Here is a 144,179-nt window from a genome sequence, read left to right as displayed (position 1 = left end):
TCTGTTGGGTTTGGATAAGTTTCTATCTTCTTCTTGGATCATGGCTATTGTGGCTCATGAAGATCTTCCTTGTTGGTTTCTATCTTACTGGTCGTTTTGGTCTCCATGGTTTCACCTGAATCAGAATCCTCTTCAGTGTCCTTCATATATACAGGGTCGTTACCGATCCCTATATTGGTCTTTGAACAGGGGTCTGACTTCGTTGCTTTTTGCGATCTCTTCCTTCTTGTTTTCTTCTTTTTCTGAGATTGGGCAATTGATGCCGTGTCTCTTTCCTCAAGAATATAATTTTGTTTTTGGAGCATCGATCGTGTGAGTACGTTTATTTGTATCATAGGTGTACTTTGTGATGGCTTCTCGGTAACCTCAATCAAGTTTAATGGTGTGATCTTCGGTGCATTTGGATTATTTGGACATTGGGTAATCAAATGATCTATGCCACATCGATTACACATGAGTATCGGCATTGTAGACGTGCTTGCTTGATTGATTTGCATTAGTGTGGCGTTCTTTTGTAGCCTAATAGGACACTCGGCTACACGATGTGGTCCTCCACACTCATAGCATTGAAGAGGTGGTCTCTTAGCAGTGTAATTGATATTTTGGCCTCTTGCCGCAAGAGCAGCTACTTGATAGACAGGTTTGACTTGTCCCCAATAGTCCTCCATATAGTATTCTGGACTTTCTTCAAGCATATCAATCCCATAGGCAATATTAGGGTCTATATCTTCCTCACAACCTTCCAAATAAGAAATAAATGACTCACAACCCACATGATTCACATAAGTGATTCTTAGATGTGGTGGTTGTGGTCCTAGCACTGGAGGTGGTAAGGGTGTTGTTTGAACAACATTTTGGGCCCTAGGGACCATGTGTTGTGCTGTTTGTTCAAGAGGTGGGGCCGACATCAATGCAAGCACTCGAGGTGTGTCTGTCCATGCTAAGGTTGGTCTATTGGCCATCACACACTTGAATACTATGCAATCCTTAGCTTAATGACCATACCTCCCACAATCATTGCAGTTCCCATTGAATTTTACTCTAAAAGTAGGGCATTCACTAGTACTATGCGGTCCATAGCATACTAAGCACCATTGTTGCTCCCTTCTTGGATACATATGATTGTTTTGCGGAGCACGATTGTCTCTAAGGCTCTCATGAATGGCCTTGGTGAGATCTGCTAAAGTCATCTCAGATATCTTTGGCTCCTTCGCAATAGGCTTTAGGGTCATTCGCTGATGCCCCGATGCTTGCGAGCTAATAGATTTAGGCTCAACAGACACTCTTTCTCTTTGAATCATTAAATTATCCTCCAATTGGATTGCATTGGTGGTGACTGCTTCCCAAGTGGTGATACCTCTAATGACTAGGTCATTGTAGATATCCTCATGTCGTAATCCCCTAATGAATCTATCAAGCAATTGCTTATTGTTGAAGCGCTCATTTGGATTACAACGAGAATTCAAATGCTTTAAGCGACTAATAAAATCTCTCACTAACTCTCCTTCCTCTCGTTGGGCTTTTTGGAGCTGAGAGGCTACCCCCCAAAGCACTTCCTCTCGTATATATTCTTTCAGGAACAATCTCCTAAGAGTAGGGTAAATCGTTTTTTCTTCCACCCTTCGGGTTCGATAGCAATTCCTTGCCTTTCCACTTAAGGTTAGGCTTAAAGCATTACTCTTATGTAGGTCATTGTGTTCTCCTAGAGAATCGCATATTTCTTCAAAAAATTCGATATGCTTTCTCACATCCCCGTCTCCACTAGATTTTTGTGTGAGCTTGGCTATTTATACTGCCTTGCTTCTAGGTTCTCTATCATGCCTGTTACGCATATTCTCAGCAATAGATCGATCGATAGCTTGAGCAAATGTTGCCAAGTCATCTAAGTGAGCAGGCACCATGGGTGAAGGTGCTCCGGAGACTATACGTGGAGTAGGTATTGGCATTGGGCTTGGAACCACGTTGGGTACGGTGTTGTGCCATGTGGTGGCCCAAAGTTCATATGGGTGGCCCTGAGCATAGCAAACGTCGGATGTGACATGCTAATGCTAGTCGGTATGGTCCCATGAAAATAAGAGCTTGGGTGTTGTGGTTGTGGAGCATATGTAGTTGAAACAATGGGAGGGGTAGGGACTACATGAGTACGATGACCCATAGGTGCATACGATTAGTACACTTGTAGGTACTGTTGCAGGCATGGAGCTACCATGTAGCGATGCTTTACTACCAAATGAGGTCCATGGCGTGTTTCTTGGCATGCCCATCATTAGGGTAGGCATGGTAGCCGTGGTGTCATCAAGGGAAAGATGAGCTAGACTTGGAAAGGTAAAGCTATCGCTTGTGGGCTCAGATTGCACTGAGACCCCTGGCGAAACAACATATGGGAGATCCATCGGACTTACCGAGGGAGTCTTCATTTGCGATAAGGTTGGTTATTTAGCCTTTCCTGTTTCCAAGAATCTCATGAGACCCGTTGAAGGCATGTTGATCCCCTTGTTCTGTCTCTCTAACTCAATGACCCTATGGATGACCTCACAAATTCTTTGTTGTTGATCCTCCACAATAGTAGCACCCATTGTGGATTGTAGGACATCTAACCAACCCACGTGATAGGTGTGACCTGTGTATAGGTCGGTTAGAGTTTCCGTTTGTAGTTCGTACTCCCAGTTTTCATTTAGGAACGCTCCATCTAAGTTTGAGGTGCTAGGGGTGTCCTTTGAACTAGATGCAATGTTTCTTTCTAGGGGTTGGCCCTTAGCGGTTGCTAAGTCAGGAGCACTCGATTGCTCTCCTAGCAAAAATATTGACATAGGGGCTTTCGTTTTTAACTCTCTTCGTTACTCAGCCTTGCGTAAGCTCTCGATTTCTTTTTCCCTTGCTGCAAGGATATACCGCTCAACCTCTTGCACTTTGGCAAGGCTTCTACCATCAGGTAATATAACCTCAGAGGGAAATAAATCTGAAGAGTCGAGGGGTGCAGTGAATGGAGCATTCACATGCACATTCTCTAAAAGGCATAGGGTCTACGTTGGTTATGAATGGAGAATTTACTTCCCCACCCTCCTCATTTACATCATTAGCTCCATGTTCGGAGCGAGTGGCTCTATTAAAGGTTTCCTTCAAGCGCCTAAGCACGCTCGGCCCACACCGTGGGCCAATGGCATGCATGTCTTGGCTTGAGCTATCGGGATTACGCATTGGAAAACCCTCCATGACGTCGTAGTCAGAGGAAGAGTCACTAGCCGCTATGTTTGGATTTTGGTTTGTACTACCTTGGGTCCCCGCCGAGGGCTCGGAACCTAAGGTAAGTGGATATTGAGAACTCGCGTAAGTCAAAATTCTCTCTAGTTGCTCCGTCTCTAGCACACGACCAGAGCGCAGATGCATGTACCTTTGGCACCCTACAAGCGTCAACGAATAACCTCGAAGGTTAACCACTTACTTTTTTAGACGTCCGTTTTCACTCGTTTTTTATGTTTTTTAATGATCGGTTTTTTTATTAAAGTGTGTGATAGCTCAAAACAAGCATATCACTCAGAGGGTCGTGGTGTGCTTTACAGCACAACGTTCGATCACCTGAAGCTCCATTGTTTCTAAAAAAAGTTGATTTTTAGCTACGTGTGAAGCTAAAATACATAATTTTAAAGGGCGACTGAGGCCTGAACTTGAGCATAAGCTTGGACTTGGGTCTGGAAGATATTCTCGATCCTGGTTCTACCTTTTTTTTTTTTTTGGATAAGGTTGCCGCGGCATGCACGCGAGCACACACTCTACCTACTTACAACTAATACACCTACTATTACACACTAACACACTTTATTAGCTCTAACAGATCTACTTCCTACTTATTGCACTTTACATTACACAGAACTAACAACCTTAATACTAACACCTTATCAGAGAGAAAACACAGTACCTTTCAAAACCTCATTAACAAAAAAATACATAGTAGCAAAACAAAATCCTTCTTTTCAACACACACACCTTCCTTCCCTACCTTTCCTACAATTGAAATTGCACCACAAAGAAACACAGAGTGCAACTCAAGCTTAGTGTATGGCATTTCCCCAGCAGCGGCACCAAAAATATGAGCGTCTATCGCACGTGTCAATGCAAGGAACTTGCCGATACACTGCACGAGCCACAAATGGCTCCTAGTACATAACTAGCTTAAAATAGTAAGCTCAAAGATAAAGATGGTGTGTCACTCACCGCTCTACGCTTGCTATCGTGGAGGATTCTTCGCCACGAAGAAGAGGGAGACGCCGCTACGCCGCGCTCAACCGCTTCAATGCCGCCGTGCTGTCGTCACAATGCTCGATCACACTCTCTCTCTCTCTCTCTCACGCATACACACACACAAGGAGATGAAGAAGAAGAAGATGGAGATGGAGCAAGAGCACTCTTCAATTGCACAAATGAGAGAATGAGTAAATTTTAGGTTTAGTTGACTTTTATATGAGCTCACCCCATTCACACTTCGACGCCCATGCTTAGCCAACTAATTCCTTGAATGTTCCAGTTAGAGTGCACCCCTCATCGACGATCACTCTTACTCTTTTCCAATTGGACCGACAAGCCCGATACTTGACTCTACCAAATAAATAATACGGCGTCCATCTTAGGTGATAGGAATGTGCGTGAGGGTTAACAAGACTGTTTCGTCTTGACCTTTGTATTGCCTTTGATTTGGTCCTCCAATTAGATTAGCTTCTATTGGTTGATGTGTTGGATCTTTCGTTTTTGGCTCTCGACTAGAGATTCAACCACTGTAATCCATGTACAATAAACTTGATTGCATATGCACTAGCTGTATGGTTTGTTGGCTTGTGCAGATTTCTGGATAAACACTCGGGTTGACTTTTTGAATTTGTATCTGCACTTCATCTTTGGGCTTACAATACATGACTCCACTAAAATCTGTGAACATCTGGGAGTTCTCTAGATCTGGTTTTACTTTGATCAATGAAAACATCAAGATTATGAGTGTCCTTTTCTTTGTTGGAGTAAAACAGATGAGAAACTTGATAGCTAATTGGAACAGGTCTATAGTAGTTGTTGTTAAGATATTCCAAATCCTCAAAAGTATGTTGTGCAATTCAAAGTCTATTAAGAATATCTATGAATGCTAGATCGTTTTGTCACATTGTTAGTGTAAGTTCGTAGCATTGTGGATGAGTGTACGAAATTGCTTCTAAAAGCGCATGTTTTTGCAAGAAGATCCAGCTATCCTTAACAGGTCTTATCTGACATAGATCACTGCAAAGAATGACATCCAACCCATTGAATGGTTTATCGTGAACACGCTTGATTGCTCGCAAATGAGAGTCAACCATGGAGAACACGCTTGAACCTATGAAAGACACCTCATCAAAAACACCATTGGCACGTGGTGCCCTTCCGCTACAGTAGTTCTTTTGTTCCAATTGGGGGAGTCTTTAGCAACACGATACAACCTGACCTTGATCTAGTGCAATTGCCTCTACCACCTCCATTTCCACCACCTCCCCTACCACCATCACCACCTGAGTACAATGGTTTGAGCCCTAATGGATACCCCTACTATCCACATCCGGGGTTTTCATTGAACCAAACCAAAATGATGGAACGACAATAAAATTCTTAACTTTTTCGTGAAGGATAGAATGAAAGCCTTGCAGTTCCTCCAACAATTTGACATCGATTCTTTGAGGAATTACACAGAATAATGAAAAACTTCTCAAGTTGTGGGATTTCTCAAAGATAATGATATGCAATGATCGAGTTCAATCGCTATCCAACCGCATGCTCCAAGGACTTGGCGGGCTTTCAAGATTACTTTTGCACGTAGTTACATGACCTCCTTGTTCGAAGTCCACATTGTCAGAATGGGGAAACCTGAAAATGCTTGCTATGTAGACCAACAACCAAAGGTTCCTTGATGTCTACTTGGCGGTGTCTTTCTTCAACTTTATTCCCTTGGAGGACCAATGTGAGCGATATACAATCAGGTTGCCATCATTGCTATAGAAGTATTGTCTTTCCAAACAAGTATAACAATGCAAGAACTAATGGACCATGCTGGTGTCGGATATAAGCTCATGAAAGGCAAGCTAGAGTTTACTACAGAAGAAACCCTGACAACAAATTTGAATCCTCGACCACAACGAAAAACTCCTCACGATTCTCGTGAAAGTCAATAAAAAAGGCCTCGTTTTGACACCTCAACAACGAAAAACTTTACTACAAGAAGGCCAATGCTTTCAGTGTTTTCAATCAGGGCACAATTCTTTAATTGTTTTTGATGAACAGATAGACCCGCAAAGCCTACCTATGCTTCAATATCTAATAGATCCTTAGAACCATCTCCGGCTAAGCGAGCTATACCTGCAATTGAACTTACTTGATATTTATGGCACTAATCTTGAAAGTTCTAATGAAGTGTGTAGAGCTTATGGAAAAATCAATGGCTTGAAATCCCTTCTTTTCTTTCACCTGGGAGCTACCGAAAATTTAATTCATCTTGACTTCCTCAAGTAGCACGATTCTGACTACCATTCACAAGACAGAGAACTTGAAGCTGAGCTAGCCATTGAGAAAATTCAGAAAGTGTTACCTCTCATTGATGCTCTTCTGGCAACTATCCAAGGATATCATGTAAAGATATACTTTCACATCATGAAGTTGGGGCAATTGTGATTCTCTCTTGGGCATGCCTTGGCACACAGGAATGATGCAGCGCTCTAGATCTGGAACCATACGACCACTTTGATCCAGAAGGATAAGCTATGTCATCGCTACAGTTCGATTGTCCGAACAAAACCCTCAATGAATTTCTAATTGCTTTGTATTAGATACTTTTTAAATTTTGTTTGAAAATACTACTTGGAATTTACTTCATAGATCTTCTTTGAGCCTGCATTGGTGCCGATTTGAGAATTCCTTGATTCTGGTTTTAATACTCGTTTCAATGTTTTTTCTTTGGGCAAGAAAAAATATTTTCATTAGTTAATAAAACTGTCCAAGGGGCTACAACCAACCTTTGCGAGAGACGGCTACATCAGAAACATGGGCAGATTCTTCGAGTGAGAAGAAAAAGTATGTACAATGAATGCTAGATCACAGTAGTGCCATCTAGGCCTACCCTGAACCACAGTGAAGAAAGGCTCTGGGCGCCACAGTTTCAAGAAAGCCTCGTGGCGCTCCGCTCCTGCATGCGATCGAAGCTACCTTGAAGTCTCTCAAACTTGACCCTGAGTGTATGGATCATCTCCAGTCAAATGTCACGAACAATCTCTATTGGTGGGACAGGGGAATCCTTGAAGATGTAAAAGGAGCGGGCCCGCCAGATGAACCAAAGTGTCAAGCCACAGATGAGCTCCCAACATCACTCTCTATCACTGCACCACTCCTAGGGGTAAGCTCTGTGGCAAGCTCAAGTGTAGGTCAAGGACCATCTTTAAACTGAGTGCTGAGGGTGTGGACCAGGCTGCATCACTCCAAGTGTATTGTAGGGTTGTGGAAATTGTTGGCATCAACCAAAGAATTTGAAGCCAAACCTGTTGTGTCATGGGGCAATCCCACAAACAATGACATTGAATCTCCAAAGTGTGGCCACAGGTTGCACATGTTGTCAAGAACACGCTATGTACCAGCCAACTCCCAACTGCAGTAGCTCTATGTGCAACTAGATACTGAAACAACATGGTAACTCTCCTCGGCTGCCTTCTTTCCCACAAACGCTCCCAGAATCCTGACATGAACTCGGTTGTGAGACCCTCCTCCTGTTAGTGAAGTGTTGCAACTGGGTGAGCCTTGCTCGGTATTGCAAGTATGTGTCGCCCCAAACAAGCTGTGTACTAGAAGAAGGGAGTCCTTGAGTGATTGGCTGAAGAGAAGGGATCTCGAGAATGACTTGAGTGCACTCGTATCAAAGGGTGGCTCCTTGGATCAGAGGAGTGTCAGCTCTCTACAGATGTACGCACAGTTCGGTGCTCTTAGCAGGAGAAAGAGAAGAACGCTTCATATTCACGCGTTCAATTTGATAGGGTTGCCCTCTTGCCCCCTTCCTTTTTCTCTTCTATATTGAGGCGAAGAGAAGATTTTTGACTTCATGGGAGGTTGGTTTGCGTGGTTTAGAGATGCCTATTAGGAGAGACGAGCTACTCAATGCTGAGTTTGCTGACAATTCATGCCCGTACTTAAAGGGCCACAAGGCAAGTCTTCACAAGCATGAGTTGGCTCTTGAGGGACTGATCAAGTAGATGAAGTCAGTGGCTTTCTGGTTTCTTGAATTGACAAAGCTCCTATGCTTGATTGGTCGTCAGGAGGGCTTCAACTGGATCCCCTAGGGACTTCTCTACGTCTAGGCGGTCGGGCTAGCTTGGATTTGTCTCCAAAGCATCAAACTGCTCCTCTCCTTCTCTCCAATAGGACGAAAGTACTTCATTGAAGTTTGGCATGACAATCTTTGGCTACTATGTGGTATATCACGTCTTTTCGAGCTCCTGCATTAGCCAGCTAGAATTCCAATTGGGATCCATGTCTTGATTAGGGGAGACTGGCTGGTCACAACGGAGGATACCTTGAAACCATTGTTGTATTGCTTTACCACTGTTTGTGTAGAGGACACACCTTTTCACAGAGTTGACTGCAACTTTGCCACTCTTACCCTTATCACCTTTCGACTTGCTGGCCTTTGCACCCTTGCCCTCAGTTCCCATTGAGACTTTATTGTGGTAGCAATAAACACATGGAAAGAGGGTCATTGCACCTTGCTTGCACCCTAACATACACTTGAGTGTTTTTAAATCTCCTGCCAAATGCCACTCAACTTAGAACCTACCAAGACCTAAAACTTGCAATCTCTGTCCTTTTTTTTTCCCCAAGCGAATGACGTCAACAATAAAGGTGTGATTGAAATACCATTTCAAGGAGATGAAAAGCTATCAGCCACCAAATATTCTTCTCAGATTGAACACCTAAATACGTGTTTTCCTTCTCCTTGGCATCTAGCTTGACATCGACGCCCACCAAGGCCCTGTTTATCAATGTAACGCTTACCCATTGACCTTTTACAATCTGACACTCATTAAGATTCATTACAAATATAACTTTGCCATCACACTCTTCCTGTGTCAATCCATAAAATCTTATCATTGACTCCTAAAGATTCAAGAAGTCAATATACACATTGTTGAAATTGTTGTAGCGGAAGGATATGTCGTCTTCTAATGGCATGATATACTCCACATATTGAAATTACACCCAACAAGCTTGCAACATCATTATTGGAGCACTTTTTGCAACATTGACACTGTAAGGTGTTGGCAGCACCCTAAATAGACCTTTTGCCATGTGACCTAGTGTGACAAATCTGTAAAAAGCTTCATAGGCCTTGAAACTTATTCCTCCACTGTCACATATCTCCATCATCTCCTGAGACAACACAATGCTCTTTAGCTCATTGAAATACTTCTCGCGCAAAATGTTGGCAATGCGAGCGTTGGATGGATCATCCAATAGCTCCACCAACTGCTTTGCCTTGATGATATGTTGCAATACAATAGAGCACGTCCTATCTTTTGCGCCATCATCATCCGAGCCAAGTTCTTGCATATTGAAATAAAGTTATAGCACCCTGCAAAAAATGTAGGAAATAAAGTTTTGAGCTCCCTTAAGGATAGCATAGAAATCACTTGTCTCTTGCCCTTACAAATGTGGTAGCCCAAGGGAATGTGTGTGAGATGATCAATTCGTAGGCACATATTACGTGAAGTGTGTTGTAGTTGTACATAATTTTCTAGCCGACGCTCCTGCTCTTTTTTTTTTGCTCTACTTTTTTATTGAGCTTCGTCATCTCATCGTTTAATTGCTTCGTCTTCTAGTTGTCTCCTCTTTCGCTTGTTGTAAATATTTCACGCACTTCTCTTGCAATGACGAATAGGCAACAAAGAGATGTTTACTTGATTCCCTTCATTGAAGAAAGCTGTGTTACCACATACATGTGGTAGTGATCTGTGTGAACACACTTAGGACCGTCAATGCATTTTTTCCCACACTAGGAGATTTTTTCCCCAATGCATTGTATATACGTCCATTCATTTTAGGGCTATCCATCTTTCCATTGCACACTAAGTAATACAGTCTCTGTTGTGTGCCTTGAGCTTCCTTCGTCTTCTCCAAGCTGTGTGTGTTTTCTTGCAACCCTAATTCCAATAATTGGTATCAGAGCAGGTTACGTCCTCCGAGGCTTAGTCACCAGCAACTCCAACACATGTCTGCTCACTTTCTCCGATTTTGGTGAGCGTTCATAGATCGACAAAATTTTTAGGAATACTTGAAGAGCTAGGCCTGCTCAGAATTTTGATTTTGGCTCATTTGGCCTTCGTTTCCACTACATGCAGTACAAAGCACATGCTATTTCGTCATCTTGTGCAAAAATTTTGTTAGTGCCGTTTTTTGTATAACAGGTCCTTGTAATCTTCTACGGTTTGTGCTATATAGCACGTGTTGTTCCCACTTTCCTTATCCTCTTTTCGGATAGTTTTCACATCAAGTGCAACATCTACCATGGTTGACAACAACGTAGATGTGTTCAAGATGTTTGCTGCTGAGAACAGATTGAATGGGGACAATTACCCTATGTGGGCTTATATGATGCAGCATGCTCTTGTGTCGAAGGACGTTTGGAACATTGTGCAGGGCATTGATGTATGTCCTGGTTCTGAGGATACAGACGATGTTGAGGATGTTGCAGGTCTTGCTGCAAGGATTGCTGTTGTTACAATTGTTTTGCCAACGACAAAACAAGCTCGTTGGGATGTAAAAGATGCAGGGCTCATGCATTGATTGCGTTGTCTATGAAGCGCACTATTACTCCTTACATTCGTTCAACGAAATCTGCAAAACAAACTCGGGATACTCTGGTTGGCCTTTATGCAAGTCGCAATGAGGCTAAATTGCATTGCTACGTAAAGAGCTGGAGTCGAAGATTATGCATGAGAAAGATGATATGGACACTTTCCTTGCTGGTGTCAAGGATATCAACGAGAAACCTATTTCTGTAGGTAAAGTCATTTCAGACAATTCCCTTGTGCCGACTGTTCTTGATGCCTTACCAAATTCTTACCAGACTTTTGCTAGTACTTGGAGACTTATGACCTAAGAAAATCCCGAAGTTTTCAAGTTTGATGCATTGTGCACATTGCTGTTGCAAGAGTCACTTTCAAGAAAAAACAGGACTAGACAGTGTGTAGTTGAATAGGTCTTTATTGTTGCTCAAAGAAAAGGTGATAACAACAATGTAGCCACTTCTCATGGTTCTTCTACGAGTGGTAAATCACATGTTCCTAATGCTTCTGCTGACAGCAATTCGTCTGTAAATTTTGGTGATAAGGGTAAACAGAAGATGCGTTGCCATTATTGTAAAGCTAATTATCACTTGATCAAGCAGTGTCCTAAGTTGAAGGCCAAAGAGGCTAAGAAAAAAAAGAGTGGTTCCACTGCTAATGTTGATTCCACTACAAATGCATCTATTATTGAGTCTTCTGTGAAAGAAGATTGTGTTGTTGATGTTGATGCAGAATGGGATTTTAGTCTAGAGTATACCTATAATCTTCTTGTCCATGATGCATGCATGTCGGTTGCTGCAGATTCACATGTGTGGTATTTTGACGGTGGTGCTACAAAGCGCATTACCTTAAATCGTGATTTTTTTACCTCTCTTGAGTCTGTCTCTCATGGAAATTCAGTTACTTGTGCCAACAATGCCTCTTATTTAGTTTAGGAAGTTGAAAAGATTGTGCTTATTGCTGCAAATGGCAATTCTTTCACACTTGTTGATGCACTTTATGTACTTGGGATCAAGAAGAATCTTTTGTCTGTATCTGCACTTGCTAGACTTGGTCTTGTAATCAAATTTGTGGATGACAGATGTACAACACATGATCTCAGTTTCGGTGATGAAATTGTTGCATCTGTCATTTTATGCCGTGGGTTGTATAAGCTCACTTTATATGAACTGTGGGCAGAATTTTGCAAATGCAGTTGTGGATTCTAAGGCCATTTGAGATGCAAAAACTTGGCAGGTTTTGACATTTGAATTTTGTCAGCTAGCTGCGTTTGCAAAAATTTGATATGGTTGCTTCTTTGCCGCCTCTTGAAGAACACGTCAAACATGTTTGTGAAGACTGTATTTTGGGTAAGATATAGCGTTCGAAGTTTCCAAAGGATGGTTCAGTTAGGGCCACATGCAGGTTACAGCTTGTACATAGTGATGTTTATGGGCCCATGCAAATTCCGTCCTTGGACAATTACCTCTACATTGTGACTTTCATTGATGATTACTCCAGGCATGCATGGGTATATCCGCTTCAAACAATTTCTAGCTATGGCTAAAAAATCGAACTGTAGTATAGACACCCTCCGTTCTGATCGAGGAGGGGAGTATATGTCTCATGAATTTAATGCATTTATAGTTAGTAGTTGGATAAAATACCATTATACATTGCCTTATATGCCTCAACAAAATTGTGTTGCTGAGAGGAAAAACTGGTCGCTTACGAAAATGGCTCAAGATGTATGGTCAAAGGTGAAGCTTTACCGCATTCATTTTCGCTTGAGGCCATTGTGTGTGCCACTTCTGTACTAAACACATTTCATTACTCCATATGAAGCGTCATGATAGAAAGCCTTCTATTGAGCACATGCGTGTTTTAGCTTGTTTGGAATATGCTTTGATGCCACAAACACAACGCAGAAAACTGGATGCTAATCCTATCAAATGTATTTTTGTTGGTTATAGTGCTGAAAGGAAAGGTTAGAGGTTATATCATCCACAAACAAAACGTATCTTGGTCTCATGAGATGTGTTTGTGGAAGATTTTGTTTAACCCTTGCTGTCATGTACTAGAGACAGTAATGTTAGCTCACAGGACATTTATGACACTTTGTTGCCTCTTTTCAGTAGTGAAAGTTCAAATGTAAAGTCCAATGAGGCAAATGTACAGCCTATGGGGGTTTTTGAAAATGTTACAGATCAATTTATTATTGATGCAGATGTGGAAAGGACTGAGAATGAGCAGGCTAGAGGTATGCCTAAATGTCTAGTACACAGTTTGCATGACAGTAAATTAAATGCATCTTTGTCTAGTCGTACTCGTTCACGTTCTCGCCATGCAACTTATGTATCAGATTGTTATGCTTTGGCTGTGTCTAGCTTACATGATATTGAGGAATCGTTTGATGAAGACAAAACTAAAAAATAAGATGACTGCCATGCAATCCGAATATGATGCACTTCTAGAAAATGACACATGGACTGTATGTGATTTGCGTCATGGCAAAAAGGCCACTGGTACAAAGTGGGTTGACAAGTTGAAACGCAAGCCTAATGGTGAGATTGATCGCCATAAGGCTCAACTTGTTGCAAAGGGTTATTGCACAACAAAAAGACATAGATTATGAATAGACTTTTGCTCCCACTTGTCGTATGACTACTGTACATTTTCTATGTGCATTGGCCGCTCATTTTGGTTGGGATATACATCAATCAAACATTGATACTCAGTCGTGAATGGTGACATATTTGAGGAAGTTTATGTAAAGTAACCTCGTGGTTTTTCCAAGAAAGGACAAGAGGATAAACTGTGCAGATGTATAAAAGCTTTGTATGGATTGAAGCAATCTTCTCGTGCTTGGTATGAGAAGGTTGACACTCATTTGGTCAAACGAGGCTTTCTTAACAGTCCAACAGAAAGCACATTGTATGTAAAGCATGAGGGTGATGTACTCATTGTGGTTCTTTATGTGAATGATTTGCTGATCACTAGACCAAATGAAAGACATATTGCAAATTTAAGGTTGATTTGATTGCTACTTTCAAGATGAAAGATTTGGGGCTGTTGCATCATTACTTGGGTGTACAATTTAAGCAGTGGGATGGTGGTATTGTCTTGTGTCAAAAAAGTTACATAGGGACATTTCTATGTAAGTTTTGACTTGAGGATTGCAAGTATAGTACCACTCCCATGGAAACAGGTTTGAAATTGAGTCTTCATGATACTCGTGATCCAGGAGATGTCACTCTTTACCAAACTACTGTTGGATGCCTCATTTATGTATGCAACACGAAGCCGGATATTTAATCTGCGGTTTCACGGGTTAACAGATTTATGCATAGGTCAGTGTCTAAGCATTGGCAGGTTGTTAAGAGGATTTTCCGCTACTTGAGTGACACTTTACATCTTAGCTTGTTTTATCCCAAAGGGGGATCATTGCTGCCAGACTTACATGCTTTTTCTGACTCAGATTGGATGGTTGTTTTGACACGTGAGTATCCACAAGTGGTTTTTGTTTCATGCTTGGTAGTTCATGTATATCATGGTTGAGCAAGAAGCAACCTACTGTGGCCACTTCTAGTTGTGAGGCTGAGTACAAGGTAATCTTCATAGCTATGGTTCAGTGTGTATGGCTTAGACGCCTTATGGCTGATTTGGGTGTTGGCCAAAACACTGCCAACACTATCTACACTGACAGTCAGAGCACATTGGCAGTTGCGAAGAACCCAATTTTTCGTGCTCGCACAAAACACATTGAGGTGCATTACCACTATATCAGGGAGAGACTCTCAACGGGAGAGAACTATTTGGCTTATATGCCAACACACAACCTTGCAAATATTTTCACAAAGGCATTGTCTAGTGAGAAGTTTGAAGCTTTTCTCAAAGCTTTGCGCTTACTCCCCTTTGTGAATTGATCATGTCCTCAAGGCATGACACTTTTCTTTACTCTTATGTGTCAGCTCTCGTTCACCGCATCACTCAAGGGGGGATATGTTATTATATATATGTGGTAGTGATGCGTGTGCACGCTTAGGACCACCGGGACATTTTTTCCCTCACTAGGAGGTTTTTCTCCCTGTGCATTGTATATACGTCCATTCATTCTAGGACTATCGATCATTCCATTGCACTAAGTAGTACACTCTTTGTTGTGTGCCGTGAGCTTTCTTCGTCTTCTCCAAGCTGTGTGTGTGAAGGAGTGCAACTCAATCTCTCATGAATTCCGATTATATATAATAAGAGCTTTAGAGAGAGAAATATTGCTGCACACAGAGATAATGGAGTTTCCCACTGCTCTCACCTGGAGCTAGTGTGGGAGAAGCATGTGTGAGAGAGTAGATCTGCAACCTTGGAGGATCTACACTTTCTGTCAGAAGTAGGTAGCATAGAATATCCTCACTGTGATTGAGTGGTAGAATTGATAAGAGAGAGAAGGGAGGGAAAGAGAGAGAGTTGACTCACGTTTTTTAGAGAAAGAGAATGCAGACAGAGAATATTGAAAATGTGCTTTTCTGACAAAGGAAGAGCTGAAAAATGCTTCCTTTAATAAGAACTAAGTGAGAGAGAGTGTTTTATGTGTTAGAGAGAGAGGAGAGGAGTGGGAAAAAGACGTTATAAAATTCAATTACCTACCTCTATTTTGGGTTAAAAAAGTCTATTTTAAAATATATAATATAAAAATATATTTTTAAAAATCCTAGCATAAGCTTTTTTGCCCTCTCTTTTAGGCTTTGAAGCTTTGTCAAACTTGGCTTAAACTTTAAGCATTTTCTTAAACTGCCCAATAAAGAGGCCCTCCTAAACTCCCTTCACTTCTTAATGTTCGTAGTATAATTACTTGTCTCTAGGTCTTATATAATAAGTGAGCAGCGACATAATATTTTTTAAAATTGAAAATCATAGAAGTGTCGAAGGAAGTCATATTTAGCTTATATAAAGAATAAATAGGATTTTTTCTCAAATTGTCTTCTCATAGACAACATTCCTTATTTTGTATAGAGTGAATCTCCTAGGGTAGAATAAACACAAGGACACCTATCTAAGTTGTAGTAAGTGCGTCCGAGATCATAGATAATACGAAGCCACCAAGTGCATGAATGGGACTCTCGCCGCCTATGGCAACAAGAACAAAGAAGTTCTATACAAAGCCATATGTCTAGACCATTTTTAAACCATGGCCTACAATCTCTAGCTTTCTTCCTCTTTCATTACCTGGTGTCCGTACTGATCAATATTGCCCTTTATAACAATAGAACATATGATTTTGGTATTTTTTGTTATGTACTTTATTTACAATGCTATCATCAAAAAAGTTCTAGTAAGTTGTTTTTGTGAACCTCATTATGCTATTTTGGAGGTCTTAATTGAGACGACCTTGTAAGAAATTCTATTGCTCTCTAGAGAAAAAATAAAATAAAATGCATTACGCTTACTGAGTACGTCCAAAAGGACAACTAAACATTTTGAAAAGTGAACCTAACTTTTTGTACTTTTTAAAACGATCACCTTTTCATTCAATGCAAGTTTCTTTTTTATGAGGTAAGTGTCACTTATTTAATATGGCTTCGTCATTCATAAAATAAAAAGAATTTTATAAAACAAACTTTAATGGCAAAATCTAAAGCTTTTGACACCAACATTGCCTCTGGAACATCCAAAGAAATATTACCACACTGTCTATCTACCTCATCTTGACACTCGAAGAGGAAGAAAAGGTCAAAAAACCCCCAAAAAGGGATTTTTGTCGAATGACACAGAGGGGGCCATTCTCCCTTTTCGAGGGTTTTTGGCCTTCTCGTTGAATGACACAGAGGGGGCCATTCTCCCTTTTCAAGGGTTTTTGGCCTTGTGTGTGTGTGTGTGTGTGTGTGTGTGTGTGTGTGTGTGTGTGTTGGAACGAAGCAAGTAGACAACCACTTTTTAAGTTTCATTTTTGAAGTTTTCAGGCATGTTGGACACAATGATAGTGTCAAAAGCTTCAAATTCCGTCACTAATTGATAATTTTACGTAATCTTTTTATTTTATTAATGATGAAAGCCATCTTAGACGAGCGACACCTACCTCGTGAAAAAGACACTTGCATTGAATAAAAAGATGACCTTTTCAAAGACCGCTACTGCATGATTGAATGAGTTGGTGGTAGCCTTTTCATATTTTTGTTAACATCAATCTATTTTTCTATGTAACTTTGTCCCTTGTTTCATTGAAAAGGTTCTTTTTTGTCTCCAGTCCCTAGTGTCATGTTTTCTCTGTGCATGGTTTTCTAAATATTAGCTCATGTGGATCTCTATGTGACTTGATTTAATATTCCTCAAAAATAATTAAGTGGACGCCTCTATTTCTATGACAATGGTAACAAAGAAAGGTTCTTTCAATTTCTATTTAATAAGGAGAGAGATTCTTGGAAGAAACATACCCATTTATGGCAGGACAAACAAAAGAGCTCGAGTGGCTCAAACAAAAGATTGCAAAATTACAAGTGACTCTCGCTCAGCCAAGAAGTGTAAAAGGTGCTTAAGACCCTTGAAAGAGGACAAGCAAAAATGGTGGAGGAGCCACCTCAGAGACAACCTTGAATTTGGGGCTCTAGCACAGCCCAAAGAGATCCTAGAGTGAGAACTTCCCATCACCATGAAGAAGATTTGTCCTTCTCGCCCAGTTACCCTTCAAACTACTCTTTTACGAAGAGCTTGGACAACATAGTTCATAAAAAACATTTGCAATCGGATCCAGATGAGCCCGTTGATTAGCCAAGGGAACCTGGAGAACAAGACCGGGATCAAAGGAAGAATCGACATAGAATCCCTGTGCAAAAAGATTCCAAAGCTATCTCCAAGAAACGGTCTCGGCGTCACAAGAAGAAGGCTTTTGAAGCTGGAGATAAGGATGTCAAATTTGAACACTACAATAGGATTGTCACCAAGGCACTTACTTTCATATGTAAAATTCAAAGTAGCATTTGCAAAAGGCAACTTCTCAGAACGATCCAAATTGCGCCATGTTAGCATGTATCCTAACGATATGGCTAGCAATTGGTGGCTTACAACAATTCTAGAAGGGTGCAAACCCAAAGACGGAAAAGAGTTCAAGAAGCATTTCTATGCTGACTTCCTCATGATTTTGAAACAGATGTAAAGAAAGAATGGAATTGGCTCTCCCAAAAAGAGCATTAAGTGGTTTCTGCATGCGTTCACAAGTTCTAGGAGACCCTTCTTAAGGTCACTCCATTTATGAAAGTCTCCGGTGAAGAGAAGATGCGAAAGTTTGAAGTTGGACTCCAATCGACACTTCAGAAAGCATGAAGATGTATCCTCGAAATAACCCTTCAGATATGATGCAAGCTATCTTGGTTATTCGAAATTTGCATTCAAAAGGAACTCTTCGCAAACAAGAGTTTAATATTGTAGCAGGGCTACGGTGTCACAGGCACTAGACAGACAGTTAGTTGCAGTTGGGCTTGAGTTCACACTGAGCAGACTCTCGCCTAGGTAGTGACACGTGGAAAGTGTTATGAATGATGGTTCAATGAACACCATGGCCAGATCAACACCACCTCAGTTACGAGATAGGCTTAGCTGGACTATGATATCTATCAGCTGTTGGTGGCTCTTAGGAGGTACATATGAGTGGTTGGCTCCGATCGTGGCTATGCATAATTATCCACGTCGTATGGTTTAGCATCTAGTCTTGAGTCCCGAGTCTAGAGTTCTGCAAACAACTGGCACTCTCCCTGCCCATTGAAGCCTCGACACCCCATTGTACCTTGAGTCCTGAGCTTGGAGCTGTGTGTGCTGCCAGCCAGAGTTGTACGGTTCTTTGAGCTTGTCGAGTTCCATTGAGTTGATTTTGCAGGTGTGTTTTGAGTTGTATCATGTCTTGAACAGTCATGTTCCTATGTGATGTTTCTTCTGTTCAAGTGAGGTTTCATGCATACTGCACTGAGGAGCACCCACTCTAGAGAGCACGACACCTTTTCCTCGCTACAGGTTCTCTCATTTTTGGCACGCTCGGTGGGACCTCAACTGAAGTCTCACTCCCTTGAAGTCGAAGTCAAGTCGAGGAGCTAATCGGGTTCAACTCCTTGTATCACTCGGTTTGTTTATATAGGTCTAGGTATGCCTCAGCTTGGTCTCGTCTAGTTTTCCCTCGACCTGCTTAGTTTTCAACCTGCTCGTTTAGACTTGCTTGACTAGTCTCTCGTCCTCGTCCAGTATTCTCTCGACGCGGACTAGTCCTCGTCCAGGTCTAGCCAAGTGGTCCAGTCACTCGCCTTGGTCTAGTCTCTCTCGTCCAAGTCCAGCTAAGTGGTCCATTCACTCGCCTTGGTCTAGTGGCGATTGGACCAGCATTCAACAAGTTATAAGGTCTTCATCCCCAAAGCTTGGGTGGGCTTTTGGTCACTGCATGACACATACAAGGTAGTCAAAAGAGAGACAAATCCCACTACTCAATCCTCTGAAGTACTACCACAGGAAGTGTCAACCCTTCATGCCAGGTAGAAGTCTACCGCCCCATTACCCCTACCATCCCATGCAGCTACCTGCATTCCATCAACCAGTTCTACATGTTTCCAGTCACCCCCATCAATAAACTTATCATCCCCTGTGTTACAACAAGCTCCAGTGCAACAAGTTGTTGCGCAGACGACCATGGAGGAGCTCACAAGCGTTCTAGCTAAGGTGAATATTAAGTTTTCGACTTTCCAGGGTTTCTCCATAGAGGAAGCCGACGACCATGCCCGGAGGTTTGTTTCTCTCTGCAGAGGTCGTGGTCTCAATCGTAAAGATGCCTACTTAGTACTCTTTCCATCTACCTTAGATGTCTTAGCAGACAAGTGGTACAGTCAATTTGCTGAAATCACTTTGCCACTTGGGCCACATTGAGGCAACACTTCTGTGAAGCTTTCAGGCTAGGGGACTTCCAAGCAACGGTTCTAGAAGAGTTGGCCAACCTAATGCTTTAGCCCAAAGAAACTTTTGCAGAACTCATGACAGAACAAAGTCTCTGGTCGCCAAGCTTCCTCAACAACCAGGTGAGTTTATGGTTAAGAAATGGGTAGAGAAGGCTCTTCCAAAGACTTCTCAACAAAAACTTAAAAGAGAATCTCTGACCTGACGCCAACCTGGAGGAGTTTGTTGCTTCTGCTACTAGGATAGAGGGGGCAAGGAAGTTGTTTACAGACTCTTCTCAAGTCGAGACTCCCTCTGTACTTTTGGAAAGTCCATATGATCCTTTAACTTCTTTATGCTGGGAGCTCGAAGCCTTGAAGTTACAACGAGCTCTTCAAGAGGAGAGATCATTTTTTCTCCAAGAAGAAAGCCGCCTCATCAAGAGGTCCTGCACCAAATTAGCACGAGCTAGAGGAGCTAAGGACTCAGCAAGAGTCTAAGGCTCTGGTTTGGTGTACCTCATGCCGTTCGCTAGGGAACCCTCCACAAGAATGCCCTCTTCGAGCTTATTGCCACTTCTATGAGAACTCCATACATGAGGACAAGGATTGCTACTACCTCAAAGGATCGGGATAAATAAGGCAAAGTCTTGGTCCTACTCTTCAACAAGGGCTAGCACCTCCATACAACATAGTTTCCCCCTATGGCCATCTAAACCACATGCCACCTTTGTTGACAGCCCCTCTTATGCAAGGTATGCATCGGAGGTATGCAAAGTCCTTTTCCATCTCAAAGCTTTTATCATGCCCATGCTCCCTCATCCCCTCAAAGCTTCTATGCCTCCCCCTCCAACTCCATGCACCAGGAGCAAGGACCACCTCGCCCTTGGACTCGCCAATTGAATCGGCCCATTTTGTGCTATAGATGCAGGGAATATGGTCATTACCAAAGCAAATGCCCCCTCCCAGAAGGGTCCCCTCCCTGCCATCATTGCCCCAAAACGAAGGATCATTGCAGTAAGGATTTCCCTAAACTTCGTGCATCCATGGCTCAATTTGATAGCCGTTAGTACCATTCCTCAGCCGCTCCCTTCTGCCCATGTGGTTACCTCTCAAGATAAGCTACAGTTGGTAGAGGATCCAACCGGCGTCGGGCCCAGAGAGCCGCTCTCGGTCTTAGCATTCCAACACGTTCAACTCCCCCACAAATTCTCACAACAATGGATACCCTGCCTTCAGCTGTTGACAAGCCATCACCCAATGACAAGCAAGAATCCAAGTCTTTGCTCTCCGATATTAATGAAGCCTTCTTGGAAGCAGTTTCCAATGTACAAAAGATAAAAGTATCAGAGAAACCATCAGTAGAAAAAGAAAAGCTTACAGCAGAGATAATCTTGAAGAACACCTTCCAACAAGTGTCCCTCTACGACATGCTGCGGCTAGATGCGAGTTTTAGAAGTGACACCCTTGCTGTTATTCAATCACTTTACCTCGGAGCAACTCCTAGTGGCGGGCACCTCCCAATGCGACCATCAAAGTCCTATATGATATCCCATCTCGCTGCTCCCCTCACTGATTATAGAAGCCCTCGTCTCACTGTGTCCATCTTGGCTCGGAAAGTCTCAGGAGTGATAGTGGATGGTGGATTTGGCATCAACCTGATGCCCGAGTTCACTATGTTAGCTCAAGGTCTACAGCAACTCGCAATGCTCCCTTCACAATCACATTGGCCAACCAACGGACAGTCTTCCCAGTGAGCATAGTGGACGAAGTGTCTCTGCATGTACAAGACTTTACCTTTAACTTGGATTTTGTTGTGGTTCATCTTATCCAGGTTGAGGGCGGATTTTCCTTGCTCATCAATAGATCATGGCTGCGACACACGAAAGCACTTCATGATTTGGAAAACGACGTGATGTGAATACATACTCTAGGCTCCCCAATGCAACCCATTCACCTAGAAGGAGACATGGATCCCGTCGTACAACATAGTTCTTTGTCCCTAGACACCAGCCTTGAATTGGAACAGCCTACTCCACTTGACGATTCAGACGAAGATCTACTGGAGTTGTTGGACGCTACCAAATCTATGCCTTGTTATGGTGTCTCTATTCAATCTTTGCCAGCGGGTACACCCTCTGTCAATGTTTCCACGGTAACTAAACCCAGTGAGATTCCTGAGTCAGCTCAGAGCGTGGAGGTCATAACACCGACTCACCATGCACCCTTGATAGAAGCCTTTGGATTGGGTGAGCCTATGAAGACTCATAGTAGCGGAAACAGATCTCCTCTACTTGAGTTCACCCCCCCCCCCCCCCAACTCTCCCCTACGCACCCCCTACTTGCCCCTATCTACCCGCTACTCGCCCCTACCCACCCCCTCTCTCTCCCTCGCCCCTACCCACTTCCTTCTTGCTTCTACCCTCTCCCTACTCGCTCCTACCCTCACCCCCTATCCACCCCTTTTCCCTTGCTCTTGCCCCTACCCTCCCTAGCCTAGGCCCTACCTTTTCCTCTCTCTTCCCCTAACCTCACTGCAATGCCTCAACCTACCTTGTTCTTGAGTGTAGTTGTTACCATATACATGTGGTAGTGATGTGTGTGAACAAACTAGGACCGCCGGGGAATTTTTTACCTCTTTAGGAGGTTTTTTCCCCAGTGCATTGTATATACGCCCATCACTCTAGGGCTATCTATCTTTCCGTTGCACACTAAGTAACACACTCTCTATAGTGTGCCTTGAGCTTCCTTCGTCTTCTCCAAGCTGTGTGTGTCTCTCTGCAACCCTAATTCCAACAATTGGTATCAAAGCAGGTCACGTCCTCCCGGGCTTAGTCGCCAACAGCTCCAGCACACGCCTAGTCACTTTCTCCGATTTCAGTGAGCTCATTTCGGCCTCCGTTTCCACTACAGACAGTACTGCACAGGCTATTTCGTCATTTTGTGCATAATTTCTCTCAGTGTCGTTTTCTGCATAACAGGTGCCTTATAGTCTTCTACGGTTTGTGCTATATAGCACAGGTTGTTCTCGCTCCGTTTCTCCTATTTTCGGGCAATTTTCACATCAGGTGCAACATTTACCATGGCTGACAATAACAACACAGATGTGTTCAATATGTTTGCTGCTGAGGACAGGTTGGAGGGGGACAAGTACCCTATGTGGGCTTATATGATGCAACATGTTCTTGTGTCAAAGGGTGTCCGGAACATTGTGCAGGGCATTGATGTACGTCCTGGTTCTGAGGATGTAGGCGATGTTGAGGATCTTGCAGGTCTTGTTGCAAGGATTGCAGCTGTCACAGTTGTTTTGCCTATGGCAGAACAAGCTTGTTGGGATGTTAAGGATGCGCAGGCTCATGCATTGATGGCGTTGTCTGTGAAGCGCACCATTGTTTCTCACATCTAAACAACAAAATCTGCAAAACAGGCTTGGGATATTCTAGCAGGTCTTTATGCAAGCCGCAATGAGGCTAAAATTGCTTTGCTGCGTAAATAGCTGGAGTCGAAGATTATGCATGAGGAAGATGATATGGACACTTTCCTTGCTAGTGTAAGGATATCAATAAGCAGCTTATTTCTGCAGGTGAAGTCATTTCAGACAGTTCCCTTGTGCAGACTATTCTTGATGCCTTACCAGATTCCTACCAGACTTTTGCTAGTACTTGGATACTAATGACCCAAGGAAATCATGAAGTTGTCAAGTTTGATGCATTATGCACATTGCTGTTGCAAGAGTCACTTTCTAGAAAAAACAGGACTAGGCAGCGTGCAGTTGAACAGGCTTTTATTGCTTCTCAAAGAAAGGGTGGAAACAGTAAAGCAGACACTTCTTATAGTTCTGCTACGAGTGGCAAAAATTCTGTTCCTAATGCTCCCGCTCGCAGTACTTCGTCTGGGAATTCTGGTGATAACGGCAAAAAGAAGATGCGTTGCCATTATTGTAAAGCCAATGATCACTTGATCAAGTCCTGTCCTAAGTTGAAGGCCAAAGAGGCTAAGAAGAAAGAGGGTGGTTCCACTGCAAATGCTGGTTCCACTACAAATGCAGCCATTTTTGACTCTTCTGTGAAAGGAGACTGTGTTGCTCATGTTGATGCAGAATGGGCTTTTAGCGCAGAGTGCACTTACAATCCTGTTGTCCATGATGCATGCTTGTTAGTTGTTGCAGATTCACATGTGTGGTATTTCGACAGTGGTGCTACAAAGCACATTACCTCACATCGTGAATTGTTTATCTCTCTCGAGTCTGTCCCTCATGGGAATTCAGTCACTTTGTGCCAACAATGCCTCTTATCCAGTTCAGGGAGTTGGAAAGATTGTGCTCACTGCTGCTAATGGCAGTTCCTTCACACTTGTTGATGCACTTTATGTACCTGGGATCAAGAAGAATCTCTTGTCTGTATCCGCACTTGCTAGACTTGGACTTGTAGTCAAATTTGTGGATGACAGATGTACAGTTCATGATCTCAGTTTTGGTGATGAAATTGTTGCATCTGGCCTTTTGTGCCGTAGGCTATATAAGCTCACTTTGTATGACAAGTGTGGACAAAACTTTGCAAATGCTGTTGTAGATTCAAGGGCTATTTTAGATGCAAAACTTTGGCATGCACGTTTTGGTCATCTGAAATTTGTCAGTTTGCTGTGTTTGCAGAAATATGATATGGTTGCTTCTTTGCCACCTCTTGAAGCACCTGTCAAACATGTTTGTGAAGGCTGTATTTTGGGTAAGATGCAGCGTTCTAAATTACCAAAGGATGGTTCAGTTCGGCCACATGTAGGTTGCAGCTTGTGCATAGTGATGTTTGTGGGCCCATGCAAACTCCGTCCTTGGGCAATTACTTGTACTTCGTGACTTTCATTGATGATTACTTCAGGCATGCATGGGTATTTCCTCTTAAAGCGAAGCAATTTCAAACAATTTCTGGCTATGGCTGAAAATGTCTCGAAATGTACTATGGGCAACCTCCGTTCCGATCATTGGGGGGAGTATATGTCTCATGAATTTAATGCATTTCTAGCTAGTCGTGGGATAAAACACCAATGTACAGTGCGTTATACGCCTCAGCAAAATGGTGTTGTTGAGAGGAAAAACAGGTCACTGACGGAAATGGCACGATGTATGGTCAAAAGTCAAGCTTTACCGCATTCTTTTTGGCTTGAGGCCATCATGTGTACCACTTATATACTTAACAGGTGTCCTACGAAAGCTTTGCAGTCTATAACTCCATATGAAGCATGGCATGATAGAAAGCCTTCTATTGAGCACATGCGTGTTTTTGGTTGTTTGGCATATGCTTTGGTGCCACAAGTGCAGCGCAGAAAATTGGAAAATAAGGCTGTCAATTCTATTTTTGTTGGTTATAGTGCTGAAAGCAAAGGTTACAGGTTGTATCATCCGCAAACAAAACGTATTCTGGTTTCTCGCGATGTAGTGTTTGTGGAAGATTCTGTTGAGCCCTTGCTGTCATATACTAGAGACAATAATGTAAGCTCACAGGACATTTATGACACTTTGTTGCCTCTTTTCAATGGTGGAATTACGAATGTAAATTCCAATGAGGCAAATGTACAGTCTATGGGGGTTTCTGAAAATGTTACAGATCAGCCTATTACTGATGCAGATGTACATGATGTACTTGATGAGGAAAGGGCTGAAAATGAGCAGGCTAGAGGTATGCCAAAATGGCTGGTGCACACTTTGCGTGACAATAAATTGGATGCACCTTTGTCTAGTCGTACTCGTTCAAGCTCTTGTCATGCATCTTATGCATCAGATTGTTATGCTTTGGCTGTGTCTAGCTTACATGATGTTGAGGAGCCTCTGACTTTTGATGAAGCACAAAATTCAGAAAATTGGATGGCTGCCATGCAATCAGAATATCATGCACTTATAGCAAATGACACATGGACTTTATGTGATTTGCCTCCTGGCAAAAAGGCCATTGGTACGAAGTGGGTTTACGAGTTGAAACGCAATCCAGATGGTAAGATCAATCGCCATAAGGCTCGACTTGTTGCAAAGGGTTATGCACAGCAAAAAGAAAAGATTACGAAGAGACTTTTGCTCCCACTTGTCGTATGACTACTGTGCGTTTTCTATGTGCATTGGCAGCTCATTTTGGTTGGGATGTATATCAATCAGACATTGTAACTGCTTTCTTGAATGGTGACATATTTGAGGAAGTTTATGTAACGCAGCCTCGCGGTTTTGTCATAAAAGGACAAGACGACAAAGTGTGCAGATGTAAGAAGGCTTTGTATGGGTTGAAGCAATCTCCTTGTGCTTGGTATGAGAAAGCTGACACTCATTTGGTTAAACGAGGCTTTCGTAACAATCCAACAGAAAGCACATTGTATGTAAAGCGTGAGGATGATGTATTTCTCATTGTGGTTCTTTATGGTGATGATTTGCTGATCATTGGACCAAATGAGAGACATATTGCTCAATTTAAGGCTGACTTGAATGCTACTTTCAAGATGAAAGATTTGGGATTGTTGCATCATTACTTGGGTATAGAGTTTAAGCAGTGTGATGGTGGTATTGCCTTGTGTAAGAAAAGTTACATAGAGACATTGCTATATAAGTTTGGACTTGAGGATTGCAAACCTATTGCCACTCCCATGGAAACAGGTTTGAAGTTGAGTCTACATGATGCTGGTGATCCTGCTGATGTCACTCTTTACCAAACTGCTGTTGGCTGCCTCATTTATGTATGCAACACGAGTCCAGATATTCAGTTTGCAATCTCACAAGTCAGCAGATTTATGCATAGCCCAGGGTCTAAGCATTGGCAGTCTGTCAAGAGGATTTTCCGCTACCTTAGTGGCACTTTACGTCTTGGCTTGTTTTATCCCAAGGGGGGATCATTGCCGCCAGACTTGCATGCTTTTTCAAACTCAGATTGGGCTGGTTGTTTTGACACGCGAGTGTCCACAAGTGGTTTTTGTTTCATGCTTGGCAGTTCATGTATATCATGGTTGAGCAAGAAGCAACCTACTGTGGCCACTTTGAGTTGTGAGGTTGAGTACAAGGCAGTCTTCACAGCTACGATTGAGTGTATATGGCTCAGACGCCTTATGGCTGATTTGGGTGTTGGGTAGGACACTGCCAACACTATCTACACTTACAGTCAGAGCGCATTGGCCATTGCGAGGAACCCAGTTTTTCATGCTCCCACAAAGGACATTGAGGTGCATTACCACTATGTCAGGGAGAGGCTCTCAACAAGAGAGATCAGCTTGGCTTATGTGCCAACACAAGACAACCTTGCAGATCTTTTCATAAAGGCATTGTCTCGTGAGAAGCTTTAAGCTTTCCACAAAGCTTTGGGCTTTCTCCTAGGATTTTTTTAAGACATGGGCTTTCTCCAGTTTTTTGCCTTCTATATTCTGTACAGTTTTTCTCACTCGTTGTGGCAGAGTTCATCATATTCTGCATGGGTCTCTTCCTCCTCGAATTCAGTTTCTTCGTTCAACCTCAACTTCTTCATACGGTTTGAGATGTGTTTTGTCTTGCTAGTTCAGAGTTTGTCTCACCGAGATGGTGAGTGGTTTTGTTGCCCACAACCTGTAGCAAGGGTAGGGTGTCACAGACATTGGACAGACAGTTAGTTGCAGTTGGGCTTGAGTTCACACTAGGCGGACTCTCGCCTCGGCAGTGACACGTGGCATGTGTTACGGATGGTGGTTCAGTGGACACCGTGGCTAGATATCTAGCACCTCAGTTAGGAGATGGGCTTAGCTGGACTAGGATATCTGCCAATTGTTGGTGGCTCTTAGGTTCATCATTTTCCACGTCGTATGGTTTAGCATCTAGTCTTGAGTCCTGACTCTAGAGTTCTGCATGCCACTTGCACTCTCCCTGCCCATTGGAGCCTCGACATCGCTATTGTACCTTGAGTCTTGAGCTTGGAGCTATGTGCTGCCAGCCAGAGTTGTACAGTTCTTTGAGTTTGTCAAGTTCCATTGAGTTGAGTCTGTGGTTGTGTTTTGAGTTGTATTGTGTCTTGAGCAATCATGTTGCTATGTGATGTTTCTTCTATTGAAGTGAGGTTTCATGCATACTGCATTGACGAGCACCCATTCTAGAGAGCACGACACGTTTTCCTCGCTACAAGTACCTTTGATGCAATGTAGAAGTCTCTCTACGGAGATAGATACTTCCACTAGAAATGGCCTACATATCAACCCAAAGGCCAAAAAAAGAAGCCAGAGGGCACTAAGCGAAGCAAATACCTTTCTCCCTCTTAGTTAAAAGCTTACATGAAAGAGTGCAAGTGTTTCTTTTGTAGTAAGAAAGGCCATGAAACCAGACTACCCACATCTCAAGAAAGATTCTCCATCTGCTGCGTCAAACTCATTCCTTGAAGTACAAGCTAACACCAGGAAGGAGAAAGGAAAAAGGTAGCTAATCAAAGGGTGGGGCACTTTAAATGGACCAAGAGTTCTTATCTTGTTTGATCCCCACTCGATAAAAAACTTCATTTTGTTAGACACCTCAGAATCTCTTTGTCTCACTCCTGAGAGGTTGGAAACTTCGATCAGCTCTGGTTCACTCTTCGAGGGGTTGACCACGAACTCTACTCCTATGCAAGGACATCTGAATTTGAAGATCCAAAAGTACTCTAATCAAGAGTCTTTCCTAGTTTCCCCAATACAAGGATATGATTTTCTTTTAGGAATGTCCTGGCATTACAAAATTCGTCCTATCCCATACTATGTAAGCAAGAAACTATCCTTTCCTTTCAAAGGGCAGCAATACGTAGTTGCAAGTGCAAGTAATTGGCCCATATGTATGGTCAGTCAAACCACTGTTAAAAAAGAAATAAAGAAGTGTCTTTCTACTTGATTTTTGTCACACACACACACACACACACACATAGAGAGAGAGAGAGAGAGTTTTTTCTAAACAAGATTACGATCAAGAATAGATTTGTCATTTCTCGAATCGATGATACCTTAGATAAGCTACAAGGGGCACGAATTTTTGGTTGTATAGATCTCAAGAGTGGCTATCATCAGATTTGTATTGGACCTGAAGATATATATAAGATTTCGTTATGTACAACCTTCGAATTGTATGAGTTTTTACAAATGCCTTTTGGGACTTACTAATGCGCCAAGAACTTTCATTCGGATGATAAATCAAACATTTCATCGTCATTAAGGATTCATAGGAATAGTTTTTGACGATATCTTGGTTTTCTCTCGCACAGAGGACGACATGTGCAAATTGTGTTCAAAGAATTACAGCAGCACAAGCTTCAAACTAATTTTTCTGAACCAATATTCACTATTTTGGACACATATTCTCTCATAATCAAGTACGCAAGGACCCTACAAAGATTCAAGCTATTTTAGAATGGCCACAACTTGCTTCGGTCCATGAGGCCATAAGTTTCCTTGGACTTTGTTCCTATTACAAATGCTTTATTGGCCATTTTGCCCATGTTGCTATACCTCTCCATGATCTCACAAAGAAAAAGGTATCCTTTATAAGGGGAATTAAAGAGAAGAAAACTTTTGAAAAGCCATCAGTACCTTGTCGTCGGCATCATCATCATCGACATAGACCCATAGTACAATACTGGTACCCAACTTTAATAGCATCACTAGCATCAGTACCCATTAGCATCAGTACCCATTAGCATCAGCATTTAGACATTGTATCAGCATTTTGCAAGAATAAAGAAAGTACTTGCTTTGGCAATAGAGCAAGGAGGCCCTTGAGGGTTTGAGACCTGACATTCAGTGTCGTCTCTTTTGTCTTTCTCTTGTGTCTCTCTCTTTCTTTCAGTTCAGTTCAGTTCTTTCAAGTGAAGTAAAGTGTCACTTGTGTTTGTGCGAAATACTAGATCCGAGCTAAACACTTCCACTTCACCTAACATTGGTATCAGAACTCTGTGTGTGCTTCGGCTTTGCGAACTCAAGATAAAAGCCATCAAGAACTGAAAGAACAGTCCCGAAATGTTTTTCTTGGAAAAACCTTCCGAGTTCCCATCATGGACTTATTAGCTCCCGTCTGCATCGCTATGTCTTTCAACAAAGATTGACATCGGATCCACGTAAACCTAGATCTTGAGTACCAAGATCTACTAGCCTCGTATGCGGATATGGAAGGAGTTGAAGACAAGATCCCTAACCCTCTTCTGCATTCGCATCCGGATGTAGCGTGCATTCACTTCTATCGACAAGAAACCCTTGGAAATACCTCCGAGCACCCTTAACTTTCAGCTTCACTAGCAATGTTTTCACGACAAGACCATTTGAGTGGTCGTACTTGCTCACAAGGCAGTGTCAGCACCAAGGCTAGTATTCTGCGACAGTAGTAAGTCTGCCTATAGCAACTGGTATAATCGGTTTTTGCATCGCACCAGACCTACATCCGCGGTATCCAAGCGTTTGGAGGAATCTTCATCGGTTATGCATCCACAAGCATCAAAAGAAGTCAGCGTCAGAAGTACAAAAAGAATTCCAAGATAGAAGTTCGGCAATTGTGCTTCACCTTCAACAGGGGGGATGTCACATGCGCACTTCACTTGCACTACATGGACATGTTTCTGCTACAATTTAGCATGAGACATTATCTTAGGACCTAGCCTAGCACTTTTGTGAGCCTCTAGCAGGACATACATGTCCAGGCCGGTCATACTTGCATACCCTCTCTTGCACAAAACAGTATTTCAGCAAATAGGCATTACCGCGCATGAACCACCTCTTATTTTGGCACTTTATTATTAAGTGATTCCAGCAATTTTAAAGCATGTTCATGGGGCTCAATTAGTCTCTGCTCGACCCAAATGTTGCCTTCTATATAGGCAGCCCATTGGGCGCTTGTAGAAGCAAAAGATGAAGGGGAGACAGGGAGCACCCAGCCGTGCCGCATGACCAGCCAGCAGCCCAGCGTTTTCTCATATTGAAGACCAGTGGTTTCAGCAGAGCATGATCAGCGTTTGCAGTAGAGCATGACCAGCATTTTCAGCAGACATGATCAGCGATTTCAGCCCAAGACAGCCAGCGTTTCAGCTTGAAGCGCCAGCAGATTCAGCCTAGCCTCGTCGTGGTTGCAGACCCGTGGTTGCAAACCCCTAACACCCTAAACCGCTAGCAGATCCCGGCTTTAAGCCAAGCGGCGTCGTCGTCGCCATAGATCCACAAACCTGTCAGGAACCTCCTCCTCGTCCTCCTCGTCATCGTTGTCGACATAGATCCACAAACCTGTCAAGAACCTCATCACCGTCATCATTGTCGTCGACATCATCGTCGTCGACATAGGCCCGCAATACCACAGTACCAGTACTAGTACCTGGCATTAGTAGCATGAGTACCCATTAGCATCAGCATTTAGACATTGTATCAGCATTGTGCAAGAATAAAGAAAGTACTTGCTCTGGCATCAGAGCAAGGGGACCCTTGAGGGTTTGGGACCCGACATTTAATGTCGTCTCTTTTCTCTCTGTCTCGTGTCTCTCTCTTTCTTTCAGTTTAGTTCAGTTCTTTCAAGTGAAGTAAAGTGTCCCTTGTGTTTGTGAGGAGTACTAGATCCGAGCTAAACCCTTAAGCACTCCGCTGCACCTGACAACTTCCGTCGAGATCTTGGATGAGAATCATGATCAATCTATAACGTATTTAGCAATCACATCTAGATTTGTCATTGATCTCCACAGATGTCTCGATTGACTAAATCTTGTTACTATCATGTCCATCTCATCTCCGAAAAAACAAGACCAAAATGCTGCATTCATTTCATATTTCAAACATGCACTAAAACACTATTCACATAAAAGAGCACATGTAACAGATTCATTTCGAGGGTTCCCAGTTCGAAGTACATCTTTCATAAAGCCATACAGCAGAATATTATAGCCCATTAGTAGCCTGAAATCCAAAAAAAAGTTAGTGACTTTATTCGAACTAGGTAATTTGTGATAGCAAAGAGGAGTAACTCCCCTCTTGTGCACTCCCGTCTGCACCAGATTCAATCCTGCTAATCTCCGGGATCTCTCAGAATAGTCGAAGCTAGACCAAAAGCCTCAAGGTAAAGTTCCAGTATCAGAGGAGTATCTGCTAGGTCGTCTTCCTCCATCCACTTCGCATCCAATGTCGGATAGTTCTTGAATTTAACTAAGAACCGCCATATCACTTTACCTTTCACATTCTTTTTCTTATGAGCCAGCATCTCTTCTGGATCAAAATCTCCTCGCTCTCTTCCACTTCAGGTTGCTCCTCAGGCTCCCTGTCCACTGACACCTCCCCTTTGAATGGTTTCAACACACTCACATGAAATGCATTGTGAATCTTCCGGGTATCTGGCAACTTCAATCTGAAGGATACATCATTGATCTTCTCTAGAATCTCGAAAGGGCATAGTATCGCATATTCAGCTTTGGAAAAAGCTGCTCTTTGTCCGTTCATCAAACCGTAAGAGCACCCAACATCATCTTCCTTTAGCTGCGAGTGGCACCGATGATTGTCTGTTGCCTTCTTATGCCATGCTTGAGAGTTCTCAAGAGCCTCGCGCACCTTGGCAAAAGCAGTTTCCAGATCTCGAGTGTATTGGTCTACTTCAAAAATCTTATCCTTGGTGCTTAGAAATGGTGGTACCTTCTTAGCACCCTCCATTACGTCAAATGGTGCCTTCCCCGTCGAGAAGAATAAATTGTATTGTTGTAGGAAAACTCCACCAAGGGCACTCCTATTAAGTCTTCTAATTTGAAATATAAGACTTCAACAAATCCAAAACCACTGATTGGCTATCTCAGATTGCCCGTCTGTGTGTGGTGGAACGAGGACGAGAAATGCAACTGCCTGCCAATGTTCTCCCAGATTTCCCTCCAAAAAAAACTAGTGAATCAAGAATCTCTGACCGAAACAAAAGATTCAGGCATACCATATAATCGAAAAATCTGTGAGACATACACTTTCGCCAAATGATCGCGCTTAACTATTTTCTTTACTGGAATGAAGTGAGCTTGCTCACTAAATCTGTTGATAACTCTCCAAATACCATCATGCCGACCCTGAGTCTTGGGAAGACCAAATAAAATCCATAGCGATGCTTTCCCAAGGATGGGATGGTATAGCTAGAGGCTGCAGGAGACCTAGTGCCTTATGCCTGTCAAACTTGACTTTTTGGCATACTAAGCAACGGCGAACAAACTCGTCCACGTCCTTTTTGAGCCTTGGCCAATAGAAGTAACGCTCAACTCCCTTCAAGGTGGTATCTATGCCCAGTGGCCCAAAAAGATGGACAATGGCACTCTGTCAAAACCTTTTTCCTCAAAGGCTGTTAACACAACATTGTTTTCCACATCAAATCGCCGTCCTGTATGGAATAGCCTACAACTGTCTCCCCATTTAGTAACCGGTTAAAGATGTCTACAAAATTAAGCTCGGTGGTTAATTGATCCACCATATCCTCGAAGCTTCTATGATGGAACATTGAAATAGCCAGAACCAAGGACTTGTGAGACAATGCATCTGCCACTAAACTCTTTTGTCCCTAAACAAAGACAATTTTGAAATGAAACTGCGGCAGAATGTTAGCCCACCTCATCTACTTTTCCGAACGCTGCTTTTGAGATAGAAAGTAGCACAAACTCTGATGGTCAGTTGGACATAGTCAAATCGGCTCCTAGTAGAAAATGTAGCCACTGCGTAAGAGCATGGTTAACTACCAAAAGCTCTTTCTAGTAAATCTGTGCAACTCGGTGCAACTCGTTCAAGATGTGAGAACATCTTGCTCTCTTCAGCTATAACATGGCCCTCCTGCATTAGGACTGCTCCCAAATTGTGACCACAAGCATCACAATAAACCTCAAAGGGCTTTTGCAAGTCTGGCAAATCCAACACTAGACTCATTGTCAACTTTTCCGTGAGAGTCTGAAAGGCTGCAATTTCTTACGGTCCCCAAGCAAAAAAGAACCCCTTTCTGAGTCAACACATGCAGTGAAGAAGCTCTCTCTCCAAATTTTCGAATGAACTGTCGATAATGAGAGCACAAACGTAAGAAGCTTTGAACTTCATGAACATTCTTCAAATTGGGCCAATCACGAATGGTCTCAACTTTGGCCGGGTCCATCTTTATACCTTTCGCTGAGACGATGTGTCTCAGAAAGTGTATCTCTATTAAGAAAAAACTCACTCTTTTTCAAATTTACTACATATCTATGTTTCGCAATGCCTGGAGAACGTGCAACAGATGGTGTTTGTGCTCTGCCTCACTCCTCGAGTAGATGATGTCGTTGTTGTCGAAAAAGGTGTCCACAAATGATCGGTACTCTCTGAAAATCCTATCCATCATGCGGTTGAATGTAATCGGAGCATTCATGAGACCAAAGAGTATCACCAAATATTCATACAAACCAAAAGTCATCCTGAAAGTTGTCTTGTAGACATCCCAAGGAGCAATTAGCATCTGATGATAACCACTCTTCAGATCAATTCTGCTAAAACAAGTAGAACCTTGAAGTCTGTCTAGTATATCATCGAATCTTAGAACAGAGAATCTGTTTTTTATGGTGATTTTATTAGAGCTCCTTAGTCAATGCACACTCTCCAAGGTCCATCTTTCTTTAAAACCAGCAACACAGGCAAACAGAATGGTGAAGTACTTCTTAAGAAGTTCGTTTACCTGGTTCATAGTTTCTTCATTTTGGGCTCGGCTAACTTGATAAGGTGACCGGTTTGGTTGTGTAGTATCGGGAAACAAGTCAATTGTGTGATCTTCATGATGTGAAGGAGGTAACTAGCCACGTAAGCCTTCAGACAAACAATCGGCCTAAGCTTGCAGCAAATCTTGTCATTCCTTTTCGAGGTCTGACATAATTTTACGTCTAGTACAATTTCTTTGCCCTTCTCATTCTTCATGATGGCTTTCCTTGCCCAATAAAATAACCACCATGCTGTTCTTCTGGAACCAAGGGATTCCTAGGAGGACATCACCCTTCCAAAGGCATGATCTAAAAGTCCTCGTGTCCTAAATACTCATGACAATGCGAAGTTTACCAATGTCACAAAATGATGGCGTGGCATGTCCACCTAGACGAGATTAAATGGAAACTAACGCATATAAGTTGTTCCAACATGTTGCACTTCCTTTCGATGGGACCCAAGGGACACACGGCATTATTTTTAGATGTGTAAAGAGTGCTAACATGGCAAAGCTGTACAGACGGCCCAAAAATTGCAGAGTGTTGATGTGGCAAGTTGTACGAATGGCCGCAAAACGCACTGGCTGCTGATGTGACACTCTGTACGGATTTCCGTGATTTACGTTGGCTGCCTAAAGCGCTAGCTTTTGGGCCAGAGATACTTTTAGACCTAAAGCTTTTCATATACTGCTTTTAGAAGGCCATGGGCCTATAAATAGTAACTAGGATCTCTTTTCCCCCTCAGATTTTCCTGAGAGCACTGAGCAAAGAGGACTCGCGGAATTTGTACTTTGCTCAATTGTTAATATAAAAATAAATATCGAAAGGGATGCCAGACCTTGGGGCCAATACCTCTCGCCACCGAACTACGCCAGGACGTGTCGAACCTATTGAAGTGTGAAATAAATTTTTAAGTGATTTGTCATTTGTCGTGCAAGATTCCCAACTTGGGGTGTCCAAGTCTGTTACAGTGGTAACGGAGCTCAAAAAGATTCTTCTTCTACGGAGGATCAAATCCTTTTTGTAGCGCGCACAGTTTCTTTTAAAAGAATTTTTGTGCCCCAACCCCGAAATACACAGTTTTTTTTATAAAGAATATTTGTATCCGAACCCGGACTCACTAGGCACTCCCACCCTTACTTCATCACGCATCCGGCACGCTCCCGTCTTCAACACTTTGTCTTACAAGGAATAAGCAATAAAGAACCCCAGATTACGCATATGTTCTCACCGAGAATCTGACAAAGATAACACCTCTCGGGGGGGGGGAGGCAAGAAAAGTTGAAATCCGACACGAGAACTAAAGAAAAGAATGAAGATTTGATCATGAAAGGCTTGAAGCACTCTGGAAAGAAGAGGAAATCGGTGACTTTCCCCGGTTATTTGGACCGGAAGTCAAGTTTCGAGGTGGCAAGTAGATCCAAGAAGCGTGCTCGTTTAAGGATGACTCAGATTTTTCTTTGTCTTGAGAGATTTCCGACAATTGTTCATCCTCTAGTTCAAGAGAGGATGAGAAAAGGCGAGAAAAGCGGAGCGCCGGAGAGAAAGCAAGAAAACCAGATTTTTGAGAAAGTCTAGAAGGCATGGAAGGCCATCTAGCAGTTCAGAGGACGAGAGCTCGTCCTCTTCTGATAGTGACCGATGATCAAGAAGACCAAGGAGTTCAAGAAAGGGGATCCAGCCATCAGGTTTGAGACGTTTTCAAGCTACGAGGACATCTATCGAGCCTTTGAGTTTGAACAACAGTTTAACGTCGCCTTCTCTGGAAATTGGTTCACAGAACAATCCAAGGTGCGAAGGGCAGCATCTTACTTGAAAGAAACTACAAAGACATGGTGATCTAATCTGTTGTTACGTACAGAAGTACGTGCGACATGATTAAAATTTAAGAAAATTTTCACGTCAACTTGGATACCAGATGAATATTAAAGAGATGTCATCACGGCTTGGCATCACTTGAGAATGACTAAGAAAGATACATTGGATGACTACTACTAGAAATTTTGGGATACTTATCTGCCAGTATCTTCATTTCGGAAGATTACTTTGAGAAACCAGATTGAGCGGTTTTGTTGTGGATTACAAAAGAGATTTGAGATTATTGTCTAAACCAAAAGTCTAACTCTATTCACAGACTTATGGGACATGCTAAGAAACCATTTGGAATGCATGCCGGCTCATTAACTTATCCGACAAACAGGATAGTATCCACGTCAACAAGGCAAGAGTTTTCCAGTAAAGAGAATGAATTAGGGGAACCGGATGACAAGGGAAGCTAGCGAAGCTACCCACACGTCTAGGGACATAAGGAAAGAAAGGAAAAGGGAATCAGCTTGTAGATCAGATAATTTCTTAGATCCAGGTGAGGTGCCCATGGACAGGGAGCTTGAGGAGAAACCTGAAGCAAAGAGACCGAGAAGATTCTCGTTCCAAATCAGATACTTGCTCACATGGAAAAAAAAGAGAGAGGTAAAGTAAATGGCGGTTCTTAGTCAAGAACTATCCGGCATTGGCTGCGAAGTGGATGGAGGAGGAGAACCTTAGTAGATACTCCTCAGATTGGAACTTTACCTTGACGGTTTTGAATCTGGTGCACGCGGGACTGCACAAGAGGGGAGTTACTCCGCTCCTTTGTCACAGATTACCTAGATGGAATAAAGTCACTAGCTTTCTTTAGAATTCAGGGATACTGATGGGATTGACACTAGTCTGTTAGATAAATTTATGAAAAAAGTACTTCGACATGGAAATTCCTAACATGATTGTGATTTACGTGTGCTCTCTCATGTGAGTCGTGTCTGAGTAGATCTTTGAAAGACGGAATGACTGCAGCAATTCGGTCTTGAGATTGCATATGAGATGGACATGATAGCAATGAGAATTAGTCGACCCGACATCAGTGAGATCCGGTGTGGATTTAGATGCGATTGCTAAACACGTTGTCCAGAGATCGTGGTCCGAGATCTCAATGGACTTTATGTGATGTGGATGTTTACTGACTGTCGTCTTTGTGCAAGTGTTGGATTTGTGTCGTCTAGTGCGTCAGTCAATGTCTACTAAACTAGTTTGTGGCTTGATGTTTGCAAGCGTAATTCAAGACGATTATAATTCTTTCAAGAGGAGGATATGATGATGTGGCATGTCTATCCAGACGAGATTAAATGGAACCTCACAAATATAAGTTATTCCAACTTATGGGCTCCCTTTCAATGGGGCCCAGGGGACACAAGGCATTATTTTTAAATGCGTATAGAGTGTTGATGTGGCGTAGCTGTATGGATGGCCCCAAAAATGCGGAGGAGTGCTGACATGGCAGGCTTTGTGGACATTTACAAAACGTGTTGGTTGGTGACGTGGCATCGTGTACAAATTTCAATGATTTACGTTTGCTGCCTAGAACGTTAGCTTTTGGGCCTAAGATGCTTTTAGGACGTGAAGCTTTTCATGTACGGCTTTTAGAAGGCCATGGGTCTATAAATTGTAACTAGGGCTTCTCTTCCCCCTCAGATTTTCCTAGTGGCACTGAGTAGAGAGGACCTACGCAATTTGTACTTTGCTCAATTGTTAATATAGAAATAAATACCGAAAGGGACACCAGACTTTGGGGCCAATACCTCTTGGCAAGGAACTACGCTAGGCCGTGTAGAATCTATTGAAGTGTGAAGTAAATTTAAGTGATTTCTCGTGCATCCTGCCAGATTCTTGAATTAGGGTGTCCAAGTCTGTTATAGGCAATGACACGTGTAATGACAACATCCCGTCCGGACGCCGCATAATCGAAGTGGAGCTGCCATTCGGTTGAAATGAAATTGGCCTTGGCTTTGCCCCATGCTCTGCAAAGTTTAGTACTTTCGTCCATCTGATCGGGGTCAATCCCCACAACGTCTGGTAACAGCCCTGCTTTCGTCTTTCCTTTTCTTTTGTGCTCTTTGGCTGCTCTCAAGCTCTCTGGCTTGTCTTCTCGTTGTCCTTTAGGTGCCTTATTTGGGCATTGAGCGGACACATGCCAGTGTTCTCCACATCCGAAACACTTCCTGTCTTTGAGATACTCAACTCGCTCTTTTGCTGACAGTCGAGGACATGAGTCTCTCTTTTCATGAAGTTTTCAACGGAGAAGTTTGTCAGAGTAGAGTACAAGTGTCAACTTCAGGTTGACACGTCTATGAAAAGATTGATCAAGTACTCCAGAGACTCGAGATTTGCAAAACACCTGAAGGATTACCCGATTGATGAGATTCACTCGAGATGGTGTGAGGCCATTGATTCTCCTCTAAGGTCAGGAGGAAAGTTGAAGGACAAACAAGTGCACAAAAGTGGAAGCTGTACTTGCAAGAAGAGTTGGATAGAGCGGTTGACCACAAGAGAAACCAGATCATGAAAGGCTTGAAACACTCCCCAAAGAAGAGGAAATCGGTGAATTTACTCGGTTATTTGGACCATAAGTCAAGTTTCGAGGTGGCAAGTAGATCCAAGAAGCGTGCTCATTTTGAGGATGACTCAGATTTTTCTTTGTCTTGAGAGAGTTCCAACAATTCTTCATCCTCTAGTTCAAGAGAAGATGAGAAAAGGCGGGAAAAGCGGAGCGCTAGAGAGAAAGCAAGAAAACTAGATTTTTGAGAAAGTCTAGAGGGCATGGAAGGCCATCTAGCAGTTCAGAGGACGAGGACGAGAGCTCGTCCTCTGCTGATAGTGACCAGATGAGCAAGAAGACCAAGGAGTTCAAGGAAGGGGATCATGCCATCAGGTTTGAGACATTTTCAAGCTACCAGGACATCTATCGAGCCTTTGAGTTTGTACAACAGTTTGACGTCGCCTTCTCTGGAAATTGGTTCACAGAACACTCCAAGGTGCGAAGGGCAGCATCTTACTTGAAAGGAACTCCATAGACATGGTGATCTAAACTCTTGTTACGTAGAGAAGTACGTGCGACATGGTTAAAACTTAAGAAAATTTTCAGGTCAACTTGGATACCAGATGAATATAAAAGAGATGTCATCACGGCTTGGCGTCACTTGAGAATGACTAAGAAAGATACATTGGATGGCTACTACCAGAAGTTTTGGATACTTATCTGCTAGTATCTTCATTTCGGAAGATTACTTTGAGAAACCAGATTGAGCAGTTTTGTTGTGGATTACCAACAAAGATTCAAGATTATTGTCTAAACCAGAAGTCTAACTCTATTCACAGACTTATGGGACATGCCAAGAAACGATTGGAATGCATGCCGGCTCATTAACTTATTCGGCGAACAGGATAGTATCCACCTCAACAAGGCAAGAGCTTTCCAGTAAAGAGAATGAATTAGGGAAACCGGATGACAAGGGAAGCTAGCAAAGCTACCCACACGTCCTAGGGACACTAAGGAAAAAAAGGAAAAGGGAATCAGCTTGTCGATCAGAGAATTCCTCAGATCCAAGTAAGGTACCAATGGACAAGGAGCCTGAGGAGAAACCTGAAGCAAAGAGATCGAGAAGATTCTCGTTCCACATCAGATACTTGCTCACATGGAAAAGAAAAGAGAGAGGTAAAATAAACGACGGTTCTTAGTCAAGAACTTTCCGGCATTGGCTGCGAAGTGGATGGAGGAGGAGGCCCTAGGAGATACTCCTCAGATTGGAACTTTACCTTGACGGTTTTGGTTTAGCTTCGACTATTCCAAGATTTCCCAGAGATCAGCGGGTTGAATCTGGTGCACGCGCGACTGCACAAGAGGGGAGTTGCTCCGCTCCTTTGTCACAAATTACCTATATGGAATAAAAGCACCGACTTCCTTCAGAATTCAGGAATACTGATGGGACTGACACTAGTCTGTTAGATGAATTTATGAAAAAAGTACTTCGATATGGGAATTCCTGAAATGATTGTGATTTACATGTGCTCTCTCATGTGAGTCGTGTCTGAGTGCATGTTTGAAAGACGGAATGAATGCAGCATTTCGATCTTGAGATTGCATGTGAGATGGACATGATAGCAATGAGAATTAGTCAATCCGACATCAGTGAGATCCGGTGTGGATTTAGATGCGATTGCTAAACACGTTGTCGAGAGATCGTGGTCCGAGATGGACTTTATGTGATGTGGATGTCTAGTGACTGTCGTCTTTGTGCAAGTGCTGGATTTGTGTTGTCTAGTGCGTCCGTCAGTGTCTACTAAACTAGTTTGTGGCTTGATTTTTGCAAGCGTAATTGAGGGCGATTATAATTCTTTCAAGAGGAGAATATATCACAAAATGATGATGTGGCATGTACACCCAGACGAGATAAAATGGAAACTCACAGATATAAGTTATTCCAACTTATGGGGCTTCGTTTCAAAGGGGCCCAGGGGACACAAGGCATTATTTATAAATGCGTAAAGAGTGCTGATGTGGCATAGCTGTATGGACGGCCCAAAAAATGCGGAGGTGTGCTAACATGGCAGGCTTTGTGGACATCCACAAAACGTGTTGGTTGGTGACGTGGCATCGTATACGGATTTCCATGATTTACGTTTGCTGCCTAGAGCGCTAGCTTTTGGGCCTAAGATGCTTTTAGGACCTGAAGCTTTTCATGTACGGCGTTTAGAAGGCCATGGGTCTATAAATTGTAACTAGGGCCACTTTTCCCCCTCAGATTTACCTAGTAGCATTGAGCAGAGAGGACGTGCGCAATTTGTACTTTGCTCAATTGTTAATATAGAAATAAATACCGAAAGGGACACCAGACTTTGGGGCCAATACCTCTGGGCACGGAACTACACCAGGCCATGTAGAATCTATTTGAAGTGTAAAATAAATTTAAGTGATTTCTCGTGCATCCTGCCAGATTCCTGACTTAGGGTGTTGAAGTCTATTACAGGCAATGACACGTGTTATGGCAACAGCCCGTCCGGACGCCGCTAGAGCTGCCTCAGCCGATGGCCTCATTTCCTCGGGCATAATCGAAGTGGAGCTGCCAATTCAGTTGAAATGAAGTTGGCCTTGGCTTTGCCCCATGCTCTGCAAAGTTTAGTACTTTCATCCATCTGATCAGGGTCGATCCCACAACGTCTGGTACCAGCCCTGCTTTCCTCTTTCCTTTTCTTTTGTGCTCTTCGACTGCTCTGGAGTTCTTTGGTTTGTCTTCTGGTTGTCCTTTGGGCGCCTTATTTGGGTACTGAGCTGACACATGCCATTGTTCTCCACATCCGAAACACTTCCTCTCTTTGAGATACTCAACTCGCTCTTCTACTGACAATCGAGGGCATGAGTCTCTCTTTTCTTGAAGTTTTCCTCTTCTTCTGTTACCGTTTTTCGAATTTTATCCGGTCCTTGCTTTGAAGAAGTGATCAGTGGGATATGTAAGAGAACCTGCATGCATTGCAAACCCTTGCTTTACATGTCCCATCACTTGTTGTATGGACTCGGACTTTTGCAATAAACAGTGATCCCGTATCTCTTTTAGATAAACCACAACAAAATCGCCTAATCCGTTGCTTAAAGGTGATCTTTTTGAAAGAAGAAGCCGGTAGAAAAGTATCCCAAAATCTCTAGCCATAAATGTCTGAAGTATCTTCCTTGGTCATCCGAAGATGATTCCTACCGGTGATCACATCTCATTCGTACTTTTGAGTGAGCTAGGAAGAGGTAAAAAGTCACTTGAACTATAGCCACTTCGTTGGTGCTTCCTTTTGGAACAGTAGGATGGACCACCATGTTTACGTGTTTCCCTTCAGATAAGATATTGCCCTCCTGACCTTGGAGTGCTTTGAATAGCATCCTCCAGAGCAAGCTATGCTGATTGTTGGATGAAAGAGAGGGCCTTATAAGTATCCCAAAAACCAAAAAAAAAGTATCAAACTTTAGGGCTTTTGTAACAGACTTAGAAACTCCAAGTCGAGAATCTACCACGACAGCACAAATAACCACTTCAAAACAGTTCACAGTTTACAATCAATTCGACACTGGCCCGGAGTTCCGCGCCTAGAGATATTGGCCCAAAAGATTGGCGCCCCTTTCGGTATTTCTTTTTGTATTAATCTGTGTTCAAAGTACAAGAGTGCGGGCAGGCGCTCACACTCAAACTCTACGTCCAGATGTCCTGAGTTATGAGGCCCTGCCTGCTTATTTCAAGAGTACAAACGGATGCTAAAAGCAGAGCCCCAAAAGCTTCAAAAGCTGAAAATAAAAAGCTTTGAAAAATAAAGTAGGAGAGTTTCTTTCTCTCTCTCTGAACCCCCTTGCGTAGAATAAAGCAACAAAGGGCTCTTTCTCTCTCATCAATTGTGTAGCTTTTGCGTAGATCAAAACCTGAACGTCCGTACACTGTTTCAGCAAATGGCGTCGCAAAACGCGGGGGCTACCGTACAGCCACACCATGTCAGCATTCCACCGAAACCTGCCACGTCAGCCAAATGGTCCATGCCAAGGAGAAGGTGTGTGTGTGTGTGTGTACTGGGCAGCCACATCACCAGTTTGTGACATACCCCCCTCTTGAAAGCATTGTAATCGCCCTCGATTACTCCTGCAAAACAGACAGAAGCCATAAACTGTATTAGCAGACACTGATTGTTAGTACCAACGCACTAGGAACACACATCTAGCACATGTACCAATCGATAGTCACATCACACGACATCAAAAGACATAACTTGACATCACAGGACATCACATGACAAATCACATTCAACATTCATTCGGTCTTATACCATGATTTATCGGCAATGCAGTTAGTTATCGCATCTAGATCCACTCAGGACCTCATAGATGCCCGATTGACTAACCCCTATTGCAACCATGTCTATTCGAGATCATTTAGACCAAAATGCTACAGTCATTTCGTCTATCAGTTATTGCACTTTAAAAACAAGTCAAGAACAAATCAATTTTTATATTCTGGAATTCCATTTCATAAAGTCATACAGCAGAAAACTGGAAGCTCTCAGTATCCCTGAAGCTCAGAGAGACATCAATGACTCTAGTATTCAAAAATCAAGGCATCTATTGACAAAGGAGTGCAGTAGCTCCCGCTTGTGCAACCCACTACACCAGATCTCCGGCCAAGCTGAATTCTAGGTTCCAAGTGGAATAGACTATGCTAAACCAAAAGCTTCAAGGTAAAGTTTCAGAATCTGAGGAGTATCTGCTAGGTCCTCGGATCCTCCTCATCCATCCACTTCGCATCCAATGCAGGATAGTTCTTGAATTTAACCACGAACCGCCTTCATACTTTACCGTTATTCTTTCTGTCCTTATGTGCCAAAATTTGCTCAAGAACAAGCATCTCCTGGTTTTCCTCCACTTCAGGTTGCTCATCAAGATCCCCATCTTCGGGCACATCACCTTAAAAAGGTTTCAAGAGACTCACATGAAATGCGTGTCAGGCAGTTTCAGTCGGAAGGAGACATCATTGATCTTTTCGGAGATCTGGAAAGGTCCATAGTCTCTCATACTAAGCTTTCGAAAAAGCCTCTCCTTTCCCTATTTCTTTATCAGGCGTGCCTTCTCAAAACATAAGAGCACCCAATCATCCTCCTTCAATTTCAAATTGCGACGATAGCAATCTCCTGCCTTGTTCTGTCTTTCCTGAGATTTCTGCAAAGCCTCGCAGACCTTGGCAAAAGTCATGTTCAAGTCGCGCTATACTGATCAACTTCAAAAATCTTATCTTTCGTGCTTAGGAGGGTGGAACCTTTGGAGCAGCTTCAATAATTTCAAATGGCGCCTTCCCCGTCAAAGAGTGTATCGTGTTGTTGTAGGCACATTATACCAAAGGTAGATACTTATTCCATTGAGTCTTTTGATCTGAGATATAAGACTTCAATAAATCTAAAACCATTGAATTTGCAATCCTAGATTCCCCAATAGTCTGCAGGTGGAAAGATGACGAGAACTGCAACCGTATGCCGAAGGTCTCCCAAATTGCCTTCCAAAACAAACTCGTATATCTGGGGTCCCTGTCGGAGACAATCGTCTCGGGCATGCCACGTAATCTGAAAATCTAGGCCACAAACAATCTCGCTAAGTGATCTGGATTGACTGTTTTCTTCACTGGAATGAAATGAGCCTGCTTGCTAAATCTGTCAATAACAGTCCAGATACCATCGTGACCACTTTGTGTTCTCAGGAGATCAAAAATGAAATCCATTGCAATACTTTCCCATGGGCGGGTGGGTATGGGCAAAGGCTGTAACAATCCATGTGCTTTATGCCTGTCAAACTTGACCTTCTGGCATACCAATCATCTCTGCACAAACTTGTCCACATCCTTCTTGACTCTTGGCCAAAAGAAATATCTCTCTATCCTTTTCATAGTGGTAGCAATGCCGCAGTGACCCGTAAAAGACGGACAGTGGCATCCGTCATAACCTTTTTCCTCAACTGCTGCGTAACGCACAACATGGTTTTCCTCATCAAGTAGCCATCCTGAATGGAATATCCCCCTACTGTCTCCCCATCTCGTATCTGTGTGAAAACGTTTGCAAAATCCGCATCTGTGGCATACTGATTGACCATATCCTCGAAGCTCCTATGGTCAATCGCGGAAATAGCCAGAACCAATGGCTTCCGAGACAAAGCATCTGCCACCAAATTCTTTTGTCCCCACACATGGATAATCTGGAAGTGAAACTGTGACAAGATGTTTGCACGCCGCCTCTGCTTTTCCGACAGCTACTTCTGTGACAAGAAGTAGCGTAAACTCTGATGGTCTGTAAAGACAGTAAAATACGCTCCGAGTAGGTAATGCCGCCACTGAGTAAGAGCATGGATAACCTCCGAAAGCTCTTTCTCATAAATCTATGCTCTAAATTCCGGCCTTGAGAACAATCGGCTCTCGTAAGCAATGACATGGCCTTCTTGCATTAAGACCGCACCTAGCCTACGACCACAAGCATCACAATATACATCAAATGACTTTTGCAAGCCCGGCAAAGTCAAAATTGGTCCCGTAGTCAATTTCTCTTTCAAAGTCTGAAAGGCAGTCACCTCTATGGGTCTCCACGAGAAAGGGACTCCTTTCTGTGTCAAGATATGCAAAAGGGAAGAAACCTCAGCAAACTTTCTAATGACCCGTCTGTAGCACGAACACAATCCCAAGAAGCTTCTAACTTCATGGACATTCTTCAAATCGTGCCAATCACGGATAGTCTATATCATGGCCGGATCCATATGCACTCCTGCTGCTGCTGACACAATGTGTCCCAAAAAGTGTATCTCTGGTAAGAAAAATTTACTTTTCTTCGCATTAATCACTAACTTGTGATCTCGTAATGCCTGAAAGACTTGAAGCAGATGATCTCTATGTTCTGCCTCATCCTTCGAGAAAACAATGATATCGTCAAAGAAAATGCCAACAAATAGCTTGTAGTCTCGAACTCTTAGGCCTCTCGTCGTCCTTGTAGTTCTAATCTTTCTGTGCCTTTTTAGGGCACTTTGCGGAGATATGTCCAGTTTCCCCGCATCCAAAGCACTTCCCTTCCCCGATGTAGCGAGCTCTCTCCTGAGGAGCGAGTTTGGGTCGTGCATCTTTCTTTTCTGGGGTGCTCTTCCTCTTTCTACTTTCATTTTTTCGAAGTCTGTTCCGCTCTTAGTGTCATTTGGATCTCAATGGTGGGGTAGGTCAAACTGCCTGAGTGAATGGCAAAACCCCGTTTTGCATGACTCATCAACTCCTGAATGGAAGCTGACTTTTGTTCCAAGCAGTGGTCTCGGATCTCTGTAGGTAGACCCAAGGTAAACCGCTCAATCTGTTCCTTGAACTAGATCTTCTTAAATGAAGACGCAGATAGAAAAGAGCTCCAGAATCTCTCGCAATAAGCGTCCACTGTATCCTTCTTGGTCATCCGAAGATGGTTCCAAGCATTTCGTATATCGCGTTCATATTCTCGAGTCAGCAAAGAAGAAATAAAAAGCCTCTTGAATTTCAGCCATTTAACTAGCCTAGTCTTGTTTAATAGAAGTGTGGACCACCAAGTTCGAGCATTCCCCTTAAAGTAAGAGGCAGCTCTCTGAATCTTAGAGTGCTCTGAGTAACGCCCTCTCGCGAAAGCGATATAAACTACTGTACAATACATAAAGCCTTCGAAGCATCTCTATAAACCAAAAAACGTGTCAAATTTAATTGATTGTCCACCTTCCTTAAACTCTCGGACTTTCTTGCTTTTGTCTTCCAGAAAGTCATATTGGTTGGCTTTATAAAAATTCTTCTTCTTTGCATAAAAGAAGTTGTTATCAGAGTCTGAACTGTCTGTAGACAAGTATCACAAAGTGATGACGTGGCAGAAAACCTAATTCTGGAAACCGTAATTTTGAAAACCCTAACCCTAAATCCACAAACCCTAATTCTGCTGCCAAAAACCCTAAAGTGCCGAAACCCTAACTCTGGGCATGACAAGTAACAGCAGTACGGACATCCGGAATCTGCGCCAGAATTTGCGAGCTGTTGACGGCAACTTTTTGACATTGCTTTTATCTACGCAATGGATGGGAGAGAGAGAGAAAGAAGCTTTTGCTTTCTTTTTGATTGGCTCAAGAGAGCTTGTGAGAGAAAGAGCCTTTGTTTTTATTTTTAGGCTTTTGATTCTAAGCTTTTGGGGATCTGCTTTTGGCATCCGTTGTACCTTTAAATATGTGCGCAGGCCTCTCACAACTCAGAGCATCTGGACGCAGAGTTTGAGTGTGAGCACCTGCCTACACTCTTGTACTTTGAACATAGATTAATACAAAAAGAAATACCGAAAGGGGCGCCAGTCTTTGGGGCCAATATCTCTAGGCACACAACTCTGTCGGCGGGCCAGTGTCGAATAAATTGCGAAGTGTGAACTGTTTTGAAGTGGTTATTTGGTGTTGTCGTGGTTGATTCTTGACTTGGGAATGTCGAAGTCTGTTACAGTGGTATCAAAGCACGGTTGATTTCTCTTCTACGAGAAACAACGCTTTGGAAAGGGCAAGAAAAAGGCAAAGAAGTCTAAATCTCGCCCAGTGACTGACAGTTCTACAGAGGACTCGTCTACAGACACTTCAAACTTTGATAAGAGCAACTTTTATGCAAAGAAGAAATTTTTTTACAAAGCCAACCAGTATGGCTTTCTAGAAGACAAAAGCAAGAAAGTCCGAGAGTTTAAAGAAGGTGGACAATCAATTAACTTGACACGTTTTCGGGATATAGAGATGCTTCGAAGGCTTTGTCTTTTGTACAACAGTTTGACATCGCTTTCGCGGGAGGACGTTATTCAGAGCACTCTAAGATTCGGAGAGTTGCCTCTTACTTTTAGGGAATGCTCGAACTTGATGGTCCATGCTTCTATTAACCAAGACTGCGCAAGTTAAATGAGTGAAATTCAAGAGGCTTTTTATTTCTTCTTGGTTGACTCGAGGGTACAAACGGGATATACGAATTGCTTGGAACCATCTTCGGATGACTAAGAAAGATACAATGGACGCTTATTGCGAGAGATTCTGGAGCTCTTTTTTATCGGCCTCTTCATGTAAGAAGATCTCGTTCAAGGAGCAGATTGAGAGGTTTACCTTGGGTCTACCTACAGTGATCCGAGATCACTGCTTAGAACAGAAGTCGTCTTCTATTTAATATTCAGCTGATGAGTCATGCGAAACGGGGTTTTGCCATTCACTCCAGCGGTCTTACCTACCCCACCGATGAGGTCATGACACAACGAGCCGAACAGACTTCAGCAAATGAAGGTAGAAAGAGAGAGAGCAACTAAGAAAAGAAAGATGCACGACCCAAGCTTACTCCTCGGGAGCGAGCTTGCTTCATCATGGAGTGAAAGTGCTTTGGATGCAAAGAATTTGGACATACCTCCGCGAAGTGCCCTACAAAGGCACAGATAGAACAGAACGACAAGGACAACGAAAGGCCTAAGAGTTTGGGAGCAGCTGAGCAATGTGTAAGAAAAGGCAAGATGAAAACGGGACAGGTTCTAGATTGTGTGGGCACCAATCCCAACACAATGGGCGAGAGTACAGAACTTTGACGAGCTTGGGGCAAAGTGAAAGACCAAGAGGCCCTAATCTTCTTTGATGGACGAGCCAAGGCCAACTTCATTTCACCGGAATTGGAGGCGCGGCTCGAGATCACTCCCGATCGGATAGGACCACTTGCGGAGGCAGTTCTAGCGGCACCCGACAGGGACGTAGCCATTACACCTGCCATTGGCAAACTTCGGTTGCATTGTCAAGGGTATTTGGGGCATGAGGACTTTTACATAATGCCTTTGGAAGGTTGTGATGTTCTCTTGGGAATTCCCTGGTACCACAAGAACGACGCCGTGGTTGATTATCGGGCAAGGAAAGCGACATTGACTACAGAGAAGGGCAGAACCATTGTACTTGACATTAAACTGAAGGGCGAGTCAGTCCCTATTGTATCTGCTTTGGCCATTTCTAAATTAATGAAATCCAATCTGTTTGTTTACTCGATCTTTATGAAAGAGTTGAGTGATGAGGATAGGACAAATATGTCTAAACTTGATAAAGAACACCAAGATTTTCTACACTCTCATGCCGATTGCTTCTCAGAGGGCCTACCAGGCGAGTTACCACCTACTCGTCTTGAAGATCATCCCATTGATCTGATACCTGGAAGCACACCACCGAACTGGCCACCTTACAGTGTGAGCCGAGCACAGAATGAAGAGATTATAAACAAGGTGAAAAATCTCTTGGAAAAGGGTCTTGTCCAGCCTAGTACTTCACGTATTGCTCTCTAGTGTTGTTAGTTTTGAAGAAAGACGGATCTTGGAGAATGTTCATCGATTATAGAGCTCTCAACAAAATCACCATCGAGAACAGATTTTCCGATTCCTAGGATCGATGATATACACAACAGATTACAGGGATCCTCGTGCTTTAGCAGGATTGATTTGAAGAGTGGATATCATCATATCAGAATCGCGCTGGGAGACATCTACAAGACAGGTTTTCAGACGACTTTGGGTTATTCGAGTTTTTGGTGATGCCTTTTGGCTTAACCAATGCTCCTGCGACATTTAACCGGATGATGAACAGGATTTTTCAAGAGCACAGGCTATTTGTTGGCACTTTCTTTGACGATATCATTGTTTTCTCCAAGAATGAGGCAGAACACAGAGATCATCTGCTTCAAATCTTTCAGGCATTACGAGATCACAAGTTCGTGATTAATGCAAAGAAAAGTGAATTTTCCCTACCAGAGATACACTTTTTGGGACACATTGTATCATCAGCAGAAGTGCAAATAAATCCGGCCAAGATAGAGACTATCCGTGATTGGCACGATTTGAAGAGTGTGCATGAAGTTAGAAGCTTCTTGGGACTGTGTTCGTACTACAGGCAGTTCATTTGAAAGTTTGCAGAGGTTGCTTCCCCTTTGCATATCTTGACACAGAAAGGAGTTCCTTTCTCGTGGGGACAGACAAAGGTGATTGCCTTTCATACATTGAAAGATAAATTGACTACCAGACCAGTTTTGACTTTGTCGGACTTGCAGAAGTCATTTGAAGTATATTGTGATACTTGTTGTCGTAGTCTCGGTGCGCCCTTAATGCAAGAAGGCCATGTCATTGCTTACAAGAGATAATTGTTCTCAAGGCCGGAAATGACAGCACAGATTTATGAGAAAGAGCTTTTGGCGGTTATCCATGCTCTTACTCAGTGGCGGCACTACCTACGCGGAGCAGATTTTACTGTCTTTACAGACCCTCAGAGTTTGCGCTACTTCTTGTCGCAGAAGAAGCTTTCGGAAAAGCAGATGCGGTGGGCTAACATCTTGTCAAGGTTTCACTTCCAGATTGTCTATGTGCAGGGACAGAAGAATGTAGTGGCAGATGCTTTGTCTCGAAAGCCGTTGGTTCTGGCTATTTCCGCGACACATCATAGGAGCTTCGAGGATATGGTCGACCAGTATGCCACAGATACAGATTTTGCAGACGTTTTCACAAAGATACGAGATGGGGAGACAATAGCGGGATATTCCATTCGGGATGGCTACTTGATGAGAAAAACCATGTTGTGCGTTACACAACCGTTGAGGAAAAAGGTTATGACTGAATGCCACTGTTCACCTTTTACGGGTCATCGCGGCATTGCTACCACCATGAAAGGGGTAGAGAGATACTTCTTTTGGTCGAGACTCAAGAAGGATGTGGAAGAGTTTGTGCGCAGTTGCTTGGTATGCCACAATGTCAAGTTTGACAGGCATAAAGCAAGCGATTGTTACAGCCTTTGCCCATACCCAGCAGCCCCTGGGAAAGTATTGCAATGGATTTCATTTTTGATCTCTCGAGAACACAAAGTGGTCACGATGGTATCTCGATTGTTATTGACACATTTAGCAAGCCGACTCATTTCATTCCAATGAAGAAAACAGTCAAGCCGGATCACTTAGCGAGACAGTTTGTGGCCCAGATTTTCAGATTACATGGCATCCCTGAGACGATTGTCTCCGACAGGGACCCCAGATTTACGAGTTTGTTTTGGAAGGCAATTTGGGAGAACATTGGCACGTGGTTGCAGTTCTCGTCATCGTTCCAACCGCAGACTGACGGGCAATCTGAGATTTCCAATTCAATGGTTTTAGATTTATTGAAGTTTTATATCTCGGATCAAAAGACTCAATTGGAAAGTACTTACCTTTGGTGGAATTTGCGTACAATAACACGATACACTCTTTGACGAGGAAAGGCGCCATTTGAGATTGTTGAAGGTGCTGCCAAGGTTCCACCCTTCCTAAGCACGAAAGATAAGATTTTTGTAGCTGATGAGTATACGCGCGACTTAGACACAGCTTTTGCCAAGGTCTGCGGGGTTTTGCAGAAATCTCAAGAACGACAGAAAAAGGCAGCGGACCGCCATCGTCGCGATTTGAAATTGAAGGAGGATGATTGGGTGCTCTTACATTTTGAGAAGGCACGCCTGAGAAAGAAGAAGGGAAAGAAGAGGCTTTTTCCAAAGCTTAGTATGCGAAACTACGGACCTTTCCACATCTCTGAAAATATTAATGATGTCTCCTTCCGATTGAAACTGCCCGACACTTGGAGGATTCACAATGCATTCCATGTGAGTCTCTTGAAACCTTTTAAAGGTGATGTGCTTGATGATGGGGAGCCTGATGAGCAACCCGAAGTGGAAGAAAACGAGGAGATCCTTGTTCCTGAACAGATTTTGGCACATAAGGATACAAAGAATAAAGGTAAAGTCCGAAGGCAGTTCTTCGTTAAATTCAAGAACTATCCTGCATTGGATGCGAGGTGGATGGAGGAGGAGGACCTAACACATACTCCTCAGATTGTGAAACCTTACTTCGAAGCTTTTGGTTTATCATAGTCTACTTCAAATGGAACCCAGAATTCAGCTTGGCCGGAGATTTGGTGCAGTGGGATGCACAAGAGGGGAGTTACTCCGCTCCTTTGTCGACAGATGCCTCGATTTTGATACTAGAGTCATTGATGTCTCTTTGAGCTTCAGGGATACTGAGAGCTGACAGTATTCTGCTGTATGACTTTATGAAATGGAATTCCTGAATATGAAACTGATTTGTTCTTGACTTCTTTTTAAGTGCAGAAATTGATAGACGAAATGACTGCAGCATTTTGGGTCTAATTGATCTCGAAGGGTTGCAATAGGGGTTAGTCAGTCGGGCATCGATGAGGTCCCAACTAAACCTAGATACGATTGCTAGCTACATTGCCGATAAATCCTGATCAAAGATCCGAATGAATGTTCAATGTTATATGATGTCCTGTGATGTCGAGTGATGTCCTGTGATGTCGTGTGATGTTACTATCGATTGGTACATGTGCTAGATGTGTGTTCCTAGTACGTAGGTACTAACAGTCAGTATCTGCTAAGACGGTTTATGGCCTCTGTCTGTTTCGCAGGCGTAATCGAGGACGATTACAATGCTTTCAAGAGTGGGGTATGTCACAAAGTGATGACGTGGCAAAACCCTAACTCTGGAAACCCTAATCCTAAAACCCTGCAAACCCTAATTCTGGAAACCCTAACCCTAAAAACCTACAAACCCTAATTCTAAAAACCTAACCCTAAAACTTACAAACCTTAATTCAGCTGCCAAAAACCCTAAACTGCCGAAACCCTAACTCTGGGCATGACACGTTGCAGCAGTATGGACATCCAGAATTTGCGCCGGAATTTGCGGGCTGTTGATGGCAGCTTTCTGACATTGCTTTTATCTACGCAATGGATGGGAGAGAGAGAGAAAGAAGCTTTTGCTTTCTTTTTTATTGGCTCAAGAGAGCTTGTGAGAGAAAGAGCCTTTGCTTTTATTTTTAGGCTTTTCATTCTAAGCTTTTGGGGCTCTGCTTTTGGCATCCCTTGTACCTTTAAATATGTGAGTAGGCCTCTCACAACTCAGAGCATCTGGACGCAGAGTCTGAGTGTGAGCACCTACCCGCACTCTTGTACTTTGAACACAAATTAATACAAAAAGAAATATCGAAAGGGGCGCCAGTCTTTGGGGCCAATATCGTTGGGCCAGTGTTGAATAAATTATGAACTGTGAACTGTTTTGAAGTGGTTATTTGGTGCTGTCGTGGTTGATTCTTGACTTGGAGTGTCCAAGTCTATTACAACGAGTCCTCTGTAGAACTGTCAATCACGGGACGAGATTTGGACTTCTTTGCCTTTTTCTTGCCCTTTCCGAAGCGTTGCTTCTTGCTTCGCTTTTTGTCGTTTCTGTCTTCTTCGCTCGAGTCAGGTGCGCTAGAAGAACTGTCAGAAGAAGACGAGGAAGAAGAACTGGGCACTCCTTCAAATCGAACACGCTTCTTCTGCTTTCTTGCCTTTTCAAATGTAGACTGACGACCCAAATAACCCGGGGAAGTCAGTGCCTTTCTTCTGCTTTTTCTCGTGCTTTTTAACTTTGTTCTGCGTGTCAAAAAGCTGAGCAATTCATGCATCAACCGCCTCTTCTAATTCTTGCTCTGTATACTTCCTGGGGTTAGGAGGTTTCTTGAGAGCGGGTTTGGGGGGTGGCTTCATGGTCTTCTACCACTACGTATGCACCTCATCGAAAGAGGTCTAGCTCATATATTTTGCAAATTTTGGGTCCTTCACAAAATTGAGCATCATCTTTGTTGCGTCGTCGATCAATCATTGACGCTCCATCTCTTGACGCTCTGTCGGAGTAGGCCGAGGCGGGCCGTACTACTCCCGAGGTGGGCCGTACTCCGTGCCTGAATCTTCGTTGTGATCCCCTCCTGCATCTCTGAATGCAGAGGGAGTCCACTGATCCTTGCCTGAAGCCATACGTGCCATGGAAAAAAATTAGGGATCGGATTTTCCGTAGAAGAGAAATCGGCCGTGCTCTGACACCACTGTAACAGACTTGGACACTCCAAGTCGAGAATCTACCGCGACACCACAAATAACCACTTCAAAACAGTTCACAATTGATTCGACACTGACCCGGCGGAGTTCGGTGCCTAGAGATATTGGCCCCATAGACTGGCGCTCCTTTCGGTATTTCTTTTTGTATTAATCTGTGTTCAAAGTACAAGAGTGCGGGCAAGCGCTCACATTTGGACTCTGCATCCAGAAACCATGAGTTTTGAGGACCTGCCTGCTTATTTAAAGTGTACAAAGGGATACTCAAAGAGGAGCCCTAAAAGGTAAAAATCAAAAGCTTTGAAAAATAAAATAGGAGAGTTTCTTTCTCTCTCTCTCTGAACCCCCTTGCGTAGAATAAAGCAACAAAGGGCTCTCTCTCTCATCAATTGCATAGCTTTTGCGTAGACCAAAAGCTGGACGTCTGGACTCTGTACACTGTTTTCGCAAATGGCGCCGCAAAACGCGAGGACTACCGATCAACATCCACCGAAACCTGGCACGTGAGCCTTTTCCCCGGGTTGGTCCATGCCAAGGAGAAGGTGTGTGTGTGTGTGTGTGTGTGTGTGTGCGCGCGCGCGCGCTAGCCAGCCACGTCACCAGTTTGTGACAACTTTTCCACCCTCCTTGAAATCTTTGGTCTTCTTGCCCTTATCCTCGAGAAAATAATTTCAGTTGGCTCTTTAAAAATGGTACTTCTTAGAGTAAAATGTCTTCTCATCAGAGTCCGAACTCTCCGAAGAGAACGAGTCCTCCTCCGAACTGTCTGAGTACTTCCAAGATCTTCGGTGGGATCTGCTCTTCTTAGCCGCCTTCTTGTTCTTGCTGTGTCTTTGAGTCTTTATTCGTTTCGTATTCTTTCTGTCACTGTCGAAATTATCAAAAGAAATTGAGAATGAACTGGAAACATCCTCAAACTGTACACACTTCTTTGTCTTTCGTGCGTTTGCAAAAGTAGACTTCCGACCCAAGTAGCCAGGATAGTCTACTACTCATCTCTATTTCTTCGGGTGCTTCTTGGTCTTCAAGAGTGGATTGACCCACCTTTCTACTGCTCCTCAAATTCATCCTCCGAATACACCCGCGAAATAGGTGTTCAAAGCTGGCTTCAGAGGTGAATTGATGGCCGTATGCCATCGCGAATGCATTTCGTTGATCTAGTGCTTGGTCAAAAATTTTGCATACTAAAGATCTTTTGAATACTGGATCATCTGTCGAGCATAGGCATCAACCTGTTGTTAGTGTTGCATCTCCCATCGTTAATACTCCGTGGACGGAGGTGGTCCGTACTCCCCTTTCCACTCGATAGAAAGTCGTCCATTCGAGTCTTTAGTATTTTCACCCGAACCTCTAAGTTGTCGGGTATATTAGTTTGCTCTTTGTGGGATTCGTCAATGGAATCCATGTGTGCCATGATAGAAGGGATCGGATTCTCCATAGAAGGAAAATCTAATGAGCTCCGATACCACTATAACAGACTTGGCCTTCCCAAGTCGAGAATCTGGCACGAAACACGTGAGAGAAGCTAAAAACCACTTCATAATTTTAATCGCAACTAAGAGAGATAACATGGCTTGGGGTAGTTCAGTGCCCATAGGTATTCGTCCCAAAGTCGGGCGCCCCTTTCGATATTTCCTTTTTATATTAATTCTTGGCAAAGTACAATGTTGGAGGATCCTCTCTCTGCTATGTTCTCCCAAGCCAATTTGAGAATGAGGCCCTGGCAATCTTTATAAAGGCCTCAGGCCCAAAAGCAGTACATGAAAAACTTCATGTCCTAAGAGCAATGGATCCCAAAAGAATCTGAGTCCTCTCTCTTACACCAAAAGCTGTCAGCGCGATTTACGGTACCACCAGCGAAAATCCGTACGATGTGCCATGTCACCAGAAATCCGCAAATTACGAGGGTTCGTACCACACTGCCATGTCACGATCTACGTAACCTGGCCTTTTAATTTTCTAGTGTCTCCTGTGTCACAGACTTGGACATTCCAAGTGAGAAGTCAATAGTAACACATGCATAGAAACTTCAAAATCACTCTCTCTCCCTCTCTCCCTCTCTCTCTCTCTCTTAATACAGAGAGAGGGAGAGAGAGAGTAGACACGACCCGGCATAGTTCCGTGCCCAAAGGTATTGGCCCCCCTTTCGGTATTTCTTTATCATTAATCATTGCAAAATACAACTCCCGAGGGACCTCTTCTTTCAGACTTTGTGTCCAAATGCTCTGCAGAGTGAGGCTCCAAGGGCTCTTTTACTCTTACAAGGCATGCCCAAAAGCAGAAACCCAAAAGCATTCACACAAAAAGCTACAACTTTCAAAAGCATCTGGTCCAAAAATTCGCGCCAAATGCTACAGCAAAGATCGCAGAATTCCGTACAGTCTGCCACGTGGCACAGCTAGCGCGTTTTGCGGAAATCTGTATGGCCAATCATAACACTTCAACAGACTCCATACAGACAACCAGTTGTTCACTCTCTTTTCAATTTCCCTAGTTGTCCCAAGGGCCTTGTTTGGCGAGTATCCATAAGTTGGGAACTAATAGAATGCCACCTCATAAGTTTGTGACATACCCCCCTCTTGAAAGAACTGTATTCATCCTCGATTACACATGCAAAACAGACAGAGACCATAACCACTTCAGTAGACACTAACTCTAAGTACCAACACACTAGACAAACACAAATCTAGCACTTGCACAAAGATAACTCAGTCAGTGCACATTCACATCATATCAATCAAATAAAAATTGATTCCAAATCTAAGATCATGATTCTTGGCAACATATTCAGCAATAGTATCTAGATCCATTCCGGACCTCACTAATGTCGGATTAGCTATTTCTTGTTGCAATCATGTCTATAGATTCTCAAGATCAAAATGTTGCAATTATTTCGTCTTTCAATCCTGCACTCAAACAGAATCACATGAGAGAGTACACATCAATCAGATTCAAGTTCGGGAATTCCAATTTCGACGCACTTCTTTCATAAAGTCATCCAGCAAAATATTGTCAACACATTAGTATCCCTGAAATCCAAAGGAAATCAGTGACTTTACACCATTTGGGTAATCTGTGTAACATTTAATAGCCTAATAACTTGTGTAGCGGAAAATAGCATAAACATAGGGAGCATTTCATTAGAATAGATTCCTAATGAAAATAACAAGAGTGCTTGGGTGGAGAAAGCAACAAAAAGCATAACACCTAGTTGGATAGCTCGAACAATACTTTCAAAAGAGAGAGAAATTAAGCAATTGACAACAGTTGAGGACCGGATTTACATGGAGCTGATCCCCCCTCCAAAAGGCTTTGTATTATGGTTTCTCCCATCAAGAGAGACATTGTACAATACAATTCTTTGGGTTCCTTCAAGACTAGCTAGTGCAATGAAGATGGAAGCTTCATGCACTAAGCAAAACACTTATCAAACACAACAACAATTCCCTCACGGTCTCAGACCCAAGACTTCACACACCTTCAAAGATGGTGAGAGCTAGCGGGGTATGAGAGTAGATTGAGAGGAAGGAGTATTCTTACGAGAAAGACGTACATCTCCTCACATAATCACTCATATTAGCATAGCTTAGCTTAGTAATTAGCATGGTAGAAGAGATGAGTATGCATTGAAGCTTGGCTCTTGGTTGGATTTGCATCACAAAGCCAAGAGTTGTTGGTGTAGGCCTCCCTTCTCACAAGCTTGGAGTAGGTGATAAGATTTCCATTAAAGCTTGAGAAGAGAGAGAGAGAGAGAGAGAGAGAGTCTTCTTTACTTCGCACATTGATTGTGTGAGTATGTGTGTCAATAATGCCTTGCAAAAATCAGCCTCCTCTCTCTCTTGGTCGACCCCCCTTACTAATTACTCATGCTAGCATCCTATTGGACCTCCCGAGGCTTAGCCAATGACAATTAAGCAGCATAAGTGATAGCCTTCTGACATGTGTCCCCCTTTCCCCTTTTGTGAGAGCTTTAGGTAATTTAATAATTTAACTAAACTCTCATTGGACCCCTTTGCCTCTTGGCCAATAGGAATCAGGCAAGCCATTGGGCTGCTAAATGCTCATTGGTCCCCTTGGGAGACTGTCCAATAGTCTTCTAGAGAGCTTAATTCTTATTGGTTCTTTTTTGAAGTGTTTTCAAAATTAATTAAACTAGATTTACTCTAGCCTAATTCTCATTGGTCCACCTCCAAGGCCATCCAATAGGATTTGAGTACACCTTGTGGGCATCTGGCCTAGGGAGCTGACATATGTCCCTCTTTCCCCTTGTGTACAAAGGGAGCTTGTGTGTGTGTGTATGACTTTCTCTCTCATCCGCTACTTCTTGGGCTCGCCCCCTCTTATATGGGGCTTGACAAAGACTTTTGGGACACACACAAAGCATCCAATTTTCCCTAAAGTTGACCTTTGGACATAACCTTTGAATTTTGGAACCTTAGCATTTTGGAGGTCTTAATAGGCTGAACCTCAAGGTCTTTTAAAGCCCATTGTTGCACATTGCTCTTCATGAGATGGCCCCCCCTTTGGATCCCTATTTTCCCTCCTTTGGATCCCTACTGTGGCCGGTCTGCTAGCTTAACCAATATTCTAGCTTTTTCTCCCCTGACACTTCCCCATATTAAATGATTAGTTTAACATGAGAAAATCATTTAGGAGAATTAGATATTGATTATTATGACATTACCTCTCTCTTGAAATCATAGTGGTCCTCGACTATGGGGTAGAGAAGATAAAGCATATTCATGAGTCCTTTTTCTTAGCGGGTAGAGGATCCCTATGTTACCCTACGACATCGTTCCAGAATGGTTGATTAATCCATTTGGTGCTTGAGAGCCTGAGGCTGCCGCAAGCATGTCTGTACATTAGTCCTATCAATCTCCCATAGTAGAGTGACAAGCTCTACTTGGTGTTTGGGAGACGTCGTCTCCGCAAACTTGATCTAAGCATGCATATTACTTCATTTTTATGCACAATAAAGAAAAAAAGAGTCTTATAAGACAAAAACTTTGTTCATTTTTTACATTTGCTTACTCTTGGGAAGCATTGTAAGCATTCACAAGGTTTAGGTTATCCTTTAATTGTATGCCTTGCATCCATCTAGCATCTTCACAAGGATAATTCTTACACTTAATAAGATATCGTTGGATAGTCTTACCATCTCTTAGTACCTTGTCTTCATGTTGGAGAATGGACTTGGACTGCAGCACCTCTTCTTGGTCCTCAATCTCCGGTGGGTCTTCAATAGTTGGTTCTTGAGGTGGCTCTCCTTTGTAAGGCTTTAGTAGGCTCACATGGAAAGCATTGTGTATGAGCCAATGGTTGGGCAACTTGAGTTGATAGGCCATCTCATTGATTGGCCTAAGAATCTGAAAGGGACCATAGTACCTTTTTGTTAACTTAGCATAGTACTTTTGGTGTCCTATAGGATTCTTGCCCATCGTGTGCCTTAATCGAGCCTTGGGAAATTTGAGTAAGACCCAATCATTTTCTTTAAAGGCTTGGGCTCTTCTGTGCTTGTTAGCAACAACCAGGAGACAGATCTCCAAGTGAGAAATCCATGCTAAACACCATCTCTGCTAAGTAAAAAGCAAACTGCTAGCCACACTACATGAGAAGACGAGCATGACCAAAGACAGTGTGCAGGTGACTCAGGTAGGCGCAAAGAACAGCGAGTACATAACGGATCACGACCCATAGAAGCTAACCAAGTCCCAACTGGAAGTCCTGCATGTGCAATCATCCAAAGGAAAAAAGAAATACGACGAGCCACATGTAAATCCCAGATGGCTGACCAAAACTGCTGTACATAGGCATGGGAGAGACCTGAATGTAACCAGAAACGCATACGAGTGGGCTGCTCTGGGTGCTGTCTCATCAATGCGAATCTTCCAATTCTGACTGTGTACTCAAAGAATGATACATATGCACCGGTGGGGTTAGAGTGAGGCCAATGCCACTCACCTTGGTCCCAATAAAGCTGAGATAGGGCACGACGCTCCCACACCCAAAGCCTCCAAAGTGCAGCATCAGCGGAAGCGAAACGGGGGTCAACACAACGACGCTTCCCGCGGGAGCCAACTACTCGTATAGCCTCCCATCGAGCGCCGGGGTAGACAAGGTGCGGAGAGGTAGTAGCACACATAAGGTCGTAGGCACAAAGAGAAGAAGCTATCTCTTCATCTATGGGCATTACACAGATTTTGAAAAGCATTGTCAGTGTACGTTCTTGAAACATCTCTTCACTTACCCACCATAGGACACAATATGAAGGTAGCGGACCACTGAGATTGATGACCATTTGTCCTACAAAAAAAAAAAAAAGATATATCGAACGCCTTCAAAAGAAAACAAAAAATATCGAGCAGAGAGGTAGTAAAAACTATTATCACCAAAAACTAGACCAAATCTAAGAGGTCGACCATTGTATGATCGACCGTTACAAACCACCTCTTGTAAGAGTGCATCTCGTTCACGCGCATTTCACTACTCTATCTACCTCAGTTCCACAAACGATTGACAAGTATGCAACGGATCCATTCAATTAGGACAAAGCCAATGAGGGAATGGGAACCCTCTCTGCAAGAGTCCTCCCCTCCGTCCCCTGGGCCAAGGATCTATGCAAAAACAAAAATCGACAAAACAAAGTCTTCTACGCATACTTACTAGTAGCCATGCTCGTCAAAACTGTCATGATCGCGTCAAAACACTCAAAACAGCAAGCCGACGAGACACTCACTGAGGAGGATAGTGAATGCAAGTGATAAGAGGTTTCAAGACAACAAAATAAATAAGCGCGTCAAAACTGTTATGAACATGTTAATGACAGGGCTCCAAGTTGCCATGTGAAGAGATGACGTACCCACACAGAGAGTAGCCACCACTCCCAAGAAGCGAATATCCAGCAAAACTGCATACAAAACCTGACGCACTATCTTAAGCCAAAGACATACTCGGGACATGACTTACCACCACTGTTAACAATACTATTGAAATACATGTAAACAAACGTTGCTTTGAAAAGAAGAAGATTGCAAAACCGTGCCTCTATTTATGACGACCTCTTCGTTAAATGCTTCACCATGCGTAAATATATAAAGATTGGAGATCCAAGAGAAAGTATTTACAACAGAATAAAACATTTGGTGGCCTATCATTGCAGTGTTGTCCTTATATACTTAAACTGATTCGCTTCTTTTGACGATTGGTGAGGAGAAAGGCAATCAATTCGAGTATACAAGATACAAACCACAATAACAGGTCACCAGATGTTGCTTCCTCTTGTAAATACTTTGTCTCTGATTTTCGATCTTCATGTATTTACGCATCGTTCAACAATTAATCACGAGGTTGACATAAATAGAGGCATGGTTTTGCAATCTTCTTCTCTTTAAAGCAACCTGGTTTTTTTATATATGTTTCAACAGTATTGTTAGCAGTTGTGGTAAGTTATGTCTCGAGTATCTCTTTGGCTTAAGGCGCCCACTTGCTCATTGACCTTGTCAGCCATCGACGCAGCTGACGCTACCATCTTCAGCATTGTATTAGCCTTTAATAATGCGATAGGTTATCTATGCAACCAGGTTGTGTTTTGTTGGATAGTCGTTCCTTGGGAGTGGTGGCTGTCCTTCGCATGGACTTGGAGCCCTCTCATTGGCATGTTCCTTGCAGTTTTGACGCAATCATTTATTTTGTTGCCTCTAAGAATCTTATCACTTGGATTCATTGTCTTCCTCGTCAAGTGTCTCGCTAGTTTGCCTTCATGCAACAACATTTTGATTCCCCCTCCCTCTTATGATAATGTGTTCCTGCGATGACAGCCTGTACTATTCTGCCTCATAGCTCCCCTCTTGACAGATCGCTGGCTTGTTGGCTAGCCACCCTTCCCACCTCTTTGCATCCCAGTCGGGTGGTTCATTGTTGTGATGATTGAGTTGTAGGCTAGTCTTTGTTTTCCCTTCACGAGGCTTAAGAGCTGGTGAAATTTCGTAAAACATTGTGACTGGAATCATGGTAGGATGCTCTCTCTTTCTATCACCCAAGTGTGGTAGATTAGTTATGCGATTTCTCTCTTGAATAACAGGTCTTGAGTTCAAATCTCCTCGTTAGATAGATCTTTAAAGTCTCTTGGGATAGTTTCCTACGACGTTAAAACAATTTTCTTCTCGGGTGTGTGTGGGTGGGTGTGGGTGTGCGTGTGCGTGTTAATCAGAAGAGGAAAATGTATACCTTTTCTATCACCCAAGTATTGTAGATTGATTATGCCATTTCCCTCTTGAATAACAGGTCTTGAGTTCAACTCTCCTAGTCGAATAGATCTTTAAGATCTCTTGAGATATTTTCCTATGACGTTAAAACAATTTTCTTCTCGGGTGTGTGTGGGTGGGTGTGGGTGTGCGTGTGCGTGTTAATCAGAAGAGGAAAATGTATACCTTTTCTATCACCCAAGTATTGTAGATTGATTATGCCATTTCCCTCTTGAATAACAGGTCTTGAGTTCAACTCTCCTAGTCGAATAGATCTTTAAGATCTCTTGAGATATTTTCCTATGACGTTAAAACAATCTTCTTCTCGGGTGTGTGTGTATGCGCGTCCCCAATAAAAAGAGAAAAATGGTAGAAATATTCTATCACCCAAGTGTGGTAGATTAATTACGTCATTTCCCTTTTGAATAACAGGTCTTGAGCTCTCCTCGTCGGATAGATCTTTAAGGTCTCTTGGGATAGTTTCCTACAACGTTAAAAAAATATTCTTCTTCTTCTCTCTCTCTCTCTCTCTCTCTCTCTCTCTCTCTCTCTCTCTCTCTCTCTCTCTCTCTCTCTCTCTCTCTCTCTCTCTCTCTCTCTGACCTTTCTTTTGCCAATGGAAAGATGAAGAAGAAGATGCTTTTTCCGGTACGTTAATATATCTTGTTGCCGCTATTTGACCCGTTCTTATCCTTCTTGAAACACTTGTGAGCAAGGTGGTAAATCGTGAGGCTATGGCCTTCATCACATTTAATCATGCTTTGTGGTGCGTCTCCTCAGTCATTCATTCTGGTGTTTTATCAAGAAGTGTGTCTTCTCGACTCGCACTGCAAGATCTATCTTGGAGATTTTGTTGCTTTCATATGTGGACTTTTCTAGTATCCTTCGAGTTGAATCGAAGAGCATTTGGATAGGTCATCTTTTTTTGTAGAGATTCTGGTATAGATTTCTTTTTGGCTTTCTATCGCTCAGGCTTAATGGCAGTAGCCTGTGTTTCAAGCTTCGTTGTTTGATCATGCTTGTTAACGCTTTCTTGTTTCATAGATGTTTGCTTTGCGTTTTCTTCACTTATGCTTACTCTAAAGAAGATTCTCCATGCCAATTGCTTTGGTGGAATCGACAGAGGATACCTACTAGCATGCGTGGATAGAAGGTTTCCTTTTGTCCATTTTTGTTTTTGCATAGATCCCTGGCCCGAGGGGGAACTTCTGCAGAGAGGGTTCCGATTGCTTCGTTTATACTATCCTAATTGAATAGAGACCCGTTGCATACTCGTCAATCGTTTGTGGAACTGAAGTAGGCATGGAATAAATATGTACGAACGAGATGCACTCTTAGAAGGATTGGGTGAATGTATAGTTGATCTCTTAGATTTCGTTTGGTTTTTGGTGATAAGAGATTTTACTCTCTTTGCTCGATAATTTTTGGTTTTCTTTTGATTGCGTTTGATGTACCTGAATGTTTTTTTTAATTGCATCACGAATGCTCATCGATCTTAGTCATCTGCCACCTTCATATTGTACCCCATGGTGAGTGAATGGAGAGATGTTTCAAGAACGTACATTAACAATGCTTTCAGAATCTGTCCAATGCGCATAGATGAAGGGATAGCTTCTTTGCTTCGTGCCTACGACCTTGCGTGTGCCGAATCTAAGGACTCAAGAGGGATTAACAAGGTCTTTGTAATAGGTTGCCAGAAGATGCGAGATTTACTGCAAGAAGAAGCTATGAAGAAAGAGATGGAGGAAATTGTTAGTGCACGAGGCCTTTCCCGTGTGTTATATCACATGTTTACCAATGACGATGGGAATCTTGAACCTTTTGCTTTGTGGTAGAGTAGCACCTAACTCTTCCTCATTCAGCTTGCCAGTTATAGCTAATCGAAGAGAAGAGATGTCCCTTTTCGTAAATTCCGTTGTTAGTAGCTTGTGGAAGGGGAAGTATGTATGCTTGTTTGTACCGACTACATGACTTTTTAGACGCTCTCTACATTGTTTTGGCTTTGAGGCATAAGGAGAGGAGCGAAGATCTATATGTGAGTGGAGGGGATATAGCATTGTATGTACATACGAGTAAGCACTCTATGAAGAAAGATCTAGGCATAGTAGTAGGACACTTGAAAAACAGTTGTCACTTTCGGCTAGAACATATAAACAAATACCTTAATGAGTGTTGGTAGTGGTAATTCAAGGGTACCACTTCTCTTGTACAAGAGCATTTTGTTTTAACTCTCTCTCTCTCTCTCTCTCTCTCTCTCTCTCTCTCCCTCCCCACAAGTGTGGGTTTTAAATCAGCTTGCCTTTGTGGGTTCGCTCATCACTCTCTCTCATCCATAATAAAAAAATCTTTTACGCTCTTTGCTAAGCTTTTTAAAATCTTTTTAGAGAAAGCTTTGAAACTCAAATCTATACCTCCTGACCCACCTCACACACATATTCACGCATACACGTTCGCACAATCACATGCATACATGCAAACACTCTTTTGTCTCTTTCTTCGGACACACTTCTATATGGAACATACTTAATAAAAAGACAAAAATAGAGTGAAATTCATACACATCAGACATGTATTCTCTCTTCCCATCAGGGCTTTCTCCTCGTCAATCATCAAAGGTCTACAAAAGTCGATCAACATTACTATAACTTTACGTTTAGAAAGATAGGTGGGAATTTAAGCATAAATTTTGAACGGCTTATCTCACGAACATCCATGGCCATGGCTTTCTCACGGACCCTCCTCTCACCAACCTGTACGCACTCGATGTTGTGGCCGCTCCTGACCGCTTGGTACCTTGCTAGGATCATTCCGATAAAGCGTCTGTGCATTACGACAATGTCGTACCAAAGACACGTGAACCTCTTTCATTGTAACCATTACATGCGAAAACAAACCAAGACTTTAAAAAAAAAAAAAAAAAATCATATTATCATAGAAAAATCTGATTCTAAACTCCCGTTCACGATGACTTTACTCTTCTAAGAATACTCGCTGGAATAAATTTGTGAGATTGCAAGACAATGTATGGTGAGTTATCTTCGAGGCCATGATCTAATTTCTCAAGAACATGACGTCTACCGTCAAAAATCCAGAGGCTTTACCGTGATAAAAAGGATTTCTTTTTGTAATGCTGACTTAACATTAAATATTGACATCATTATCGCCCAATGTCGCCATCAGAAATATCCCATGTACACTATTGATACCTCCTAAAGTTGCCACCATTTTGCGAACTTACCTGCACAATCAAACAAACAAATGATATTTGTGTAAGCAAACTCAAGAACGCAAATAACAAGAAACAAAAAAAACTTTGAAAAACAATTCATCTTTTTTGAGCACTCATACCCTGCACACTGGTATCAAGACCAACACTCTTTAACTACCATCTCGTGAAAAATTAAAACTTTGAAAATCATTTTATCTTATTTTAGCACTCATACCCAGCCCGTTATACTGGTACCAAGACCCAACACTCTTTTATTACCATCTCGTTAAAGGTGATTCTTATAAACAATATGGACAGCTTGAGAAGGAATCTTTCATGTGAAGAGGTGGACACTGTGGGAAAAATATAGAACATGGCCATTCTGAGATAGGACTCAAGCAAGGCAGTCTACATGCGAAAGAACATGATCATTCTGACGTTCTTACGTAAGTGAATAGTGTTGCTGCACTAAACAGAGCATAAAGTTTCGGACGTCAACCGTATGTGTCTCCTGTGAGAGGTGAAATAGGACAGCTCCTTTTATGTCTAACGTGGAGTTACAACAATTTCTATGATGCAATCAAGTTCTTGGAACCCAAAGACTTTAAAGTTGGGAACACATTTGTTAAGTTTGATTCGTATAATCGTGAATATGATACAAGCAAAATATTGGCATTTGTTGCTCAATCTGAGATTGCTTTTGGTGTGATGAAACATTCACTAAGAGATCTATGATTCACTCTGTTGATATATCGTTGATAGGTACGACCCACATTGGTGGATAGAAGCGTTCTTAAACTCAATTGAAGTCACGATTGCATCAGATTATAATTTTTCACCTATTGCTCAGTTCTTGCCTCCAAATGCGGTCCAAACTATCACTCAGAGATGGGATAAAGTTGACTAGTTAAAAGGAGAGAAAGTACAACACGTAGAGACGTTCTAGAAAGCTTCGCTAGAAATCTCACCCTTTTTGTCCATCTCAGATAGCTTCAGCCCTTGCCACACAGTTGGAATTGAAAATCTTACAATCCGGTAAGGATGTAGCCTCAATCAACGACAAAGACAAGGCTGGTTATAACGTGCAAATTGTTAGACAGTCAACAAAGAAAGAACAAACCTTCGGTAAAATCTATACTATCTATTAAGCGGACAAGGATTCCGGCCTACCATGTGGCAAAAGAAGAGGTCTTGGCAGGCAAATGAAAAGGCCCCCCTACATGTGGCGTACGCTCTACGTGTTCCCTGAAGCCCGGGCGGTCGTGCAACAAGACAGAGGGAGAAACAGAGGTTGTGTGAGCCCGAGAGGTTGTTTGAGCCAGAGAGAGAGAGAGAGAGAGAGAGAGAGAGAGAGAGAGAGAGAGAGAGAGAGAATGGGAGCCTCCAACTGGAGCCAACTGGGAGAGAGAGAGAGAGAGAGAGAAACTCATTGACTACTAGAGAGTCGAGAGTTCTCACACAGTTGGCAGAGTGAGAGAGTAAAAAAGGCAAGTTGAGGCAGCCGACAGTGCTCTCTGAGACAGAAGAGAAGAGAGTTCTGGCTTGAGGCTGTGAGTCTGAGCACTGCGCAAAAGAGAGAGAGAGAGAGAGAGCGGAGAGAGATCCGTCAGCTGCGTGCTCAGGCCCTGAGTGCGAACCAGAGAGAGAGAGAGAGAGAGAGAGAGAGAGAGAGAGAGAGAGAGAGAGCACGTCCGACCAACAGCGAACGACGAACCTGAGATGAGAGAGAGAGAGAGAGAGAGAGAGAGAGAGCGGGGAGAGATGCGACAGCAGCGTGCTCAGGCCAGTGTTCGGGAAAAATCATTTTCACAAACATACAATAATTTTATGATACAAGCCAATATGATACAATTTTATGGTCAACTGGAAATTTTATGATACAAGCCAATATTTTTGCATGTATTTGAAGTAAGATTTTCTCCTTCTTGCCCTCTCCTCAACCGGCTACTTTGATTTTGCAACCGGCTCAAGGCTAAGCTGAGGCACACTTTTCTCGAACATTGGCTCAGTTCCTGAGTGCGAGCCACACACACACACACAGAGAGAGAGAGAGAGAGAGAGAGAGAGAGAGAGAGAGAGAGAGAGAGAGAGAGAGAGTCCGACGAACAGCGAACCTGAGGAGTCAGGAATCAGATGAGTGCTCGAAAAAAACCTAGGCTTAGTATAATGTACCACCTACAAATTTAAAAAACCTAGGCTTAGTGTAATGTACCACCTACAAATTTGATATTTACCTCTAAATTTTAAATTGAAGGTAAGAGAACGTACAAAATTTAGAGAAATTTAATGTACTTTAGAGTGGAAAAAAGATTTTTTTCGAGCACCAGTAAGGATGCGAACGCAGAGACGGAGAGAGAGTCAATGGCGGCTGTCCAGACTTATGCCAATTGTGTTCAAACTAGGAGAGTCAAGGAGAGAAAACTTGCATCTTGAAGGCATATTGTCTCATGGAGAGCATGGATTGCACGATGGACACTATCTATACTATATATTAAGGAGACTAGTTTTCCACTTCAATGTGTCTAACTTTACTCCATCCGGTGAGTTCTGACGTCCTTATGAGTGTGTGTGTGTGTGTGTGTGTGTGTGTGTGTGTGTGTGTGTGTGTGTGTGTGTGTGTGTGTGTGTGTGTGTGTGTGTGAGAGAGAGAGAGAGAGAGAGAGAGAGAGAGAGTAAGACACCTAGCTTCTTGGTTAAAATCTTCCAACTTCCAAGCAAGCACATCATACCCGTCAGTTTCGCAGTCCGGCCTGAAACGTTGCGAAGGGCAGCAAGAGGCAATCAAGGACAGAAGGGCCGAGGAGGTGGTCACATTTGCAGGTGGGCTTTAGTTGGCAGCCATCATGGAGATGATCGTCCCAAGGCAACGAAAGAGGTGAGTAGGGTAGGTCATCTGAGATGGAGAGACGGTGGTGGGATAATTAGTGGAGGCAAAGGCTGTAAAAATTGTTTTGTCATGTGGCTACACAACAGCTATAGTACACTGTGTAGAATGAGCAGCAGGCACAACAAGTCTACATGATGCATTTACGACGATGTACGAGAAACAAAATCCTCAAGTACACAATAGGAAGTGAGGTGACTGAGGTGTTACTCTGTATTCGGTAGATGGTGTTATTTTGACTGGCGGTGCACAACCGCGCCAACCACAACGGCATGGGCGCATATGGCATATGCCGATTCCTCAACTAGGAGATCACAGCTCCGAGCACTCGCTAGCAAAGCCAACAAAGCTTGGCAATTTACAAGGTCAACAATTACATATGTATGGGTCTCCCGCCTTCGTTTGTGCAAGCAAGCACCATCGTCATAAGAAGTTGCCTCAACAACGTATTTGACTTCAGTTGCGACCTTCCACGTTAATAATACAGCTCACTACATGTCTATGAAAGGAGACCCCTACCAATGATACGACAAGCACATAAGTAAAGCTAAACAACGTGCTCATGAACAAGAAGTTGTGCATCATAGGGGAGACATCGTCGACAGTCATCCCAACAATATTATCACAAGTATTGTATGCAACAAAAACCTTACACATTGCAACCAGTGCTCACCAAAAACTTTATGTGAACCAATGGAAAAAGGAACCCATTGAAAATCACCCGGTTTTTGGTTAAAATTTTAGGAATTTTATCAGTTTTTACACAAAAATCCTCCAAATTCCAAATTAGGTGAGAATTTTGAATTTTTGTCCTTAAAAATACGCTAAAGGCACTATATTACTCCAACACACAGCTACTGCAACTAAATGCGGCAACCCCATAAATTGTGTCATACAAAACCCAAAAGCTGCTTCACGTAGTAGCTATAATAGAAGCAAATTTTGAGCCCAATTGTTGATGTTGGTGATGATCTACATGATGTAGTGTCGTGTGTTAGTGCAAAGAATGCTTGCGAGTTGCTCCAGGTTGCAAACTTGAATACTATACAATAGCACTGAGAGAGAGAGAGAGAGAGAGAGAGAGAGAGAGAGAGAGAGAGAGAGAGAGACTCTAACGATGAGAGAGAAACTGTACAGCTAGACAGATATGCTCCGGCAGCATCCGACCACACCTAATATGAGAGAGAGAGAGAGAGAGAGAGAGAGAGAGAGAGAGAGGATCACCCACGAGAACTGTACAGGACTGTGTGTGTGTGTGTCTGACAAAACCCATCCAAAGAGAGCCGCTTAGAGTTCTGGCATGTGTGTCATAGTAAGAGCGAGCGCGACCCACCGGTAGGCGGGTCGCACAAGCTAGTTGCTTCTAAAAGCAGAGAAGAAACCTTCCAACAAGTATCCATTCAAACCGGCAACTCATGGGCATATTCTCGAGCAGAGAAGAGTATATACTTCAAGGGAACACTTTGACTGTGGCAGCAATGAGCACTAGGTGAAGCATTGTTCTAGCAACAACAAGAATGATGATGCTGGAGTGCAATGTCTAACTTTGACATGTGGAATGACCACATTATGGCTGAGAGGCCCAAAAGGGGTTCGGTTTCAAAACCTAGCCTCTGCCAACTTACACAAAGTAGCCAAGGGGCCTAAAAACCTAAATCAAGCTACTAGCAAAAATCCTCTATATATTAGGAAGAGAATGGGATCTAGGAGGGCCTCTTTATTTGGCAGTTTAAGGAAGTCAAACATATAGTAATAGGAAAGTAATGAAAGGACAGCTTTTCAATTCAAATAGGCAAAACGGCTAGTTTATTTAAATTCAAATTTCCCCCCAAAAATGGTATTTAAAATCTAACGGGTAAAACCATATCATGTAGCATATTTATAGAAAGAGCTTGATGAGTAGATTGGAAATCTATGATCTTCGCTTTAAACGGAGATGATATGTGAGAGTTATGGAAGTCGGAGAATCATAAAATTGTCCACCTCTTTTTTGGGGCGAAAAGTGCATCCTTTGACCACTCTTACACATCTCTTACTCACCCACCATTCTTGCACACATGGCGTACACCTATTTGACAAAATATTAATCACCTTCATAAGTTCATGGCAAATAAAGAGGCCCTCTTAGACCCTATCCTCTTCCTCTGGAAAACACGGATCATATTAACATGATAGCAATATGGATTTCCGCAATTCACAGACAACCCTTTGTGTGCTAGCTTTTGGGAGTAAGAGCTTTTGGATCGGGGCTTTTAACTCGTATGCTTTTGGCCAGGGACCTTTACATACTTAAAGTTTCAAGGCCTCTTCTCTTGGCATATTACCTTGAGAGCACTGCAAGAGAGAGACCCTCAGACATTGTACTCTTGTGAAGCAATAATAGAGAAATATAAAGAAGGGGTGCCAGTCTTTGGGGCCAATCCATCTGGGCATGAAACTCCACCATTCCGTGTCGAATCTCTCTCTCTCTCTCTCTCTCTCTCTCTCTCTCTCTCTCTCTCTCTCTCTCTCTCTCTCTCTCTCAAGAGTGATAGATTGGTTATGCCATTTACCTCTTGAATAACAGGTCTTGAGTTCAACTCTCCTCGTCACATAGATCTTTAAGGTACCTTGGGATAGTTTCCTACGACGTTAAAATTCTCTTCTTGCGCGCTAATAAGGAGGAAAATGGTATAGCCTTTCTATCACCCAAGTGTGGTAGATTGGTTATGCCGGTCTCTTGGGATAGTTTCCTACGACGTTGAAAGTCTCTTCTTCTTCTTCTCTCTCTTTTCAGGTTTAGTTGAGTTGTTTGCAATTTTCTCACACGTGTTGCTGTAGATCTTTGACTTGGAGTGTCCAAGTCTATTATAGTGGTATCAAAGCTCAAACGATTCTTCTTCTAGGATCTGATCACTTTTTCCACAGCACACATAGATTCGAGCAGTGAATCCGGTAAGTAGGAAACTGGTCCACCTTCTCTCGTGGGTGAAGAACAAAATGAAGACTCTAACGGGAGACGATCTGCCTCCCAAGAATCAGGAAAAGAGTATGGCCCGCTCTCACCGCCAAGCGACTTAGATAAAATAGAGTTTCAAATCAACTATAGGTTGACAAACAGATGCTCAAGTACTCCAAAGATCCACGGTATGCAAAGCATCTGAAGAATTCTCTACTTGATGAGATTCATTCCCGATAATGTGCTACTATCCATTTGCCTCTCAAGTTGGCAATGAAGAAGACACCAAAGCCAGGTGAAGACAAGCAAAAGTTGTACTCGTTGTCACAAAACTTACGATGTGGCAGGGCCTAACTAGCAGAACTCGTTTGAGGGCCTAAACCCTTTTAAAAAAAGGAGCAGAAGTTTTACCAACTTGCACATTCCGGCCAAGTGGCCCATATAGGGTTAGGTGTAAAAACCTAACCCTACCAACTTACCAAAACCTGGTTGAGGTGCCTAAACCCTATTTTAAATAAAGCAAGGCCCAAATTCTGAGAAGGATGACACATGGCAATACTGAACGGACTAGCCCGAGAAATGAAAACTACTGATGTGGTAGTTGTACGGATTTTTGCAAATTGCTCTGCACTTTTTGGGACGTCAGATTTTGGTCAAGTTGTTTTTAGAAGTTTTGCTTTTCATGTAACTGCTTTTGAGTGGTCCAAGGGCCTCTATAAGTGTGCACAAGGCCTCACTCTTAGCTGATCAACTTGCAAGTGCTGGCAGATAGTTGAACCCCCGACACAGTACTCTAGTAGAATAATAAAAAGGAAATACCGCAAATACGTCGGTCTTTGGGGCCAATGCATCTAGAGCACGGTCTGCTCCTACATAGCACTTGATTTTATAGAATGGATTTCAATTGTCAACTATAGGTTGATACCTGTGCCAAACAGTTGATTAAGTACTCTTAGGATCCACAGTACGTGAAATACCTAAAGAATCACCCACTTGATGAGGTACATTCCTGATGGCAAGCTACCATCCATGCACCTCTCAAGTCGACCATGAAGTAGCAAGCCAAACTAGGGTGTAGACCGAAAGAAGATGTACTCAGAAGATTAGTTTGACCATGTTATTGAGCGCAAAGTCAATACTTTGCAATCTCAAAAAGATCGAGGAGCAGACAATCTGGGCTATTTCCACTGGTAGATAACTTTCGAGGCAACCAACAAATCCAAGAAGCATGTTTACTTCGAGGATCGTCCGAGTTCATCATCCTCCTATTCTAATAGCTCACGGCAGAATATGAAGAGCATGTCATCTAGCCTGGAATCATCTGAGGATGACCAAAGAAGACACCTTGGACACATATAGTCAGAGATTTTGGGACACTTTTTCACCAGTTTCTTCCTTCAAGAAGATCACCTTCAAGCAACAAGTTGAGCGGTTTTGTTGCGGCTTACCCAAAGAGATACAAAGCTTCTGTCTACAAAACAAGTCTGACTCTATCCAGAGACCTATGGATTATGCCAAACAGGGTTTTGGTATGCATGTCGATACACTAACATACCCTACAAACAGGCCAGTGATAGTGAAAAATGGGCAAGAACTGTTCAATGGGAATAGAAGAAAGGGTAAGCAATAAAAGAGAAGACCAACTGGCGGAAAACTGCTAGTCAGGCAGTGTGTAGAATACTACAAAGAGGCAAATGTTACGACTATTGAGAACAAGGTCACATTCTTGCAAAGTGCCCTAATAAAGCTCCAAAGCAGTATGCCGAGGACAAACCAAAGACATCTAAAGCGATTGATGAGCATGGAAAGAAAGGGAAGACAAAGGCACGACTGGTACTTGATTTTGTGGGGGCAAGCTCGAAACAGCTAGACGGCAGTACAGAGCTCTAAAGAGCGTGGGGCAAAGTACGAGATCGAGAAGTCCTGATTTTCTTCAATGAAGGCCAATTTTATCTCGACAAATTTGGCAGCTCAACTACGGATGACGCCTGATGAAATAGGACCGCCCATGGAGGAAGTTCTAGCGGCCCAAGGGAAAGATATTCCAGTTCCGCTTGTCATAGGAAAACTTTAATTGCATTGCTAGGGATGAATACCCAAGATTCATGATATACTTGATAGGCTACACAATTCTACTTGTTTTAGTAGAATCACCTGAAAAGTCATTATCATTAAATCACGATTGCTCCTAGAGATGTATACAAGTCCTTGGACATCCTCTGAATTGTATATTTGGTGATGCCTGTTGGTCTCATAAATGCCCTTGTAACGTTCAACAGGATAATAGATATAAATTTTTAGAGAGTACAGGTTATTTGTGGAAACTTTCTTTAACGAAATCATAGTATTCTCCATGAGGCAGATCATAGACACTTGTAGGATTTCGAAGCATTGCGGTGATATACATTGGTGATTAACGGAAAAAAGAGTGACTTTTTCCTAATAGAGATACGTTTTCTAGAACACATTGTCTTAACAAAGATGTACAAATGGATCCAACCAAAATAGACACCATATGAGAATGGCCAGAGTATAAGAATGTACATGAAGTTCGAAGCTTTTTGAGCCTATGTTCTAACTACATACTTTGCATGGGGACCATCTGAAATTGCAACATTCAAGAATGTACATGAAGTTTGAAGCTTTTCGGGCGTATGTTCTTACTACACACTTTGCCTAGGGACCATCTAAAATTGCAACATTCAAGACTCTTAAGAAAAAGTTGACACTTAATACTGTGTTATTTGACCAGATTTGCGGAAACATTTTGAGATATAATGTGATGCGTGTGGTTGCAGTCTCGGGACGATTTTAATGTAGGAGGGCCATGTTGTAGCCTATGAGAGTAAAATGTTCCGTAGACTGGAGTGGATTGCATAGATCTATGAGGAGTAGTAGTAAGCGGTTATACATGCTCGAACTCAACGAATACATTCCTGCTTAAAGCAAAAGTATTTCTACTTACCTATGCTCAAAAAAGGATATGGATAAGTTTGTACAAACTTGTCTAGTGTGTCAGAAGCTCAAGTTTGACAGACACAAGGCACTAGGTCTACTACAACCTTTAGCTATTCCTCACCGACCTTGGGAGAGTACAGCCATGGACTTTATCTTTGAACCTGCAAAGACTTAGAATGGGCATGATGGAATTTGGACAATATCAATAGATTCAACAAACAAGCTTACTTCATTCTGTAAAGAAGATAGTGAAAGACGATTATTTGGCCAAGTTGTTTCTCTTACAGATTTTGAGAGTACATGTATGCATGAATCTATCATGTTTGATAGAGATCCCCAATTCACGAGTTTGTTTTGGCAAGAAATATAGGAAAAAATAGGCACAACTTAAATTCTCGTCCTCGCTTCATCCACAGACAAATGGGCAATCGGACATAGTAAACTTTGGTGAAGTTTGCTTACAACACCGTTCATACGTCTATAGGGAAGGTGCCACTTGAGATTGTTGAGTGTATCCGAAAGGTTGCACCGATTTTGGGCACCAAGGACAAGATTTTTAAGATCCAATCCGTATACTCAGATCTAGACACTGCTTTTGCCAAGGTAAGGGAGGCTTTGCAGAAGTCTCAAGAAAGTCATTAGAAGGCAGCGAACGAGCATCCACGTGACTTACAGTTGAAGGAAAATGATTGGGTGCTACTCAAATTTGAGAAAGCACAATTACGAAAACGGAAGGATAAGGAGAGGCTTTTTCCAAACCTAAATATGAGATACTATGGACCCTTCCAGGTCTAGGAAAAGATAAATGATGTATACTTCAAACTGAAATTACCATATACTTGGAAGATTCAAAATACATTTCATGTGAGTCTATTGAGACCTTTCAAAGGTGAAAAGCGAAAGAACAAGGAACCTGACGAGCAGCCAGAGTTGGAAGAGATAGAAGTGATACTCATTCCAAAATAGGTCCTAGATCACAAGGAAAAGAAAGTGAAAGATAAGCTCACACGAAGATATTTGGTCAGGTTCAAGTATTATCCAGCTCTTCATGCCAAGTAGATGGAGGAGGAGGACTTAACAAATGTTCCTCAGATATTAGAGCTTTACCTTGAGGCTTTTGGTTTAGCACCGCCTATTCTAAAAGTTACCGATGAATCAACAGGTTGAACCTAGTGAAGTGCAGACTGCATGAGGAGAGTCACTCCGCTCCTTTGTCACAGGTTACCTCGATCGGAATAAAGTCAGTGATTTTTGTGATATTTCAAAGATACTAATAGGCTAACATTATTTTGTTGAATGACTTTATGTAAAGAAGTACTTTCAAAAGAGAATATGTTACATGCACTCTGTAGTTGGGCTTTAGTGTCACTTTGCACAAAAAGACAATTACAGTTGGTCGTGGTCGAGGGGTTCACACGGGGTGGACTTGACACGTGGCAAGAGTGGTGGTCTAGAGGACACCGTGGCCATTTCTTCCCCACATTAGTTTCGAGATAGGCGCAGCTAGACTGTCAAGGATATTTGAGTTATCCGTTGATTGCCCTTTTTGTATATATGCTCATATTTGTTGTAGTTTGATATGCAATTCTAGATGGTTTTATGAGTCGTGAGTCCTGCATCATGTGTTCACTCTAGCACAACACATTTGCGCTCTCCTTGCACATTTGAGCCTCGACACCCCCTTTGCACCCGTGAGCACTGGGCTTGGAGCTGAGTGTGCTGCCAGCCAGTGTCTGTACACGTTCACATCAATTAGTTGAGTCTAATGTTGTTCAGAGTCTACTGTCGAGTCTTTTGAGTTTGCTTTGTTCTCTCATTGTTTATGGTGTTTTCATTTTGTTGGAGTGAGATTTCATGAACATTGCACTGAGAAACATCCAAAGTGGAGAGCATGACACACTATTCTTGCTATAGGTGCTCCCATTTTTGGCACACCCGATGGGACCTCAACTAAAGTCTCACACCGCTGCGGTACATGGTGCTTGGTACATGATCTTGGTCAAAGGTCTAACTGGTTAATTGGTTAGTCTCTTGTTGGTCTGCACATCGTCGTCCTTGTCCAACTTAGTCACGCTGGTCGTCGCCTTTGTCTATTGGTCTACATGGTTTTTCTCTAGTCTCTCGCCTTTGGTCTATACACTCTCGCCCTCATTCAACTTGGACGAGCTGGTCCTTGCCTTTGTCTAGCCGGTCAAACTGGTTTTGTTCTAGTCTCTCATCTTTATCTTGGTCTAGTTAGCTGGTCTAACTGGTTTGGACGTTCTAATTGGTTCAGATGGTCTACTCCAGAGTTACCCGGAACGCGGAGCGAGAACAGCGACGGGCCTCCCTGCGGAACGGGGGAACGGGAATGGGCCCGGAACAGGAACGGCGCGGAACGGCAGGCTAAAAAAACACCCAAATATTATTTTTTTTAGCCTTATGTGTTTGAATACAAGTAGTATTAGAGTCCTTTGACTCTAATACCCACAAAAAACATGATTCGAAGACCATTTAACCTTATTATGACTTGATTGGGATGTGAGGCGCCCAGAGTACATAGCCAGATGAACAATGAACAAACAGAATGCCCATAGTACATACACAATGCTCTCAAATAATTGCAAGAGTAGTAGTCAGAGATAACACTTTGGAATTAATTATGGCTAACATAGTAACAAGCCTCAAGGGCCGCCAGCGGCCAAGGTGCTACAAAGAAACCAAAGGGGGGCAAAGTTCAAACCAGACTTCAGTGACCACAATGCCAAAAGGCTGAAGGTGACAAATACCATAAAGATGCTAGTAGCTACAAATGGCAAAGAGGGCAAGGCTCAAGCAGCCATACAAAAAGTTAAGGATAAATGGCAAAGACTCAAGACTCAAGAGCCACTAGCTTGAGAGGCCTCCCAATCCGTAGTAGCCGGCTGTAAATCATTCACATCCTCCCATTCCTCATCATCGAGGTCTAGGTCCGGCTCGATCTCAGCCACAGATGAAGTACCTGGTGTTGGTGGATGTGCATCTCCACCCGCCTGAGAAGCCTCTTGCTCCATCTCCCACTGTGTAAAAGGATCTGTCTGTTTGTCTGTACTCTTGCAAAGCATTTTTATATTTGCGCTGACGAAGACAAGATCATTAGCCTTCTCCACTCCAAGCCGATTCCTCTTCTTGGAAGCAATGTGGCTAAAGGTACTCCATAATTGCTCCAAGCATGAGGTACTAACTGACTGGCTGAGAATACGGATCGCCAATCTCTGAAGCTCAGGGCCATCATAGCCATAGTCCTCCCACCAAAGCACTGAACCTATTTTCCTGCGATCAATCTGAGCATCTGGACTGCCAAATGCCCCCGCATCTCTCTGTACTGTCTCAGCTGATCTTTGACAATGCGTCGCCCATCTCTGTCTAGAACCATCTTGTTTAAGATCTCTGTAAATTGGTTCATGACTTCCCTATCTGTCTCTTGCCCTGCACCTTGGAACTCTCGATCCACCATGTACGCTGCCCCGTGTAAAGGAGAGGCATATGAATTCCACCTCGAGCTGCAAAGCGCATGGATCTCCTCATATCGCTCTGCGTTCGGCTCAAGCTGTGCAAGCTGCCCAATCATGCGGTTCATTGTCTCATAAATCTTGCCAATGCAAGGATCCATGCCATCCAGAACTCGAAGCAAATGAACCACCGGTTTTACCTGTGCATCTAGACTCTTGAGCTCCTTCCAGAACTCAAGATCCTCTGCCTTATCCTTGCACAAAATCCCTGCAACTGTCTTTGCATAGGGGGAGGTGGTGAACTCATCACTGATGAAGACCTGTCGGACCGCATTTTGACATTCAGACAGCCTGCGCACAAGAAGAAAGTTGAATGCGAAGCGGGTATCTGAATACTTCAAAAGCACTTTGTCGCCCGACCTCTTCAGGTACTCACTCCAAACCAAGTTGTGATTGTTGATGAAAGTAACCATCTTCACTGCATCAGCAATGACTGGAGCAATCCAGTCTAGCTCGCCGATGTCTTTTAGAAGGTTGTTCAAGCAGTGTGCCATGCAAAAGCACACTGTCACATGCGGATAGTGGCCCTCTATGATAGCTGTTGCTGCCCTGTTTGATGCCTCCCCATCTGTGACAAAGGCCACCACGTGTTGCTCACCGATGGTTTCTATGGCCGCTGTCCACTCTGCAGAGAAGACATCGGCGGACTTGCCACTCTCAGTGGCATCATGAGAGTGCACAAAGTACATCTCTCCACTGGAGTATGCGACGAGACCATGGATAGATCTCTTCCTTGTATCGCTCCACCCGTCGGCAATGAGGGAAACGCCATGTTTTGCCCAAAGACGCTGAATGTTGAGGGTTGCTTGCTCCACAATAGCCTTCTCTCGATCGAGCAAGGTGGTTCGGAGAGCCTCTGAAGATGGCGGCACATAGCCGGTGCCATACTCTCCTATCCGTTGCACCATGACTTTCCAATACTCCAGCCTATTTTGATCAAGCATTGAAGAGGTTAGTATCAAAAAAGTGGATACGACGATAACGGAAGAAATGAGAGAGAAGATTGATAAATCATAAAACAATGAACATACCTCGCTGCGACAAATGGGATATGGTCGTGCTAGAAGAATCGGGCCACGGCCGCATCCACCTCTTCCTTCTTCTTTGGGTCCCAAGAGGTGGCAAGGGTCTTTTAGCGACGAATTGGACCTTGTGAAGATGCACCAACACCTACACCAGGTAGAGAGGAAGAAGGGAAAATGAGGGTCTTTGGATCAATACTTTTGCGTGCCGGCTTGGCTTTATGGTTGAATTGCCGATCCTTTTCCTCGAGCTCCTTCCTCTTCTCGATGGTTACGTTGGCACAAAATTTCACCTCATGTCCCGGCACTCGAAGAAAGTGTGCCCTCACTTTGTCATGCCCCCCTTTCCGCGTGTAAGAGCATAGCTTGCATCCCCATGCACGAGAACCTCCCGCCGCCGACAAGGTGCCCTCCGAGGTCACTTCATCCCACCACGACCATTCTTTCGCCTTTTGAGTGTTGCCCGCATGAACGGAGGGGGTTGAACGAGAAGAAGAGGCCATGGATGATGGATTATCCGTGAAAGAGAGAGCTTGATCTTGAACTTTGAGAGAGAGAGAGGGCTTGAGATAGAGAGGCTTGCCGCTTGATTCCGTGAGAGCTTGAAAGAGAGCTTGAGCCTTGAGCCTTGAGGGTTAGAACTTAGCGGTTAGCCCAAGAGAGAGAGAGAGAGGTTGAGAGCTTGAGCCTTGAGGCATGCCGCGGCGCCACACTATCGCTTGAGAGTTGAGAGCAAGCTAGGGAGAATGAGCTTGGCTTGAGAGTTGAGAGCAAGGCTCAAGCAAGGGAGAATGGGCCTTGAGGCTTGATGAGTGTGTGAAGAATGGGGGAGGAGGGGGGCATTATATGCTTTTTTCACTGCTGAAAATGGCCGTTGGCTGCCAAACATTCATTTTTTTAAATTTCAAAAACTATCGTTGGGGCCGTTTCGGCCCGTTCCAGCCCGTTCCGGTGGTCCCGTTCCGGTGACAGCTGCAGGCCGGAACGCCGTTCCATTCCGTCGCGTTCCAGAAAACTCCAGCCGGCAGGAACGCCGTTCCGGCGTTCCAAGGCCCTAAAAGTCCATTCCCCGGTAACTCTGGTCTACTCGCCCTGGTCTAGTCAGCAAGTCTAACTGGTCTAGCTGGTCGAGTAGAGTCGGCCTTCGTCTCCCATAGTCTCGCCTCGTCTAGTCTGTGTCGAGTTCAGCTAGTCAGTCAAGTCTAACCTAGTGGATTTAGAGTTCATGGGTCTTCCTGCCTAAGAGGTTGGGTGGGTTTATTGCTATTGCATGAAACGTACAAGGCAGTCGATGTCACATGACACATCCAACCCTATGTGTCCGTGGACAAGCTACACCATAGCAGGGTTCCCGTCAGTCAAGTCAGTTTAGATTAGCAGTGATCTGGCACTTTTATGAGTCTATTCGTAGACCGTGCATACCCAGTCACTTAGCATAGATGCATATCCTCCGGTTGCACACAGCATGATCATCAGTATTCCCTTCAGAATCCATCAGATTAAGTCAATGAAATTTTCCAGTGCATTTAGCCTATTTTCCTTATTTTTGGTTATTTTCACTTATTATTTTTAAGTGACTTTCCAACAAAAGTAGGTAGGGCAATTTTGCTAAGTTAATATATAAGCAAACCCAAGTTAGCACTTTCTGGCAGAAGAGGCACCAGGAGCTTCCCGCTCAACAGGCAACTTCTCAGCAGTACCCCCCCCCCCCAGCACCCCCAGTGTTTTTGGACCTCCATCATCGCGGGCATTTTCCAGACTTTGGCGCTTCCTTCCACAGCAGGCCATCGTCATCACCCATCAGCATTCCAGCGACTGCAGATTCCCATGATTGCCATCAGTTTTCCAACTTTGCTAGCGTTTTTTCCCAGATCAGCATTAGCGTTTTTGCAAGAATCATCAAGCAATAGCGTTTTTTATTACTGTCCCAGAACAGCCTAGCGTTTTTGGCTATCAGCAAAGGTGCATCAGCGTTTTTGTTTTACAGCCATCGGTAGCAGAATACACACCGTTTTCAGCCTATGACACAGTAGCAGAATCAGCCCCAAGTTGGTTGCAAAAGTTCCTCCATCTTTAGCCCAAGAAAACGCAGCCAAAACAGTCATTTTCAACCACCGAAACAGTCCCGAAATTCAGCGATTAGAAGATCTCAGATTTCAGCCACCAAGTCGTCATCGTCATCATCGGCATAGTCCAAGTTGCATCAGTCCATTGCATGCGCATTGTACACCTTTGTGCAATCAAAGTAGACCACTCTCGCCGACGACAGTGGGGCCTTCGGAGGAGGGTTTTACAACCTCTCGGTGTCGTATCTCTTCTCTCTCCTTCTCTCAGTCTCATTCACTTGCACGCACAATATCCACTCACTTTGTTCGTGATCATAGCACTCCATAAAGACGGAAGGCTCTCTCCTTCCCTAAGAACAAAAAGGAACCTTGAGCAATAAAGATCACTAATCTTGAGAAAATACAACATTCATTCCGCTGCACCTTACAGTCTAGAGATCAACAAAGCCCATTTTGAAGTACTATCATAGAAAGTGCCAACCTTTTGTGCCAAGTAGGAGTCCACCAGCCCCGCTATCCTACCCTCCCAAGCATCTACTTCCACTCCTTCTGTAACAAGAAGGGGCACCAAGTGCCAACGGAAAAGAACAGATTGAACAACTTTAAGCACTTTAAATAACATTGAACTGAACGAGATGCAGGACACTCGAGACGCGGAGTGGTGAAGTTCCACCCCAAGAGAGCAGTGCCCCAAACCTTGGCACCCCTTTTGTATTTCTTTATATTGCTTCAACAAGGTACAACTTCCATGGTTGTGCTTTGCATCTCCTACAGGTAGACTGCCAGGTGTCACTTGCGCACTTCATTTGCGCTACGTGGACATGCTTCTGCTACAGTCTAGCATGAGTCTTAGATGAGGACCTAGCCTGACACCTTTGGGAGCCTCTAGCAGGACGTGCATGTCTAGGCTGGTCATAGTTGCATACCCTCTCTTCCATAGAACAACATTTCAGGATGTAGGTAATTTACCGCGTGTGAACCACCCCTAACCTGGCATTTATTAATCAATTGATTTTCAGCTTACAACTTGCAAGGTCGTGGGGTTTCCTTTTGCCCTGTTGGACCCACCTTTTGCCACCTATAAAAGCAGCCCTTAGGCGCCAGTAAGAAGCATAAGAAGTAGAAGCAACAGACTCAGTGTTTGCAGGTCAAAGAATCTAGTGTTTCCAGCCTTCTTCTCATCAGAGTTTTCAGCAAGAAAACCAGCGTTTTTCAGCCAGCCTGATGAGCGTTTCCAGCCCAAGACAACCAGCGTTGTCATCTTGAAGCGTCAGCATATTTCAGCCTCGTCGTGGTTGCACATCCCTTGCCATCGCGTTGCTAGCAGATTCCGGCATTCAGCCTTAGTGTCGGCATCGGCATCAGCGTCGGCGTCGGCGTCGGCGTCGACATAGACCCATGGGTACCTCGTCGTCGTCGACATAGACCCATCAGTACCTCGTCATCGACATAGACCCATCAATACCTCTACCTCGTTCTCCACATAGACTCCAACAGTACCTCGTCCTCGTCGACATAGAACCCATCACTACCTCGTCATTGACATCATCGCCGTCGACATAGAATCTCTTAGTACCTCAATGCCCGTCAATACCCAGCAATACCCAGCCTCAGTAGCATCAACATCTCAGCATTAGTCATTGTATCAGCATTGTGCAAGAATAAAGAAAGTACTTGCTCTGGCAATAGAGTAAGGGGGCCCTTAAGAGTTTAAGACCCACATTCGGTCCCGTCTCTCTCTCTCTCTCTCTCTCTCTCTCTCTCTCTCTCTCTCTCTCTCTCTCTCTCTCTCTCTCTCTCTAGCACTCTCAGCACTATTCACTCATAGTTTTCCACTCTCTTGCTTTGGTCATTGCACATTCACTCTCTAAGTAAGGAAGGCTCTCCCTTTCTTTAGGTAAAAGGAACCTTGAGCACCCACTGATCACTCATCCTTAGCTTACTCCATCATCTGCCAGGTTAGGGGTGGTTCACACGCGGTAAATTACCTACATGCTGAAATGCTATCCTGTGCATAGAGGGTATGTAACTATGACTAGCCTGGACATGCATGTCTTGCTAGAGGCTCACAAAGGTGCCAAGCTAGGTCCTAAGCTAAGACTCATGCTAGACTGTAGCAGAAGCATGTCCAGGTAGCGCAAGTGAAGTGCGCACGTGACACGGAGTGAGAGCCCATGGGTCATATTTAACTGCCCTTGGCCTCTAAAAGCAGTTTACATGAGAAGCACTAAACCCAAAAGCTTCTAGTTCAAAAAGCATATGACCCAAAAGCTACAGCGTAAACTCCGATAATCTATACAATCTGCCACGTCAGCAACCATCAGCGTAAAACGGAGTCATCGGCGCAAATCGCGGGCGTTCGTACAATAGCCACATCATTAGGTCTTTACGCACAAAATTTTGTGTGTGGGTCATGCTTTTACTCCTAGTGCTTTGGGCCCACCGAACGAGGTCCCATAAGTTGGTGGGAATTGTTCTTTAAAAATAGGCCACTCGACAAGACTTTGTAAGTTGGTTAAAACTTCTTCTGATGCTTCTATGGTTTAGGCCCCTCGGTCGAGGTCTGTAGGTTGGCTCCATTCTTCAATGGCTTAACACATCAGCAATTTGTGACACCTTCAACCAACTCTTCACCACCCATCTTTCTCCAATATACTCCCCACCAACTATGTTACAGCAAGCTCAATAGCAACAAGCTCCTGAGCAGGCATTTATGGAGGAGCTAAGAAGCGTTCTTGCTAAGGTTTGTTGCTACTGCATGACATACAAGGCAGTCTAGAGATTGACAAAGCCCACTACTGAGCCCTTTGAAGTAATATCACAAAAAGCGTTCATCATCTCCGCTACCAACGGGATGGGGCACCACGTGCCAATGAAAAAGAACAAATTGAACAACTTTAAGCACTTCAAATAGAACTGAACCGTAAGAGACCACGACACATGAGACGGGGAGTGGTGGAGTTCCATCCCAAGAGAGCACTGGCCCCAAATCTTGGCACCCCTTTTGGTATTTCTTTATATTGCTTCAACAAGGTACAACTCCCATGGCTCTACTCTACATCTCCCGTGGGTGGACTCCCAAAGTGAGAGCCCATGGGTCATATTTAAGGGCCCTTGGCCTCTAAAAGCAATTTACATAAAAAGCACTAAGCCCAAAAGCTTTTGGTCCAAAAAGTTGCAACGTAAATTTTGAGAATCCATACAGTCTGCCATGTCAGCAACCATCAGCATAAAACGCAAAAATCCGTACAATATGCCACATCATCAGTGCAAACATTACAGGCATCTATACAACAGCCACGTCATCAGGTCTTTATGTAGGGGATTTGTGTATGGGTCATTCTTTTACTCTTAGTGCCTTGGGCCCCATCGTACCAGGGTGCCATAAGTTGGTGGAAACTGGCCACTCGGCAAGACTTTGTAAGTTGGTAAAAACTTCTTCTACTGCTTCTATGGTTTAGGGCCCTTGGCCAGGGCAAGTTGGCTCCATTCTTCAATGGCTTGACATGTCAGTAGTTTGTGACATCCCCCCTTCTTTGAAAAAAGAGTAATCGTCCGCGATTACCATATACTTGCAAAACAACCAAGTTAGCACAAAATTTTCTCACAGTCATTCCGAGCCAAGGGACATTTCGAGGGACGATCAATTTTCTCATTCCAAATTGGAGCTCTTGATATCCTGGGTCGTTGGCTTCCCAGAAAAATCTCATCCAATAATGAGTAGTATATTCTCATTCCAAATCAGATCTCTTGATCTTCTGGCGTAGCGAAATTAGCTATCACACCCAAATTGCGTTGATCTCTAAAATTACATACTTAGGCAATCTCACCCGATTAGGAATATTCAGTGGTTGGCACATCACAATGCAACACAAATGCTGCCCATCCCCCCACCCCCCCCCCCCCCCCCCCCCCCCACAAATAACCATCTTGGTCTGGGCCATGAGCTATTCAACAGTTCCCTCATCACTCCTCCTATAAATGACCTAAAAAGGTTCAAGTCATGAGATATAGAGGCCTTTTACAACCGAACGCCACCCAAACCTTAGCCTGCATCGTTTGGAAGTGCTGAGAGTAAACATTGCTCAGACTTCTTAATACTCACCCTCTGAGCCATGACTAACAACAACAATACTCCCCCCGTAAATAACCACAAGGGAGTATGTCACCCATTCTCAAACATCAATTCTCAGTACTCCGTCTGAGAGTAAATTGCCAATCATTGAAACCAGTATTAAAACCAGAATCAAACCAATTCAAATCGGCACTAAGACACGTTTAAAACACATACCATCTATTTCAAACAAAATCTAAACAAGTTATCGAACAAAATCCAAACAAGTTATCAAACAAACTTGAAAAAACTGCTAAAGTAAAGTAAAAAAGCATTCTCGACATCAGTCAAGCTCGAAGTCGACAGGGCTTTCGTTCTAAAACCTTCACCAAAATTAGGGTTAGATTTCTTCCATAAGGTTGTAGCCAATCGCAACATGGTCTATAAGCTCTTGGATGGACAATATTCTTGTAGCAGTGATGGTAGCCCCAAGATATAGCAATCTCTAACACGCTTGGACACTCCAAGCGAGAAATCAATAGCAACATACGAAAAAAAACTTCTAAATCACTAGACTTTAATAGAGAGAGTGTCAACACGGCACGGCGGAGTTCTGCGCCACAAGGTACAACTCCCAAGGGTCCTCTGCTCTCAGACTTGCGTCCAGATGCTCTACAAAGTGAGGCCCCAAGGCTCTTATAAAAAATACAAGAGATCCCAAAAGCATCAAGTTCAAATGCATATTGGCCCCAGACCCTAGCGCCAAAAGCTGCCAGCACAAATCGTGCAAATCCGTATATGTGACATGTCAACAGCCAGCGCAAATCTTGGATCATCCGTACAACGCTACCACGTCAACATTTGCATGCGATTGGGTCCCACTTTATTTTAAAATAAGTTTTAGGTCCCTTGGCCGAGGTACCATAAATTGGTACAATTTATGAGCTTCACGTTCTTTAATAGACCTCTTGGCTAGGCTCTGTAAGTTGGTAAAACTTTATCTGCATCTTTCACTGAGGTTTGGACCTCCCTCTGCCCGGAGTACGTCCAAGCGGCCATGCCACATCATCACTTTGTGACATACTCCCCTCTTGAAATAATTGTAATCATCCTCAATTACGCCTGCAAAACCAACATAAGCTAGAAACTAGTTCAGTAAACACTGACTCTAAGTACCAGCACACTAGACAACATATATCCAGTAGTTGCACAAAGACATCAGTCACTGAACGTTTAAATCACTTTTACATCACTCCGCATCCAAATCTTAGATGAGAATCATAATCTGTTGTAACGTATTTAGCAATCACATCCAAATCTCACCGATCTCTCGCGGATGTCTTGATTAACTAAATCTTGTTACTATCATATCCACATCACCTCTTAGGTGAACAAGAGCAAAATGCTGCAGTTATTTCGTCTTTCAAACATGCACTCAATAAATGCACACATGAGAGAGCACATATAAGAGATTCATTTTAGGAATTTCCATGTTGAAGTACTTCTTTTCATAAAGTCATATAGTAGAATACTGTCAGCCCATCAATCTCCATGAAATCACAAAGGAAATCAGTGACTTTATGCCATCTAGATAATCTGGGACCAAAAAGTGGAGTAACTCCCCTATTGTGCAATCCTGACAGCACTAGATTCAACCCACTGATCATCGGGAACTCTTGGAATAGTCGAAGCTAGACCAAAAGCCTCAAGGTAAAGTTCCAACACCTGAGGAGTATCTGCTAGGTCCTCCTCCTCCGTCCACTTCGCATCCAATACCGGATAGTTCTTAAACTGGGGCCTAAAAACCGTCGTATCACTTTACCTTACACTTTCCTTTCCTTGTGAGCCAGTATATGTTCCAAAACAAGAATCTCCTCGGTCTCTTCCACTTCAGGTTGCTCCTTAGGCTCCCTGTCCACTAGCATCTCACCTATGAAAGGTTTCAACAGACTCACATGAAATGCATTGTGAATCTTCCAAGTATATCATAACTTCAATCTGAAGGATACAACATTAATCTTCTCTTGAATCTAGAAAGGGCCATAGAATCGCATACTTAGCTTTGGAAAAAGCTGCTCCTTACCCTTTAGTTTCCGTAGACTTGCATTCTTAAACTATAAAAGCATCCAATCATTCTCCTTCAGTAGCAAGTCACGTCGATGCTTGTCCGCTGCCTTCTTATGCCGTGCTTGAGACTTCTCAAGAGCCTCGGGCACCTTAGCAAAAGCAATGTCCAGATCCCGAGTGTACTGATCTGTTCAAAAATCTTATCTTTGATGCTTAGAAAAGGTGGAACCTTCTTAGCATCCTCATTTACCTCCAATGGTGCCTTTCCTATAGATATATGAATTGTGTTGTTGTAGGCAAACTCCACCAAGGGCAAATACTTTTCCCACTAAGCCTTCTGATCTAATATATAACTTCAACAAGTCCAAAACCATTGAATTGGCTATCGTAGATTGCCCATCAGCTATGGGTGGAATGAGGATGAGAACTATAACCGTGTGCCAATGTTCTCCCAGATTCTCCTCCAAAACAAACTTGTGAATAGGGAATCTCCGTCCGAAACAATAGATTCAAGCATACCATGTAATCGGAAAAATCTGCAAGACAAACAATTTTGTAAAATGATCGGACTTAACTATCTTCTTTACCGGAATGAAGCCTGCTTATTGAATCTGTCGATGAGTGTCCAAATGATTTGTAATCTCTAAAAATCATGTCCATCATGCGGTTGAACGTAGTTGGAGCATTCGTGAGACAAAAACATCACCGAATACTCATACAAACCAAAAGACGTCCTGATTAAGGTTGTCTTGAAGACATCCCTAGGAGTATTTCGGATCTAATGATAACCACTCTTCAAATCAATTCTGCTAAAGCAAGTAGAACCCTAAAGTGTCAGGGTGAGCAGCGAAACGTGGAGAGAGAGAGAGAGACAGAGAGAGAGAGAGAGAGACAATGACGATGGACACACAAGAGACAGATGGAAAAGGCTTGCAAGCTCCAATAACCATAGTTACCCGGAACGCGGAACAGAAACAGCGACGGGGACCCCCGTAGAACGAGGGAACGGCCAGGGGTCCAGAACGGGAACAGTGCGGAACGGGAGACATAAAAAACACCCAAATAATGCAATTTTTAGCTCTACATGTTTGAAAATTGAATGCAAGTAGTATTAGTCCTTTGACTCTAATACTCACAAAAAACTCGATTTGAAGACCCCTCGGCCATGGATGATGCGAGAGGGAGAGAGAGAGAGCGAGAGAGAGAGAGAGAGAGAGAGAGAGAGGGGAGAGAGCTTGAAACTCGAGAGTCAAGAGAGCTTAAGGTTTAAACCTTAGACCTTGAGGGCATGTGGATTTGCTTGAGAAGGGAATGGGTGTGAGGGGGTGCATTTTCAATCCTTGCACACTTTAAAAAAACACCTAATGTTTACCACAAATTTGCAAAAAAACTGTTTATTTCTCCCCATTTTAAGAGTTGGCTGTTCCAAGGCAGTCTCGAGCTGTTCCGGCCGGCCGTTCCAGTCTCAAGTGGCCACCCAGAACGGCAAAATGTTCCGGGACGTTTGGGCCTTGCAAGGAGGGAGGGAACGGAGTTCCGGCGTTCCGAGGCCTAGGGAACGCGTTCCCCGGTAACTATGCCAATAACTACATCTGGCAAAAACTGTTGTGTACAAGATGGCAAGATATGAATGGGAGAATGCATCCCCCCTCCCTCCTATATATAGGAGAATAGGGAGTAGGTAGGGCAGACCAAAAGCCCCAACCACCATGCACAAAAAACCCATAAATGAGGAAAACATGGAAAAGGACCAGAATAGGTCTAGCCGGGCAAAGTGCTGAGCAAAACCCTAAATGTGCCTAAAGATCCCTGTCCAACAAGTGTACGAGAGGCCAACCCACAACGAAGGGCCAATGCACGTGATGTGTGTGAAGCCTGTAGGCAAGGTACGAAGCATCTCGAGATGAAGAATCTAACACCCCCCCTCAACAACAGATGCGGAGTCGCTGAGGAAGATGCAACACCCCTGGCAAATATGGAGTGTGAAAAGAAGAAGCGCCAGTCAAACAAAAAACGACGAACCGTCCAGCACCAATGTGATGGTGATTGAAGCTAGGTTAGGCTAATCAAGTCGCACAAGGAAGCTGATGGAGAGGCTAACAACAGACAAGTCTTTGAAGAGGATATATAAGGGAAAGATGAAAGACGAGCAGGGAGCTCATTGGTGGAGGTCAACAAAAGAGAGAAACGGAAGAGACAGAACCCCCCCTGAAGCAGAGCACTCTAACACAAAAAAGATAGAAGGACAAGGTGGTAAACCGGCAAACTTGAAGGCAAAAAGTGATCTCGATCATGGTGGATGAAACTAGAGGGTGAAGCCATCGGCCTCTGAAGGGCTAAGATAGCGGTGGCAAACGTCTGTTGAGAAGCCATCCCATCCTCGAGATCTGAATCCTTCTTGCGGTCCCAGCATCATTTATAATATTTTGCTGCAAAATGACCTTTCTTTCCACAATAGGTACAAGTAATGCCAGGGCGAGAAGGTATACAACCAGGTCCAGACTATCCGGGAGCACTACCACCCCTACTGGATGTAGACACCAATGCAGTAGAACTCCGGAGGCGTCTGAGGTGGCTCTGTCTTGAATGCGCTAAGCTATCTGCTATCTACTGCACACAGGGTAAGAGCTCCTCCCACGTGATAGGAGTAGGGCAGGTGGAGATAGTAAGTGACTGGAACAAGGAATCATACGTGTCGGGAAGCTTGAGCAGCAACCGGGCTGCCATGCCCTCGGAAGAGATCTGGTGTCCACAAGCTGCTAGCTCATCATGGAGCAGAAGCATGCGGATATGAAGTCCTGGATAGTCGAAAATGACGAGACCTGTAAGTCCATCAAAGTCTTCTCCAAAGCGAGGATCCTTTCGAGTGTCTTCATCTCGTACAAGTTGCAAAGGAAACCCCATACCTCATGTGCAGTGGTGTGAGAGCGTAAAGACATCGACACGCTCTCCGCACAGTTGATGAGTAAGAAACTGTAAACTCTGCGATGGTTCAGATTCCACTGATCCACCATAGCGTGTGTAACCACAGTGCCTAATCCGCCAGAAGCAGTACCATGAGAAGAAGTAGATGAGGAGCCAGCACATGTAACTACAGAAGAAGTGGTAGGTGATGATGTCAATGTAGAAGTACGAGATGCAGGAGCAAGGCTGGGACACATAGCATTGGCAAGATCGGTAAGCCTGTCCCAAAGATCAAACTGCATAAGCATCACCATGATCTTCATCTTCCAGACGACAAAGTTGGATCAAGCTTTTCGTCGGGAGGAAAGATGGGCATGGCTCCATAGATACATACAAAAAATCAGCAGAGAAGTCTCGTGTGTAAAATCACAAGTAAAGGTGAGGACAAAAATCGGATAACCAAGCCGGATAGAACGCCAGAAGATGTCACAAGACAGGCACCACGTGCCAATAGAAAAGAACAGACTGAACAAACTTTTAGCACTTCAATCACAACTGAAAGAGAGAGAGAGACGACACGCGACACGGAGTGGCGGAATTCCACCCCAGAGAGTATTGGCCCCAAACCTTGGCGCCCCTTTCGTTATTTCTTTATATTACTACCGATTCACAAAGTACAACAGCCGAGGAGCACTTGCTCTGTAATCTGCGCGCTAAAAAGTGCCAGAGAGGGCCCCCAAGGCTCATATTTAAAGGCCCAAAGCCTAAAAGCCTCAAATATGAAAAGCTGACTCCAAAAAATCACTTTCCTAAAATTTCGGGATTTTCCTAAAAATCCGCCGCGAATTCTGGGACATTCGTACAGGTGCCACATCATCATATTTTGATGTGCAAAGTCTTTTGAGTGTGTTCTGCTTTATTTTTAATGCCTATGTCACTTGGGGCCCCATCGAACGGGGTCCCCATAAGTTGATAGGACTTCTTCTTCTGTTGCTTGTTCTTCTTAGGGTTTCTAGAATTAGCGTTTACTGGTTTTAGGGTTAGGGTTTCCAGAATTACGGTTTCAACAGTTCGGGTTTTTGGCAGAAATTAGGGTTAGGGTTTTTGCTCTCGGGCAGCCACATCATCTGTAAGTTGGCTCCATTCTTTAGGCTTTGACACGTTAGCACTTTGTTACATCTCCCCTTCTTGAAAGAGAGTAATCGTCCGCGATTACAGCATATCTGCAAAACAACTCAAGTTAGCTCAAAAATTTCCGAGGGACAATCAATTTGCTCTTTTTATTAAGGAGTTAGCTTCTCCTTTCTGCTCTTTAGATCAAGGAGTTAGCTGCTCCTATCGGCTGTTTTGATCAAGGAGTTAGCTTCTCCTTTCGTCCAGATCGGAACTCTTGATATTCCGGCGTAGTAAAATTAGCCATCACACCCATACCGTATTGATCTTCCTCGGGTGTCTTGATGCACTAAAATTACATACCCAAGCAATCTCATCCAATTAGGAATATTCAATGGTTGGCACATCACAATGCAACACAAATGCTCACATATGCATGTTACAAGACATAGAAACATAAAGCCGCCGATGAATACTCCTCTCGCATAACCTAACAAGGTCCGGGCAGAGAGATATTCAACGACTTCCTCATAACCTAAAAAGGTCCAGGCCGGGAGATATAGAGACCTTTTACAACCAAACGTCCCCCAGACCGCAGCCTGCGTCGACTGGAGGTGCTAAGAGTACACTTCTCAGACTTCTTAATACTCCTCCAGCATAACCATCCAGGTCCGGGCCGTGAGTCACAACAACAATTATTTTACAAGCATACAACCAAACGCTCCCCAAGCATCGGCCTGCGTCGTTCCGAGGCTCAAACAATACCAAAACAGTATTTCTCACTTCTCCACCCGGGAGTAAAATCACCAATCATTGAAACTAGTATCAAACGAGAGTCAAACAACTCAAATCGACACCAAAACAGGTTCAAAACAGATACCATCCATTTCAAACAAATTCCAAACAGGATCACCAAACAAGATCAAACAAAACTCAAACTTAAAAAGCAATCTCGACATTAGTCGAGCTCGAAAAGTCAACTGACTTTCCATCTTGAAAGTTGCACCAAAAATTAGGGTTAGGTTCCTTCCATGAGGTCGTAGCCGAGCACGGCATGGTCCATCAGCTCTTGGACAGACAGTGTTTCTTTGGCGACGATGGTAGTCCCTAGACATAGCAATCACACTAAACCTCCAAGGTCATCTGCTCGTGAAGAGACAACTACTGGGAGATGTCGAGAAACTTCAAGTTATAATCTGCTAGGGTTTCCATGGCAAGCATTTCAGGATACCCACTCTGCCAGAAGTTGCACTCCGAAGGAAGATGTCAGAAACCATATAACTTCGGGCAAAAATTTTCTTGAAAGCTTGCCAAGTACTTGGAGTATGCTGCTTGGTAGCTGTAGACATCAACATCTACATGGCACTGCTTTTGAGAAAAACAGTGACTTGAAACAAATCTGGATCCTTCTCTTGCAAGAGATCTTAATTGGCTTATGCCCTGTAAGACATGAGCGGTGAAGACGGGAGCGCGCCCGATGCGCGATGAAGTAAGGGTGGGAGTGGCTGATACATCAAATATAATTCAATTCCAATAGCTGTGTCTGCTCTTTTGTACGACCGATATGCTTTCAGAAAAGCACACGCCTGATGCTCTAATACCACTTCACAAGACGGGCACCACATGCCAATAGAAAAGAACAGACTGAACAAACTTTTAGCACTTCAATCACAATTGAAAGAGAGAGAGACGACACGCGACACGGAGTGGCGAAATTCCACCCCAGAGAGTATTGGCCCCAAACCTTGGCGCCCCTTTCGGTATTTCTTTATATTACTGCCAATTCACAAAGTACAACAGTCGAGGAGCACCTGCTCTGAAATCTGCGAGCTAAAAAGTGTCAGAGAGGGCCCCCAAGGCACATATTTAAAGGCCCGAAGCCTAAAAGCATCAAATATGAAAAGCTGACCCCAAAAAATCACTTTCCTAAAATTTCGGGATTTTCCTAAAAATCCTCCGCGAATTTCGGGACGTCCGTACAGGTGCCACATCATCATATTTTGATGTGCAAAAGTCTTTTGAGTGTGTTCTGCTTTATTTTTAATGCCTATATGTCACTTGGGGCCCCATCGGACGAGGTCCCCATAAGTTGGTAGGACTCCTTCTTAGGGTTTCTAGAATTAGGGTTTGCAGGTTTTAGGGTTAGGGTTTCCAGAATTAGGGTCTGCAGGTTTTAGGGTTAGGGTTTCCAAAATAAGGGTTTCAACAGTTAGGGTTTCTGGTAGAAATTAGGGTTAGGGTTTTTGGCTCTCGAGCAGCCACATCATCTGTAAGTTGGCTCCATTCTTTAGGCTTTGACACGTCAGCAAATTGTTACAGAAGACCGCGATGTAGGAGGTACGTGACGGGAGAGGCAAGGGAAACCCGAAGGGATGCAAATTCGAAGTGCTGTCCAAACTTGAAATCACAGCAAAAGAGAGCTCGAAACACTGCGGGACACAAGGGTTTGAGCAAAAACGCAAGGTGATGAACACCGGATGCCAAGGTTGGTAGGTGAGGGCTGTAAATGCACCAAAACTGAAATCAGCAATAGAGAGGTCAGGAAGTCGCAAGCAATTAGTCCCAACTGTTCAGCTTCCAAGAGAGAAGACCAAGGGGCAAGGAGCGGGGCTCCGGCTGTCCAAGATCGGCAAGAAGAAAATGCTGAAGTGAAGGTTAAAAAACGATGGTCCAATGGTGTTCTGACTGCCACAAAAAACGCTAGGAATGCTGGTTGCTGTCTTGCCCAAATACGCTAAGGATTAGGGCTGAAAAACGCAAATCAGTGGGCTGCCATCCTGAAAAAACGCTAGATCCACAGGCTGGCTGCAAAAAACGATGATGCAAGGGAGTCCCTCCTACAAAAAACGCTAGGCCAAGGATGGGGAAAAACACTGGTGCAAAAGATAGGCAGCAAGTGGCGATGAGGCAGAGTAGGAAGGGCGATAGCAAAGGGTGCAGAAGATGATGCTCGCCACCAAAAACGCTAGGGGATCCCAAAAAAAAATGCTAGTGGAAGAAGAGGCACTTCTTCACGATTGAAATCTCCGCAATGTCCTCCCATGTGTAGGCGATGGCAGATCCAAGCCTAGAGCTCTGATACCATGTCAGAGTGAGGAGCGGAAGGTAGGAGAGAGAGAGAGAGAGAGAGAGAGAGAGAGAGAGAGAGAGAGAGAGAGAGAGAGAGAGATAATGGCGATGGACACACAAGAGACAGATGGAAAAGGCTGGCAAGCCCCAATAACTGCAGATGGCAAAAACTGCAGTGTACAAGATGGCAAGATATGAATGGGAGAGTGCATCCCCTCCCCTCCTATATATAGGAGAATAGGGAGTAGGTAGGGCAAACCAAAAGCCCCAACAACCATGCACAAAAAAACCCATAAATGAGGAAAAAATGGAAAAGGACTAGAATAGGTCCGGCTGGGCAAAGTGCTTAGCAAAACCCTAAATGTGCCGGAAGATCCCTATCCAACAGGTGTACGGGTGGCCAACCCACAACCAAGGGCCGGTGCACGCGATGTGTGTGAAGCCTGTAGGCAAGGTACGAAGCATCTGGAGATGAAGAATCTAACATAAAGTGTGTCGAGCATATCATTGATCATGGGAATAGAAAATCTGTTATTTATTGAGAGCTCTATAATCAATGTACATTCTCGAAGATCCATCTTTCTTTAGAACCAGTAACACAGGCGGTAAAGCACTTGGCTGGATAAGACCCTGCTCAAGAAGCTTTTTCAATGGGTTCATAAATTTCCTCTTGCTTCTCTGGAATCCTGTGATGACCTTGCATCAAGTTCCCTTAGTTCATCGGAACCCTCGGATGCGCTACCATCTAATTCTCGTACTGCTCTGGAATCCTGTGATATCTGCCAATCGATTCCCCCGATTCATTCTCTTTATTGGGAGACTCTTGCCCTGATGAGGTTGATACTACCCTATCCATAGGATAAGTTAATGAGCCGGCATGCGACCCAAATCCTTGCTTAGCATGTCTTATAAGTATTTGAATAGAGTCAGACTTCTACACCAAACAATACTCTCGAATCTCTTTTTGGCAAACCTCAGCCAAAGCTGCTCAATCTGGTTTCTCAAAGCAATCTTCCAAAACGAAGACACTGGAAAATAAGTATCTCAGAACATTTGGCAGTAGTCATCCAATGTATCTTTCTTAGTCACTCTCAAATGATGCCAAACAGAGATGACATCCCTTTCATATTTATATCCAAATTGACGTGAAAATTTTCTTGAATTTTAACCACGTCAGAGGTACTTCTCTGTGTAACAACAGAGAAGACCACCATGTCTGTGCAGTTCCTTTCAAGTAAGATGCCACCCTTCGCACCTTGGAGTGTTCTGTGAACCGACGTCCAGAGAAGGCAACATCAAATTAATAACTCAAGGGCTCGATGGGTGTCCTGGTAGCTTGAAAACGTCTCAAACCTGGAGGTCTGACTCCCTTGAATTCCTTGGTCTTCTTGCTCATTTGCTCACTGTCAGAAAAGGATGAGCTCTCCTTCTCCAAACTGCTAGATGGCCTTCCATGCCTTCCAGAATTTTTCAAAAATCTGCTTTTCTTGCTTTTTCTCCGCTGTTTCTATCTTTTCTCATCCTCTCTGGAACTAGAGGATAATGAACTGTCAAAACTCTCTAAAGACAAAGAAAAATCTGAGTCATCCTCGAAACGAGCATGCTTCTTGGATTTGCTTCCACCTCAAAACTCGACTTCTGGCCCAAGTAACCGAGGAAATACACCTATTTTCTCTTCTTCTGAGAGTCCTTCAAGACTTTCATTATCTGGTTCATCTTCTTTTCAACAGCTCTATCTAGCTCTCTCTGTGAGTACAGCTTCCGCTTTTCTGCACTCGCCTTTTCTTTCAGCTTTCTTCCCGACCTGAGAGGAGAATCAATGGCGTCTCGCCATCTAACGCGAATCTCATCCATCGGGTGATTCTTCATGTTTTTCACAAATTGTGGATCTCTGGAGTACTTGATTAATCTTTTCACACACGTAGCATCAACTTGCAGTTGATGCTTGTACTTCGCTTTGGCAAACTTCTCTATGGAAAATTTGCCCAAATCTTCATTCTTTTTTTCAGTTCTCACATCGGATTTCAACTTTTCTTCGCTTCCCCGCTGAGAGATGTTATCTCTTTCAGATTCTCCACAAGAACTCATAATGTAATCTGGGGTTCTTTATGGCTTATTCCCTTTAAGACAAAGAGATGAAATCAGGAGCACGCCCGATGGCGAAGGGAGTGGCTAATGAGTCCAGGGTCGGGACGCGAAGATTCTTTCACAAAAACACTTGTCTACTCTATCAGATTCTCCTCGAGAATCTTTGTGTGCTGCAAAAGGGATCAGATCCTCCATAGGAGAAGCTTTATGTACTCTAATACCACTGTAACACGCTTGACACTCCTAGAGAAAAATCAATAGCAATACACGAACAGAAACTTTCAAATCATTGTGTGCAACCAGAGGATATGCATCTAATCTAAGTGACTCGGCAAGCACAGTCTACGAATAGACTCACAAAAGTGCCAGATCACTTCTAATCTAGACTGATTGGACTGACTGAACCCTTGTAGTGCTATAGCTTGTCCACGGACACATAGGGTTGGATGTGTCACGGGACACAATCAGAACCGATCAGAAGCATTTTTACAGTGCATAGACCTATTTTCCCTATTTTTGACATTTTTCACTTATTATTTTTAAGTGACTTTTGTTGGGAACTGGGTACAGCAATTTGATTAAGTGAATATATAAGCAAACCTAGCGCTAGCACTTTCAGGCAGAAGAGGCAACATGAGCACTTGCTCAACATGCAACTTCTCAGCAGGACCTCCAACATGCTCTAGCATTTTTGGATCAAGACCAGCCCTGGCGTTTTTGTTCAGCAAATCATCTCGGCAACAACAAGACACAGCAGATGAGCCCTAGCGTTAGCAGAGTCCACAACATACAGCAATTCCCCTACAGTTAGCAGTTTCCCCCCGCAGATAGCAGAATTCAGTCCTAGCGTTTTTGGTTGCAGATCAGCCCTTGGCGTTTTGCAGTTCCATCGCAACAGATCCAACAAGCAGAACAGTGTTTTCAGTTTTCAGCACTTAGACACAGTAGAAGAAGTCCCGAACCTCGCAAATCTCACCTTCCTGCAGCAGATCCTCGCCGCACGGTCAGATCCCCCGAGGTTTGCATATTCACCCCAGAAAACGTAGATTTCAGCGCGTCGTCGTTGCATCGTCATCATCGCCGTCGTCACTAACACAGCGTCAAAATTCAGCAGATAAAGATTTGCAGATTTCAGCCATTAGCATTAACAAATTTCAGCCTGTCTCATCATCGTCGACATCGTCGGCAAGTCCAAGGATTATAGAGATTTGTGCAATCAATAGTAGACCGCTCTCGCCATAGAGTGGGGCCTTCGGAAGAGGGTTTGACAACATTCTGGTGTCGTATTCTTCTCTCTCTATATCTCAGTCTCAATACTTTCATTCACAGTGTTCACCACTTTGTTTGTGTCCGTTGCACTCTCTCACTAAAGGAACGGAACGCTCTCCCTTCCGTAAGTAAAAGGAACCTTGAGCACAGTTCGGAGCACTCATCTTGAGCAAAGTTCAACATTCACTTCTATTGCACCTAACATTGGTATCACAACTTTGGCAGTGTTCTGTATCATTCAAGGAAAGAACCACATAATTTTTTTATTTTTATTTTTTTTTACTTGTTGCGGTCGCTCGTAAACCAAGTTCTCTTGGGCATGTCGATTCCTAATCGTATTTTCGAAGAGTGAAAGGAAACCCAAGAAAGAAGGGCTTGTCCAGCCTCCCCTTGTGCCTCTTTTCACTCATTGAGAGCGGACCATGCACTTAGCGGCCGGCCAATCGACGTGAAGTGGGAAAAAGCAACCTTGGTGTGCGTGCGCAAGGCCGCCAAGGGATGCGCCCACGGAAAACAGAAAAACTCGGGTGAAGAGAAGATCCTTCTCTAACACTGATTGCAAGCGAAAGAAGAACAGCAAGAACCTCAAGACCCTCAAGACCTCAAGAACCTCAAGAAATCAAGACCCCAAGACACTTACAACCACAAGAACCCAAGTTCCTCATGAACTTACGAACCCACGACTTCAGTGGATGGTCATCACCCGAAGCAGAATGGATACTTCACATGAAGGTGGTGAGCATGGGATGAAAGCACTAAGCAGAAGGTACCGGTACGTGCGCGTCGCGATGTAGTGCAGGATTGGGGCAAGAAGCAGGAGGCGAAGTGCAGCAGAGAAGAAGCGCTAGGGATCGAAGCATGGAGAGAGGGAGAGCTCACGTTTTTGGGGAAAACTCAATAAGTGAGTTTTGGGTTTCCCACTTTTATTATAAGTGACTTTAAAAAAATGTGTCCAGGTTCACATTGAACCTGGACAAAGTATAAAAATGTAAAAAACGGGGTTATTTAGGCCTTTAACCCAACAACCTCCCACTTAAAGGCATAAATGACGCCTTTAAGTTAACCAACTCCCACTAGCTGTATGCAATGCTCATGTTGAGCCTTAGCAAGACTCTTGGTGAGAACATCTGCAGGGTTATCCTATATATGGATCTTAGTCAAGGTGACCAAACCATCCTCCAATACCTGACGTATAAAGTGGTACCGCACATCTATGTGTTTGGTACGCACATGAAACATCGCATTTTTGGCTAAATAGACAGCACTCTGGCTATCACAATCCAACACGGGTATATGAGCGGGCATGTCAAGTTCTTTTGCAAGTCTGCCCAACCAAATGGCCTCCTTTGAAGCCTCTGTGGCTGAAATATATTCAGCCTCAGTAGTACTCAATGCCATAATTTTTTGCAACCTAGGACACCAAGAGACTGCACCACCAGCAATGGCAAATACATATCCGTTGGTAGATTTCCTGGTATTCATGTCACCTGGCATGTCTGCATCACAATATCCCTACAACTTCAAGTCACTTTTTCCGTAACAAATACACTTTGATTGTGTACCTTTCAATTATCTCAAAATGCATTTGACAACTTCCCAATGCGCTTTGCCAGGATTCGACATGTATCGACTAACAACTCCCACTGCATAAGCAATGTCGCGAGGAGTGGCAACCATAGCATACATAAGAGAACCACAAGCTGATGCATATGGGATTCCCTTCATTGCTTTCAATGCCACCTCATCCTTTGGGCAATCTGCTTTGCTAAGCTTAATATATGGAGGTAAAGGTACTCCAAGAGGCTTAGCATCAGCCATATTAAACCTGTCAAGTACTTTTGCAATGTGCCTTTCTTGAGATAAAAACAGCAATTTCAGCTTTTTATCTCTTTTAATACGCATGCCCAAAATATGCTCTGCATCACCCAAATCCTTCATAGCAAATGTTGAATTTAGCTTACGTTTCAGAGCATCAAGACTAGTCTTATGTTTCCCGGCAAGCAGAATGTCATCAACATAGAGAACAAGAATGATGGGACTACCATCTTCATCCCTTTTCGTAGACAAACAACAGTCTGTATGGCTGCGTTTAAAGCCTTGAGACAGCATAAAAGTGTCAAACTTCTTATACCACTGCCGTGATGATTGTCTCAAACCATACAGAGCCCTTTTCAGTTTGCATACAAGTTCCTCGCGTGTAGGAACTACAAAACTTTCAGGTTGTTTCATGTATATGTCCTCGTCAATGTCACCATGCAAAAACGTTGTATGTACATCCATTTGATTCAATTTCAAATCAAGCACCGCAACGAGAGCAAAAAGGACACAAAGTTTTAAGCTTTACAACAAGAGAAAAGATTTCTTGAAAATTAATTCCTTCTTTCTGTGCATATCCTTTTGCAATCAATCTTGCAATGTACTTGGGTTTTTCATCCACAATCTTAATCTTGTATACCCATTTGTTAGGAAGAGCCTTTCTCCCTTTAAGCAATGGCACAATATCCCAAGTATCATTTGCATACAAGGATTTCATTTCCTCTTGCATTGCAAGCTCCCACTTACTGCTTGACTCACATGACTTAGCCTCTTTATAAGTAAGAGGTTCACCCTCATCTGTCAACATTACATGATCCAAAGAGGGATTAAATCTCCACGGTTGCCTTCTCAAACGAGTTGACCTGTGTACCCAATGATCTACATTCTCAGGCAACGGTTCTACATCATAAGGCAACTCATTTTCAGCTCTATCATGCTGCTGAAAATTATTTTCAACCAATTCAAGTGGCTGTCCATCCTCATTAGGAGCATCAAAATCATGTCCTACCTCTTCTGGCTCAAGATTAACCGGTTGATAATCAATTTCAGCTTGCGGTAATGCATCATGCGGCTCTTTTTCAACATCAATGGGTGGCACGGAAGGCTGAAATCTGACTGTTTTCTTGTCAGCATCAGATTTTGTAGCATTCTTAAGCAATTTTGCCTCATTGAACATTACATCTCGGCTACGTATTACCTTTCTAAACTGTGGTAACCACACTCTATAGCCCATTTCACCTTCTTCCCCATAACCTAGGAAGACTCTTTTAATGGACTTCATATCAAGCTTTGTTCTCAAGTCATTGCGTACATGAACAAAAGCTTCGCAGCCAAATACTCTCAAATGATCATAAGAGGCAGGTTTGCCAAACCAAACCTCCTCTTGAATGTCATTTTTCAGCATACTATTAGGAGAGCGATTGCAAATATGAACTGCAGTTTTCAATGCTCCCCCTCAAAACTCTTGGGAAAGATTAGTGATGGACAACATGCAAAGCACTCTCTCGCATAAAGTACGATTATACCTCTCAGTCACACCATTAGAAGACGGATTATAAGGGGCTGTCAACTCCCTTTTAATCCCATTTTCATCACAAAAACGCTGAAATTCAATAGATACTGTCACCAGTGTGTGACTACTATCTATCCTTTTTGTTGATTTCTTTCTTATTATCTATTTACTTTCACTTTTTGGAAACACCCCTCGGGAAATCTAACTGCCCTGCATTGCATAGCTAGTGTGGAACTGTCCAGAGGGAGTCCGGGCCTGAGGGCAAGAGAGCACTAAGGTTGGACAAGGACTATGGTTAGCCAAGTGGGGTCATTGACTAGCCAAAGTGGAATCCTTTGCTACAGAGGCTACATTTCAGTTTTGGATGTGGCCGCAGTGTACAAAGAGGGTCGGATGACCTAGAAAGATACAATGGCAGCATCTCCTAAAATTTAGGGAACTGCTATTTTGGGACCTGAAAATGTCTTCGCGTCATTACGTGCAGTTTGACATGGAGATCATTTTGTTACTCTGTGGCCAAGTCAACAGAGGCTGCAGGTGAGATATTTTTAGACCCGAGGGTCTAAAGCGGGAAAATGCACAAATGAGTGACACTTGGCACTTTGAGGCCAGTTTACTACTTATAGAGAAGGCAAAAACGTGATTTATAGTTGGGAGGCTCATTTTGCAACTCTCTGTCACAGGTTAAGAGCTATGGAGTGCTTGCTTTCCCTCTTATGCACAGTGCGGTGCCAGGAGTGATGCCCTGCACGCTACGCACTGCCCTCTCTCTCCCCTTTGGCAGTATGTTATGCCCCTCTAGTGGGCTCTTCATTTGACCAATGTACAGTTGTGTGGGTTCATGCGCGATTGCCGAGGCAAGAGCCTCTTGCACAGGTACTGGATTAGCTAGCGGCTAATCTCCCCGCAGGTACAGGTGAATTCGGAGAGGTTTCACGCCAGAAATCTCGTCCGATTCAAAGGGCAAGTAGCCCTACAGGTGCGGGAGCTCGAGGACTTGCTAGGGATGCGACCGGCACGCAGAACGGAGCCCGAAACAGTGAATTACAGCCTGCTGTGTATTTTTGCAGGTTTAGGGTTTTGGCCCTAAACGGACCCTAATACCCCCAGGAGGTTCGGGGACGCAAGGGGACCGCTGTACAGGCGATCTGGCGTATTTTCAGGGCTGAAAACAGAGAATTCAGCGTGCTGCAGATTCTCGCCAGGTTTTGCAAAGTGCCCGTATGCGTCGGGAAAGTCAGTCAATGCGTGGGAATACTGACCGTGAAGGGTTCTAGTACAGTTATGCTGCCGAAATCGGGCTGGAACAGTGGAAATTCAGCCGAGTTTGTGCGGGGCAGCTTGTAGGAACCACAGCGTTTATTCCCTCTTTTGAACAATAAAGAAATACCGAAAGGGGCGCCTAAGTTAGGGGCCAATCTGGTGTCTGTCTACTCATACAGGTGCAATCTAGCAGCCTGTATCCCTCTCCCCTTTGTTGTGTCTTGAAAGTACAGGTAAAATAGACGACTAATAATGGGTGAAAGCTAAATCAAGGTTTAAAGTAAAGTCTACCGCCCTTTTTGGATTGAACAGGCCGGTTTCAGATACATACTCTCCTCCATTACCAGATCTGAGACATTTAAGCTTAGTACTCTTTTGCGTAATGACAAAAGTATTAAACTTCTTAAAAGCATTAAAAGTCTCACTCTTACTTTTCAACAAATGCACCCATCCTTTCCTAGTACACTCATCAATGATTGTAACAAAATAAAATGCACCACCAAAAGACTTAACAGGTATAGTACATACATCCAAGTGAATAAGATCAAGAGGATTAGATTTGCGAGAGACACCAGAGTAATAAGAGGATTTCTTTTGCTTTCCATAAAAACAATCATTACAAAAATCCAAGTTTTTGCCTTTTACATCAACCCTCTTCAGAGAGAAAAGCACATCAATACCCTTTTGGCTCATATGGCCAAGTCTCTTATGTCACAATTCCGAGTGTGAAGCAACTTCAGCAACAGCAAGAAACTTGTCAGGCAAAGCTTTGCATCGAAGATAGTACAAAGTACCTCCTTTAGACCCTTTTGCAACAAGCATAGAGCCCTTAAGCAACTTCCATGAACCCCCAGCAAAGATAGTAGTATAACTATGTGCATCTAATTGGCCAACAGATAGCAAAATTTTCTTAATGCCTGGTACAAACCTAACATCATTCAATACAAGCTCTTGACCATTGTTAAGAGCCAAACGCATGGTACCCATTCCCTCAATATTGCAAGCAAAATTATCACCAAGGTACACCTTGTCATAATTGACTGCAGCATATGTAGCAAAACACTCCAAAGATGGAGTCACATGGAATGAAGCACCAAAATCCACTCTCCAAGACTAGGATAAGCCATCATTAGCACTAAGTAATGCATCAATGACATCTTTCTTCGAGATGAGCATGTCTTCTGCATTAGTTATAACCAAATCTGAGGGGCATGAAGCCGCAACCAAAATTCATCAACGTCTGATAACTCCTAAATGACCACACTAGAGGATACATTTGCATTCTCAGTATCCCTAGAGAAATCACATGCTGATTTTTCCCCTTTCTTCTCATCTTTCTTCTTCTTTTCTTGCGTTTCCTTCTTCCTTTCCTGCTCTTTCTTGAAATACCTGCAATCGGGTTTCTTGTGACCCTTTCTGCCACATTGATAACAAGTGACATCCTTATCTTTTGTCTTGCTCTTACTTCTATTTTAAGTCATGTTGCGCGCATCACGCTTTTGATTTCTACCTCTTGCATTGTAGACAGAACTGCCACCTTCCCCACTAGACTTGCGTCTAATCTCTTCATTGAGAATAGACTCTCTCACACCGTCATACATGAGGGTAGGACTGTTGCTCAAGGAGACAACCAAAGTTTCCCAAGTATCTGACAATGTCATAAGCAAGAAAATAGCTTTCAACTTATCATCGAATTGCTAAAGCCCACTATCCTGCAACTGACTCAACACACCTGTAAAAGCACTTAAATGCTGAGAAGCTGACTTCGAGTCATCAAGCTGCATATTCACTAACTTTAGCATCAAATGCACTTGGTTCACAGGCGTGGTGTTCTCATAATTGGACTTTAGCTTTTTCCATATTGCATAAGCGGAGTCCAAACGCTTGATGTCCGTCAAAATGTCATCATTGATAGCCATTTTGATGTAGGCCATAGCCTTCTTATTTAATCTGGCCTGCTCTTCGTCAGACAAACCTTCCGGCTTATTTCCTTCCAATGCATCTTCACAATCCTTTAAGAAAAGGATACCTTACATGCGTTCTTGCCAGAGGTCGGAGCCTTGACCATCGAACCGTTTGATTTCCATCGAACCGTTTGATTTCCATCAAACTTTTAGTGTCAGCAGAAGAAGAAGAAGCCATTTTGATTCAACCACAAGTGTGTATACAAGAGGGATGCAATAGGCTGAAAATTTGAGCAAATAAGTTTCTTTACATGAAAGAGTCCAAATCTGAAATTTCGACTGAAATTGCAATTTCAAGCACCTGTACTCAACTTTTCACTCAATTTGTCGCGACAAACATCAATACATGTGATGCCACAACTTTGGTACACCTGCGTATTGCTGTTTTGACCTATAATAACCTTTTAATCACCTGTTTTGACATAAAAACAGCCTGTTTTGGGCAGTTTTGGTAGTTTTGGTGACCTTTTCGACCCCGGAAGCAAGGGCTTCGCGATGGAAGCGAAATGGAACGCGTGAGAGCAATTTTAACTCGCTGTCCGGCAGACTGTGTAGGGCTGTTTTGAAACCCTAGGGCTTTGATACCAATTGAAAGCGTGAAGCAAAGGGTACCGGTAGGTGTGCGTCGCGATGTAGTGCAGGATTGGGACAAGAAGCAGGAGGCAGAGTGCAGCAGAGAGGAAGCGCTAGGGTTCGAAGCGGAGACACAGAGAGAGAGAGAGAGAGAGAGAGAGAGAGAGAGAGCTCACGTTTTTGGGGAAAACTCAATAAGTGAGTTTTGGGTTTGCCCACTTTTATTATAGGTGACTTACATTGAACCTTCACAAAGTATAAAAATGTACAAAACGGGTTTATTTAGGCCTTTAACCCAACATGGGAGTGGCGAAGAAGAGTTTTCTCCACCAGGAGGTTTTTCTAACCCTCCCCCTTCCCCATCTACGCCAAGGATTGCACTAACTCCTATGGAGGCTTTCGACAAGATGATGATGGACAGCAAGTCAAAACGCGAAGCAAGAAAGTTAGAACGCGAAGCACGAACAGCAGAAAGAATGGTAGAAATTGATCGTAAGTACCAAGAGAGAATGGCAACCATAGCGCGTGAGAGCAAGCAAGCACGCTTGGAAGCCAAAGAAAGACAATCCGGATTGGATCGTGAGCGCGAAGTAAGAGAAGCAGCATTTGATCGCAAAAACAAAGCAAGAAAAGCAATGAACGACCGACACATGAAAGAGATGTTGCGAATCTTTTCTCAAGTGCAGGCACAAATGCAAGAGATTCGGGAAAAGGAAACTCTCTCCGTCTCTTCTTCTTCCAAGCATGACACACATGATTTGCATGATTATGATAAGCATGATGATTTGAATGATAATGACAAGCATGATTAATTACATGATAATGACAAGCATGATGATTTGCATGAAAATGATGTGATTGTTCACAAGGATGATGTGTTAGTTGATACTTTCTCTAGTGAAGCTAACCTCATTGCAGAGACGATCAATCACGAAGCACCGATCTTGACTCTCGAGCCTAGGTCCAAAGAACCCCCTCGAGAAGAACCGATCTTGGCTCTCGAGCCTAGGTCCACAAAACCCCCCTAGGAAGTGTTATGTGTTCGCATGATTAGTCAACACGCATTGATCGAGTGTTTTATTCGTGATCGTTTCCGGTATTTTAGTCAGCGTCTTTATGTGATCCCTTTTCATAGGCATGCCATATTGTACGTTGAGCACGATTCACTCATAAATGAGCACTGATGTATGCGGATTACTCATGAAAAGATGAAATGTTTGCACCGAAGGAATTCACATTCCATGTCTCTTCCTTGGCATGACACAGTATTCGAAAGAGCACAAGAAGGATTGAGCATCAAGCATCGGCATTTCCATTGTGTTTTGCCACAGTTGATTGATTTAGATTAGAAAGTCACGATTCGACCCCATTGTTTGCGTATGTTTGATGAACAGTTTGGCACTCAGTCTCTCTATTCATCTCCATTGCATGCACAGTCTTTAAAGAAGAATAGTATTTTTTCAATCACTTTACATAGAATGGGTATGTTCATGTTTTTGTGTTGGAAGTGGTTTCAGGAATTTTCATCTCAGCGATTCTTGAAGAAGGTAGGCGCATGACTATCGACGAAGTTGACGCATTAAAGAAGCGACAGATAACTTTGTCCCTTTCGATGCGACCCATAGAAGCAAGCGTTGCAGACCTTTATGAAGTTCAAGTATCGTATGACCCACGCATCAAAGTGGACCGACGAAGAGTCCTTTCCAGGATTTTAGAGACTATTGGCAATCTCCCTCGATGCCATACAGTTCGGTACCAGTACCTCACTTTGAAAAGGAGGGGATGTCATGTACACATCTAACCCTATGTGTACGTATGCAAGCTACTGCATGACAAGGGTTCAGTTCAGTTCAGTCAGTCTAGAATAGGAAGTGTAGTGGCACTTTTGTGAGTCTGTTCGCAGACCGTGCAAGTCCAGGCGCTTAGAGTAGATGCATATCCTCTGTTTGCACATAGCATAATCATCAGTTAACAGTCAGAACACATCAGGAGCATTTTTACAATGCATAGACCTATTTTTGACATTTTTCACTTATTATTTTTAAGTGGCTTTTGTTGGAAACTGGGTAGGGCAATTTGACTAAGTGAATATATAAGCAAACCTAGCACTAGCACTTTCTGGTGGAAGAGGCAACAGGAGCACTTGCTCAACAAGCAACTTCTCAGCAAGACCCCCAAGATGCTCTAGCGTTTTTGCATCACAACAGAGAAGCTAGCGTTTTTGGATCAAGACCAGCCCTGGCGTTTTTGTTTAGCAAATCAGCTCGGTGACAACAAGACACAACAGATCAGCCCTAGCGTTAGCAAGGTCCATAGCAGACAGTAGTTCCCCTAGCGTTAGCAATTCCCCCCCGCAGATAGCGGAATTCAGCCCTAGCGTTTTTGGTTGCAGATCAGCCCTTGGTGTTTTGCAGTTCAATCGCGACAGATCCAACAAGAAGAACAGCGTTTTCAGTTTTCAGCACTTAGACATAGCAGAAGAAGTCCCGAACCTCGCAAATCTCACCTTCCTGCAGCAGATCCTCGCCGCACGGTCAAATTCCGCGAAGTTTGCAGACTCTGCCCGGAAAACGCAGATTTCAGAATCTGTGTTTTCAGCGCGTCGTCATTGCATCGTCTTCAATGCTGTCGTCACCGACATAGAGTCAGAATTCAGCAGATAAATATTAGCAGATTTCAGCCCGTCTCATCGTCATCCTCATCGTCGACAAGTCCAAGCATTGTAGAGATTTGTGCAATCAATAGTAGACCGCTCTCGCCATAGAGAGTGGGGCCTTCGGAGGAGGGTTTGACAACATTCTAGTGTCGTATTCTTCTCTCTCTATATCTCAGTCTCAGTACCTTCATTCACAGTGTTCACCACTTTGTTTGGGTCCATTGCACTCTCACTAAAGGAACGGAAGGCTCTCCCTTCCATAAGTAAAAGGAACCTTGAGCACAATTCGGAGCATTCATCTTGAGCAAAGTTCAACATTCACTTCCGCTGCACCTAACAGAAGAGTAGGAAATGTAGAGGTGAGATGATGGTGGAAGGGGACCAAAACAAAGGTAAATGATCTTAGAGATAAAATCTGCTAGGAAATTTTCACCATGTACAAATCAAATCTGACTAAATAAACCCACCTGTAAAAATGCCAGTATATTTGGGGAGAGAGAGAGAGAGAGAGAGAGAGAGAGAGAGAGAGAGAGAGAGAGAGAGATGTAAAATATGTAATATAGAAATCAAAGTTAACCAGAGAGAGAGAACAAGAAGAAGAATATTTTAACGCCGTAGGAAACCATCCCAAGAGACCTTAAAGATCTATCCGACACGGAGAGTTGAACTGACCTGTTATGAGAGAGAGAGAGAGAGAGAGAGAGAGAGAGAGAGAGAGAGTAATATGGAAATTCATAGGAAAAGCTATGTCAAATTGCTGTATGGAATGGAAGACAGCCTTCGAAGCATCTCTATAACCAGAAAACGTGTCAACTTTAATCGACTGTCCACCTTCCTTAAACTCTCGGACTTTCTTGCTTTTGTCTTCCAAAAAGTCATACTGGTTGGCTTTATAAAAATTCTTCTTCTTTGCGTTGAAGCTGCTATCGTCAGAGTCCGAACTATCTGAAGACGAGTCCTTTGTAGAACTCAACCACGAGGCGAGATTTAGGCTTCTTTGTCTTTTTCTTGCCCTTTCCAAAGCTTTGCTTTTTGCTTCGCTTTTTGCCTTTTCTGTCTTCTTCGCTCGAGTCAGAGGAGCTAGAAGAATTGTCAGAAGAAGAAGAAGAACTGGGTACTCCTTCAAATCGAACACGCTTCTTCTGTTTTCTTGCCGACGCAAATGTAGACTGACAACCCAAATAACCCGGGAAGGTATCGCCTTTCTTCTGCTTTTTGTAGTGCTTTTCTGCTTTGTTCTGCGCGTCAAAAAGCTAAGCAATTCGTGCATCAACCACCTCTTCTAATTCTGTGTACATCCTTGGAGTAGGAGGTTTCTTCAGGGCCGGTTTGAGGGGTGGTTCTCTGGTCTGCCGCCACTGTACATGCACCTCGTGAAAGGAGGTCTCGCTCATAAATTTTGCAAATTTCGGGTCCTTCGCAAAATTTAGCATCATCTTTGTCGCATCGCCGATCAATCGTTGACGCTCCATCTCTTCGATCTCCGCCTGAGTAGGCCGAGGCGGTCGTACTCCTCGCATGAATCTTCGTTGTGATCTCTTCCCACATCTTCGGATGCAAAGGAAGTCGACCGATCTCTGTCTGAAAGCCACAAGTGCCGCGTAAAAAGGATCGGATTTCCCGTAGAAGCGAAATCGGCCTTGCTCTGATACCACTATAACAGACTTGGACACTTCAAGTCTAGATTCTACCGCGACACCACAAGAGATCACTTCAAAATAGTTCACAGTTCACAATTGATTCGACACTGGCCCGGCGGAGTTCCATGCTTAGAGATATTGGCCCCAAAGACTAGCGCCACTTTCGATATTTCTTTTTGTATTAATCTGCAACTCAAAGTACAAACAAGTGGTCGCGACTCACTCTCAGACTCTGCGTCCAGATACCCAGAAAAGTGAGAGCCCAAACCACTAATAAATAGGGTTACAAGGGATGCTAAAAGCAGAGCCCCAAAAGCTGTCCACTAAAAGCATTCTCAAAATAAAAATCAACTTTCACTCTCAAGCCTTGCTTAAATAATTATAGCAAGTTCCAAAAGCTGCCCCAAAATAATGCGTAGGATTTTTACTGCTTTTCCCACGCAAAGCTGAGAATTCTGTATAGCTTTTTGACACGTGAGCCCCTGTAAAATGTGCCGGAAAACGCCGGATTCCGTACGATAGTGCCACGTCAGCCCTAGCGTGGAATTTCTGCCAACCTTACAGGGACTGTTCCATATCAAGGAGGGCATGTGTGTATTGGGCACACCACGTCAGATGCTACTAGTATCATAACCTACTCTCTCTCTCTCTCTCTCTCTCTCTCTCTCTCTCTCTCTCTCTCTCAACAGATCATACAGGCATGCAGAGTGAGCACCTAATACATGCAGTTGATACACTTGCACCTTTTATTGCCCGCTTGTTTAACAGGGTACTAGCAGAGGGCTTCCCAGCAGAGTGGACCATGCACACCATAGCTCCTATTCACAAAGCTGGGGACATGACAGACCCCGGGAACTACAGGACGATCATGATTGGTCATACATTGGCCAAACTATATGGGGCACTACTAGAGGCAGAGCTGAGTACACTTGCAGAGAGGGAGGGACTACGCACTCCAGGGCAGGCAGGTTTCAGACGGGCTTTCTCTACTATTGATCATATCTTCACTCTCCGTTGTCTGATTGACCAGGCAAGGGCGAGGAAGAAGAGGCTATATTGCTGCTTTGTGGATTTTCACAAAGCCTTTGACACAGTACCACGGGAGCGCCTCTTTCATCGGCTTCAGTCTTTAGGGATACCCACGGAGATGATATGGGGCATCTATGCATTGTATGAGAAGGTACTGGGACGAGTACGCTGTCCAGGAGGTCTATCTGAGACCCTTGCTAGCACTATTGGTGTGAAGCAAGGATGCCCACTATCTCCCACTCTCTTTGGGCTCTACATCGACGAGGTAGCTGACTTCATCATACACAAAGGAGGAGGAGGAGTTGACATCTCAGGTACACTTGTCCATGTTATGCTATATGCTAATGACATCATTCTAGTGTCTAAGTCGCAGGCGGGACTCCAGTTACACCTATAGGCTCTAGATGATTTCTGTACACAGAGAGGACTGTCAGTGAACCTTGGGAAAACCAAGGTTATGATATTTCACACATCTAGACACATTCGACGACAGGCGATCTTCACCCTTACAGGAGGCCAGATTGAGGTGGTGGATTTATATGTATACTTGGGTATCACATTTGCTAGCACAGCGGGACGCTTCTCTATGACAAGAGCAACGAGGGATAGATTGACACGAGGATATGCTTCTCTGGCCATGCTTGAGCGACAACGTCATCAGGCACACTTTCAGGAACCCCGCACAAAGGGGTGGCTTTTTGATACTTTGGTCACACCAGCATTGATGTATGCAGCGGCAATTTGGGCACCTGGGCTCTCTACTTCCTTTTGGACACAGATTGAGAGACCACTGATCTTGATGTTCTCACAGGTGATTCGCAGTAAACCTTCAGTACCACATGACATTATCAGAGCAGAGTTTGTTGCCCCACCCATGCTAGTAGAGGCTCTCGTCCAGGTGGTCTGCTTTATTCACCGAGTACGAGATATGGACCCTGATAGACTATCTCGCAGAGCTTTTGAGGCATCTAGACAGCTTACGGAGAATGGTGACACAGGATCATGGTATGCACAGATGATACAGTTATTGACTCGATGTGGGTGGGACATAGACCACTTACCACCTCTTCAATACAATCCAGATGCCCCACATATACAGCTCTCACATAGTGAGAGCAATAAAGTTATGAGACAGGACCTATTACAGCGATACACGACACGGACCTGGATCACACCCCACCAGCCCCTGCCCACGAAGATGCTACACTACAGAGACTCCTTTTTTAGCATCTCCGAGGATGGGTTTATCCAGAGGCCCAGATATATGCATGCCCCACAGTGCCCGAGTGGCGATTGGCCAGCTCAGAGTATCATCACACCAGCTTGAGATTGAGGTAGGTAGAGCGGCACGGGTCATTAGAGCAGAGCGGATCTGCAGACTATGTCAGGAGGAGGTTGAGAACGAGGATCATTACATATGCAAGTGCAGAGCATACAGTGACATCAGAGACAGATACACTTCCTTGTTCAGTGGACACCCCACACTACGCCAGATCATGGAGTCTACAGACCAGCGCCGATTTGGCCAGTTCTTGACGGAGATACGTCATAGGGAGATGCTACTACAGGATCCTATTACAGGGAGGGAGAGACGGCAGCTCCAGCTCGCTGACTTCTTTCAGAGATCTCCTACAGTGCATATGCCGACACAGGAGGGGGTTACCCTTCAGCGAGCTGAGGACCTCCGAGCCAGACGGAGACAGAGAGCATCTGGTTACCAGACACCTGTACTACATGAGAGGGAGATTACAGAGATTCACGCTCGTCATCAACGCCGTATCCAGGAGCAAATCGCTCATTTACATCTACATCCAGAGATCATGAAACAGGGGATTTTTACTTCACCATCACCTATGTATCACATATTACATCCTCATTATGGGACTGGATGGAGCTAGCTAGTTTGCATTGCATTCTTGTACACCCCACGCATATATTTCACATACCCTTAGTGTTAGTGCTCCATCTCTCACCCCACTCCACTCATCATTCCTATCCTACTAGTTCAGTCCTATTTTATTTTATTTCATGTTATATTTTGTCCTTTTTCTGGTCACCCAGAGGGCATTGACAGTTGTACATCGATTTTGTCTCATAGGTCGAGTTCGGCCTCTAGTAGACGTTAATAAAGCTCGCTCTCTCTCTCTCTCTCTCTCTCTCTCTCTCTCTCTCTCTCTCTCTCTCTCTCTCTCTCTCTCTCTCTCTCTCTCTCTCTCTCTCTCTCTCTCTCTCTCTCTCGCGCAAAGAGTGGCCAGAGACAAAACTGCAGACAAAGCTCCGAGCTGCTTCTGGGAACCTGCGAACTGCTTGTGGAGAATATCTTACTGCTTCTGTACGAGAGCAATTGTGCAACGCAGAGTGGTTATTTATTTTATTCACTTAGTAGCTAATTTTCGTGCGTCGTTTTTTCTAGAGCTTGTCATGGTAGTGATGTTTTTTTTTTTAATTTAAATATAATGCCACATGGTGGCTTTTGCGTTTAGATACCGCAAAAAGAGCCTTTGGCTCACCAAGTAACAAGCAAGGATATCTAGTTGTTGCTTCGATAAGAATGGAAGAGAAGAAGAAGAGAGTTTTAACGTCGTAGGAAACTATAGAGAGAGAGAGAGAGCCACTTCCTGAGATCTCACGTTGTGACGTGTGTGCGCGCGCGCGCGTGTGTGCGTGAGAGAGAGAGAGAGAGAGAGAGAGAGAGAGAGAGAGAGAGAGAGAGAGAGAGAGAGAGAGAGACACTTCCTGAGATCTCACGTTGTGACATGTGTGCGCGCGCGGGTGCGAGAGAGAGAGAGAGAGAGAGAGAGAGAGAGAGAGAGAGAGAGAGAGAGACTTCCTGAGATCTTGCCTTGCATGATGCGTGAGATATCTTGCTGCCGCCCAAGAATTGGCCAAGTTGCCGACTCAACCAAAGGAAGGCAGCCAAAGAAAGAAAGAGAGAGACACAGGGAGGGAAATAGAAATTTTTAACCCCATGAAAGGGCACCACCTGGCTGACCCGAAATTCAACTCAACGCTAAGGCCTTCCAGTATGGCAGGCCAAAAAAATTACTCAGAAAACTAAGAAACGTGCAACTAGTCCTTCCTATCAACTACTCACTTGATCTTTTTAAAGCCTAAATGAGCTCGGATGGCCACGAAACTTATGGAACGACTAGACAGGCGCTAATAGAAGATATCTGAAACCTAAAGATCACCTTTTGAGAGGGGCAAAAAATGCGATCCACCGTATTTTAGGTCAAACAAGCAAGTACACAAAGGTCTTAATAGCTTAGACTACTCTCCTATCAACAATTATGCATTAATCTTTCAAAACAGCACTTAAACGACAGATTTAAGTGATTTACCGCTATAAAATCAACCTTCTTACAAAAACAATGAAGATTACACTTGAAAGAAAGAGCAATGGACCACTGACACAATGCAATGATCTTAAAAGACCTAAAATTTTCACTTTCCCAACTCTCTCTCTCTCTCTCTCTCTCTCTCTCTCTCTCTCTCTCTCTCTCTCTCATGGTCACACCAAGGCCACAGCACATCAGAAGACATAACTCGACTTGACAAGGCAAGACTCTCACTTCTAGCTGCTCACAACTGAGAGTCGCAAACTAAAAGTTTCTTGCCTTTCACCTAAAAAACCAAACCCTGCTCACTACGCAAACAGAATACCTAGTACGAAACGACCTAACAGAGCATGAAATCATCCACTAGAATCTGGTTATAAAGGGGGTTTCTAATCATCGAGCAAAAAATACCGAGCAAAGATAAATCCGAGCAAATTGATACAAGATCAACAATGGTGAAAGGCAAAAATTATGCCATGCACATTACTTTCACTACCACAAATCTGACACTTAATTGACAACAAATGAGATTTTAGAACCATTATGAAAATTGAATACTCGAGACACAAGCAAGATCTCTTCATACTCGAAACATATATAATTCAATTTCATGTGGCATACCTCCTCTCAGAAATAGCCCACCAAAAACCTGGCACCTAGATTTTGCAAAACAGTAACCTCGTAAGTTTACAATACTATCCCAGAACCTCCTAAAGCATAAACAACTCCACTTTTGTAAGCAAGAAAAAACAAGTTCCTAAATCAAGAAAAAACAAGCACTCTCTCTCTCTCTCTCTCTCTCTCTCTCTCTCTCTCTCTCTCTCTCTCTCTCTCTCTCTCAGCTTCATAGTGCAACACCCTTGAGCGGCCCGCCCTTTTCTCTTGCCAGCTCAACAATAAAATGGTGGAGGAAATGTGAGTAGTAAGGTGTGGATGCACCTGCTGCAACTACATCGATGGAATATGTAGTGGCAATGATGAAGTGATGTGCCCACTGAATACATGATGAGCTCAAGCATACCCAACTGCCTCATGACCATCTCAACGAGGTTCTTGAGGTATGATTTTTCTAATGATTTTTACCAAACTTGACGAACAATTAATCCATGTTTAGATTTGCTAGGAATACAAGAGAAGGGCCCATTCTATGAGGCTCATGTGAAATAGGTAGATGATTAGTTGTTGCTTTGCTTAGTTGTGAAAAAAATGGATTTCTAAAGTCTCCTTTACTCAAACAGATTTACAGACAATGACATCCTTTAAGGGAAGCTTGCAAGTGCAAATTGGGGCTTGTCTGAATAGACAAGACCATGAAATGGGAGAAATCAACCAAGGGAGCATAGTAGGTTGTCAACTCTTTTTAAAATGGCTGCATCACATTGAGAGTGTTCCTTTGGAAGTTAATACTTGTGAAGGAAATTGGATATCTATGCTTGAGAGAGAAAGTGATACAATCATAGTTATAGTGGAAAATTTGAGTAAAACAGAACTCATTTCATAAAATTTAGCAAGTGCTTGTACAAAGCAATTAGTTAACTGATTGAGAGGTTAACATGTCTAGCTGTTATGGATCTGATTGTTGTCTTCTAGATTTATGAACATAGCTGCTGACATGCATGAGGTCTTAGACAATATTTTAGGGAGGAGTCCAAGTTAAAAGCAAAGAGGCAAGGTATTTTGATAAGAGGCAGTAAAAGGGTTGTGGCAAGCTCCTGTTGACTAGCTACCAAAAGTTCTTGTCTTGCTTAAGTTCCCTGGCAACTTGTGCAACATTGTTTTCTAAGCTACCTCTTACTTCTCTGAGACCTTCTAATTGCAAATTTAAGGTTAAAATAAAGCTTGAATAGGTGCCTTGAAGGGACCTCCAGAAGGCTTCTTGATTTGATCACTTGATCCTATGCCCTAGTTCCTTTGAACATGAGGAAAAAGCCCTTGCATTGCTTGCCATCACATTGTAGGTGTCGTTGTATTGTCATCTGTTGTCAACACCTCAACATCATGCCATCTCGCCATCATTTTCCCAAGAGGCAAACAATTGATCTATTTACATGTCTGTGGCGCCGCTTTCTCTGCCTGGTATGCCGCTTTCTTTGCTAGTGGCACCGCATGCTACAACACATCCCTAGTTTGCTTGACGTTTTTTAAAAAGAAATGACTCTACCCCTCCCTAGTCTTCTCCCTGCCCGTATGACCCTACACCTCCCTAGCCTTCTTGCAACCATTTTGTTTTAAAATGACCCGCATGACCCTACCCCTCCCTACTCTTCTCCCTACCCTCATGACCCTTCCCCTCCCTGGTGGTCTGTTGCTGCAACCAATCTGCGGCAGCGCGGACTGGTTGCAACAAACAGACTGGGGAGGGGAAGGGTCATGAGGGTAGGGTGGCTTTTTTTAATAAAAAGTATTACTTTGGTCTTCAAGGTGGCGGTGGCGCCAATGTTCAAGAAAATTATGCCTCCGCTTAGTAAAGGCCTGGCTTTCCTGTGCGTATAGTATAAATAAAAAACCCATGCATATCTTCTCCCAATCCATCCTCGTCCAATCGTTACCCTTGCATGGACCTCGAGGTTGGCTCCCAACGCTTGAGAGTTCGGGCACGTGGCCCTTGTTGCCCTTCGGGCCTTCTTTCCTCGAAAGTCAAACGCAACTTGATCAAAGCCCAATGAACCCAAAACTCCAACCAGCATGCCGTACTCGACTGGCCAATAAAATGGAGCTCGAGAGCTGCCTTGCCGCAGCTACGCAACATAGATGATTTTAAAAAGAAAAACAAAAACCTGCTGGAACCATTCCGCGCCGGCGCGGACTGGTTTCAGCAGGTTTCACAAGGTGAATGTACTTAAGTTGTTGCTCATGACACATGAATTATGATGCAATAATCTCCTCTTCTTGCATTCTGGTGCGGCGGCCGATGCAGCCGATTTCGCAACCACGTTGGCCGACATGTCGACGACGTCAATGCCAGCTTTACGACGTACCGGGCCAGTATTTGTACGATCTCCATTTGATCTGGGACTGTATGGCCCCTGAGGTTTGCCATTGCCATTCCAAGTGAACTCCTTGATGGGACAAGCTGTGTTATTGCAGGGATAGCGCGGCTGGAGGGTGGTCAAGGAGGAGCAGTTGTTGAAGTATCAAAATCGGGTGTCGGTGTTGAAGCAGCGGTTGCAGGGAATGGGAACCGTGAGTGCCTTGAAGAATGTGAGGGCAGATGCCCTGCTCATCATCTCAACCGAGCCCGAATCGGGTCTAAGAACTTGATAGAAAAGCTTCTTGTCATGATGATCTGTCGACCCTGCTGTACAAGCTGAGGCTGAGGCAATAGAGGCAGAGGCTCTAGAAGCAGGCCATGGTGCGGCCCCGCAAGTAGGTACTATTGATGTCCATGCTGGCGCAGTCGAGGAGGGCGGGGGAGCTGGCTACCATCGACATGAGAAACTGGTTGTAGAGGTCCACGGCCATTGATTAGCAGGTCATTAGGGGAAATATTTAATCAGCAACAGGTAGCAGTGCCATACTTGACTGGCCATTGAAATGGAGCTTGAGACGTGCCTTGCCGCAGCTGCGCAACGTAGAGGATTTAAAAAAAACAAAACAAAAACCTGTTGGAACCATGCCGCGCCGGCACAGACTGGTTTCGGCAGGTTTCATAAGAGCAGAGTCGACTCGACTGAGAGGCTAGCGAGATAAAAGCGATAGGCTAGCGAGATAAAAGGGACGGGAAATAGTTGAAGTGCTGGCCAGTCAGAGGAAGAGCGGGAAGATCTTGCGTGTTGAAGGCGCCAGATCTTGCTTTTGAGATCTTGCTGGGCTGTGTGAGCAGGTCCGAGCCTGGGTTGATGCGGATGAGCAGCGACTTGAACTGAAGGCTATGATAGAAGAGTGAGGCGGCCAGACCATGGAGGCCGTGCCAGAAGTCGCCCACCAGGGGCGGCCAGATCTTGCATGCTGAAGGCGCCAGATCTTGCTTATGAGATCTTGCTGGGCTGTGTGAGCAGGTCCGAGCCTGGGTTGATGCGGATGAGCAGCGACTTGAACTGAAGGCTATGATAGAAGAGTGAGGCGGCCAGACCATGGAGGCTGTGCCAGAAATCGCCCACCAGGGGCGGCCAATGGAAGGGTCCAGCTGGACTTTGGTTATCGTGCTATTGGATTGCTGCGTCACCACCAACAGATTTTCGCCTACCACTGCCATCTCGTGGGTCTTGCGTGCGTCAGGCATGGGGTACTCTCTCACCAATTTTGGCAGCTTGGCTAGTTGTAGCTACCGTCTCTGATCCAAGCTGGCGGCCAGCGGTGGCAGCTGCTAATTTACCTTCTGCATATTGATGAGGCTCATGAAGATCAGTTAATGCTTCCTCATGCTGCAGCGCAAGGTGCTGCAGCGGCGCATCTCAACTTTGGAGTCGTGAGCAGCTACTCAAAGGCTTGGGAGACGTAGTCCTCATGTGCATGAGGCTTCTTGCCATAAAGAGCAGACGTTGCAGGATTCATGGAGGCTGATGATCCCATTGCTAGCTGCTGCGAGATCATATTGGTAATGATGTGAGGTAAAAGATATGAGTGTGGACATTGGATTATATGCATAGCTAGCTAGAGAATATAGGTAGGTAGATCTACTGCGATGAGCTCTCCTAAGCCCGGACAACTATACTTAAGTATGTTACACAACATCCCTTAATTGCTTTGCGAGCCCGCCAGATTGCCGTAAAGACTGCTACTGCTCGGAAATAAGCATAAAGGGTTAACGTCACCATTCACCTTATTAAAGAGTGCGGCCTGTCGATCATGGGACTCTTTTGTTTGCTTGCTCAATGCTTGATTTATAATTTCCCTTGGGGAGACAGGTGCCAATTCGGTCAGAGGCTGATTTGTTACATCCTATATTGCGCCTTGTACCACCTTCATGATTACAGGATAAAGCATGGCTCCTCCTGATTTGTTACATCCTATATGTTTTTAGTTTTTTTGCACCCTTCCACTAGTGATCGACTTTTCGATTTGAGTTGAGTTGGTTCCGCATTGCCCATGTTGGTTTTATTGATGTGTATTTAGCTTTGTTCATGAATTCACTGGCAGTGACAAGCTCATGGGGCCAAGGAGTCATTTGCTCATTAGAGGGATTTGAACTCACGCACAAGATTGCAATGGTAATTCTCATAAGCAGACCAACCAAACCGCTTCTTGGCTCTTAGCTTCCAAATGTACATATAAGAAAAGAAAACTTCTCAAAGCAATTCAATAAAATGGTGATGGAGGGGAGGCAACACTATTGTGATCGGTGCCATCATGCATGGTGAAGGCCAACTTGGAGGAGCTTGTTCTTGTCAAGCGTGAAACAAGAGATTTTCAATCACGTACCCTTGCATCTTGCCAGAGTACTGCACCTAGTGTTTAGGGGTTCTCATGGGGATAAATTATCTCTCTACACAAGATGTCGGCATCTGCTCCCTAAACGTCGCACTGCCCACCAGGACCCTGCACCAATATAGGGGTCTACTGGGAGATTGTATCTTTGTTATGGGTAATACACCACACCAGGGCTTCCCAAGAACATTTTTTCTAACAAAAGAAAATAAAGACACACGGTGGGCACACTTAATAATTCTTTTGGCTCATAGGTCAAATTTGAAGCATTTGCTGGTATTTATACTAAAAAAATTAATATTTTACTAGTTTTCTTGAAGACAAGCTCGGAATGTACTCAAAATTTTGCAATTTTAGCGAGTAAAGATACACTAGACCACAGTTTTCTTCAAACGCTTCATTGCACTGGCCATTTGTGGCCCTCATGTATGAAAGCTAAGAGACAATTCACAAGGTTATTGATTTGCAAATGGCAGCAAAGCAATTTTAGTTTATTTGGTGTGAGAAACAAAGAGAACATGAACATATGATTTTTTAGATTTTTAAAAAAATACTATTTTTAACCAAAAAGAGAGCATGTAGACTACGCCATGTTTATCATTTTTATGGTTTCCCTCCCACTTCACGCTTCAGAGGTGGAGCGAAAAGGAAATAGTTCTCAATTAGCAACCAAAAATAGGACCCACAACCAACCATGAATCATACATGCCACAAATCATTTGATCAGTGTGTAAATCTTTTTAAAAATAATATGGAAGCAAGGAGTTTTCTATGTTCCTTCATGTTTGTGCAAGGGGCTAGAGACAAAGATCGACTCAAATACATGTTCAAGACATGGAATGAAATGCAAGTAAGCTTTGATATTTGCTCGGATTTTAGTTCGCTCCAGAAATCTCGCTCGGGCTATGGTAAGACTCGGTTATAAATATTGTTCTGGAAGCAATCCCTTTATCCATTCTTTCTCGATGTCAGTTGCACCAAAAAGTTCATCAAGCACAGTAATAAGCACTTCCTTCAGGAGCTTCATGTTCTCAGTAGTTGCGGTAAATGCCATAACAAGTAAGGTTGATGTGAGGGTCCATATCTGTCGCTACATGCCCTTCAGTTGATGTCCAAAGAAGCCATGCAGACCCATCCCTAGGATCCTTGACTCGCTCACGCAAGGACATAACAATAGTGATGTCGATAAGGCCTGGTTCTATCCTTACATTTGTAAAATCCGACCTTACTTTACTAGTAGAAACTTCTTCTAGCCAGCCAGGCTGATTCAAGTTCTTTACTGAGATAGCTATGCAGGTCATGTCTTTTGAAGTCCACACTCGAAAGATCATGTCTATACCTGGCAAGTTGTTCTCTACCCTATACATGAGAGCATAACCTGATACGAAAGCCCTATGCAATGTATCAGTGGTTGGAGGTTTACGCACTAGCACAAATGAATTGAAGAAAACGCTCCCCCCCTCCGGGCATTTAGCCTTAAGCTCGTCAAAAGTGATTTGATCAGCATTTTCATTTACCATAGTTACCCCGAACGCAGAACGGGGACGGCAACGGGGCCCCCCGCGGAACAGGGAACGGCGAGGGGTCCGGAACGGGAGCGGCGCGAAACGCGAGGCATAAAAACACCCAAATAATGCAATTTTAAGCTCTGTGGGATTGAATAATAGTAGTGTCAAAGTCCTTTGGCTCTAATACTCACAAAAAACTTGATTTGAAGACCATTCAACCTTACTATGGCCAACGTGTGTCATATAGACTTGAGAGCTTGAGAGGGGGAGGGACGCGGAGAGAGACTCGAGAGAGCTTGAGAGAGAGGGGGGGAGGGAGAGAGCCTTGTCGACTCTAGAATCTAGAGTCTAGACTAGCGAGGCTAGAGCTTGAGAGTCAAGAGGGTAGAGCTTGAGCTTTGGCACTTGAAAGCTTGTGTGCACTGTGAAGGTAAGGGGTGGGAGGAGGAAGGGCATTTTAATAAGGGGGAGTCTCACAAGATAAAGCACATAGATCTGAAAATCTACCGTTCCGGGCCGGTACCAAATGCCTGTCCGAAACGTCTAGCCGTTCCGGGCCATGAAAACCCTCCGAAAAGTCGTTCCGACGTTCCAACCCACAGGGGGGCATTCCCCAGTAACTATGCCATTTACAAATACTTTTCCACGGGAATTTGCCGTAGCTGCCATTCACTTTTCTTGTCCCACGTTGCAGCCACTAGAATGACTTTGCGACAAACTCTTCTTGTGGTCCAAGAGTCACATAGCCTGCCATGCATGCAGCAAACAAGCGCTTTAGTGCCCCTTCCTGGACCACATCATCCCGCAAAGCAGAGGCTGCAGCTACAGCAAGAATTGGCCCAGCTGCAAACCAATAGAAATCATGCTATCCTCAGAAACGCACAGAATCAAGTTCATGTGGTGTGAAGATGACATGGCTTTTGCACGCTCAGATCGAACACATATTGAGAGCCCTGCTGAAGCAGACAAAAGTGCCATGGCTTGGCTTTCAGTCATGACCCCACGGTGCACATCCACAGCCAGAGTCTGGATGTGGATGAGCACCGTGGGGTCATGACTGAAAGCCAAGGATTCCAGACCCTTCTGGTCAAATCAGCTTCACACATGAACTTAATTCTGCGCGTGTCTGAGGAAAGGTCCATGGCTTCTGCAAGCTCAGATCAAGCACATATTGTGAGCCCTGCTGAAGCAGACAAAAGTGCCATGGCTTGGCTTTCAGTCATGACCCCACGGTACACGTCCACATCCAGACCCTTCTCGTCAAATAGCCCGGCGATGGTTCAAACCAACTTTTACAAAGCAAAACGCCGAACAAAGGATGGCTTATCCCGCATTTCCAGCCTTGCAGACCACATTGGCCTACCTTGCTTCAACCAATGCTAGGGTTGGAAGCAGTAAGGAACTCCATAACTTGCAGTTTCCTTGAAAAGAGACATATTTGGAAGGAAGTAGATTGGAGGTGCCAGTTTGAAACCCATCGATCTGGCCCTCTCACTGTCCACGTTGTGCTTGCTGGGTAACAGATTGGTAACTTTAGCAAAGGTGTCTAGCATAACTGCACTGAAGGTCTGATGGTCCAAAAAACATCCTAAGGGCCCTCTTGACTTGATAGAATGGGGATAAGGCCATCGATTTTGAATTTGGTTCTTTTATTTGCAGCTCTCTTGCTTCATCAAAGGCAAAGATGACACTACAAGGGGTGTGAATACACGCCTCCTTCTCGCCAGGTGAGCATTGTGTGCCAATGCTCCACACGTCTAGATTTTTGCCTATGTACGTGTCATCACGGTCAGATTTCATCCACTCCTCCAGTATCTTCTCAGCAAGGTCATCTTTGGGAGAACCATGCTCATCAGGAAGCTAATATTGCTTTCAATCCTCTGGAGGTGTGATACTAATGTAAACAGCCAGTATGCTGAGCCACGCCTTCAAGTAAAACGCCATACCATGTTCTGTGAATGTGTTAGCAAGCTTATCTGCGAGACCAACTGTCCGTGAGGAGACCAACTGTTGGTCTCGCAGATAAGCTTGCTAATTGTCCTCGCGGGGAAGGCTGTTGTCGAGTGACTCGCCAGGCTGCAATAGCAAACATACACACCCAGCTTACTCAATTCTATCAATGCTCTTGACTTGCCTACACCAGATGATTGTACAAGGGCGCAATGTAGTAAGTATCACTTTTCATTGTGCGGCAATGCTTAACAAGCTGGTTGCGCAGTTCCTGGCGTCTTGAAGCAGTGACATAAGGCTTTTCCCCATCAAGGCGAGGTTTTTTAGCAATACAATCCTTCACAAATTCGGTGGCATGTTGCGCTTTCATATTAAACTCTGAAACCAACTGGTCAAGGCGGTACTGGAGCAGATCTGTGAGCGCATTCCCAGAGTGAACCAGATTGATGCTAGCAAGAGCTTAAGAGCTTACCTGACTGGAGTTGCGAGCGGTACTGGACAAATTTGTGAGCGCCTTCCTAGAGTGAACCAGATTCCTGATAACAGAATCTTCCAACTCCAAGTTTGAGTAGCGCACGTATTTCCGCTGCCCTTTCTTGCTCTATCGCTGCTCTTTGCTCCTCTCTCGCTAACGTTTCCTGCAAACGTCTTCTCTTTTCCACTGATGCTAGCAAAAGCTTAAGAGCTTACCCGACTGGAGCTGCAAATCTTGATGCGCGGAGGAAGCGGAGTATTAACAGAGGGAGGAAAAGGACTTCTCGACTACAGCTCGCCTGGATGACGGACACTTTTTGGGTTGGGTGAGGGGATGGTGCCCGGTTTTCTCAGTCCAACGCATCTTAGGGCGGCTTCACAAATGTCCGCCCATTCTCTATGGACAAAGCGAACGACCAGTGAGAGGCTCCCACCTAATACATAATACATGGGCCACTCGACTAGGATCTGGAAGTTGGTCTTTTTCTTCTTCTTCTGCTTCTCTTTGTGTTTTAGGCCCCTTGGTTGGGATTTGCAGATTGGCTAGGGTTAAGCTCGGGGGGCACGTTAGCAATTTGTGACATTGAGCGTCTTTTTTCGATCAATCTCTTGGTGGAAAATGGGATCCACGCCTCTATGTTATTTTTCTCCTGCTAAAATAAAGAGAAATAACTTTTAAGGTTGTAAGAACAATCTCAAGAGACCTTGAAGATCTTTCTAATGAGTTTTGAATTGAGAGAGAGACTAAGGCTTGTGTCACACACGGGCGTCGATCATAGTAGACATGGTACCCATTAGCCAGGCGCCCAATGTAAAAGGAATTGTGTGTGTGTGTGTGTGTGTGTGTGTGTGTGTGTGTGTGTGTGAGAGAGAGAGAGAGAGAGTGATGGTGTATGAACAGAGGCAAAGCTTACATGCAACAAATATGGAGAAGATGAGCCTGTTTCTTGTCGTGAGCTCATTAGTTTGAAAAAAATTTCCCTCAGAGGATGTTGATATCACAGTAAATTGGTATACATGGTGAGACCAAGTCGATGAAGAAGCTACCATGGACATCCTAGCAACACCAGTCATGTTGGATACACCTCGGATTTGCTACCTCTAACTTTTACCTTAGAAGAATGTCGTCTTGAGCATCGATTGCCTTGTAGAAAATTGAAGTGTAAACCACACTACGTCCAAGAATCTCCATTCGTGAACTGTGAACACATCACGTTCAAAACATTCCGAGACAATGAACTTTGAAACACATCATGTCCATAGTCTGACCAACAACAATGGATTGGTGCACTCATCCATAGTGTTTTAGATACGTCTGATTGGTTTCTTGCTAGTCACATGTGCCTTGAACTTTGACCCATGGGTTCAAACACTGATATCACAATCGATCTTTGAGACACGCATATCGACACAAATATTGATGGTGGTATCGATGTTGGAAAATTTTCCAAAAAGCGCCACTCTATTTGCCTCAATAATTTGAAGAGCTACTAGTAGTGTTGGCGATGTGCTTCCACAACGAACATAATGATTAATTAGCAATGAAAGCTCAAAGGATTGCATGAGAGGAGAAGACTAACACCACATGCCATGAAATGCTATATGTGGGGGTCAAAGTTTCCAAAGTACGTGCATTGCTAGCTCTCATGGACTTACAAAGTGTGTATGGATGGTCATACAGAGTATTTTCCATACTCTCTCTCTCTCTCTCTCTCTCTCTCTCTCTCTCTCTCTCTCTCTCTCTCTCTCTGAGCTCCGAGCTCCGAGCTCCCCCCTTTTGCGCTCGTGCTACTCCCAGTCCCCCCCACCCTATTCGTGTTGCTGTCAGGCCCCCCCCCTTCACGCCACCTGCCTGGCTTCCACACCATGGTTTAGGTCCTTTGGACTACCCTTTGAAATGGTCTCCCTCCACCTACCCATTGACCCCCTTTTCATGTGGCCTCCCCTGTGGCTATAGCCCGCCTCTGTGGATAGGTTTCCTAACCTCACTCTTACCTTATTGCAGACATAGCGAGAACCATGAACGTAATTTTCAATCCATGGGACAAAGCTGACTCGACTAGCACATGGAGACTACAAGAGGGTGTCAGTCTCTTGGAAAACAACAGACAACTCGCATCTAACACAAGCTACACTCAAATGACCTAAGTTATCAAAAGCTAGTCGCTAATCGACAAGCAAACCATGATTGCTACAGCATCAAACGACATCCGAATGCTATGAAACTTCTAAGACAAGTATATAAGACCTAAGCACACGTGCTTATGGTCTCAAATCTCACTTTTGATGAAGTGTAAAAAGTGTGATTATTAACAGCAGTGAGATTTTGACTTGATTGTTTCTGACCCCGAATGCATCTAAATGCTTAGCAATGATGCCCCAATACCCCACCTATGCTTATTTTGTGATTTCCTAGCTTAAATTCTTATTTATGATGAAATCAGTGATGTTAAAAGCTACGATTTATCACGATATGTTTACGTCAATGCATAGAGCTCTTACTTATTGTTGCAACGCAACAAATTGCACTACAATGTGACAACCGACAAGGGAGATAGAAGCATGAGAAGGAGAGAAGTGAGCGTCGTGAGATCACGTTGTGTATTTCTTATCCAAAAACTTAATAATAACTTTACAAAATTGGCTTTTATACCTTAGCCAAGGTTTCTTTGGTCAAAAACTAATCATCTAGGAGCTCTAACTAAGGATAAATTGATACATTCTAGAAGCTTATAGCTCTGGCTCATGGACTACAATATTCACTCGTTCGATAGGAGTTACAATATTCCCGATTTATCAAAAGAATAAGTGTTTTTACAATAAAGCTCCCGAAAAATGTTACATGGGTTAGCTTGCTACTAACATTCCCCCCCTCCTCGATTGTGTCGTCCCTTGACATTGTTTCATGGACTGAAATAGTCTTCGGGTTGACGTTTGGCGAGGCGGTCTATAAGTGCTTGAAGCGTTTTTTGATATCCAATGCGTTGTTCTTTCTCGAGGACTTACATAAATTTAATAATAACTTTATTTTTGAGTTCTATGGCTGAATACCCAACAAAACTTGCTATCAGGGTGCTATCATTGGTCCGAAAATCTTTGTATACCATGTGAAGAACCCGGTGTAAAAAGTTTCTTCAAATGCTATCATTGGTCCGAAATCTTTGTATACCATGTGAAGAACCCGGTGTAAAAAGTTTCTAACATTTTGCTTCATGGCAAGAACATGCATCTGGCATAGAAGCCATAAAGGACTTCTTCTGAAGGTTGCCCACTCAAATCATAGAATAAGCCTTGGTTACCTTCTAAAAAGGATATCCATGGGGCTCTTGCTTGTTCAGGCTCATGAAAAACTTGGATACATGTGAGCAGCATTCTGCAAATTTTAAAAAGCATCGCACACGAGAGGTCATGGAGGCTCTTGAAGAAGTTTATGGCGCCCGTTAGGGTTTTCACCATGTATTCCTAAGTTGTCGGTCCTTGCTCTGGAGCTGGAAGTTTTGGGTAGTTAAGCCAAGTCGACGTTTTCTTTTTTAGTGCTTCATGTGCTTGCCATGTCCTTACCCTTGGTACGTGACAAAATGTTGGGTCTTTCTAGATTGATAACGGTCCCCTTGTAAACAAGATGAGATACCTTGAGTTTTTGTTAAGCCAATTTTTCTCCATGTGGAGTGAAGAGCATCTGACCCTCTTCTTGCATATCCTTGTAAAGTCTTTCTTTTACTTGCAATAGCTCCACCTTTATCAAAGGATAAGGCAGTGACTGTTGATGCCACTAAAGATTGATTTCATTGAGAGTGATCTGAGTTACATTGACTGAGTGAAGAACCCTCAACTCCGAATCCATAGCCGCTTTCCATTCAGCATCCACTTCTTGAACAATCTTCTCTTTAAGTGCATCTTCTTTAGCTTTAGAGATATGGACCATTGGCACTTGTTCCTCGTCTATGATTGGTACCTAGAATTTAAAACTTTCTGTCTGCTCTTCAATTGGTTGTGTTTCCATTTCTGCAAAGGAGATTGATGGTATCTCTAGATTTAGTTGTTCTGATGTACATGCCTCCTCCCGAGTTTCCACATTCCCTTCTCTCAACAATTGATTGGCTTTCTTTAATTCCTCTATCTCTTTAAGCGACTGCTCTTCTCTTTGTATACGCATTAGGGCGAGGTACCTTCTTTGTGCTTGTTACAGCTTCAACTCAAGTTCCAAGTCTTTGTTCCTCTTTTCTAAAGTCTTGTAAACTTTATCAGTCCCCTTGAGTGAAGCTACTGTTGGGTTTTTCCCGATTTGCTTTAGAAATGCCGCTTGGTCATTGATTCTATGTTCTGAGTATAGTAAGGAGGCATTTGCTATATTTAACTGTACCTAGAGCTTTTGTACTGATTGAGTAGTGCTTATAAGTTCATTTTTTACTTCAGTCAACTGTTGGTCCTTGCTTTTACAGGCGTATGATAACTTTGTGAAGAGCTTCCCTAATTCTTCCATTTCCTTTTGTTGCTTTTCCTTGACGCTTTGGTGTTGTTCTGCTTTGTTCTTGAGCTCTTTGATTTGGCCTTGAAGATTTTCAATGATATGCATCCCATCTTCAAGCTCGCTAGCTCAGAGAGCATCAGTCACTTGTTCAAGTTCTCGAGCTTTAACACTGCATCTAAGAGCTGTAGTTCAAATTTTCTCCATCGTCAACTGCATCTGCTTTGCATATTCATTAACTTGGATGATAACTTCATCCGTTGTTTCCCATTCTTCGGATTCTGCTTCAGGCTCTTTAGAAGGTCCATCCTCATCTTTGGTTGTTTCCTTAGGTTGTTCTTGATTGGCTTCTTCCTCTTTTTTCTCATCTCCTTTTGTATTCCCGCCTTCATCTGATTGGTTAGTTGGTGAAGGGCTTGGACTAGGAAAAAGTTGATCTTCTTGTTTGGTATTCGGTGAGGGTGGTCTTGGAGACATCTCTCCATGTTCCTGTTGTGTTTCAATTGGTTCACCAACTTTTGCTTGTTGTGGTTGTTGAGCAGTCGATTCTTCTCTGGCTTTCTAAAGCCTCTTGTATCTTCAGGGCTTTGGCTTCCGCATACATCCTTTCTACGAGGTCCTTCGGATCTTCTTCTCACGGTTTTTGGTTCTAGAACTCTTAGTTCCCTGGGACTCCATAAATCTGGATTCTGTCCTGCAACTTGTCGACTTCGTTCGTAAGCTTCTTTTTCTCTTTTGAACCTTGCCTTTTTCTGTTCAGGTTCTTCCTGATGGGCGGCCACTGCCTTTCTTTTCATCTCTTCTCTTCGTGCCCTTTTTTTTCTCATTTTTTTAACTTTCTTCACTGCCATGGACTTCAGGTGAGCTTTCCACTGACTCTTCATCTGATTTATAAATCCCTTTCTTCTCTGATCTAGTGGCTCGTGTAGAGGGTTGAGCTGTGATTATCTATGTGTTCTGATCTGGGGTTGGTGGCAAGTTATCAGCCATCTAAATAGCATGGTATGCAATTCGGGTCAAAACTTCAAGAGCTCCCAAGTATGTTACTCTTCCTTCCTTCTTTGTGCTCTTGAGTGTTGTACATACCGAGCATGATCTATTGATTGTCTTGTTGTTGACTTCAAATCCTGTGAAGGAGGTTGCGACAACATGATTTGGGGTAACATATCTTAGTGGTTTCTTGGCAAGGAAGTGGAAGTGCTAAGGCGGACTGGATCCTCTACTTGCTTTATCATAAGGTCGGAGAAGGTGGCGGCACAGCTGTACGCTTTGTGAATGTACCAGTTGTATTCCTATCTCTGGCTCTCATTGTCATACCTTCAGTGGGTAGCTTTAGTGCTTCAACCACTATGTCTTTGTTAATGACTACTTCAACCTTCTGTCCTTGCCGATCTATGATCTGAGAAAAATCCATCCTTTTTTATTGTTGACAGTAGTTCATAATCTCTTTGGAAGTCTACTCCACATGGTTTTTGATCATAAAATTCTCGAAGTCCTAACCTCCTGTTGGCTTCTTTTGTTGTTGGCTTAGCTGCTACATCATAAACTTCTTTAGGTAGCATTTGCAACTCTACCTAATTTCCATCTTCACTTTTGAATCTTCCGATGAAGACTCTGGTGTTATTCTCCTCAAGCTCTTCTTTTGACAGGTTTTCATAGAACTCGGCTCCAGCTGATATGGTGGCAATTCTTGCAGCTTTTCTTTTGAGTCGTTCTCTTCTTTTCTTTCTCAGCAGCTTGCATTGCACCTATTAAGAGAATACAATTTTGAAGTTAGAAAATTCCACAAATCTCGCTCTGACATGCCATGTGTCTGAATTGCTGGCAAATGATGTTCGTTTTACTTCAAACCAATTTTGGAGCATGCATAGATGCATAAAAGCATGTAAAGATTAAAACCATTCAATCCAGGCAAAAATTGCAAGCAAAGTAAATAATCGCAATTATTTACAACAGGAAAAATTTTCTATAATTTTGCACTTTTGACTTCACAGGCTTGAAGAACATGTGATTTAGATACTTTGAGTGAAGTGTGAGCTCATTTGAGTGTACAGGTTAGAAATGGTGCCAGATTTAGTCTTCAAACTACCTCCACGCGAAGTATCCGTTCCGCTTCGAGTGATGACCATCCACTGAAGTCTTGGGTTCTTAAGTTCACGAGAAACTTGGGTTCTTGTGGGTCTTGGTTCTTGAGGTTCTTGAGGGTCTTGAGGTTCTTCTTTAGCTTGCAATTTGTGTTAGAGAAGGATCTTCTCTTCACCCGAGTTCTGCTCATTTCCGCGGGCGCACCCCTTGGCGGCCTTGCGCTCACACCAAGGTTGCTTTTTCCCAACTCACGTCGATTGGCCGGCCGCTAAGTACACGGTCCGCTCTCAATGAGTGAAAAGAGAAACAAGGGGAGGCTGGACAAGCCTTTCTTTCTTGGGATTCCTGACACTCTTCAAAAACACGATTATGAATTGACACGCCCAAAAGGACTTGGGTTACGTGCAACCTAAACAAGCAAAAAAAATTATGTGGTACTTGTGGTTCTTTCCTTGAGTGATACAGAACACTATCAAAGCTCTGATACCAATGTAAGGTGGAGTAGAAGTGAATGTTGAACTTTGCTCAAGATGAGTGCTCCGAACTGTGCTCAAGGATTCCTTTTACTTACGGAAGGGAGAGCCTTCCATTCCTTTAGTGAGAGAGTGTAATGGACACAAACAAAGTGATGAACACTGTGAATGAAGGTACTGAGACTGAGAGATAGAGAGAGAAGAATACGACACCATAAGGTCAAAGATGAAATTTGGGTTTATTCTGGCAAAAATGTAAATAATCGTGATAATTAACATTTTCATCAAATTGAACATTTTTTCACGCAAATTGGTTCTAGACATGCTATAGACCCTCTATGTAAGATATGGGTGGTTTTGGATAAAAAATGTGACAAATAACTCAAAATTTGGACTGAAGAGTGCTTGATGCAATTTTTTTTTAACAAATTCTGAGATTTACTTGATCTTTTGGGCTCATATGTGACATGTGACATGAGGTAGATGTGTACAAGTGATAGGTGAAACATGATGATGATTTTCAAGCCAATTTGTGTAGAAAAGTAAATAATCACAAATATTTATAGCAGTTGAATTTTATGCTTGAAAAGACAATTTTATGACCTACACATCTTCATTACATCTCAAATAAGTCCTAAAATGAGTTTGGTAAGATTTGGTCATGTTGGCATCACTTTGTGCTCTTGTCGACTCTAAATCACCGGTTTTTGTTACCACTTGGTGTATAGAGTTGTTTGGTCACTGTTGAAGCCATGGACTTGTCCGCTACATAGTCCTGATGCTGCTCATCCAATTTGGACTCATTCAGAATCAGTTTGACTCCGTATGTCAAAATTGACGCTTTGTAGTCTTCGAGCTATTTCTTGCTGTTAGATTGCTTTCCTTGACTCTTTTCTTGAAATCATCTAGGTACATTGTGTATAGACCTTGTCCATAAGCTGCTTGTGGAGTTAGAATTCAATTATGGCATGTGACAAAAACCTAGATCATTTACTTGGGGACCCCCTCGACCCCTGCCAGATGATCATCTAATGATATAGAAGTGTCTACTATCTAGGGACATGCCACATTTCAAGTCTTGTCCAATTCGGTTGAGTTGATAGGCCGCTATGGCCGTTTCTGTGTTCTAGGAATCCGTACACAGCTGGGATTCTAGGGTTTTATCCTGGCCCTAGACCTGCTACTCGACTGCATAGAAATGTTGTTTGATGAGTTTAGAACTTACTCCTTATGTATTGTGTGAAACGGCGCTGAAAAAGGGTGACTCTGAACTCCGAGAATCGCACGCAAAGAAGGTAGAGAGCTCTCTTCTCCAAGAGGGACTAGTGGAAATGAGGTGATTTTGGGCTACATAAGATATCTATACTCGGACTTCCCAAACTACTTTTTCCCATATTTCCTTGTTAGTCCTAATAGGTCGTGAAATCTACGTTAAACTCAAAAAATTCCTCAATCGGATTCAGTTAGCTCGTTTTGCAAAGAGTTCGCAAAAACAGGCCCTAGCGGCCTAATTTAGGCCTCCCGCTTACATTTGTCATTTTGATCAAAAAAATTTGTGCATGTTGTCTTGTCCTCTCGATCATCATCATATTTTCAATTCCTCCATTTGAGCTCATTTGCTATTTATTATTAACTTTTGACCTGTTTATTAAAAAAATATAATAATAATAATAAAATCGTTTGAAAAGCAAATTAAAAGATTGACAACTAAGAAAATCCATTCAAAAACACTATTTTATTACTTTCTGGTGGATTTCTCTATTTTTAAGCTCCAATATCAAGAAAAATTGATGAAATTAAACAAAAAGGCTATTTTTTGACGTAATTTCTTATACTATATACACTATTTACACTCACCAAGGAGATGTTATCAGTTGAAATTCCCTCGTTGATGATTTCTAAGGGCATTATTAGGTAATTTTGCAAAAAATCACGTTAACATCCAACTTTTTCCTCCCTCTTCAAACGTTGCCCTTAATTAATGAAGTTTCCTTCCACCCCGCCTAGATGAAGTACTCCGGGACGACTGTGTGCATGGGTTGAATAATCGTGTCTATGCATAGCCGTGGTTGGCTCTATTATGCTTTCAATGTCAATGCAATTCAAACTAGTATGCAGTGCAAGAGTGGGGTCTTGAGTAGTTAAGGGTTACCGTTGTTGAGGTTTCTTGTTGATGTTTTCTAAATAGTAGATTTTGTAATTTATGTGCTCTTTGTCTGATTGTACCATCGAGATGCTTTGGCACATTGATTTCCTGAGCTGTAGGAATCAATAATTACTGTTGCTAATATTTAACTCTATTTTGGTTTTGCGTTGATGAACTGTTGTGGTAGAGTTTTTCGAGATTTAACTTTCCATCGATTCATTAGCTTTACATTTTGTGGAGAAGATAAATGCTTGTTTGGTTTCCAAACCCATCTAGTGCTAGTTTCTCTTCTAAAAGATGTTTTTCTCTGAGTTGTTAGATGTGAAACTTTGTTCAGTATGGTAGATGAGTTTTTGGACACACAAATTTGAGACGGACTGTCCTTGAGTTGTGCTTTTGGTACCCAAATTTGTTTGAATCCTTGCATGTTGCTTGTAGCATTTGCTTGTTTAGAGATTGACGTAGATTGGTTTCTTTTGTGGGCGACCTCTTAGCCATTTCTCTTATCTCGGTGCAATTGGAACTAAGAGTTGTCCTCCTTTAAGTGATAGTTTTAGTTGATTGGTATCCCAATCTGGTACTGCCTTGTATGTCCACATCCATGAGATTCCAAGAATCATCATTTCATTCATATGTTCATCTAGTATGCATATAAATTGATGAGGGCATGAAAATCCATTTACTATTACATTCAAGTTGACAACTTCCAATGCCGGTGTTGGGCTTTTGTTGCATCCTTTGATAGCAGATATTCCCAATGCTAAAGACTAATTCGTAGCTTTTTTTTAAAGTGGAATAATTGACTGCATTCATTCGAGCTCTGGTATCTACTAATGGATTTGTGTTATGATTGTTCAGTTGTACTATGATGCGCAGTGGCTCATGTGTTGCTTTTGCACGCATGAGGTACCTACGGCCTTCCGAATCTACATATAAAACTTTGTCTCCATTGTAGCCATATAGCTGTAAAATCTACTCTGTTGTACTTGTGTTTGTTTTGCCACCACTACTGGCTAGCTCTGATCTGCTTGAACTCTTGGATTGACTTGAATCCATGCTAGCTTGGTCTAATGTTGCTCAACAAAATTTTTCTTGCTCGGTTTGACAAGACTGTCCAAAGCAATTTCTACAGTTGACAACTTCTAGACTCACAAGAGTTGACTAACTCTAGCTCAAATGTATCAAGTTTGACTGCAACGTTTGAAACGATGAAACTCTGTGTTATGAATAGCCTAATCTGCAATCAATGTGAATTGCATCCCTGGTCGTCCAATTGTAAGTCCAACTTGCAATGCAATTATTTGCACTTGCCTTTTTTTGGTCGGCACAATCACTTTTAGTTTGGTGGATTCTTTGACTAAACTGTGGGAACATTGTCCAAAACTGGGCTAGAACAGTGATATTCTTGGCCAAAATGATTATGTCCCTGTTCCCAAAGGTTATTTCCTGATTCTAGGTCAAATTCTAGACTTTGGCGAGACTTATCACTCAATTTTTTTTCATTTTTAATCAAATTCTGCTAATCTCAACCCCGATTCACAATTTCGATGCGTGAACAATGCCCTAATGACCAAATTTTACTCAAAATTTAGTTTCGGATTGAGTTTTCATGTGAACGTATTTTAGTCAGTCGGATTTTGACACAAATTTGATTTCTCAAATTTTTGCGGTTTTGTTTTTAGTTGTTTTCAACAAATTCTGATTTTTTTGCGGCTCATGGCTCGCTTTGAGATTTTTTCTCACTTTTATAATTTTTTTTGCTTTCTTTCCTAGCGTTTCTGCTTGGCTCTTTTGCTTTTGTGATGTGTGACTCTCTCCTCCTTTTTTAAACTATTTTAATACATATCTCCCCCTTTTTAAAACTATTTTTTGTGAAATTTTTGATTTTTAAAATAATTTTTCTTTAAATTTTTGATTTGGTATGATTTTTTTAAAACAAAATTCATTTTTGATGGATTTTTGGAGAGTTTTAATGTTTTTTCTAAATTTTTTGTGATTTAATGGTGCATTTTTAAAAAAAAATCTTTGAAGTTTTTTTTTTTTTGAATGATTTTTTATTGAATTTTTTATAATTTCTAAAACAAATTTTTTATATTTTTAAGTTAAAAGGTATTCCTAATGGCTTCACAAAAATTGAAAGGTGTTCATAGTGGCCTTAAAAAAATTAAAAGGCCTTTTTAATTCAAGGATTCTCTTGACAACAACAAAAACGATGCTTTAGCTACAACATGTAGCAACGGGCAATGAAAAAGCACATAGATTTGCAACATTATTAGCTGGGAAGGACGGATACAACATTGAGAGAGAGAGAGAGAGAGAGAGAGAGAGAGAGAGAGAACACTTCAAAGAGAAGAAAATGCTAAAGTGAAAATAAAGGAAAAGAGAAACACCTCTTTATATGGACACAAAAGGTCTTTTTACTTTCCAGCTTCACATGTTTTTTGACTTCTTACCTTCATCATTTGTCTTTTCATTTCCTAAACTCACCCTTCACTTATGCACTTAATATGTTTTGAAAGAATTTTTATTTTTTTGAGATTGAGGAGACTTAATTAATTTTTTATTGGTTTTCTCTCCTTTTTAAATTTTTTTTGAGTGATGTTTTATTTTTTTCATGATTTTTGTGATTCTTTTTTGAGAATTTTTGAATACCTCTTTTAATGAGTTTTCTTTTTTCTTCTTTTATTTTAATGATTTTTTTGTGGGTTTGATTTAAATAAAAATAAAAAAATAAAAATTAATCTACCTAAACTAACGCTTGTCAGCGAAGGTGGCGACTTGGAGGTTGACAGCGGCTGCGTGCAGCAGGGCGATGATTGTGGGCGAACCTGCAGCAATTATTTGGACAACGCGAAGGGCGCACGCGTGTTCAACAAGAGGGGAAGAGAGACAACGTGATTGACGCTGCCCGTCAAGTACCGAACGCGGAGAGGTAGGGTGGGTTGGCAGCTTGACAGCGAATGAGACGAAGAGAGAGAGTAAGAGAGAGTCACCTACTTGGGGTGGGTGCACACTGAAGGAGAGCGGGTGTGTGTGGGAGGGGGGGGGGCTTGAGAGAGAGAGAGAGAGAGAGAGAGAGAGAGAGAGAGAGAGAGAGAGATAGGTTTTTTTTTATAAGGCTTTTTTGAGAGAGAGAGAGAGAGAGAGAGAGAGAGAGAGAGAGTACTATGTGTGTGGCTGCCTTGCCAACGAAGCGAGAGAAAGAAAGCTCTTTGGTGTGCAACTTGCAAGTCAAGAAGAGAGAGAGAGAGAGAGAGAGAGAGAGAGAGAGAGAATAACAGTGAAGAGAGAGAGTGAGAGTTTGACTTTTCACAACCTAAGGCTCTCTTCGGCGTTGAAGGCAACAAATAGAAAGAAGAGAGAGAGTGGGGTGGGGATGAGAGAGGGTGACTTTAGCGTTGACCAAGGGGGGAGAGAGAGAGAGTGAGAGTCCAAGGAGGAGAGAGAGCATCGTAGGCGGCCCCAAGATGGTTTAACGGAGGGACATTTTTTTTCATTTAATAAAAAAAACCTTTAATCACAATAAGAGAGTTTTCTCACGTACACAAGCCGTCGCAATGTGTTTTTTGTGTCAAAGCCCAACAGTATACCGCAGAGCTTGCACGATCGTCAAAAACCTGTCGGAGCGTATACCAAGCTTGTGATTAACCGTTAGCGATCGTCGAACTTAATTTTTCAATTTTTATTTCTAAATGCCCAAAAATGTCAAAATTAGCCCGAAATTTAGCTGAAAACGCTAAAAATCACTTAGAAATCCGAATTATTGTTAAAAAATTAAAAAAATCTACGAATCTTAGAAAATCATTGGCAATCACAATCAAACACTTTTGACATGCACAAGCATACCAAAAATAGCAATTTTTGCTAAAAAATACTAATTATAACAAAATCAATAACCTAGCCCGTGGAAATATTGAAACGTTCAAAACTCGACCAAGGAGGCGCAAATACGCTCAAAATGATGCCTAAATATGCACACAAAACAGCTGATGAAATTTACAAAATATTATTTTTAATTAAATTACTCAAAAATTGGCAAAAATTACAAAATTTACTGAAATTTTTTCTTAAAACTCTCTACACATATGGGATTAGTGCAGCCAAATCAAAACTAAAATATCACATCGATTTATTCTCCAACTAATTTTGCCAATAAAATTCAAAACTAAACAATTCAACCGGCAATATTAGGTCAAAAATTGACGCATTTGAAGTGTGTAGATCCCTATTTTGAGCCAAAAAACACAGGAATAAACCATTACACACATCGAAATTGCAATCAAAAGATGAATTAATCATGCACATTGAGCACTTTTTACACACACTAATAATTGGCAATTTTTACCAATTTTTAGGTGCTCATACACAAGGGTTATCTTGTGGAAATTGCAAATTGAACCACAAATCTATTATTGGGCATGACCATAACACAAATCAATCATCACATTTGCAAAATCATCATGCACACATTGATTTTTAAGTGCACAAACAAGGGCAAAATAGTGCACACACACCTAAAATTAGGCATACACACACCCAATAAGAATGCACACACACTTGATTTTGATGCACACACTTGCAATTGACTATTCAAGCATGTAATTGGGCAACTCTTGCATGCAATCCAAGGTTCGCCTTGTCCATCTCATATTTGTTTTGAGTTGCTCTACAACCTGCCTTGAAAGTTTTTGGAAAGGAATCCTACAAATTGCCAAAGTCAGTGCCTTTTGTGCTCTTCAAATCTCCCTCAAGAAGGTTAATCTTTGAGAAACCTTCTCTTCTTTAGAAAATTCTTGAGTGGGATTTTGGTATCACTTCCTCTCTATGAATCATCTTTTTCACCTTTCTTAGGTGGTTGCGTTTTATTTAAGGGCTTATTTGATTACTTCGAGCTCTCTCTCTCTCTCTCTCTCTCTCTCTCTCTCTCTCTCTCTCTCTCTCCTTGGTTTGATTTTTCTTGATTGGGTGACTCTTCTTGGTTAATTTTTGCTTTTGGGACCTTTCCTAGAAGTTTGAATCCGTGCAACATGACCCAATTTATTGAGAATTACAAATTCATTCAACACTCCACATAAACTTGTAGCTTTAGCTCTTCTTTAGCTGCTTGGTTACATCTTCACACAAATTTACCGATTTAGGCAGTGTACTATTTTAATGTGTAGACTTATTAATTTAGGTAGCACACCTTGCTCTCAGGGTAGTGGCTTTTCAAAACATGGACCATCTTACAAGGGTTAATTAGAGAGGACTATATATACTCTAGAACAACAACCTTTATGTCTATATGAGAGGGGGTGAGGGTTTTTAAAAGACACCCATACTTTAAAGTTAACATATGTATAAAGGTATTTATATCTCTTGAACGCACGTGCTATAACGTACTTATGACGAGTGACTGTTGCAAGACTTTTCTAGTCTTGATTTGCTGATTGAAGCAACAACATAGGGATTTATTTTAAAAGGGAAGCTTTAAAGTGTAGATCCACTGGTTATATAGCATGCCTCTGCAATGTCGATTCACCAATTTATGCAACGCTATGATGTAGGGATGGATTTTGCAAGAGGAAAAACACCCTTGCAAATTTATTGTCTAATTTAAAAGACCTTTGGAAAATGTTATGGATAAGGATCTTACTTATTGTTAACATGAACTCTTGGTACATAACTTTTGAGAATGATATATGTGACCAATGACATATATATAGATATACTACTTATTCTAGCGGTACATGTTACTAGACTATGTTGTATGTTGACAACTCAAGCCATAAGTCTAGCATTGCTCGTTTGAAATTTCTAACTATTATTACCTTTTCAAGTGTTTTCTTCAGTTCTTACAATGTTTGTACTATGCAATCCTTACTTTTGTGTTTAAAATATTTGATTGGCATCTAGTTAAATCTCTACTTTGCAACTCAAGACATTTACTTTCTCAACTAGGGAGCATGTTATGGCAATAGTCAAAAGCATAATGTCTTGCAAAAACACTCAAATATACATGCCAATAGAAAAATTGAGCATGCATATCTTTGAATTTGATACAACATAAATGTATGTACACAATAACCATCCAAGCATATAAATTGAAGATGAAAGAGTAGAAGAGCATGCGCGGAGTGCTACGTATGCACATTGTGAAGGCGCCGAGCGAAGTGTGTGCGAGTGCGAGTGCGAGTGCGAGAGAGAGAGAGAGAGAGAGAGAGAGAGAGAGAGAGAGAGAGAGAGAGTTGTTGTTGGGTGGAGCGCACATCAATGTTATCATGTTGCAACTCCTTATTTGTCTGTATTAAAGAATAAGTGAACATGGTTAAGTTAGTAGATGGGTTAGTAGTAAGTGGGATGTCCGGCCAGTTGGCATGAATCCCAACAAGCCCACTTGAAGGCCAACGCACCCCAAGTGACCTGGTATGTACAACCCTGAAGCAATCTAGTGGCTTCAACCTATACCCATCAACTCATTGCAATGTGTAAACCGCTCCAAAGCTAAGCCTTTCCTCAAAGCCTCTACTGGGTTGTTGTCAGTGTGTACCTTGACCAAATCAATGAGCTTTTTGGCCAAGAAATCTCTCACGAGATGATACCTGACTTCAATGTGTTTCGATTTGGAGTGAAACACGAGATTCCTTGCCAATGCAAGAGCACTTTATCACAATATATCACTGGAGTCTCATCAATGCCAAGATTTTTGACCAAGCGAGATAACCATAAAGCCTCTTTAATTGCATACGACAATGCAACGTACTCTGCTTCCGTAGTGGAAGACGACGTACAATCTTGAAGACATGACCTCCAAGATATTGCTGCTCCAGCAAATATGAAGACATAGCCAGATGTCGATCTCCTATTGTCGACACAACCCGCATAGTCTACATCCGCATAACCCACGATGGATGCATCACTGTTCCCAAAGCGTAAACACCTGCCGATCGTACCTTTGAGGTACCTAAGAATGTGCTTCACTACTTCCCAATGCTTGCTGTTACGATTTTCCATATATCGGCTCACCACTCCCACTGCAAAAGCAATGCTTGGTCTTGTGGCCACAATAGCATACATGAGACTGCCCACTGCCGAAGAATATGGTACCTTAGCCATTTCTTTGCGCTCAGCATCAGATTTGGGTGCATCTTCCTTGCTGAGTTTCAAGAATGCTTGCATTGGGGTACTCAATAATTACCCCCTTGCATTTGAAACGCTGCAAAACTTTCTCAATGTTTGTTTTTTTAAATAACTCAAGAATACGACGTTTGTGATCTCTTTAGATTTGCATGCCAAGAAAGTGTGTAGCATCCCCCAAATCTTCCATTGCAAAATTGTTGCTAAGTGTTTTCTTCAAGTGGCAATCTGCAATGGATTTCCCAGCTATAATCATGTCATCAAAATACAAAACTAGAATGATCATCGAGCCATCATCTAGCTTTCTCGTGTACAAGCAGTGATCCTCTTCACTCCTTTTATACCCTTGAGACCGCATACATGCATCAAATTTATGATACCATTGCCTTGAATCGTGCTTTAAGCCATAAAATGTCTTTTTGAGCTTACATACTAGCTCCTCACGAGATGCATTCTCTCGAACAAACCCTTCAGGCTACTGCATGTAAACATTCTCATCTAGATCCCTGTGAAGAAATGTTGTCTTCACATCCATTTGAACAAGTTCCGTATCCTCAATCGCTACAAGACCAAGTACGGTTCTAAGTGTTGTCATCTTGACCACAGGTGAGAAGATTTCATCAAAATCGACTCCCTTTTGCTGTTTGAACCCTTTGGCTACAAGTCTAGCCTTGTACTTTGGATTTGGATCACCTGAGGTAAACTTCTTCTTGTAAACGCATTCGCAAGGTAAAGCTTTCACATCATTTGGTAGTTCTACCAAGTCCCAAGTGTCATTACCAGAATCGAGTTATACTCGGATTCCATAGCCTGCTTCCACTTCACCACATCATTTATCATCATGGCTTCTTGGTAGCAGCTTGGCTCACTGCAGTCAACATGATGTAATCAAGACCTAACTCAAAACGCACAGGTGGACGAGAGAATCTAGTAGACCGTCTCACTCCTTGACCATTTCTATCCACTGCCTTTGGAGCATTGCTAGTGGAAGGTACATCACTAGTCCGCTGAGTTGATTTCAGTGTCTCTGAGGCAACATCCTCAAAAGTGACTCTCTGAACCTCTATTTCTTTGATACGTTGTTTATGCATCTTCGACTCATTGAAGATCACATCTGAACTATGGATAAATCGACGAGATTCCGGGTGCCAGAGATGATATCCCATCTGTCCATCTGCACCATATCTAATCAAAATACATTTATGTGACTTTGGCTCTAACTTTTGTCGAAGTTGTTTAGGCACGTGAGCATAAGCTTCACATCCAAAAACATGTAGATGGTCAGGGGCTTACGTTTAGACCATAACTCTTCTTGAATCTCATAATTCAATGGCGTACTAGGCGAACAATTTATAATGTGCATTGCGGTCAAGACGGTTTCTACCCAAAAGCCTTGTGTGAGATTTGCCATAGAAAGCATGGCTGTGACTCTTTCCTGAATCGTACGATTCATGCGCTCAACAACTCCATTCTACACTGGTGTGTATGGTGCAGTAAATTGCCTTTTAATCCCCCTTTTAGCACAGAAATTGTCAACTCCTTGGAGACATACTCTCCACCGTTGTCAGTCCGCAACCTCTTGGAGTTTCTTGCCAGAGTGATTCACAAGTGCAAAGAATTTTTGGAACACAGGAAGAACTTGATCCTTATGTTTCAAAGGATATGCCCACACCTTTTGACTAGAGTCATCTATGAATGTCACAAAATAGCTGGCCTCCCCTAGAGGTTTGGTTGACATAGGACCACAAACATCACTATGTACTAAATCTAGAGGTTCAACTTGCTTTTGACCCAATGGTAAGTGGACGGACCTAGTCTATTTGCCATAGATATAGTGCTCACAAACAAGAAAGTCAACATAAGACAAGACAGGTAAGTAGCGAAAACGAGTCAGAGTTCTCATTCCTTTTTGGCTAATATGACCTAGTCGGCAATGCCACAACTCAGTAGATGGTAGCTCAACTATAGATATGTAATCATGACCAACATCTGACACATGCATGGAATATTAGGTACCATGCTTTTAACCTTTGCGTACTATCCACGAACCATTGCCAAATGTGGTGTTGTAGCCCAGATCATGAAGCTGACCAACAGAAAACAAGCTCTTAGTCAGCTTGGGCACATGTTTGACATTACATAAAGTAAAGTGCGTGCCATTCCTTAGATGCAATTTGACATTTCCGACACCTTCAATGTATAGTTCATAAGCATCACCAAGTCTCACTTTGCCACAAGAGTGAGAATAAGTAGAGAACCATTCTCTATGTGGTGTCACATGGAAACTCGCACCAGAATCTACTATCCAATTATGTGCATATTGTGCATCTTTTGTAACAAGAGCCTCGATAGGTAGATCTGTTGTGAAGACCAATACGTCAGAGCTAAGTGGCATAACAACCTTTGGAAGAGTCTCTATAATAGGAGCATTTGAAGACCCTAGCACATTGATATCCTCTAACTTTGCTTTTCCCTTGTTTGAATCATCAGACTAAGAAGTGTCACCGAATTGTTTATCCTTCTTGCTTTGCTGCCATTTTCTAAGATCCTTCTTCACATGTCCTTTTTTATGGCAATGACAGCTTGACATTACGCATAGAACCCCGAGACTTACTGCGTGATCCCCCACGTTCCTTGGCTTTGGAACAACCTTGAGTGCGACCCCTCTGTCTATCACCAGCAACATACGCATCACCATCCTTCTTGCCTTGGAGAGCTTTCCTGCGAATCTCCTCGGTAAACAGACAAGGACGTCATTGTACACAAGATCAGTACCAATTGCTGAGTTGCTAATTGTAGTACAAAACGTATCCCAAGACGAGGGTAAACTGCATAGCAAGAAGATACATTTGATTTCCTCATCGAAGACCAAACCTTGAGTGATCAACTAAGTGAAAGTGATAGTGAACTCATTAATGTGAATAGAAATAATGCCTTCTTCCTTTATACAAAGATCAAACAAGCCTCTTCATCAAGAAAACCTTATTAGTGGCACTTTTGTTCTCATAACTGGAACACAATTTATCCCATACATCTCTAGCAAATTTTTCTCCAACTATAGTAAAGTACAAAGATTTGGCCAAATGCAAATGAAGGGTAGATTTGGCCTTAGCATCAAGTCTCTCTCACTCAACGTCTGTATACTCGCCCTCTGGGTGCTCCATGATAGGATCCAACTGGCCTTTTTGTATGAGAACATCTTGAACCTGCTCTTTCCAGGTAGCAAAATTTGTCCCATCAAATTTTTGGATATTGTAAATATCCTTTTCATCTCTAGATGACATGGCTGCAAGCTAAAGATAATATGGCGATAAACACTGGTAATTTTGGGAAAAAATTCGACAGAGTTTCCCCATAAAAACTAACAGAATCTCGATCCAAAACCGTCACAAGAGATCAATAACCAATCAAAAGTTATGCTCTCAGAGCATAAGACATGCCTAACTGTGCATAAAAAGTCAAAAGCTGACCCAAGACTGCCAACACACCCAAGACTGCCAACATGGCGTCAAATGCACCTAGCCCTCTCTATACATGTCCTATGGTGAGGCCACAAAAAGAGGTACTCCATCAACCTGTAGTATCACCGAAAGGATCTCAACATTCGAGAATCCCTTAGCTCAAGAAAACCTCACTCTATCAATCCTTAAAAAAGGTTATGCAAATAAGAAACCAACCGAGTCTCAAAAAGGGCCTCCGAACTGAGTCTCAAAAACGGTCGGGACTGCTAGAAACAAACCAAATTGGCTCCACAAAAGGTACATATGGCAATTTCCACAACTCAACGTACATCCACTGCCAACAATATTGCAAGGCGCAGTATACGCGCTCAAACAAGCACTAAACAAAATGGGCAAGTAGTAAACAAATCCCTGCGGGGAGTAAAAATGCTCTCAAAAGAGCTCAAGCACTATTGAAAGTGCCAAACAATGCATATGCGCATCAAGTACTCCCACTGAAATGTGTGCTGATGCAAAATATTGCAACCTGTAAGAAACCTGGATGTCCTGTATGTATGGAAGAACCTGTGTGGATGCCTGAAAAAACCCGAGACAATTTTGATGCCGGAAAGTGCTCCTAATCAGCCCATAAACACCGTCTCAATAGCACATAATAGCTATAAAATGGCTATATACAATCCCAAAATAGTCTTTGAACAACCTACACTTGTGTCCTGTACCTGTAGAGTAAAAGTGGAGTTGAAAAATACAATTCATGAGGTTAGCTTGGATGAAGCGTTCGACTACATGAACAGCTTCAAAAGGGGGGTAAAATCCTAGGATGCCTGATGGAAACGCTCTCAAAATGCTGAATTTGCCGATGCCAAATCTGGAAACCTGTTTGCCCTTTTGAAAGTGCACGTGCGGCTGCAAAACGGCAAGCACGAACCTTGCTCTAATACTAGGTGAAGGTGCCGCGGGAAGCGTATGCGAGTGCAAGAGAGAGAGAGAGAGAGAGAGAGAGAGAGAGAGAGTTGCTGTTGGGTAGAGCGCACAACAGCGTTATCCTCTGTTGTAGCTCCTTATTCTGTTTGTGTTAAAGAATAAGTGTATATGGTTAAGTTAGTAGATGGGTTAGTAGTAAAGCGGGATGTCCAGCTAGTTGGCTTGAATCCCAGCACATTGCACAGAGGAGGAGAGACTAAGAGGATACAAGAAGAGCAACCCTAGCTCCCCCCTACATGGGCCCCTTAATGAATCCATGTGAGCACGTTTAAGTTTATGAAATGTTACAAAAATAAGGGGAGAGAGAGAGAGAGAGAGAGAGAGAGAGAGAGAGAGAGAGAGAGTTTGTGAATAGAGGTCTCTGCTAACCTTAATTGTGTGCATCTAATATCCACCGTTGGACTTTGAGAGAAAAACCAATGATTTAGGTTGCTGTCCATCTTTCACCCATACAAAAAATATTTGTTAATGCACCATAAATAAATAGCATTAAATAACTCTTAGTCAAGAAAGAGATTGTCCTCACTTGCTATGTTATTATCCTACAAGTCATAACTTGTCCAAAATAATGGTTAAAATTACATATCATAAAAAAGGAAATCTTACCAACTTAAACGATCTAATTTGCTTATGCCTTTGGTCATCCATGTTGGGGTATAAAGCCCAATGTGGTCGCCTAGGTAAGTGGGCGGGCCGCCAGGTATGTACACATATTCTTTTGTAAAAACCTAATAAGAACTCACTATGCTCTACACATTACAGTAGAGCGAGTTCACCATATCGTCGTGCTCTTCTTCTCGCACTCTCTCTCGCGTCGCACTTCCGCTCGTACTCTTTCAACTGGTATCAGAGCTCAGATCGAGGCTCGGGGCAGCACTGCAGGAGGCTAGAGTCACCAGCTCAGATTGGAGTGAAATTCGACAGGCGAAGACACGGCCCCAAATCTCGTTCTGAGGTCATCTCGGTCACCGTTCGGCTTCGACAAAGGTCTGCGTAGGCCATTTTCGACTACGTGGTCTCGACGGGTGCAGATCCGACTCTGCAAATTTGGGGTTTTCGGCCTACGACTGCAGGTGCTGAAGATATCGACACTCCCAGAGTGTTGATTTGTGGCTGTCAACACATCGAAGGACGACTCACAGTTCTTGGAGGCGTGTCACATACGACACGGGCGCATCTACACACAGACTGTAGGCGACATCCACTAGTTCATCAGGTAGCTTGTGTTTGCTTCTTGATATTCCAGATTTCATCCTGACATTGCAGGTACTTCCACAT

At 43.1% G+C, this 144,179-nt stretch overlaps 1 long non-coding RNA gene and 2 pseudogenes across 1 annotated transcript; all 3 read right to left on the bottom strand.

Annotated features, from left to right (window-relative positions):
• Positions 1-64,933: 64,933 nt before the first annotated feature.
• Positions 64,934-122,516, bottom strand: LOC147456300 (uncharacterized). Its single transcript, XR_015188450.1, has 3 exons — positions 122,167-122,516; positions 113,491-113,525; positions 64,934-65,146 (listed from the first exon to the last, which is right to left on the bottom strand). It is a non-coding gene; the product is annotated as an uncharacterized LOC147456300 (long non-coding RNA).
• LOC147456302 (uncharacterized) lies at positions 115,271-119,771 on the bottom strand (annotated as a pseudogene).
• LOC147456301 (uncharacterized) lies at positions 120,905-122,064 on the bottom strand (annotated as a pseudogene).
• Positions 122,517-144,179: the final 21,663 nt, after the last annotated feature.

Source organism: Adiantum capillus-veneris, chromosome 6 (genome assembly GCF_014529385.1).
Source record: "Adiantum capillus-veneris isolate H3 chromosome 6, ASM1452938v2, whole genome shotgun sequence".
In the NCBI taxonomy this organism is placed as follows: Eukaryota; Viridiplantae; Streptophyta; class Polypodiopsida; order Polypodiales; family Pteridaceae; genus Adiantum; species Adiantum capillus-veneris.
This window is presented reverse-complemented; position numbering and strand designations above follow the sequence as displayed.